The sequence below is a fragment of the Varroa jacobsoni genome, unplaced genomic scaffold (genome assembly GCF_002532875.2).
Source record: "Varroa jacobsoni isolate VJ856 unplaced genomic scaffold, vjacob_1.0 scaffold_75, whole genome shotgun sequence".
Classification (NCBI taxonomy): Eukaryota; Metazoa; Arthropoda; class Arachnida; order Mesostigmata; family Varroidae; genus Varroa; species Varroa jacobsoni.
The window spans coordinates 1,347-111,381 of NW_019212977.1; the positions used below are offsets into that span (position 1 = coordinate 1,347).

At 40.5% G+C, this 110,035-nt stretch overlaps 1 protein-coding gene and 4 long non-coding RNA genes across 6 annotated transcripts; 3 read left to right on the forward strand and 2 right to left on the reverse strand.

Annotated features, from left to right (window-relative positions):
• The first annotated feature begins 12,307 nt into the window (after positions 1-12,307).
• Positions 12,308-61,722, forward strand: LOC147753949 (uncharacterized). Its single transcript, XR_015312140.1, has 2 exons — positions 12,308-12,902; positions 60,184-61,722. It is a non-coding gene; the product is annotated as an uncharacterized LOC147753949 (long non-coding RNA).
• LOC111263028 (uncharacterized) lies at positions 22,180-28,560 on the reverse strand. The gene is made up of 3 exons (XR_002681984.2): positions 28,284-28,560; positions 25,483-25,589; positions 22,180-22,608 (listed from the first exon to the last, which is right to left on the reverse strand). It is a non-coding gene; the product is annotated as an uncharacterized LOC111263028 (long non-coding RNA).
• Positions 42,232-57,635, reverse strand: LOC111263022 (lipase 1). Of its 2 annotated transcripts, none has more exons than XM_022837754.2 (9): positions 57,325-57,635; positions 56,103-56,302; positions 53,023-53,263; positions 52,016-52,150; positions 51,569-51,672; positions 51,238-51,369; positions 51,017-51,136; positions 50,582-50,745; positions 42,232-42,495 (listed from the first exon to the last, which is right to left on the reverse strand). In XM_022837754.2, the coding sequence occupies exons 1-9, from the start codon at positions 57,437-57,439 to the stop codon at positions 42,339-42,341; spliced, it is 1,368 nt and encodes a 455-aa protein (XP_022693489.1). In that variant the 5' UTR covers positions 57,440-57,635; the 3' UTR covers positions 42,232-42,338. The 2 variants fall into 2 exon arrangements, with proteins under 2 accessions (XP_022693489.1, XP_022693481.1); XM_022837746.2 differs by lacking the exon at positions 42,232-42,495 and adding an exon at positions 47,087-47,451 and having other exon boundaries at positions 57,325-57,626.
• Positions 61,723-94,111: 32,389 nt separating the features above from the next.
• Positions 94,112-97,269, forward strand: LOC111263034 (uncharacterized). The gene is made up of 3 exons (XR_002681989.2): positions 94,112-94,221; positions 95,578-96,049; positions 96,342-97,269. It is a non-coding gene; the product is annotated as an uncharacterized LOC111263034 (long non-coding RNA).
• A 1,774-nt stretch (positions 97,270-99,043) lies between these two features.
• LOC147753950 (uncharacterized) lies at positions 99,044-103,667 on the forward strand. Its single transcript, XR_015312154.1, has 3 exons — positions 99,044-99,734; positions 100,272-100,374; positions 102,477-103,667. It is a non-coding gene; the product is annotated as an uncharacterized LOC147753950 (long non-coding RNA).
• Positions 103,668-110,035: the final 6,368 nt, after the last annotated feature.

The following is a 110,035-nucleotide window of genomic DNA, read 5'->3' on the forward strand; positions in this document are numbered from 1 at the left end:
AAAACCAGCGACATCAGGACTAGACAGATAGCCAAGAACCTAGGCGGCAATCCCATTATCTGCCGAATTAAGTAAACGGAAAATTCTCTATAATAACGGAACTGATTAACATTCGGAGTCCCTTCCTTCGATCAGATGAAGACAGATCCACCGCTCACTCTCTTTAGAAACAGTGAGGGCAAGCAAATCTGGTAGCTGCGTCGCCTAATCTTTCAGTAACGTGAAGCTTTTAGTGTCGACTAGATTATGATGAGTGCATCCGGAATAGGCTATGGTAAGCTTGTGGCCCTTTAAAACACAACATAGTACTTTTAGCTTTCGCCTAACAGAATGCCTAAGAGGTAGTGCTGAAGACCTAGAAGCATTGACTAGTCCGTAGGAGCATATGTAAATCGAAGTGATCAAACGTTTCGAGACAGTCCCGGTACTTAATAAGCTACTCATATCGACGTCCATACAATAAATCTCAGCATCTTTAGTTCCATGCAGCTTAAATGACATCAGGAGCGATTTTCTGTAGGCTAATCCCAAAGTTTTACCTGCTAATTTTCCGTCATGTCTTTATTTGCTAATGTTTTTTTGTGTGAAAAAGAAGTACAAATACGTCCTGCTGTTCTATTAGCAAATAGAAGCAGTTAAACGCCAAAAACAGCAGTAGAAAAATAACACGTCATAAACATCGTATTTCCTCTCGTTGCTGAAATGCCCGCAGAGGCAGCCATATAATCCATCCAAAAAAATCATTGTGCATAGGTGTGTGGGTACACAGACATATAGGCATACGATAAAGCCTATTCCGCTTGCCTCTATCACGGTGTTGTAACGTGTTCTTTCGCTTTGTGGGTCTGAAAGCGAAAGCTCTCCATAATGCAGTCTGTATATCCTCGACCGTTACCACAGTAAATCGCGAGCGAAGGGCCCTATCGAAGGACTGTGACCGGCTCGATCTGGATATTTTGACCTGAACTTGCCGAAAACAGTTGACAACCGTGTTGACTTAATCTCGTAAATATTTCGCTTCAAGCCGGAATTGTCGCTTGTCTGTGCGCAACGTGAGCAGATAGATGCTTTAAGGAAAGACGGAGAATGGAATAGGGCAGGAAGTGGTATTCGACTGCTACAACAGGACAGCGCAAAGAAACGCAATAACAATCATGCTGAGGCGAAATATACTCGACTGAATGGCGATCCTGGTTTTTATGTTCTATTTGTGTTATTCAACAAGCGAATAATATAATGCACTAGGAACTGACCAGAATTGTGTACGGAATAACGTGAGCTTTAAGGTCGTTTTGCTCTCCAGAAGTTCATGTTATTATAATCAGGTGGAGGAACGAGAAATGGTTCTGAGTTACGAAAGCAAAATAGGCGCCATAAATTGTTTTAAATGGGCTATACTTGATTCATACACCGACTAAACCCAGTTTGTTAATACATTGTTTTAGCCTGTTTCAGCTCTGTTCTGTTGTATGGAGTCATTCGCTTCCCTAGCTGCATAGTAACTTGGACATCATTCTTCTGATTTGATGATGAGAATTTCTGATTAACACTACACATATTGAGCATTGTTTGCTCTAATGGTTCTGTAGGAAATTATTAACATCTTTGTAATTACACGGATAGCCATGGCGGCCTCGATGACAGTAAGAGATGGCGGACATTTGTGACTATGCTAAGGACATGAGAGCATGCCTTTCTTGCTGTACGACGGAATGATTTCTCTCATCTAATGTTGCAAACAACATCCTGCATCCCTGTAAAGAGATGATGAGCAGTAGACAGATCCAGGTACAGCGCCTATGATCAGGAATTACGGCCGGAAGTTATACTGATTTTCTTCTCAGAACCCACTCCATTAGTTCTGTAGTAACTTGAGAAAAATTTATCTCAGCAGCCAGGTAGATAGCGAAGTGCTGGCATATTTACATCACAAACCTTCAAGTTGGTGTAGTATAGCATGGCGGCCTGCAATGCGCTAGCAGAGGAAATGTGTTTGCTCTAGGCCTGTTGTTTCATATACACAGCAAGCTATTAAACGAGTTGTCATCGCATGCCAATTAACTTACAGAAACGTCAACGTTTGACTGTACTTAATGATAAGGCTCTAGTTTTATCATTCGTATTAATAGCAATGTAGCCCTGATCACCCATGTTTTTGTCCACAAATATATAGTATCTACATGCACGTAAAGACATCGAGAACCGACAAGCGTTTATGCGAGCATTGTAATATGAGCACTGAAGCTGTTTAGGTATCCCAGAGCGGTAATCAGTCTCGTGTTCTGGTCTTTGAGGCTGCAGTACTTGATTCGTTGTTCCTTAACTTAGGACTTCTTAAGAGAAAAAGTGTCCACGTTCAACAAAAAGTATTAAGCGCTGCGGTGGTGTGATAAGTCCTGCGATGGCTTCTGCGAGCCTTACTTTTGTCAATCCAGAACAATAACTGGTTTTTCGTTAAAGCTATTATGAAGACTGAAGAAGAATCTATGGTGATTTTAACGGTACTTTAAAAAAACTTTGCATTGGGTTTTATCGAACAGCAGAGGATAAATGTGAACTTTGATGTAACTTTGACTTTCCTTTCTTCTACATAACATTTTATCTGTCGCGCTTCATCTATCGTAGAATTTCGGCCTTTCCTATAAACCGATTTTCCCGTCCGCACGCAACATAGATATAAACATAGGTTATTTATATCAATCATATAATATCCAAAAAGTCTTCCTAAACTAATGTACTTCGTAGTTTGTTGCGGTGTTATTTCTGAGTAATGATGTATTCAAACAGCGAATGAGCGGTTCGTGCTACACGAAAATTGAAAGACAATGGCTTAAACTAAGCAATTACGCTGAAAAAGATGACGGCCTTAGAATGAATCTTGTTCCGTTAGTACGGAGTTACCGTGAATGAGCTTGAAGCCTGCGAATAAAAGGGTGGTTATACCGGGGGCATTGTTGCTTCAGCAGCGCAAACCTAAAAATTGTTAATGCCCGTCTTAGCAACGTGATGTTGACGTGTACCTACTCCATGAAGTTTCAAGTTTCAATCGAATCTAGTAACTCCGGCATGAGATGCTTTAAGAATAGATGTTTTACTTACCACGAGTGTATGCAGTACGCAAACGAGTAATTGGTCAACTTAAATGAGGAACAAATCAGTATTTATCCAAGTCTAAGCGATCATGAACTTCGAACTCACTAAATAATACTTCCTTTACCAATGTAGGTTACACTAATTTCAGTCGTTGTTATATTTACTCAGAGTGCGTTATAAACTGTTTCACGTGGTGCATAGCGGATGCTAGACCTAGTTTTTATGTAATATCAAGAATATTTTTATCTTCTTTTTTAAAATAGAAGGTTTACAGGCAACCACGAAGCCATGACTGGGAGACAAGCCAAAATTTGTTGCTATACTTCTTTATATGAATCAAAAATGTTGAAAAATCAGATTATCAGGGGATACTAAAGAACAAATTAAATGCCCCACATGATGCAAGGCATTATGCTTAGTTTTCATTCAGTTTCAGTGCGTACATGTCACGTAGTTTCTCGTTGTAACACATGGTTTGTCTGGAAATTCTGCAAAAAATCGATCTGTTTTGACGAAGGGCAAAAAGAAGTTAAAACATTTCGAGATAATGCCAGCATGCTTCCGACTCTCGAGGGAGATGATGCGGGTTCGGTAAGCTTACGGATCTGTTATACTAGGTACCATTAGCGGCCGGTAATGCATGTGTATCACGCTCTGCCCGAAAGAAATCTTTTGACAGAAAGCAGAAACAAAATAATTTCGCCTTCTTTATGTCGGACGAAAAGCTGGGAAGTACTAGTACTCAAGTTGCATCTAGGTAAGCCAATATGGGCTGGACTGCGTTTCTATAGATCCTGACTGCTTCAGGCTATCCGCGTCGCGATTTAAAAAGATGTATGTATATACCGTTTGTATGATTTTGACTGTGTTTTATGAGCTAACAGGTGGTGGTATTACATTGAAAATGTTTTATCGTACATCAACCGATATGAACAAGAGTAAAGGACGCGTGTGTTGAAAGCCTTCCTTCAGTTACCTGTGTAAGCATTAAAATCACACGCAATTGGAACTTAAGCAAATACTGTTTTAAAATACAACACTAAGATAACGCCATAGATCTTAAGGTGATAATATAGACTTATATTTTGTGTGTGGTCCTGAAAACAGGTTGTGCAAAAAATATAAAATATATGTTATATGGCGAAGGTGGTTCCTGATAATGTATAGTGAGAAACCAGTGTTACGCAACAATGCATTTGTGAATCTGTCTCCTTCTGTTCTCAGTGCTCTCTCGGTCTGTGTAAACGGCCCATCTCTTTAGACATCTTCTGCTGTGAACTAAAGGGACATTACGGTGACAGCGATATAAAAAGCATATATATATGTATATATATACGTTTTCTCCTATCTTCTCTGACTGTACGTAAAATTAGATTAACGTTTCCATAGAAGGAACGTTTTACAAAGACAGACAGAGTGTATTTGTGCATGCGTACACATGCGTCCGTGCGTGTTTATTTCCTGCACGGTTCACAGAATAGTACAGATTCCTTTTGCAAAGTCTTTGAAGTCTGGATGAAGCTTAACGAATATATAATAGTAAAACTTGATGTGAATACTGCACCAAGTTGCTTTTGTCGCAGTTTCGTGAGCGCATGAAAACATGTATTAGTCTCCCGATTTGTAAGCGTCCTAACGCGTTAAAGGAATAAGAGGCCTCTTGGTCGCCCCTGGCCCTGTATCGCCTATAAGGTTATCCGCACCGTTAGCATTGGCAATCTTCCCCTCAGTTGTAATAACCCGGTGTCTATTGAATGACATGGTAAAATCCATTAACGGTGTCTCGAGTCATGACATGTCGATTTGATTTTCTGCTGTCCTTATAAGCGAAATTGGTTATCTATTATGTTATTGTTACAAATCTGGATAAATCTGGTTACATATCTATTTCTCATACTTCGTATTCACCGATGAATCGTTCTGTTTCTTCGAATCGTTGCTGTAAGTCCACCCTAGGTACAGATGTTTCATAGAGCAAGCGGACTAGTGGGTATTTAGCTGAGACGTTGGAGGTGGGCCACTTTAGCAGTATCAGATCGGACAGTTCATTTATCGTGAGGTATTCCCATATATTTTCGACAGATCGGGCCGTGTACAAGGAGTAACCTTTAAGTAAAAGAAAAAACGAAAATTTACGTGGATGCTTGTAACCGCCAGTAATGGCTTTTATTGGGTTTGGGTAACATATTCACAACCCAATTTCATTTTTGCTTTGGCCAATCGCACTTCTACTTCAAGTCGTTACTAGTGCTGTTCGGAAACGTATCGGCGTATAGTGAATGAGGCAACATCATTAGTATTCAAGAGAAGGTTAACCATTGAGTATTGCTTGTTGATCTCGCTTTGTAAGCCGCCGGTGATTACTGAGAATCGGATGAAACATAGATTATCGCCTTAGGCTACTCTCTGCGGTCAACGAAATCAAGCGCGACCATACCGTGGTTTAAAACAACTTTGTTTACTTGCAGAACGATCCTGAGGACCTCTAGAACTTTTTGGGGCACTCCGATTTGCCTCAGTTTGAAGAGGGCAACCTTTCCCTGGGGCCATGTTAACTGAAGCTCAGAAGTCAACAAAGACCGCCTATAGGTTTTAATGTGAATTGTTAAGTGAACTTTGGACGTTTTATAATCGTCGAATAATTGCAAAATAAGCGGAACACTGCGGTCATTCCTTTGAAATGGTGGAGATAAGCGAAAGTCAGTTTGTGAGGAGCTGGGACATCAACTTGTAGCAGTGGTCTTTTTAAGTGATATCTGGGTATCTGGACGGCTCCCTCGGGTAGCCTTAATCTTTAAACCTCTTTAGTAGTTTAACTTTTCTACTGAAACAAACCCTAAAAGAGACCATCGAGTGCAGTAGTAGACGAACTTATTGGTAATGCTCGTGGATTAGGTTGGAGCCTGGCATTAATATCTATTATCTCCGGCATTCCGAGATCACGACTCAATGAGCCACATCATTTCAATGCTAACTAATCGTACGCTGGCATGAAAGACTTGCTCGCATTTTGGTCAGCTAGAATAACTCTGAAGTGTTTAGTGGGGAACTTTGAACGGAGTGCGCTAGCGTGGAGCTTCGTCGCGGCGTGCGATAAAGTTACAAAGCATGTCGCTTTCAGCAGTCACTTCTATCAGTCTTTGGAATAACTTTTCTGAGCATAAACTAGACTTCGCCGTCTTGACGTGGGGGGCACATTGTCGAGGAGATCAGGTCTTTCTTGAGCGTTGACGCGTATCCTGTTATATCGATTGTATTGGGGATTTGAGACAGTAGCGTTAGTAGAGAACGAAGCCAGGACTACCAAAAAGTTTAGGAAATGGTGGTTGACGAATTTAGGACAACTGGAAGCTTTCAGTGTCAGCGGTACTTTCAGGGAATATGACCTTAAACTTATTGCTTTTTCTTAGTGAGTTCTACACTTGTAGGGTCAAGAGTAAGCTATTGCCGGAACGGGATGTTTTCGGGCGATTTTGTTGGTCAAATTGTGCTGGTGAATAGTCGGCGGGAGCCACTGATGTGTTCCTCGTAGGGCTGAAAAGCATATAGCAGACGATATCGTTTAAGTCGTTGTAAATTGTAAGCCAAACAAGATCACCTTCTTATAAACGACGCGTCATCCGTTCCAGTTTGTGGCTATGAAATACGAAAGCGCTGCCGCTGAATTGGTCAGTTTGCATGGCGCGGTGGACAAGGGACCTGTGCTATAGGAAATCTACTTAGTTCGAGTATGTCACTGCTCAAATCTCTGTGAGAAACAGTAGGTTTGAAGCACCTTACCAGTTTTTCGATGCGGATACCGGATACTGTCTTTTTTTTTTTTTTTCATACTGTACTATCACCCTTATGATGGGGCATTGATTGTCCTAGCTACAAGCTTATAGAAAGAGTCATCCGGGGATACGTAATATTCGCTGCCTTTTAGCCAAGCGGTACGCTTGTTGAACACAGAAACGTTCAGTATGAATAATTCTTGCCTGAAATTGAGGTATCTGCTAGCGCCAGGTAATATCAGTCATTGTCAATCCCTTCGCTTGATGTCACACTTTTTGAAAAAAGTAAGACGAAGGTCATGTTGAACCCATACTCCTGTCCAACTGTAAACTGTTCTCAAACTAAACGCAAACTAAATCTTTACCTGCACCGTATGTATAACTTCTGCTGGTAATTTGTTTGTAATATTGTATCTAGACAAAAACAAATAATTAAATAATTTGCATATGCTAAAAGTGCATGTTTTTCGCTCAAAAACAAGCCGCGGCGGCATGGCTAAAGCTCTTTTGGGCGCATTGGCACGGTAACTATTAATTAACAAGTATGCAGCCGTACCGGTTTAAATCTTATCGTTGGTAACAAAGATTACCAGAAATGAACGACTAACTAACGAAAGCAAAGTTTTAAGGCAAGGAAGGAAAACAAAGAATTCGTATTAGGGTTAACAGTTACTTGTATGGCTACCATGCCCTTTCATAGCTCTATTGGAGAAATTCGAGATAGATCCAGCAAGATTTATTTCCGTTAGACTCCTAGTGAAGGTAAGTCGTTCATGCTATACCCGAAAATAAGTGATTCCGAAAGGTTATTCATATAGAGAAAATAGCTAAAAATGCTAGAAAAGATTACCAGTTCCAAAAATACAAATATACTGGTCGACCTAAAAATCCTAAAGAACCCACCCGTTGGAGCTTATGTATATGGCTCTATTATTATTGATAGATAGTTTTCTCTGTATAAAACAAAATGTGGATTACTGGAAAAATAGCCTTTTACGTTATCTTTATTGATTTTTGAGCGTTTTCAATCGAAATCCTTATTAAGCCTACTCTAGTTTTATCGGATTTTTTGGAACCCATATGAAAACTGGCAATAAAACAGACCGCAAAATTCGGGCAAAAAGAAAGTTTTTGATCTCAGCGCGGTGTATTCCGCCAATTTTATAATCCGAACATAAAGTTCCTATCTTCTATGAGGTTTTTTTTTTTTGAAAAGAGCTGGCTGTCTTATTACCGTGAATAGCGGACGAACGGGTGCACTACTGCAAATAGACCGGAAAGATTTGTCCAATTTCTAACGGATCTCGTTCTATATTATTTACAAGCTGTAGATGGTGCACACCGTAGTACGTTTGTCGCTCTTTGTCTTAAGTCAACCCGTCGCATCTGACGCCATCGATATCTTGTGAGTTAATAATTCTTATCTACCTAGTCTGTGTTTCTTTTTTCAGCTACTTATTCCTCTTGTTCGCTGCCTTGGAGCGTCCTTTGTTGTCGACACAATTTCAGAAAGCTGCTTGATGTTAGGTCGCCGCTAGTCGCAGCGTTGCAACCTGATAGACCGTGTTCATTATTTAGGATCAGAGAATATGCGTACACTGCACAAAACTATCTATGAATAGTAGTAATTGGGGAAAAGGCATCCACTGTCAATGTTGAAATCATCGTCGCCAACATCATCATTCGCATGAGATGTCTCTATGGGGAGCGCGATTTTCGTGGGGCCTCCCTGGACAAAGAGGGCTTGTTGAAGCTGATTCATTTGGCTTCACGCTAGTCCATTAGTTCGTTTCTAGGACGCAAAACAAGGCTCATAGCACCTAAATCGGTGTTTACGTTAGCAGACTGTGCTATGTCCTAGATATGATAAACGAGGTGCGCCTACACGTTTTTCTGAACATTGATTTCAACAAATATGTACTAAGCGGTGTATGGTGTCCAATGTAAACGGTTGCGAGGAAAAAGTGGACCAGTGTTAATCAATTGCCTTTTTCGTGCTAAAATTGAGGTTATTTTTTATTTTCGTTATTTAATTTTATGACTAGCTCCGAAAGTTTACGGTCAGGCAGTGAGCTTATGAATAGTTATAGAAGCATAATGTTACCATGTCTTCTTATTATGTCTAGCAGTAATATAGAATATTGACATGCTGTTTGACCCATTAAGTTCAAAGCTATTGGGCTTAGAGGCTGTCGATATCAAAGCACGAATAAGTATCTATTAACACCTGATACCGAACTGTTCATGCGGTGATACTTCTGTGTCCCTGCGCTCTCAAACACGTACTTTATTAGTCAAGATCGATACGGTATTGACGCAAGTTCTACTGTATCTGTATACAAACATCTGCATACGACGCTCTCAACAATGGCTGTCTGGGGGGACGGCGCTGTCTTCGTTTTCGCGAGCGAACGAGTCATATCTTATGGAAGCTGGAAATCGACGTTTCATCGTTAAACGTGGACGCCACTGACAGCTGTGTGTACGCTCCTTAACCCAACGGTGCTTCTACATATTCTAGCTCTCCAGTTATCGAATATTAAATCTATTCTTAGGGGCAGTCACTGGACCAAAAGTTAAAGATGTGGAAATTCGTCTAGGTAAAAAGCGGGCTAAGCAAATTAGACTAGTCTGCATTGCTTGTAAGCAACCGTTTCTACGGGCCGCTTATAGTCGATAAGCGAGAAATTTGCTGGAAGATTAGGTATGACCAGCAGCGAGTGATGTCATTGACGCTCTTGGTTTACTCGCACCGATGATTAACCTGCGCTTTCTGTAGCTGGCGTTGCGCCATATTTGCTTACGTCGTCAACGAAATCCAATTCACACGAATACACTGATCGATAGTGAAGGCTATCGTAAATGTGGGCCTGAAATAAATCCGCCACGTGTTCGAATGGTCACTTTAGGCCATATCTAACGTATTATACATTCGCTGGAATTAAAGCATTTGCAGTCACGACAGGGCTGCAAGAAGAACAGAAATGCTGTGGCAGGATATCGTCTCATTAGGGTCAATAATTCGAGAGATGTGAGTGTGTCACACTAGGTAGTTAATGTGAAATTGATTTTCAGGTGTCCGACGGGGTCGTTTTGAGTGATGGACCGAGCAAGCTTCAGAGCTTCTTCCCCTACCTCAGTATCAATAAGAAGAAACAAATAAATTCGGGTCTCTCAGCAGAAGATTATCGATTTACTAAAACTAGTATCATAGGTGATGGTTGGCGGAAACGTCTTCGCTTTAGCTGAACTAAACACCAGAACCGGATGTAAGCTTCGGAACATGTCCATTGTAAATGCTAAGATGCGACCTAGAGCCAGATCTCTCCGCCATCGTGTTTCCTGCTGTAGTTTAGGGCCACTGGCTGGCACGGCGCGTTTACTATAGGTATTTGCTTTTTTATTAGATCATCGAGCTTCGATGACATCTGTTTCCTAACCAAAGAGAAGCTCAAATGCATAATATGTTCGACTCATTCCTGTTTAGCCATATTTCTTCTAATGCTGTACATTGTTTTGAATCTGTTCTGCTAAGATTTTTCATCGCGATAGGCGATCGCACCGGCGTAGGCTCGTTAACAACTACACAATATACTATCATCGCTAAGCTTCAAAACTGGCCGAATATATAAAATCGCAGCGTTGTGATGAATAGATCACTCGATATTCTAGCGTGTTAGTAATAGAAACAAAATCTATTATTTATTATTCCTTATACAAGGGTTATTATATAGTTATTCCCTTATTACAAAGTACAGGTACTCACAGAGCAAGCAAATTGAAAAATGCACAGACGTCCATAGGTTTTCCACTTCCTATGGTGTTCCCTCATCTGCAAGTGAACAAGAAATATAGGGTCTTAGCAAGGGTAGCACTTAAACAGCGTCGCAGATGACATCTGGGCGCCTATTCCAATGGCGCAGTATTTAGCAGTGATCAATAGCTCGCAGCGAATCTTCTTCAACTATAGTCGCATGGTATACCAAAGGTGGTGACAACTCAGCTGGAAGCCAATCGAAGAATTGCTTCATCAAAATAGAAATGAATGTAGGCTCTTAACTGGGATCAGCCAGGTTTCCACGTCGGGAAAACTATGTATTAACTGGAGCAACATGGCGATCTAAGATGGGTCTATTTCTTTGTGCTCACCATGGGTATGAAATGAGCGGTTGTAACATTGGGCTTCCTAACAGATTTTAGGAAAATATTTTACATTATGGAACGTTTACATTGAAGCGAATTGTTCCTTATTGTTTAGTTAATTTTGAGAGGTGGATATATTTTCCTAAGGGCCCTTAATTAGTTAATACGATTCGAAAAATATCGTGAAAGAGACGAAGACCATAAGACGAAATAAAAAATAGATAAAAAGAAAAAGCTATACGGTTATTACTTTTATTCAGAATTATTTTACAATGGTGTCAAAACTTGATATCGCTTTAAACATCTTAATTGCATACCTTTATATATTCTCTTGTATATCTTTATTACATGTTTATAAATAGGAGAAATAAAATTAGGGGAGTCGCAGCCTATAGACCCCTCGATTCACGGCTAGGTGTTTTGCCTATTTTCAAAGTATTTCAGTTCGAAGTATTCCCTCGGACATTCGTGAACCTTACACAACGAACTATTTCAACAATTATGATTTCTCGCCAATTAACGTGTCGAAAACTATCTTGGAATAAGTTGGGAACTATTAAGACCATCTTTTATTATCCATTGCTACATGGTAGTAGCTAAATAAGAATATCCTGGAATCAAAATGGAGGAGGCAACCGTAGCTGCGCGTAAACCTGCAGGTGTGGTTCTAATATCTAATAAAGATACACATCTTCTTAATCTCTCTAGAGCATGCCGGAAAATTAAACTGAGTGCATTATCGTTTTTTTTTTTCTTTTTTTTTCTGGAAAATATACATACACTTTCTGTTTGTAGTTCAACAAAAGAATGGCGTGCTCTTGAAGTTCTGTAGCTAAAGGCTGATCGCTAAGAACCCTAATGAGTCACTGTTAGGCAATACGACGATCACGTACAGGTTGTGAGTATGATCGGATCCCTTCTTCCTCTTCGAAGACGCCGAATTAGACAGCTGTATAGATATCTTTAGCACAGTTGTTATTAGAGCTCGTTACCGGAAATGTCAATGATACATGACGCTGCGCATGCTGAAAAAATATTTGCGAGTTCACTAGGTGGCGTTGTTGCATATGGCAAAACAATATCTACAAATATTATTATTGCTTGCCTTTCTGCCAAAACACCGTAGCGTGTCGCATCAAGCAAATCTTTCTGTGTTGCTTGCAAGTGGAATAAGTTTTATGGGAACAGCCGTTAGACGGCGTGTGCCTCCTCACCCACAACACCGCAGACGTAGGATTTTATATCCTATAGCATCTAACATATGACTCAAACGTAACCTGTCTAAGCTTTGTAATAATTCATAACTGTCCATAGCGCCATTATGGTATCTCAACAACCATTTTTGTTTTAAATGAAAATTTTGGCGGTGTCAAGTGCATTACTCCCGATCTTCGCTGTCTGCGTCTCTTGAGTAGGGGGTGCAAAGATTTCCTGACAAAGCGCAAATATAGCGAATCGTGCGGCTATACATGTAGATTACGATCATAAAACCAAAGATGTACGTATCTTGTTGGCGCATTGATCGATCTGCATAAAGGTTGTTTCACTTTTTGTGAAGACGCAGGGTTCATCATCTTCATTGGTAATACCGTTTGCCGGAGTTTCATCGGGATCATCAGAATCAAAAGTGCCACCTAGAGGACGATACGTCTTAGCAGTGCTTGAAAAGTGGACTCTGAGTGGTCGAATCACTGTGCCAGTGAAGCCATGAAAGGCGCCGGTAGAGCACCAATGCAGTGTGTTACGTGAATGACATGATGTATCGTCACAACAAGCGTAAAAGGAAGATCATCGTTCCTTCACAAAAAAAAAACGACATGTTCGATTAAGGCTAGGAGAACATCAGCGAAGATATTAGCGATTCTGCTGGACGGAAAGGTTATGGTACACATGGTTCGCATCCCTAATGGCTTCTAATATCATTTGCTTCCTTAAATGGAAAAAGTTCAGGATACAGAATATAATAAGCAAAACGCATATTTGGATTTCGTGGTTGTTGGATCAGTTGAAGAGTTTCTACTGCTGGATTTACATTAAAGCTAGCATTGCTGAAATTGTACAAATTAATTGGAAAGCTGAACCCTTCTCTTGCTAAAAATTTGAACGTACGAATACAACACTTCAATTGTTTGGAATGAGAACTTTACTTTTGATAAGTAATTGAGCAAAGGCTTCCGCTACAGCGTACTTATGAGATTAGGATTTTGTGCACGAAGTTATGTACATATTGATCCCGTCCAGTTTTCCCGTCTGGCAAGCAGTGTTCTATTATAATTATGCTTGCCTTTTGACAAAAAAACATACAATTTTTTGTTACAATTTACGGTCTCATTTGTGCACTAACCAACGTATAAATAACTTACACCAATTTGTTGATAGCAACATATCAAACAACAACAGTAATGACAGCCAAAGGAAGTGGCCATAGTATAATGGCGACGACAGCCAACAAATGGAACTACCGAACTTTGGGACTTTCCTATTTATTTAACCCTTGACCTGTAACGTGCGTCGTCGTTTGCTAGACATGTTTATGTTAATTATTATCGACGGATTGTTGCAGCAGACGTTACTTAACAGTGGGCACTACTAAATATATTCGACTATGTGAGGCTGCACTCTCCTTAGAGATTGTCCTTGGCATAACGCGGAGTTGCTGGACGGAACAGCCACGGCTGAACGTGGCGCAATAAACGGCTGGGCCATTGCTGGGGTCGCGATTGGACGCGGCTGTCCGGCTGTTGCAAGAACAGACGCGGCATGATTAATTCTGATGAATAAAGAACTGAATAAGCGCATTAGTGTATGAAAGGAATCTCCGATAGAAGTTAACGAACTAGAGAGTACGCTGGAGAGAGAATGAGGTGAGTGGGAATGAGCGACGGTGGCGATCAAGCTACTGAGATGATCATATGAGTCGTTTTATGGTTCGACGAAAATCTTTTACAATTTTGACGGGTGACAGACGCACGTTTGCGACCGCCTGCTCCGTTTCGCTTACCTGAGCCATGATCTATGAACATATATCGTCGTAATGTCTTCTTCGACAGGCGAGTTCTTCCGTAAGCGCGAGAAACGACGGGCCTCTTAAAATAACTCTTATTATCTTTAAAGGCCTCGTCCTGAAACAGAGGGCGCGGCAGTGGCCATCAACGCAGCATACCGTGGTAAACAATATTTTAAGAGCTGGATTCTTAGCGTTCATCTGGGTGGAGCATGTACAGTGGCACAATGATGCGGCGTATTCGGAAACCGCGACCTTCGCATTTAGCACTAGATACCAAATTAATTTGCTAGGTTTTCCAACCTTTCCAAGAGATCCTACACTTTTTTCAACCTAGATTATATAGTTAGACATTTTAGAATAATGTTATTCTCTTCGACAGACAATTTACTGTTGATAAATTGTAATGACATTTAATAACAGTACGTCGAATATGGCCCCTCGGAACGAAAAGGTCAGTTTTTCGTCTGAAGGCTGTGGAGTAGCAGGAAAACGCAAAAGTTTCTGACAAAGTGAACGACACGTTCTGGGCGCGTCATATCTACGAATCTGACAAGTATCTTCTTTTTGCAAATTCGTTTTGTCCTCAAAACGTATGTGTATATAGCGCTCATCTGAGATAAATTGTTTTGCACCGGCACAAAGGGCTGTTCGGCACAACGGCTATATGTGTCTTTATCTTCCAAAAAAAGGCGCATATGTTTTTGAGAAACTGTGATGTAAATTCGTTGAATTACATAGCAGAAAGCCTCTGTTTCACCTGTTTTTAGATTCCTAAAAAAGATACGACGTACTTCTATTGCTTACATAATATTTTCTTCTTTTTTCTTCACTTACCCGCAAATGTTTATATTGTTCACCGATTGGAGCCGGTAGAGCCCTTGTGCGAACTATGCAGTGCATCTCCGTTTGGTTGACGTCTACGATTCAACTTCCTTTTTGAAACGAATGTTGTGAGTTGTTTTATCAGCTTCTGAACAAAAGTTTGATGCATATGATTGTAGTGTAATCATGTTTGTACTTCTTTGTCTGGTAGTAGACTCGAGAAAATCGCCGCGGATCTGGGTCTGACTGGTCAACTGGTTTACGCCTCCGAGGGTTGTGATACCTTTCCTTCAGGCATCAACGACATTTAGGTGTGGCTACGTGGATTAAAATACAATAGACAGGAATCATACCTTGGATGCTTACTGTGAACAGTTCGTCTCCATGAAGGAAAACGAAGACAACAGCTAATTTGAATAATTAACAAATTTTCTGGTTCAGTAGTTAAGCCGGCGCTTTTAAGAAAGTGCCGCTTATAAGGAGTGAACGCTACGGCATGCTTCGACGAAGATCTTAAAAACATGACAAAAAAAAACAGACACTGAAACTGATAGACTTTAGTAATGCGTATCGAGTTGTATTTCTTTCTTGCAAAGTAAACATAAGCAAGGGCTCGTAAAGGTCAAAAACGTGCTTCTTTTATATTTATTTTAAAGCGAAGCCCATTTATTTCATTGAATTTTCACAAGGTAATTCATGTAGTTTAGAAGGTCTTTGCCGCTATTAAGTTCTGGGAAGAGCGTCATAAGACCCAGTTGTTCTACATGAGTTTCTTTATTCCTCACTCACGGGTGAGAATTCTTTTAGGAGACTATTTACTCTTTCTGGTATGTTTTGCAATGTCTCACATCAGCGAGAAGCCTCTCCTGAGCCGTAATATTATAATAGTGTATAAAATCATAATATTATAGATGTAATCTATATGCTTTCATATAAACCCTCCAGCTACCTATTGTACTTAGCGTAACCTATTATAAACAAACTCTACATTAGCTATAAAGATAGCAAATACAGTTGCATGTAAAAGTGACTGTGTCAATGCGATATGTTGTAACGTTAAGCACAATGACCTTCTTCAGGCCGCAGTATCTTGCAGCGCTATTGGCCCTTTCAGGTATTTTACTACACCAATCCCTCCTGAATTATTCGATAGGTCGGTCCCCGTATTGGTACGTGACAGTCTTACAAGTTGCGTCTATAACCTGCAAGAAGCACCATTGGCCACTGGCAGTATACGATGGAAATGTCGTTTCGGGTTTTATAAGAAGACCATGGTCCTTTTCATACCCCCAATTATTTCAGAGCGGGAAACCTGTCCCGGCGTCCTGACTCAAACTATTGGCAAAATGCATTCGAACTAGTAAGAATCCTGCCGTAAAAATGGCTGTAGTAACCGGCACGTAATTCAAGGTGATAACACTCATCACGATTCGAAAACAATGAATTTGGAACTGTTTCCATGCGTCCTAATCTCGGGCATCGTCAACGATAAAATGATGCGTTGACCTTAACTCGACAGTTCGCTTTAGCGTAATCTTACATGTACAGTTTATTCAGCCCAAAAGCGTATGTTGGTGTATTTATATGACGATGAAGTGTTATTAAATACACTGATAACGTAAAAAAAGACCATATCTCTCACGTCAAGCGGACACAGTTGCAAAGAAATCAGAAAATGTAATAAGCATTGTATGAGCCACTGGAAACCCGGCGAAGCACCCAGGGCGAGCGCCTCGAGACAAAGGCGAGGTATCTCACAATGAAGTCAAAGCCCATGCTGAAGAAAAGTCTATACGAAAAGATGGGATGCTGAGGGCGTCGGCGTCCCATGTTTGACGAGAAAAAACGCATCCTATAGAGCCGACACAGTCACAGGTTGATGAAAGCAGGAACGACTGGCAGGAAATAGAGTGCCTTATGAGAACTGAATAGAAAAAAAAAAAGTACAAGTTCATTGATTCTAAAAGAAAACAAAACAAATGTCAACATCTCGATGCCCATACCTACGTTCACGCATACAAACATACACACATATATAGACCCACTCAGAACTAAATGACAAACATACAGACCGATACAGGCGATTAGGGCTAAATAGAACGTCTGTAGACCCTAGTGATAATAGTTGTTGTACGCTAGAGACATAATCCAAAAAGATAATGGTTTAACTAAACTTTTATGGAAAACCATAGACGGTCACTGTCGTCGGAGCACTTTTGTGCAATAGCCGTGGTAACGGAAATAGCGCGCGCACGTTCTTAGACAAATTGGACTTTCTCCACTTGAAAAGATATGGCATTATGAAAAAACCATAACATATTTTTTTCAATTAAGGCCTAATCATTATTACAAGTCGCCATACAATGTCCTATTTGATGAAGAAAGGAGCACACTTTTTTAATTCAGCATTTGCTGAAACCGTAGTTGGCCTGCGATTTACGCCTTTGTTCGCTACTTGTTAAGGCCGCGTCGTTTAAGCGACTTCTATTGCCGAAGCATAAAAAAAATGATTTGATCCGAATGAGCCTATCGTTAGGCTTTAAATAAATCGAAAGAGTAGCGGTTAGTACAGAGACAAACAGTTTTAGTGAACGTGTGTTAGAAACTTTATATTTTCTATAAATACTTAACAGTGACTAATATGACACGTAAAATCAACGGTGCAGTGTAAATGGAGGGTGTGCAGACAGTAGGACAACTCTAATGTACAAAAAAAAAAAACGCTCAGAAAAGGATTTGAAATCTACAGCTTCTTTCTACAGTCTGGGGTGTGTTTTAGGAACGATACTAAGTCAGTTGTGTTTCCTTCTCAGCATCATACACGGATACCCACCTCTTCGTTTCTGTAATGACGCATCCAGCTTCTCTTTAAGCCCGTCAAGTTTCTCCTGACGCAGGTCTCCATTTTCGCAAATTTTCAGACCTTCAGCACAATCAGCCTCTAACTTTGAAAATGGTCCCGTATTAGTCGCGTAAAATGCCTTACTGTTCTGCTAGCTCCCTAATAATAGTTCGAAAATTTTCCGGCATTTGCACTTTCTTTGCGTTTCTACTTGTATTCGCTGTGACAGGTGGTCTAGAAGAAGGATTTTCTTCAAAGCTTGATCGTCGGTTCTAAAACCGTGGGTGTCATTTGTACCCTGCGTAGTAACTCGTAGCCTGGTTCGCGCAAACCTCCTGTAGTACTGTCACCACAAGCGCTTGACTTCATCTTTAACGGAAGACATAATGCACTTTGGTGGTCAATTTTTTTTTCAGGAAAATAAGCGAAATACGGCCAAAAAAAGGCATCATACGGCGCGCGTCACATGCAAAGCATGCGTTCGAATATTGTGATATTTACCCTGGGGATAGTAAATAAGCGACTAGTGATCTGTCACAAGCAGGCCTGCAGACCGCTTCTGAGCCAACGAAAAGCAGCTTTTTAATCCACACATTTCTCACTTAAGAATATATAACTTGAAACTTGCCTTAATTATTAAAGCCATTTCTGTCAGCTCAATCAACAACGTCTAGCATACGTTTATGCGGAGGCTCTTGGCTTTTAGCCCGAAGCTGTTTATTGCAAACAGGCCAATCTTTATGTATCTGATAAACGCTGCTCGACTGAACGTATTTCAGAACGACCTTTAGTATAGACTAGAAAAACCTTTTAACAGGGATGTTGATACAGAAAAAGATCAATTAGCTCCCGAACCTGTATACTTTTGGCTGGCTAAAGCGCAGATGTCGAAATGCATGGCTCGATTTGTACAGGAGAATAAAAGCGGTATATTTAGGTAAAGCAGATATTACAGGATTTGGACAACAATTAGAAAATTGAAATTAGTAAATAATTCCTACATTGTACGGTAAACTATTTAGCATGACATCTTAGACCCGCAGCATCGTAAGGCTCAATCCAACTGATGGCAAAGGCTACATAAAACATACTATAATCTTATGACAACGCGCTTCTAATATCGTCACGTACCATTAAGTACAAACAAGTGGATAAAGTTGGCGAAAATAGATATGTTTTTTTTAAACAGTTTAAGGACAAGTTCGCGAGATTACCTTTTGAGTTATAGCAGCAAAAACCTGTTTCCACTAGGGCCTTTGACCTTATTAGACTTATTTCAGACCCATAAAATAGTGTGACAACCACGCAAGAAGCTTTTCGTAGTAAACTTCTGTAATAAGACATTGTAAACGATTTTCATCAACACCAAAAAATTAGAACCAGCAATAGCCGCATGTTTATAATTGCCAGGGCAAAGCTCCTAAAGAAATGCGTATTCTCTACCCAGATGACGTAACCGCAGCTCATATATATATATATATGGGAGGATACCGGTGTGCTTTATCTATTTTCTATGACTCATTGCACACGTTGAAAACGTTGAAGAAGACCAAATCGATGTCATCAGGTTCCGTTACAATGCCATGTTCTTAAATGTATTGGCACCATCAACTAAATGCCACTATACCGTGCATCAAATCAAATAGCCACCAGTAGCTTTGTATATGAGACAAAAGATAAGCTTCGAACGTAAACTAAACAGGAGTGTCAAATAGTATGTTCCAGAAAGTTTTTTTCAAAAAAAAAAAAAAAAGCTTTCCCCAATTCGGCCCGTTTTGCCCTATGTAATTAGATTATTATGGTTTACTATTATATCGCTCTGTATAAATATCTTAGCGAACCTGTCGAATAGATTCATGCATAATTACTTAAAAAGATTGGGAAACGAAAATTATATAACAAAAAATACAAGCTATATTGAATGGACAATACGAGACGAGGTATTTATCCTGTCTATCTTTGCAGTGTCCTGTGATATAAAATATCGCCCACTATGAACAACATTGGCAATTTGAAGACAGCATTTCAGTCTTATCATTTCCCGGCCATTTAAAGACCCATTTCGTCCTCCTGGCTTTGAGCTTAATTTATTGTTGTTCTAAATTGCAGTTTCTCCATTCCGCTAGAGAGCTACTAAGTCAGCTTGCTTTAGTAGATAGTAGTACAAGCCGTTCAATAAGGAATGTTTTAAAAATTGCAATAACTAAGGGCGATACCGTATGAAGACAAACCTCTTACATAAGAACCAAAATTAAATTGATGCCATACGGCAACTCCTAGATCTCTAATCGTAGCATCGAAGGAAACTTTGTTCTGCTTGAAACTTCATCAGTCGCTTCTTGCGACCCCTCTGTTTCCCGTTGTTGTTCTTTGTGTTGTCTATTTTCGTGCACGTACTTCTTGCTTGTGTACACGGGTCATTCTTAACTTAGTGCGGATCACCAGCCCTATGAGCACCGTTTCTAGTTGTTTATTTTGTACTACAGTGGCAACTGATCGAACAGGCATAAAGAGAGAGGAATTGAGAAGTAGCAACAGCAAGCGAGTTTAGATCAGCTCAGATGGTTTTAAGCTTTATTAGTTGGGCTGATTTTACTGAATTATCTAGATTATTAAGCAGTCGCTATAATAACACTTCTATAATCAGCTGTTTATCATTGAAAGGTTTAGAGGTAATAGAAGCTAAAACCACTCGAACAGCAACGGTATATTGTTCTTTCCATTGGACCAATGACATTTGATCGATTAGTTGCTTATCCATATCCACATAAGTGGTTATGATGGAAAAAGGCTTTTGTGCTACGATGTGTGCAGTACTGATACCAGCCATTTCGACTAGGGTTATATTGTTTCGGTTTGATTATTTATTCTATAGGCCCAATGTAATAGCTGATAGCGCTGTAGGATTCTATAAATATAACGTGGAAACCTGATTTGCCCACTGTGAAAGCTTTCGCTCAGGATGCAAGTGAGAACATCCCACATACCGAGAAAAGGGGGGGGGGAGGGGTTAAAAAGCTTCAGAGGTTAAAAGACTATCCACGAGGTACCTTGGGGAGCTACAAGGGCTACAATATTCGTTCTACTGTACACGTTGTTCAAGACAATGCTTACTCAATAAGCGTTCACAGAACGCCAACGCCAAACGAACTCTACCCTGTTATATTTTTTCGTATTAGTTGTTCTCTACGAAATCAACGTTTCTGAATAGAAATATCATTTGCAATAGCCGATTTAGATGGGTGCTGCCTTTTTCGAGGTCTTCGGACTAGAAAAAAAATGACACTAAGATTAGGAATGTCATAGTAATATGCAGTTTTTTCATGCTTAAAAACCAACTGCCAGTAGTTTTCGACATAGGTCGACAAAGCCATAAGAGGAAGCCTCTGGGTTGTATTGGACCAATAAGTTCATTTACTTTTTTTGGGAGTGTCCGGTGGAGCCGGAGTGATTGGTTGTTTCCACTCTGCGGGAACGAGCAGATGCAAAGCCTTCTTTGACTGGAAAGGATTAAAGGCAAAGAAGAATCTTGAACGAAATCGATGTGAACAGACAACTGCTCGATTGGGCCATTAGGAGTGAACTACAAAAGAACAAAGGACAAATCTACTGCTGGGTACAAGAACGTAACATTTCAAAGCCACGAGCTTAAGTGAAGCAAAATAAGGTTTGTATTTTTCGTCTAGTCTACAAGGTTAGCAATATGGCGCGCTGAAGATCGAGCGATCCTATCTAAGCGCTCATATGACTACAACAGACTACATATAGTACAATATAGTATCATCTTGAATGTCTGTAGTTTTGAAGAAGCAGCTTATGATTATCGTACGGTGTGAAGTAAATGCCGTTGGCAACGTGCTATCAGACTGCGCCGTACGTTTGCAGTACGGCATTCTACCCATACGACCTAAATTAGTGAGAAACGCGGCAATCTAAATAGAGTTACACGATTGAAGTTTCTCAATATCCTAGGTATCCGAAATCGACCTATCCGCATCGGTTGATTAATGATCGCTTATAAGTTGGCCCGACTTTAAATAGTAGGCACCGACAATTAGTAGAAAAACAAATAAGATCGGGCAGGGTTCTTTATATGTTATTTATTAGCCTATTAGTAGTATACTAAAGCGAGAAGTGCAGCGTTTTGTGTGTGCTGACTTTAAACTGATTTCGTCTATACAAAACTTTGTAAAATTGTCTCAGTAACTTAGTGTTTTATCCCCGCATTATCGACTCACACGTACGGTGTGTCACGCGCAGTATGGCACCTTATGAACTGAAGGACATTCAGCTAATTTAATTAAACCAGCTGGATTCCTTTCAGCAAAAGTTACGCACTTTTCAATCGCTAGGGATTTAGGCACCCGGTTTTCAGCGTCGTTGGCATCAACTAAGTTGAATTCCTAATGCATAAGTATTTACTTGTATGTTTTTGGATTTTCATGAGATTACATAAAGAACATGTAGCTAAATTTTTTTTACGCATCCGTAATCTAGAGTTTACTTTGGGGCTTGGGGAATTGAATTTATTTGAAAAAATGCAATAGCCTTGTACTAGCAAATGGGAATAGAACAGAGGAAGTACATGAGGAACCGTATTTTGCGTTTTGCCTCGAACGCACTCGGCTGGCTTCTAGTTTGATGGTGTTTGCCCCTGTGCCAGTGTACTTTGGCCTTCGCGTGTCCGTGAGGATGTCCTTGAGTACGTGTGCTTGTCGGTCTAGTCGGTACGTTACCAGCCTTCCCCGTAGTTGCCCACCTCTGATGTTACAGTTTCGGTCGTCTTCTTCGTGTGCCGTTCTTCGAACAGAACTACCACAGCAGAATAGTATCAGTAGGATTTTTTTACGACCGGCAAACCAAGACGCGCTTAAATGCGGAGTGGGCAGACGACGGCTCAGCCCATGATGCCAGTCGATCACTATACACTGAAAAATAGTTACCAGAAGCATCAATGCACTGAAAAGTTCCCGACCTCTATTGTTGGCTTCTTTTTCTCGCTAAATGTTTCTCATCGGTGCTAGCCAATGGCTCATCGTTGTTTGAACAGACAAGCCGTTGGCGCATGTACGGCGTTCAGTAAACTATTGAACGATATAGAACTAACAAAAGACCCTATATTTAGCGTCAGAGAAGTCATACAGAAGGTTCTATAGGTGGGTCGGTTGCCATTCATATAAGCGGCGCCTCCTGTATCTACTCTATACAAAGGAAAGTATTAGAGCAGATCCAACAGCTATTTAAATGTGAAATAACAAGTTTAGGACGGCTTTAAGCCGAATAAGGTCGTTTAAATTAACTAGTGAAGGATCTTGTTTATTATTTCTGCAAGATAAATTTTGTGCCTTAGAGATATAGCAGCAGAGGGAGGCCTTATAGAAAGCTGATCCTAAGTACTTGTCCACACAGAGAAATAACCGAGGCTCACACCGAAGTCTAGAAGAGGGAAACGAAATATAGGGATAAAAACAAACTATGCAAAACATTGTATGCGATTTTCGACGACAATGGAATAATTCAAATAGCCTGGAAATAACATATTATTTTAATATTTGGTTATACAACTGAGCTACCCATAGTATAGATGTGAATTTTTCGTAGAGTTTGAAGTTTGTTACACAGCCGGATTTTTGCTTTCGTCGTGGTAGCGGCTTCACGCTCAGTACCTACATGTATTATGTATTATTATCTGTCGGATTCAGAGGAAAGTCGGTGCCTGAACCATAGCACCTTGACAATCTCTGATATATTTCAGGATATTTTTTAACTATACTATTGCTTTGACCTTAAGGGAGGATTTTTTCATTTTGTCTTAATGATTTTTGTACGTACTCTTATGAGCCTGGCCCTTCAATCGACTGCGTGCGTGTACGCAACTTCTCTATGCACATTTACATTGATTCACTATAAATTTGCAAAAGGCCAAAGGGAAGGCTAATAAATCCGTTAGCATCGCGTACATTTCCTAAACTAGCCCAATATCTGCCAAAATGTGAGTATATCAGATTGTGTAAGCTATGTAGTATCATTATCGAACATTTACTTAACACCGCTTCTTCTCGACCCCCGACGTGGTGAGCGATCGACGCACTACTCATATAATTCCAGCGCTAAGCATTAGTTCGTTTAACGTGTTCTGATCTTTCTCGTCAATGCAGGATTCAGATCATAACGAGGCAACCACGAAAAACCATATCTGGTTATGCATTTTGGTGACTACTCACCATAATCGTGGTGTTATGCTAGTTCCTTCGGTAAAACTAATGTTCGCCTTAGTCTACATTGGGCTTCTTCTTTTGTCGGGTTCGGTCCGTTGGACCCTCGATAGTTTGCGTTACTCCAAGCACATCTTTTTATCGGCCATTAGCTTTAAGCTTTCGCTACCGTCTGCCGCACATTTTTGCCTAGAAGTACGTTCCGCCCCCTGGAAGTAGCGCTATGATAATATCGTATCTAGCCCTTTTCCATTTGCGATATCTTTTGCGGGTAACGTCGTAAAAACGCGCTCCGTCAATACGGCATATATTATATAATATTGTTTTTCTTTGTCTATTTATAGTAGAATGGCGCCGAATGTCTAGATAGCATTAAGACGAATCTTCGAGCTTTGCTTCCGGCATACTGTTAAATATTGCTTCAGGCGGCTGGTGGGTTCGTGTTATCAAACGAAGTATTCCTACGTCCGTAAGAGTCTATAGTTGGTCCTTTCATCAGGACGACTACGTTTCCCAGCAGCTTACTGTAGAAATCAAGCTAAAGGTTTCATCATCCAACCACACTAAGAAAGCTTTTAGCACCAATTTCAGACTGGACTCTATTACGATTGCGGCCGAATATACTCGATGGCCCTATGAAATTATGGGGCCTGACTGCAGCAACTGTACTTATAAATATTACGATATTGCAACCTAGTGTAAAGTGTTCCCCATAACTTTGAAAATGTACTTTGAAGTTTTCATAGATGGTGACGAGTAGCACAGCATCCACTGGCAGACTACGTGTATTTCTTTACGCTTAATGAAACTTCTTAAAAAATCTTTTTGGCCTTGTTAAAAATTTTCTACTGAATGATAAATGACCCGGTCTTGGAAAACGGCCTAGAAAAACGTCCTTGGCCTTACGTAGTTTTGCCACGTACATTGCACACTCCTACCATGATTTTTATGTTTCAGTGACGTTAGCCATGCCGATAATTCGTTGAACCTGATTTTATATGCCCTAATACCTCCACCTTTACCAATAAGCGAGGCCTGCGGACATAATTACCAAAGTGAACGATGACCTCCAAGAATGGCTGGGTAGCACGTAGGTTCCTGTAAATTTGTGGCTTTTCCCATTCGTTAGTCAAAGATAAGTTCGTCCATGGGCGATGATCACCTAGTCATTGCAGATTCAACCGTTAGCAGAGTTTAGTTTTCTCCGCTCCCTAACGTCCCCCTATTTACACGCACTACTTTGGCTTAAGCAGAATCATAGTCATGCTATTCATCGGATTCAAGGATGTCGTCTTTTGTGTTGACCCTTTTCAACTTCCGTTTTTTAGCTTCAACTCACAAAATGGATTTCTTAAGTTTAACTGTTCTAGTAACACGAAAGGTTCACTTCGTTCTGCGAACACCTTAAGGAACGAAAACATTTCTTTTCGCTTTTCGCCGTCTGGACTTTCCAATTCCATCTTGAAAGCCTTCAACATTCTGCACACTTACATTAAGAGTCTGTATGGCTTACGAAATCGCGCAGGCTGTCGCTCCTAACCTCAAGAAATATAAGGTAAACAACTGGCAAAGATGGTTCTCACCTACCTTCACTAATACATCGTTCGCACAACGTTGGTCGTCGCTTTCTGTTGCTCAAGGGTTGTATGCACAGAACTTTTGCCGGGCGAGCCCTGAGCTTTGAAGTCCTCATTCTGAGCATGAAAGTCCATAGTTTAAAAATGATTTTCTTAATAATTACAAATAGTGTTGTAATAATCGATTGCATAAACTAGTACACAACATGAGAATACCGTCCGTGTTCATGTGACACTCATGGAAGTAGAACGAATACTGAACTTGTTGTCCGTAAAAAATTTGCACGGAACTTATACATACTAAGTAAACAAAGATTGCTCAGATATAGTATGGTGTTTCTGCGAAAGTACACTTTATCATCGTAAACAGTGTCCGCATCGTCGATCCTTCACCTCGTATTGTAGAAGACACGTAGATATATATATACTGTAACGATGCTATCCGTGATGACCCCTCTAAGCATTCAAATTTTGTACGGGAGGTTCACTAAATTTAAATTTATGTTCACTGAAGTGCGATTGGTTTGCACGTTTGATCCCTCCGATTGCTATCTACCCTAATTCCTAATAATAGTTATACCGTTGTTCAATGAAGACATACGGCAGACTAATGCTCTTCGGGCCAACACGTACGTGTTACACGGGCGGAGAAAAATGTGCCGATTCGCTTCTTATCAAACTTGTTGACGTCTGCTGTATGAGACCCGTATTTTTTCCGAAGCTAATCAAAAGGTCCAACCCTATCTAGTAAATGCGTCTTTTCCAACGGTAGCCACCACTTCACCTCGAGGAACTTCGTTGTCAACGGGTAAGATGCGTAGATGGATATTCATGTTATGTTAGTATTCATCTTTTATTCCGCAAATGTGTTAAGTAAAAAATACAAATCTTCACAAAACAAGAACAACTTTAAATTTAAACTTAAAAAAGTGATCCGTTTGGATTCGGCGTCTTTTCAAATGGCCATGCGGCTTCAAGAGAGCGCTCATTCAAAATCGGCACTCTCAGACAAACCTTTCTCGTAAAGATGATGTAAATAATCCCAGCCATGACAGAAGATGCTTGGTCATCGGAATTTGGACAAAGATCAGCTGTTATCCAGTATCGTTGTGTTGGAGTGCCAACGAGATAATAAACTAGGTCATAAAGCGTATGGCATTGTAAGCGGTTATAGTGCCGTAAGAGAAGTAGAAACAGGCTTTAACACAACGCAACGGAACATTGAGGACAGGCATAAAATCGCGCGGATTTTAGCGTTCGTTAACCCCCTCGAAGAATACAGTTCTGGTCATCCTTCAGCATCGATAGGTTTTTTAGCTTCGAAATTTAATGGGGGTGTAGCTACGATGTCATAACTGTTGATAAAAATCGTAGGTGTACGTTACGTGTCCGACAAGTTAAAAATACTCCCTGGCGCCACTAAAATCTCGAAATTAGTTTAACATTTTTTTAAGCTTCGATTCTAGTCAAGGTGAAACATCGTCTTTGACCCTTTTCCTACGAAAAATGTTTACCGTCGGCACAAAGATCAACGGTTTTTAACTTGCTCACAATCCAGGGAATGTATCTATTATGGTCAAAATGAAATTTACGGCAAATGTTCAAGTTTTAAGTGTAGTGTCCCGTGAAGAAGAGGCCATGCCACCGTATTTGTTCGGGAAGGCGACAACATCAACAAAGAAGCCTATCGGCGTGTCCTGCAAGCCGACCGCGGATACATGAAGCATTTGAAAGAAGGCAATACGTCTTCTAGTAAAATGTTGGAAACACTGTGCAGTTAGCTTCTTAGTTTTAGCTTCTTGAGAATTCGAGCCCGTTTTGTATGGAACAAACTTTGGCGCCTAATAGCCCAGATTTGAATTTACTGGATTACTATTTATAAGCGGTTACGAAGTGAGGGTCCAACGAGTGTTGACACGCTAACATTGTCCTCATGATAATTTAAAGGGTAACGCATTTGCCTGTAAGGACACGTTGTGGTCTAGGTTCAAACCCGGGCATAGACAAATTTCCTTTCGTGCTGAAAGCTAGTTGACTGATGGAATGCCGAGTGGAGATATCGGACGTAAAGCTTGAAACATATAGATATGATAACGTTGACTCGTTCGTGCTACACAACTGCGAAAAGAAAAAAACATTTTAAAGTCTGTGGTAAATTTAGGTTACGAATTGATGCTATAGTCGAGGCTAACAGAGGTAATATCAAGTACACCTGAACTTCAGGATCGACTTACACAAACGATGTATTGAAATATGTGTATTCTGATTAGCACAGTTTAAGAAATAAACGAGAAATGCATTACTTCGTAGAATTACTTAGCCTTTTCTAACAACATCACAAAATGCTTACAACGTAGCCGATAGCTACTGGGAATTGCTATTCAGATGAAACATGAATTCACATGGGACGTCCAAAAGGTCACATATATCGGTATAATTTTAAAATAATTGGTAATATATTCTTTGTCTAAGAAATTATTAAATATTGGATTTTTAATTGCAAAAGTTGCGGTATACTCGCTAGATATGGACTGTATACAATCATCATTCATATATCGTTAACATCGAATCGAACGCTCTGATTTTGCAGGATGCGTCGTTTATAGTTAATCGTACTCGTAGACGTTCTACAAGAGCTATTTGAAAAAGCCTGAGACAGACTAGCTATTGCAGGAATTCGGGTTGGACTGTGTCAGGTGAAGGACTTCCGGAGTCTGATACGATATGAGTAGGCGGTGCTCAAATTAGAAGATAAGTTAGAAGACGGCAACGGGAAAGTGGAAAAGAAAAAGTGAGCCTATAGATACGAACCGTAAAGGGGAAAGTAAATCACGTTTTTTCCCAGGTAAACGTACAATGAATGGGCCTTGCACACGGTTGCTTTGCACACTGCGTACCAATGCGTTTGGTTGCTGTACCAATGTGTTTGGAAACTATAACCTCGGTGTGTCGAAGGAGACGTTTCTAGAATTTAAGTCATATTGTTTATATACACAAAATTGTATAGAAGAAGCTAAAATATTCCTACAGTAAGAATGCGGCGGTTTTGCTGGAAAATCTCGTTTTCGTTCATCTTTGATGTTCATTCTTGGTCGACAACAGCAGCTAAAGGCTTGAGCGCTGAAATGTTTGGGAGACGTAGTTAGCAAAAAAGTGTTTTAATATTGATTTTTGCGATGTCGCTAATGTTGTCTTTGAAACATTGCAAAAATTGCAAGTACTAAAACACATTTGAGAAGCACAAACACTAGAAAAAAAAAATTCTATTATCGTATATAGAAAACTTCAGCAACGTTCCTGTGACAATCAATACATACTAAGAAACGATTTGTAAGTTGTTAATATTTGAAACAAATATATATATATATATATATATATATAAATCGACCGTTCCGAGTAAGTACTTCCCTAAATTTTTGCGCAGTTTAATGAAATGTATAAATGGAACGAAGTCAATACATCGATGAGAACGTACGAAGTTCATACAGCGTCTAAGAGTCCACCTTTCGAGGAGCTGATATTTGCTATGGTATTTGATATGGTATTCCCACACGTTCATAGCCTCTTAGGGGAGTATGACAAAATAGTTGGAGAAAGACTCTATTAAAAAATGAAAAAGAATTATTCTAAAAGTATAGGGTATTAAGCGGCAACTAGTTCATACCACATAAATAAGGCAGTACCTTAAGGCTAGGAATGGTTGAGACCGTTAATGCCCGTTAAGATCATTTACAACGGGCAAAACAGGGAAGATTAAAAGCAACAAAGGCTCTGTCTGCGTATAACGGCTAGCTAACTTGTTTCTGTTTCTTGCCGAATAATCATCCTCTTGCGATTAATGTGTGGCATCTAAAAGAAGCATATCAGTGAATCTGTAGCTGAAGGTAGTGGATATTAGAGAACTTACCTTAAAAAATGAAACATTTTATTTGTTTATTTACTTTATCTATAACTGTCCTGTTTTAATGAGCTTCGTTTTTGTTCTAGTTAAATTGACTTTTAAGCTAGACCTTGCAGGGAGTACCCGCGCAATGTCGGATATTGGTATCACAAATGTTACGAGAAATGACAGAGCAGAGGGCCAACGAAAGGGTTGGCATTTCTGTCGGGTGCGACATGGGTACAGTTTCCTATACAGAATTCAAATTGAACTCTAATCCAATGTTCGCTTAATCGGCATAAGCGTCAGTTATGCTTTCAAAAGTTTACGTAAGACGGCCCTTGCTGATACCCGACTGAAATGCCTCTTCTACTATGGATTTTGGTAAGCTTACAACGGTGAGCTATCATTCGCGATGTCCGCACAGCAGCAATTTCATGTACATTTTATCTGCACCCAAAATACCAGGGGCGGAAATCACCAGTCGCAGAAAGTGTCGTATGTTGGTTCTGTCGTATGCACGACTTCCTTACTGGAACCAGTTGCAACAGTTATAAATACGTGGCAAATTATTATCAACCCTTGGGGGCAATCGAGCCAATAAGTATGTGGTAATGCCACATAGCGGTCGCAGCGAATGTCAAATCCAAAAGTTCCCTAATGACTTTCTCTTGTGAACGTGAGAAAAATAATTAGGCCATTAAGGGAATATCGGTAAGCAATAAACTATGAAAGTTAATTTCAGTATTTTGCATCAACCCAACAGATGATCGCCTTGACAACTGCCTAATTTAGACGCTCGCTTTGTAACCAGTGGAATGACAAATCTCATATCTAGTACACTTGTCTGTTGCCATTTGTTCCGGGTACATGGGCATTTGAAACGATTCACGTATATTTGTATACGTGCATAGACGTTCCAGGACGTATCTCCCAATTTATAAATTTACTTTCTGACGAAGTCTCACATATTGTAGATGTGTTTTTTTTACCATGTTTGTATCGCTTCGGGATGATACAAAGGGTTTCTGCTAGTTTTATAGGATACAGGCCTCTAGAATCATAACATTTCTCCAAGACGCATCACGTACTTTCATCGTTTTAATTATCCATTCGAAGATTAAAGGTATTAAGGAATATAACGCAAACCTATGTATTTAATGGAATGGGCGACAGGGGCCTGCATTTTACAGAAGAATATTTATCTACTGAAGTACCATTGTTATTGCTATTTGAAGGACTGGGACTATTTCTATTGCCGGCGTAGTGATGTGGCACAAGCTGTGTTAACTTACCATCACATCGACTATTTTAAAGGATAAAGGTGAGAAGAATATACGTGAGCAAGCCTATTCCTAAGATGGCTCTGTGCATTTTAAAGGTAACGAAGAGGGTTTCACCTCGATCGTAGATATTATTGATATCGTTTTACGTACGCGTTGCCGTCAAAAGTCTTTAAATTTGACATCAATATGTTCTCGTTTTTCAAGCGAAGACACAACCCAACAGAAAAAGAAGGTATGTTATAGGTCTCACATTGTACTCGAATAGTGTCTTAGCTACGAAAAAAAAGGCAGATATTTAAATTGCTTAGTGGTATGAATAAGTAATATAGTAACAAAACAACCATTTATTAAACTTACAGCATATGTTAAACTTACACAGTAAAGCTCGTTGCACAAACTGTACTATTTTTGTTAAAATTTGTCAATTTTACCCGTGGTCAAGTTAAAACAGCTTAGAATTCAGATGACAGGGAGATGCTGAACGACTGCTACTTACTATCGTGCAGTAACCGAGTGCATGACACGATAGGGCGTACAAAATGCACTTTGTGCACAGACAGAGCTCCCATCATTGAACACAATAGAATCGTAGCTCCGTAAATCCCAAGGCGAGATGAGACGTTGCGCTTTCTGTTATTAATAGTTGATCCTTTCAGCTTTTAAGTACATCGTTAAGCCCTGTTACCTTTCTATTTTATGCAAAAGAGCCAAAAGAAGACAAAATGTACACGAGACAGTTAATCTCGTACGATTTTGCGTTATTTGTCAAGAAGATCGACACACGTCTGTACCTGTTCGCTTAGTACATAGGACTTGAGTCTTGTACTGCATTTTACTATCCTCTACCCAGTAATAACGGTTAGTCATTTATTCAATTAGGGCTAACAGGTGACTGGATCTGTTGTAGCCAGGCTGGTTTGAGCCTCGTAAAATAACACGTTTCTTTGAGTAACGGCACCTCGGAGCAAAAGTGACTCAAGTGTAGCTGCCCATGGGGCAGGCGTCTGATACGCCTGTTCATTTACGCCACGTATACGGCTGTCTCAGTTCACGCGCCGAATTCGTTTAAGACATATTGCGGCCCTTTTTGTAGCCTTGAATTGTATGGCCATAAAGCCCCAAAAGCCCGCTAGTTGAACATATATCGGGCGTAAGTAAGATCTTTTATTATTAGGATCACTAATACATTAGCAGGTCTCGTTTTCAAGCGGCAGCTGGTCGACGGCATCGCGTTATAGCCAGAGTCATTCTATGTGAGCTTGTGCAGTATGAAACGCTCATGTCTATTAGACTCTGCATTAGTAGATACTCCTAAACGTATTTGAAATATTCTGAGGGTCATTTTCAGCCACTTGCGTTCGCTATTTTTGTGACATTGTTTTTTGTTCTGTGTGTACTGACGACTAGCTTGATGCTGACATGCTGCTCAGGCCCCTTAGTGGTGTGACCTACTTCTTTGGGCTGAAATTCAATTCTCATCGTAAAAAATGCTGGCAGCCAAGATACTCAGGAGTGGGTGTGCGACACCGACTCCTCGACGCTCACATCAGGCAACGTTAAAAAAGCGTGAAAACATCTGGGTCAAGGACAGAACTGCTGTCCAGCTCGGCTGGATGTAACAATTACGTAGCGTAGAATAGAATTTGATCAAGATGTACGCTAGCCATCAAGTAAAGCTATTGCACAGGATGCAATGATATATTCTTCGTAACAATCCAGGGTTAGCAAACCAGTTATAGACATAATGAATAGATAATTATCTGCCAAGTGAGAATTACCAGAATTTGTTTACCAGGAAGAGAAGAAGAAAGCTTGAAACTAAGCTAATAAATCGATATCTTCTTATGGCAGTTATACATCTAGGGAGAGGTGTGAGAATCACGTTACCCATCCAATTTCTGAACTAACCTTAAGCATTTAACCAAATTTATGCATATTCCTTTTTATGGAGCCACATAAGGTCAAATCAGTAATTTTTGTTTTGTATTTTGCAAAAAAAAAACGGATGCGAGTATCAGTGCTCATATCGTAGTAATATTGCTGATCTTAAATCTTGAACATGTAAAACTGAGGAATTGTCTAACATTTAGATTAACTCTCAGCTTTGTATGCTTATTTATTTCAAGGGCAAAATTTTGCACGCAGTGAAACTTCCCGAGGAAGAGATAAAACTATCTTCATATAAATTAATATCTTTCCATAACTATGTCCGGCAGTACGATCGATATTGTTGTCTGCAGATAGGTAACGGCACCAGCACTTGCGCTTTTACCAAAATTTTTTTCAAATAAAAAAGAAGTCTTAACTTACTTCTCGTTCTCAAACTACTGGCTAACTCTCGACGCTGGCTATCATTGTAGCAGGCAGTATGATCGCGCGATGAAATACCGTCGGCCATTGGGCCATATCAAACTTCCGGAATGAATCTACGAGCAGTGTAAATCGTACATGCCAAGACCACAACAGCCCAATATTGGCAGATTGTGCCTGGTTATAGCAACAGTCATTAAGGGATCACTTGAGACATGCTATTTGTATAGCAGTCCTTAGTTCAGTCCTTGTCCTCATACCTGTGACTTCTTGCGGAGATTCAAGTCGAAATCGATTTACAGGTTAGATATTAAATATATAACATTAGGTTCTAGAGAAAAAAAAACTCGGCTTTCGTGCCTATTACTTAGAGAGTGTCGCCTCGACCAGCGTCCTCAGAACGCGAATGATACACTTCAATTAGATTCTTCCTTTTGAGACTAAGCTAAATTGAGCTATACTGAAATAGGTTAGGGGGTTTAGGATGAAAAATATAATAATTTCAACTTGTGCAATAGTGCCTCGTTATGATTAAACTAGTTTCAATATATTTCTTCGATTCGCATCATTGATACTGATTTTCCAAGTATATTTTTTTTACTGACGAGTATTTTTGTCGTAGGACCGCGCTTTGCTTTTTACCCCGAATTCGCTCGGAGTAGGATAGATAGATGTAAGCGGGGAGTTGGTCGTCGCTCGATGGGCTCGCGGTGCGCGAGGGGGTCTGTTTCTGCTGCCTAGAAAAATCCCATCGCCCATCGTTTCTCGATATACGCCGGTTGAGTGTCTATTGCGTAACTATACCGGACCAGAAATTAGGAAAGATCAATTAAAGTTGAGGCTAGCTTACTTAGCTCATCTCTTCCACCTAACTACTATAGGTAAAACGACGCTTCTCTATAGAAAAACGTATATTGATATCGAATATCGTCGGCAGAAGAGCGGACATATGCACTCCACTGAGCACCAAAGGGGTCTAAGCTCAGGAAAGAACGATTTAGGCCCAATTTTTTACGAGCTTTTTCGAGGTGCATGCATACCTTGCGTTTTGACTTTCCTCAGTATAGGTTTAAACAATTCCTTTTACATATATTATACACAAGGCCGTTGACTATGAACATAAACATGTTAGTACTATTTCTGAGGTGGTCACCAGCAACACTGATGTGTGACAGTTAGACAAGTGGGTCTGTCGGCATAGTCCGACATTGAATTTCGTACGCAGTATCGCACGCCGTTCAAGTTGAGCCGTACACATACGCCACCTTCGCTTCTATATCGAGCCTGCTCGTACGTCGCTCCGGTGTTTCCTACCTCATCTATTTTACACCGTGTAGCCGTTCTCAGCAGGGCCTGCCGCTGAAAATGTCGTCTGCAAAAATATTCAACAACGAATTAATTGTTTATTTGCACATGTAGGTCCTATTCGAATAGCACAAACGCCTAGCCGAATCAACCTTGTGTACCTCGAAGTATACAGGAAGAAAATAGGATCGTGCGAAATTACTCACTAGACATTGAAGCTGCCGCATATTGAACGCATGTTGTCGAGTCCGAGTGCCCTAAGCTATTTGTAACCCGCCGTCAACAACGAACCATGCACTTTTTTCTGTGCGTCGTAATAAATGCACCAATTACTGCCTGTTCCGACATAGTTTTATTCTTTAAATTAATCCTTCAGAAGGTCGTGTTGTCTTTTGGTTTCATATAATAGTATAATATAACCTTAATTAATAGATCGTAGTCTGTCTTCTCATGTCTATTGTAGATAGTCGTAGCTCAAATGTTCAAAATTTAGATCTATGATGCGTGTCGCTTCATTCCCTGGCGTTCATGAAAGTCAAAAGGTTGTTACCCTACGCCGAGAACAACCAATGCAAAAGGACACTTCGCGACGTCTGTGTAGTGGTCTAGAGCCAACACTACTTTGTCCTTGCTCCAGTTCCTTGTGAGGCCTGCTTAAATAAAAGCCCTTATCGACGGACAAGAGTCTAGGATATTCGTTATGTTAATCGTCAACGTAAACTTTAAATGGGTGCCAATGGGTGTCAGTGGATTGAGCGACAAATTGATACCCGATTATGCTTTTTTAAACGAATGGCAAGTTACCGCATACGATACAATATTGTATTCCTTTAAACATAATCCTGTTGTCGCTTACGGACGATTCTTGCGTGCTCAATCAATGATCAGATCGTTACCTCAATGCAAAAACCAAATGTTCATTGGGTTTTTGATACGCTTCAGCATAGATCAGGGCAAATCTAGATCGTCGACTATTTTTTCCTCTCTTTTCGACCCTCAACTCGCCTAATTCATTCCTTTTTTTTTACGTAACAGTTTAACTTAGATTACATTTAGCAGAGTACATTGCAGAATTAAGTTCTTCGTTCCAGCTCACTCACGGAGTTACATTCGATCAGTCTAAAGACTTTTACATTTTTTTTATTTGTGCGAGAAACAAATTTTCGACCATATACGTGAGATCATTTCTAGTAGTTTCGTACGAATCATTGCTAGCTGCGGAAAGTTATTTGCGCTAAGAGTCTTCAGCAATTGCAAAGGAAGAATCATACGATTACTACTGTCAGCGTTCTTCCAAACTAATGAAAACTCCAGTCACTTTGTCAGATGTGTACGCGCCAATAATATTTCTATCTCTCTCTCTCTCTCTCTCTCTCTCTAAGTGATAGTTCACCTTAGGGTTGTAGGTTGCGAATATGTCCAAGGTCATTTGAAGCTGTAGTGTCTTCTCCTTTGGTTGCTCTTGGATTATGATCGCCCAGTCAACTCCATCGTAGTATTTACTGCCCGTTCAACGGCTTTGGCGAGGGCCACTATAACTTCGCTCGTAGCGTACAGCATTTATCTTTCGTGGGGGAAGCGTATGGTCGCTTGCCTATCCTCCATGTTTACGACGGCGACAATGGCAAGGCAGGCATATGAAAATGCATTTTTCGATTGTTTTCACTCTGCTCCTCTTTACTCGTTCAGCGCTTTTCCTACCGTCGCTACGGAAACTCCTTAAGTGCCATCTGTATCTCCTTCCATTTCCGCGAAATCGTTCTGTACCTGAATGATACGCCATGCGACGACGTCCTTCTGGCTTTCTTTTGATTCCGCTATTGGTTTGTTCCGCCTTTGTGGGACGTGTAAGACGCACATTGGGCAATTTCCGTAGCCGTTTTCCTTTCAATGTTGCAAGCTTTTTGGGTTGGCCGTGCGGTAGCATGTGGCAGTTCCGCAAGGTTAGTTAGGGAAAAGTAGGAAGGACTAAGGAAAGGGGGTTTAAATGGAAGAAACGGATGCTCAGTCCTAAACAGTACCGTTATTTTTAAAATAATTTTCTTCATTCGCGCAGGCTGTTTAGTACGCGTCATTGGCCTCAAGTCCCGTCAATGCTGTCACTTTACGTCGCAACGGCGGCGAAGCGATACTTCTCTTCAATGGAAACAAAGGCACGGAGAAGTGCCTTGGGAGAGAAGTTAGCGAAGACCACCAGAAACTGTGGGTCGGTGTAACGTTGGATGGGAGTCGTAGATAGTGGAGGACGGCCTGGTCTTGCTGGATTGATAGGCTATTATTTGACTGTGCAGAGAAGCTCCTCTCTCTCGCTCATCAGCCACCCCATGTGTTTATCTGATAGGTGACCTATCAGCGTAGGGATCTGATGGAAATTTTGTCGAAGTGGACAGCAATAACATCTAAAAAAAACACCGTTATAGTATTCTACGTATTTCTATCAATCTTCGATCGCTTCACTCACTGGTGTTCGTGCTAATGGCATGCACGTGCGTACAACTATTGTCTGTCCAACTTATATAGCAGCAGTACAATGATCTCAGCATAAATATGTGCTTAAAACGTCAAAAAAAGCTTAAACGTTGGATAAATAGGCGTTTTCTGTTTTAACATTGATGACGTGTAGTAGTGAAACAAGTTCAGACCGTTTTTATCTTTGACGATTAGCCTGCTTTGTAATAATGGTGCTTATAACAAGGGGTACTGTTATTTCGAAAAGCGTTGACACTATTGTTCGTAGGCCAATATTGAGTTTTTGGCAGATGATTTTATTGACAGGAACTCTATTAAAGTTGAAAATAGATGTTGATTATTTTGCACGATCAAGTAACTGGTGTGGCCGGCTTCCTAAAATTAGATGTTCGTACCTAACAAACAACTAATAAATTATTTTTAGGTAAATGTTTAATAAACCGTTACATATCTAGTAAGAAAATAAAGTTTGAACATTCTTTTCCTCCAGATCTAATGATTGAATATTATGAAGGAACGCTCAGCAGTTTCAGCTTCACATTAAACTAAGAGTACGTTCATATTACGCTGGCCGCACATAATTAACATACGTCTATTAAGATCGCGTACGAATCGCACCTCTCTTCGGATTCTAAGCATGAATTGACACTTAGATATACGAGTAAACTCGTTGGCTCTGTCTAGGCCATTTCAGCAAAATGACGGTATAGTTGTATCACGGTTGTTTTGTTCACAAAAAGGATACCGTTGCACTGATGAGGGCCGAGTTTAAGTTCATAATAAGGCGGCGGATTTAATTTTAGATTTGAGCGTTGAGCAATGCGATCATCATTCCTCTTCCTGTAAGCGTGAAGCTAGAAACTACCTCGTATAGCTACACGTGTGCATATCTTTAATAAATTAGCTTCGTATTCTTTCCGCACAGCCATTTCTCGCTCGATAAGTGTGAGAGGGTCACCCATCTCAGCGTCCCTATCCACCACCTGTGTTGGATTCGATCAGGAAGGAAGAGACCTAACATATTTCTTCTCAATATTCAATTATTGTCGATGTTCAGGGTAATAATCCAAATTATTGAGATCAATTTAATTTCTGACTTCTCCTTCTTCGCGTCCAGGGTAGGGATACACTTGGATGTACTTCGTAAATAAACGAAATATTGTGCTCGAGTTGCATCGACAATGTAGTATTGTGAGAAAAACGTGGTTACTTCTCATGTGTTAGCCTACAAAAGCAATCTTACCTTCACCAAAATGAAAACCAGAAAACCCTTCCAAGCTGTTCGTTCCTTTATCTAACGTAATGATTTAATTTTACCGGGGCGTAAGCCTGCTTCACCCAATGAGGCAAAACTCTGTGTCTCTCCATATCGACTGGACAACTTCAATCAACGCTTTCCTATTCGCCACCAGAAGGAATTATACCACGCACCTTGTAAAGTAACCGCTGACGCACTAAAGCAGTATGCAAAGTTTGCGAAATCAATTTGCTCATGCGGACGAAGAAGTCGATGCTCCAGTGTCATTAGAAGCTACCAATTATTTACACACTCATAATGCAAACCGCAGGGTACACAAAAAATGAGGTGTACGCCCTCTCCACCTTTTTCCTTCTGCTAAGCCTACTATCGACGCGAACAAGGATCGGCCTTAGATACTGTGCAGAACTGACTTTGAAGATAACAGCAGGTCGATCGACACTCACTGGAACCAAGGCTGGTCGCGGCGGCTTCAGTTAAGCCAGTAGGTCGGCCTTTACAAACTACAATAAGACAACGTACAATAGAAACCGCAGCTGAGGTAGGTTCAGTGGCCCTACCCTCTGATTAAAGAGAATCTTACTGTCCCCACGTAAGTAAAAACCGCGTAAGCTTCAAACATGACCCTTTGCTGACACTCATTTATCTAATTCGCTCGAAGTTTGTCTGCGCCTGCAATGGTAAAGCCGCATGCTGGAGCACCACGAATCAAGAGGGGCCAGAGCGCCAGAACAAACACTATTATACACTTGTATCCAGTTACTTTTTTTTTGTTTCATATTCTGGATAGGCAGATAGTCGTATATGTCGAGCACAATCGTTTAGAACTATTGGCTATTGGTATTTAGTTTGCATGCTTACAACGTCTGTTTAGTCATGAAGCGCCACCGGGTTAATTCGTTTTCTACGTCCACTTCACAGTTCCTTTGGTCCAGAGGCTCATATCATAAAAATTTCAGCAGTACAATGTATAATAGGACACCGTTATTTTCTCGCAGGCTTGTACTTTTACTGTTGCTATTGGCACTGCTATCGTTAACTCCACTGCTGACGTTCCATAATTAAGATCGTGCGTTCTGTCATGAACAACTGATCGATTTTCAAGACAGAAAAAGGCCATTAGTGCTAGTTGTCAGTCGTGCGGTCCAGCGTGTCACGGACATACATGCCAGTGTTCAGTCCTTCTCGAGATGGCGATACCACAGATGCCTGTTATCGTAATCTACTGCGCTGTCTGTGCTTGCTTGCTTACTAGTCCTGCGGCCTCGTGGTCCGGCACGGGGAGGTGAAGCGTGCCGAGGCGAAATAATGTTATACATATACATGTCATCTGGACTTTTTTTCATAGGAAACGCCAGGTGGCACCAACGATTGCCAAAGTTTTGCCTGTACTTCGGTGTCTTTTTTTCGTGAGCCCTTGGACTGGTAGGGCTGCGGTCGACTACTCTAGTTGTAGGTGGTATGTAATGTTTTATTTTTTCGGCAGGTGATCAAATAGGGATTTCTAAGCGCCATAAATGAACCAGTTACAGAGTGATATCTAGACGATCTGAATTTAACACAAGCCTATTGTTCTTAATTAATCAACCTGTTAATGGTAAATTAGCTTGTTCCATGTTATAAAGCAGGCAAGGGTTTGTGGTTATGCATATATGTGTATATGAAAATGGCAGTATAGTTTTTATGACTTTTTCCGTGTCGACCCAGCTTGACGGGAAAACGTTGTGCTACTAACGACAGGACCGGGAAATATCGGGCCCGTGATTAGCCATCAGCATAGCTCAAGTGGTCTTAATGCTACTGCTGGGACCAATGATTTATCAGTAAACCTTTCGTTCTATAACACTGATGCAGACTCTTGTATCCTACATTGTTATGCCGCCTCGCAACGAAGGACGCATACTGGACTATAATACTATGCCAACGAAGTTCTGCGTATCGCTGATGACGATCATTCGGGCCCAAGACATTACTAATGTCATTGTGTTCGACCAATATCTCGTATGCGGCATCCCGATATTATAAGGCATTACTCAAGATTACTATCGTAGTACATCTGAGTACGATTCACTGTGTTGTAGGTAGCTTGAATTAGTATATAAACACCAATGCCAGCAGACCATCATACTTGCGAAATATCGTCTTGATGCTACTATAAACATATGGAGAGTGGGCTGCACCAGTGTATCGCAACACGTACATTATATTACTGCTTTTGTGGACTCGAAGTTATTGTTTTGCTGAATGATATATACTTTCATAATCCTAATACTTTGTTAGTCCAGCCTAAACTTAGTGTGGATTAAGGCTGCTTCAAGGAGCTCCAACGTTGGTTAGCCGCTCTAAGAAAATCGGCCATAGGCTTTATAGAATTCACGTCAGCGCTAAACTGGCGATAGGCTGGTCAGTTTATAATGCCAGAAACAGGCCCTACTAACATTACAGGTTCATCTAATACCTGGCCTGCTCTCTCAACAACGACCTTCTCTTCGATTTAGCCAAGTTCGTGGGGTGTCATGAATGAGAATCGCTAGTCGTTCTACTTTGCATGAAGCTGAAATGCCGCTCTCACTTGCCTGCCAGTCGCTCCATATATTTGCTTGGCAAAGTCGTCATACTTGCTGGCCCCTGACGACTGTGCACCTACAGTGGTGTACGGAGCTGTGCCAGTAGTCGTTCGGAACGACGTGCTGCTCGGCTATCGTAGGCAGATAATTCGATCGGGTTCCGTTTCAGGAGGCGGGTGTACGGCTATGAAATCCCCGTACCTCGTCTGCAAAAAGTACACCCTAAGAAGGGGAATCCAGGGGTGGTTAGACGGAAGGAAAAAGTCAAGCCAGGTCACTAATGTGGTGGAAAGGTTATTGGTGGACAGCGCCTGGCCGATGGTTGGCCGGCCACAGCTGAGCGTCGCCAACTCTGAACTAATCAGAACTTGATCCGTGAATGATCGAATACGCAGCGCACAACAAGTAGGCTCAGCAAACTTGCATCGTAATAGCGAGCTCACCTACTGCGTCGTTGACGTTAAGATATGCCATTTTAGAAAATGCGACAGGTGAAGCTCTGGAGATTTCGGTTGGTCGGTAGCTAGAGGTACGCGGTTAGGCCCCCGTTACCTCATGTTTAGGCGATGAAGGCAACGTAGGAATGCGCATTGGCTCACGAGTCCGCCAAGTTGCAATCTGCCGGTCGACTTCTCTACTTAGGATAATTACGTGTGTTGAATCATCGCAAGTGATGTAAATACATCACCCTTTACATTATAATAGTAGAAGGTTGCGTAGCGATGGGGATATTTTGAGCGTTGCCGAATAGCAGTCTCGTAATTTTGAACGTTTCTCTAGATGTGTTCTGTGGTGTGCTCTATTTAAATACAGATATAGTAAAAGCGTAGCATCTTTACTTTTTGTCGCCTGTAGTAGCGGGTCGTGGGCTGCTTAATTGGAAATCCAGAAGCGGTGTTCCTGTAGCAAAGAAGCTAGTAATACTTATGCATTATATGAATGAACGGTCAGATCAGGCTGTCTTACAATTTTCCTTCGATGAAATACTAATCGGTTAGTAGCGCAACAGCAGTCAAATGGCGCGTACCGCTTGATTTTTCGACTAAGATATTTTAATTCAATTTGTTTGCTGCTAGCGGAACCCAGTTGCAAAAACCTTACAATATATAATTGTATATTGGGTTTGCATAGTCGCACTAAAGGTTCACGGCTGTTTCATTGTCTATTTATAGTTATTATGTATACTTATCGAACGTTCATATTCAGTACCGTAATTCATATCGGATCTATTTCAGGAAAAAACTCGCCTATATCCAAAGTAAATAATGGCGGTATGCTAGTGCGATTAGGCATGCTTTAATCACTAAGGCGTAACTAAGGCCCGCAATGTTGCTTATTTGATGGGCATCCTGTCTCATAAAGGGTAAAAATCACACAAACTCAATTGACAAGTATATACAATTAAATACTGCTACTTGTACTGTTTCTTTCCGTACTTGATACAGTAAAGAAAGTCAAAGCGTAGTTAGAGATGTACGTAGTTTAAGCTATTATAAGGCGAAGCGCATGTATCAAGCATCTTCATAAAACCCAATGCAGTAATAAAACATATTTGTCGTTCATTCTTTTTTATAATTACTTACTTGTTTACGGAATGAATCTGGTACTAGAGAGTACCTGCGTACGTATTTGTAAGTCACTAGTGTCAACGACGCAGGCAGGTAATTAAGAAGTAAATAACGCGGATAATTACTAGTAGATATTTATTATAGTTGTTTAAAAGTATGTCAGATAATTGGTAGCACGGGCTAAGCAGCTGCTCCACCACTTCATCCACCGCCATTTTATAGGCTAGGGTTGACGCTTCGCGACTAAATCGTCGAAACCACTCAGCAGTAGGTTACCCTTATTTTGCGTTTTCAAGACGCTGGTAAGCTCACTTCTGCACTCACTTGCAGCTGCCTGTAATCTGTACATTGATACCCGAATAGGCTGTCTCATGCTCTGTCTGGAAGGAAGCGGAAGGCTTGGTTACATACATATTTCCTGTCATTTTCATTAAATCGTAAAAAATAGAAATACTTGCCTTAAAAAAATAAAATGCCTGGCTTAAAAGGATTATCGTATAGGATAAAATATACGATCTTATCATTTCTAATATTGCCAAGTAAGCCAAGTTTAAGCTATCAGGCTCGTACCCCGAAAATAATAATTTTTTTCGTAATTTATATTTTGTGAGTAAGATTACCACTGTTTCACGTGCGAGTTAATTCTCTTTCTAAACTACATTAGAGTTTAATTTGGTTTCTTTTATATTATTTATTTATGAGAGAAATAACTTACTATTAATAGTATTTTATTATTAGCGAAATTCGATGAAAAATCCACGGAATCAGGGAAATTCTATACGTAAATTATTTATTCAAGTTTTACTTTGGGAGAATGTGCGAAGATCGAGTTTTGAATTCTTCGCATTTATGGGCTTATCAAAATCTCATCAAGAGTAGTAAGAGACGTGTTTGAAGAATGGTTTACAAGGATAGGCTTATAATTAGCGAGTTAGCTGAAATGACTTAAGGGATGCTCATTTGATCTTAACTGCCGGTTTCATACCAGGAACCCATCCCAGTAGGAAAAAGCTGCCCGCAGATCGAGAGATCAACCAACGAGTCAGCTAGAAAGTTGTAGAAAGAGTAGAAAGTTGTTGTTTTGAACAATTATTGCTAACGTTATTAGTGCGTGATGGGGCGAAACCCCTCACTACCAATGCCCGCGAAAAGGGCTCCATTGTATTTACCTGTTTTGAGTATTCGCGTTCCGCATACCTATTACAGATCTTACAGATTACAGAAAGTCGTACAGATCGTTTATTGTAGGTAAACAAGTTAGTTCTAAATATCTCAATAAACATCGTGGTTGCAATTAACTGAAGAAGATCGCATCTCTTTCTCGCTTAGGTACCTTCTTGCCCAATGCCTTAGCTATCATCGCTTCCTGGCTAAAAAGCTCATATCTTTTGAGCCAGCCTGTTACTTCGAGCTTTCTGAACGATGCCGTTGGCGATATCGTCGATTCTTCCTAGCTTCTTACAGTTATGTTCTCCATTTTGCTCAGATCGGGCGTATTCCCTACCACACCACTGCTATTACTGGGATGGATCAGACCATTGACCGCAAAAAGAGACGAGTTCCTGGTATCCACTCGCTATATATTTATCAGCATATATCCGCAATATTTTCTCTGTACTTATTGATGTAACGTGGTTAGGCAGATGAAAGTGAACGTAAACTATCGAGCTTAGCTGGTTTCTCTCGGACGTAAAGCAATGTAAGCGTAACAGACTTACGGGTGGAAATTAAGTTTCAGTAATTTACTAAGTTACTCCCCGAGCTTTGCCCCATATCCCGTTTTGTCCTCTGATTTGACCCTCAACTATACACAATTTTAAATAGATTATAGTTCGTGTACATAGCAATAGTTAGTCTGTTATACTACTCTACGCGCCTTATTGCGTTTCACTGTTGCAGTTGTCTGGGTCTCTCATCAGAATCAGGTTTTACTGAGTGATAATGTTTCGCTGAGTAGTAAATACTGAGGTCTGCTGTGAATGTGTTGAGGTGTGATAGATGCAGCTGGCCACAATAAGGTCGGCTGTATTGATGTTACTTGGCGGGACTGCTTGTTTATGTTTTAAGATATCCGGTCCTATTAGAAAGCGTTAAGATGCTTCATTTCATCGTGATTATTTGTTAGTTTATTACGTACGTGAAAATACATTTTCCTCCGTTACTAAAGTTGCTAAATACTCAAAAAAAAAAACACATCTCATCTATTCTGACATAGTTTAGTTAAAACGTATAGCCATAATTCATTTTAAATAAAGCGGTATTAATAAAAAGCTAAAAAAACAGAACAGATTAAGCTTAAACATCGGCCTCCACGTTAAGGTACAGCCATGACAAGCTGGTTCCCGAAGTGGACAAGAGTAAAGCCTACTAAAAGATTCTTACGATTACGTAAACAAGCAGAATTTTGGCGCCTTTCAAAGATCCTAGTATCGATGCCTGTCGTCCTTTCCTCAAATGTTCAACAATAATCTTCACGTCTTCCTATAAAACATAGTAAATTAATCTGATACGATACTTTTAGTTCAAATTCAATATGAAGCACTACTGCTGCCTGCTACACTTTTCTAGATTCAGTCTTAGAGTCAATGTTTCGAGTAGTTTGTGACAGAAATCGACTGAGTGTTATTGGCCTTTTTTTTATTCCTTCGACGAAGAGTTGACTCCTGACAACAATGTAATAATGAACATACCGCTTTCATATAGTTGATCATATAGATGGTTACTTAAAAGGTCGTTTGGAGGGTACATTACGTGTCGCATCAGATCCTTAGGTTTTTCTTGGTCAACACCTAGATGTAATATTTATAATTCTACGATTTTTACAAAATGGGAAGTTTATGGGTTCACTCGACTATTATTACGTACAATAGGATTATCACACTCTCGTTCACACTTGAATATCTGCTAACCTAGATTAGTCAACACTTTACTACTCAGTTTCCTAAACTATCCTACCACAAACATTCGGTTGTATAATTCAAGGTCGCTTCTTAGAGCTAATTTAGTTTATGCCTAAAATCATACACCAAGAGTGCGCCCGGGGCAGAACAGTACAACAACGTGATGTAAAAGAATAATATCAGCATAATGCAGCGGTTAGTGCTCACTACTACGTTATAAATTCGCTGCAAGACCCCATAGCCCACTTTGCTGCTTGCCTAAAAAAAATAGCCCCGCCATCTCTAAAATTAACAACTCGTATGCAGCGCTTGCTGCCCTCGCTCGTATCTCTGTCGATCAGATTGCTGCTTCTTATATTTGCCCTAAGCCACCCATAGCACTACACTCTGCGCGGCCCACAACAACATCTCCAGTACGGACTCTATGCAACTCTATGTCGACCTCTTCCACGCCCTCATTTTGCAGCCGCATCATGCCAATCTCAATCTCATACCCTGCGTTGTGCTTAATTACCACTTTATTGAAAATGACGCCCGTGTTTAGTATATTCTATTTAAATTGATTCCGCCCGATGGAAACAGCACGACTTTACCGAGCTATTGCTTTCAACACTGGTTCCGAACAAATGGGCGCCGTACCCATTTCCAACGTCAGTTCCTATTATGAAAGCAATCACTAAATTCACGGCGCTCGTGGACGGACTCTGATGCTAGACCAGCGCCTTCGCCCCGGTACGCGCAAGTCTTTTCGCAAACTCGCCATCCGCTCTTCTGTCCAATTATTATTGGTCAGCTCGTAACGGTTTGTATTTTCTGTTTTCAGCACCTCAGTTGCTTCCTATTCAGAAACTATATCGTTTTATATCGAAGATGCGAAGCGTATCCTTAGCAACGCACACGACGCCATTGGCCGCTAATCGATGTCTTCATACACGCAACGTCCAACAATTTCAAAATTTAGAATGTTTTTACCATTTTCAGTTCTTTAATAAATACAGATAATTTCTGAGAGCAGGTCACACCCTGTGCGTCTACAAGTTATTATTGAAGTCTCATGTCCACGACTGCGTTTGTCGTACAATAAAAAGAGCTATGGCGTGAAGCCTATCTTCGCCAGCTAACTTGCGTTTCAATTTTTGCAGCGCTTTAGTTTCATCTGGCAAAAGCGGTCCAGTAGTTTTCGAGAAAACCCGTTGAAAAAATACGTAAATGTCTCAGTAACAACTAATAATCTACGATGGTATCTGGCGTTTCGCAGGGTTGATATCTGCTAACTCTTTGTTGCCACTTTTCGGCCCAGAATCGAGACTTATGAAGGACTCTAAACGCTCGAAATGAGCCAAGGAAAAATATTGAAGAAATATATACCATTTGTCTAGACTTTGCTAACTTCTAACCTATTCTGGATCCCGTCGTAGAAGCATGGCAGAACATTGCCCTGACCAGTTCCTTGCCACAGGCTTCACTGACGATGTACTTTGTATCCAACGCAATACTGGTTTCCTCCTCCGCTAGATGTGCATTCTTATAGCCGCGGGCAGCTTTTTGGAATACTGTTTCTCTAGGAAACAGAACCAGTGGTATCTCGAATTGATCGTATACAATCCTCAATTTCTAGGCCGGTCTGAAGCCCGTCTCCAGATAGTGGCGGGAGCGGCGCGAACTTGAACCGTTGAATCTAGCTTGTACCAGTTGAAACAGTCACGGCAAATTACAAGAGAACCTTTCCTACGTAACAGTATACATTTTTGAAGAACGCAATAACTAGTGATTGTAAGACCGCTCAAGGCGATGTTATAATGAGCGATATAAATGAAACGCAGGCATTTCAGTAATATACAGTGAACGAAATATGCACACATGTATATAGAGGTATCCATAGTACATACTATAAGTAGCTCGATAGAGACGCACGCGAGACCGTTTAGGTTTTGCATTGCATGACTATTTCGATAATGTATGTTAAAAAGTGACCTAATAGCTCAAGTGAAATAGCCTTTAAGATAAATAATCATGCGATAGGATATGATTCGGGAAGATATATCGTACAGACTGAAGGTTACCAATTGAATAAGATGCATGTAATCTTTATTTTGGATGCTTTGAATCAATTTAGTATATAACAGATTAGTAAAATTATGGGTTTCTTTCGATTTTTTTTTTTTTATTATAGCTCAGGTCGGGTTTGCTTCGGCTTTTCTCAGAAAACTGAGGACGTCATAAAACAAGCTGGGATCCTTATCATTTATAGCAAAATTGTGATGGGAGTAATTTATATCATCAATGAAAAGATACTCCGTCGTATTTGCAGGCAGACTCCTCACGAGTTTCCAGTTTTCCTCTGCCGTAGAGTAGAGATCTCCAGTTGAAAAATAGACTTTCGTGGGGACACGGAGGTTTCGGATATCCATCCAGACTGGCGATTCTGTATTGAATCTATTTAGAAAAGATACAGTAAAAGATAACGCGTGAAACGAATGAAAATTCAATGAAACCTAGACTGCTTGCAGTGATGAGAGCTGGAGACGGAAATACATTCCATGAACCCCATTGCGGATATGAGATTGTTTGCCTTGCTTGTACATATGGAAGTAAAAGAGTAACTTGACTATTTTCGAACTGGAATTTTTGGCCAACACCAAGTCCGACCTCAGCCTTCCAGTCGATAAGAACGCTAATTCTACAACCTATTAAGGATCATTAGCGGGCATCAGAAAATGAGCCTTACGTAGTTTGCAATAATTTGACCGGGTCAGTGTTGCGCCATTCTGATGCTATATAATAATGAATTTAAAAAGTGATTCAAAGATCCAAAACGTTACGCCCTTTTTCTATTGTTGCTTCTACTATGTCGAATTTCGCCCCTAGCTGTTAATCAGACATTATATATTGTTGAAGAGCTGTCTTTTGCCTCTACTACTGTGTACCTGTCAAAATACTTCAATGATTATATTAAACGTCTTTGCAGTGTAATCGAAATTACGATATATGATAGATCTTAGTTAGAGTTACTGAGGCAAGAAATTTGTGCATTTCTATAACAACGATAAGTACGATAATGACCGCCAATGTTTTTCAAGCGGCGTTCATGTGGGAACAACGCAACGTCAAGATTAATTGCGGGCCTCCTGGAGTTTCCGCCTAAATCTGGCAATGGCAGAACAAGACAAGCACTGTTGTCTTATATAGGATCGAATTTTATTTTTCGCGCGAAGAGTATTCTTCATCACTCTATACGCATTGCATATACATTATAAGCGATTTTCACGGATTGCGAAGAAACCTAACCTTAACCTTAGCAAAAACAGCGTTCGGAGAAAGTATTTTGCGATGACGTTGTTAACAGGTACTGCTCGATGTGCAGATATGGTCATTTCGATTCTGTTGAAGACGATGTAGTATGCTCATTACCTAGTTATTGTCAGGACATAATCTCCCAAGGAGAATCAGCTGTGCTTTAATCCCTTGAGCTAATCGTTTCGCTAATTCGGATAGGACACGGCACAAATGTCAAATCGGACGAGCTACTAGGTAACATGATTGTCAAGGCCTTAGCATAGCTGTTAAATGCCTATAGAACGTCTATATTAAGGTTGATGAACAATGTGTCCGACATAACAGAAATACGCGCAGAGCTAGCTGTCGGTATGCTCATTCAATGTGATTTTACTTGTGTGTATACATCGTTCAGAATACGCGGCAGGTCGGCCTGCGCCCTGCAAACAGTAGAGCTAGTAGAATTACATGGCTGTACAGCAGCCTGGATTCGTTGTTCTCGTCGCTGACTATGAATGGGGTTTAAAAACAAGAAGGCGAACATTTTTCAGAGCACGTGTCAGCTTCCCTTAGACCTGGTAGACATGGCAGCATTAACCGTCGCTCTCCGTTCCCTTCACCCTATAATAAGACGTTTGCCCCTACATCTTAGCATGTTTTGGATTACTTGCTAGTTTAGTATCTGCCCCTACTCGTTCCAAGCAAACTCCATCCCGAATGTTCCTAATGTGACATTTCCCAACAAACACAAAGGTGGAATTCGGCAGCTTAAACGTTCAGTTGAGAGGTTCCCATCGAGGAGGACACTTTTGGAACGACCGACATGACTCGAAACCGTCGCCGCCTCCCACACCGAGCGCTTAGCTGACCCAGCTTCTAACTGTTCTTGCCCCTTGCTTGTCGCTGCCCCCCCCCCCCCCTCTTTTCTTTCTATGCGTTTGCCTCTTTGCTAAGTCTTCTTCCCCAGTCGCTGCAATTAGTCCAGGCATTGCGTCCATTGCTCTCCAGATAACACTTCAACGGGGGGGGGGGGGCCGCAACGCTCAGCGTAGTTCATTTTCCTTCTTTACCTTTTCTGCTGATATCAGCTGTCGTTTGCTGCCAACTATTAAATGCGATGAACGCTATTTACTCGCAGAAATAAATGGTACGAGCGGTCGTAAGGTTGAGGTGTCAGTCTGTCTTTATTATCGCTGGGAATGGAGATGTCGACAAGGGCACATGCGTTTGCGTGCATCGTGACGTTCACGTGCGCAACACGATTTAGCGAGCATACTCCTGAGAACAACAGGATTGTCACATATATATTGGAACATGCCAACAGCGGCAGCTAATCACAACAAAAACACTAGCAACATTGAAGGCAGCAGTTCACCTTAGGTCAATATTGGTGGCTAGATATGGTTGTTCCGGGAAAAGGCCTGACGTCGTCCCTACACCGTTGGATGGCACTGATGTAGCCTTGTATTTTCGTTGTATCAACGTTGGATCGAATGACCCGCTGACAGCCGACCACTACGTATATCGTTTGTATACATTTCTCTACGGTATCATCATCGTAATATTATGCACCCCAAAGAAGTTCTGTGGGCATGTAGGTCGTACTGGGACAACAAGCAGGAGGTGGATGAGGGATCCAGGAAGTGAATGAGTTAAGAATGAAGTACTTATGTGCATAATTCTGCAATACAGGATTTCGGGAAGTCGCATATATTATTTGTATTTGGATGCAGTAACGGAAAGTTGGACAGCGTTAAACAATTGCTGGCAGTACAATAACCACTTGTGAGAAGGTTAAGTAGGAGCTAATTTAAAGCTCGCACTTATACAGGTTTATCTGCAACTCGTTGAATCGTAAATTTCTTTAAAATGAGATTTGGCAGCGAACCCTTTAAAATACTAATTATATAATCGAATCGGCTGAACTGAATGGGCATATAGTCTACGTGACAAGTATAGAACTTGACATAGCCCGAGACGACTGAGCGCATTTATCTGTAATGTCAGCACTTAAAATGACTAATCGTTTTATCTAAAGCCAATGTTCCACAGAAAAAAAATCAAAATTAATGCTTTGTCTACAAGGCGAACAGTGATAAGAAATAAGCAAACTAAAATACCACTTTAGGCTTCATGTCCGTATCCAAGAAAAGACACCAGGACTATCTGCGCGACAATATGTAAGCGTATTCGCAAGCGAAGGTCTACGAAAGATTCTAAAACTTATCTTCAAACTACGTCTTCATTGAACTAACCAGGCCTCACGTTTCAATATGTCAATAACATGTACCTGCGTAAATTTCCTCTGGGACCATAATCAAAGCTTCGAACGAATTCCGTCTCAGAGGAACTATTCGCAATCATTTTGTTGGAGTCCCAAAGATCATAGTAGTAACGAAGCACCCAAGTCGAAGTGCCCCCAGGCAAATATTTCACCCAAAGGGGCAGCTTTTTCTGCAAGCAAATAGTAAGATGTATTTTACAAATAGTAGATTTTCTAAAATGGAAATATTCTTGGCTTTATGAATATATAGGCTATTCTCGTATTTTTGTGTGAGAAAAAAAAAATGCAAATGTCGTTCGAAACATCGACTTGAACGGACATATTTAAATACCTGTACACAAACTACTCCGGTAACGTGTCTTACATCAATCCGTATATCGGTGACTTTTACAGATACGCTTCAGCATAATGTGCGCATGGAAAAGTTCAAGCACAACTTACCAGATCTGTGTACTCGGAAGTCATTCCAATGAGGTCTCGAAAGAGATCAAATGATTCCTTTTCAGCGCCCTGGACCAAACTGGCAATGTTCTCATTCCATGGAAGAAATTCGCTTGGTTTCTATAAACAAAAACGGCAGATTTATTTTGGTAGACGTAAGCGAATCATGGGAAGCCTATATGACAAATTTGAAAAACTGTAATCAAAATTCTCATACATACCATATGTCGGGAGATCAGGCACACTACATACTTAATAAACTGAATTTTATCAGCCGACGCTAACGTACGCGCTCCAGCCAACGATGCAAACGATATCACCTTGTCATTATAACTCGGTCGTAAAGAGAACATCTTGAAAAGTAAAGGAAACAGAGCGGAGGCCATGTTACATCGAATATAAAACACACATAATATGTGTACAGATATATATAATAATAGAAGACTGGACGTGTCGAAACGTTTGCTGTTGTCGCAGCAAAAAACAAAAACATAGACTTAATAAATATCTACAAAATTTTCAAATAGAGCAAGACTGAAACCCCTCATATACCTGTATACTTGAAATTGAACCTTGCGACATGCCGACAAGATGCAACTTAGGTTGGTTTGTCACACTAAGAATATAGTCGATCTGTGCAGGAGTGTCGTACAGAGCTGTAATAGAATTAAGTTACTCGTTGGTATTAAGAATTTTGGCCTCTTTTAATATTATAGCTAACAGGGAGTTAGACGATGTTGAATTACCACTTTGCTAGGGTTTCCAAAAATTGTCGCCTCTAATCCACTCTTTGAATCGGAAAAAATTATTTTTACTTACAATTGCAGTGTTTAACTAGCGTTTCCTGTATTTCATACCGAACCTTTATTGTACAGGGGGCTGTATAAAGTTCAAGCTGGCTAGAGAAGTAAATAATAAAGCCTGGCTGATATAATAAAGTACTAAGATATAAACGGCTGGCTATAATTTATTTTGGTCTGAGAAGCCTGAAATGCCTACCGTGATCGTTGACTGTGAACGCCCAGGGAGACTCAGCATCTTTTGAGAAATCGGTTTGTTCATGATGAGCATAGAGCGAGTTGCCTCGATAATTGCCAAGCCATACATCAAAGCCGCCATCTTGCAATATGTACGCTAGAACAGTTAACACACAGTTGAATATTTTGGCTATTTTCAAACACTGAATTGTTATGAATAAATAGAATAGCCAGCTTGTTCTGACCAGAAGCCAGAATATCTTTTGAATGAAAAGCTCACTGATATGGGTAGGTTGTTATTATAGTAGTTAAATGCAAATCCAAGAAGGTAACTTCAACTCAGGTGGCATCGCGCGCGCACTACGATACTCATTGGAGTAATCAAGCTCTCGCAGTTGACAACCGTTTTAAATTTTCGATCATTAATCTTGTACCTCACGGTCTTCGTTCAGCTCACCGCTTCTCACGTAATGCGGGTCTGGTTTAAAGTAGAATTATCAGGGTCAAGCTGTGAAACAGGACTTTGTAGCCGAATTTTGTTTTTAGCCGCTGAGTAATGATCTGCTGTATTTCTCATCCATTCAACGTTATTTTGGTGTTAGAAGTTTAGACATGACGTTATTTACTCTGCTAGCTCGCAAACACACATTGTGCCTGCTTACATCAATGATAAGTAACAGAAGGACCTGTCACAAGGTCAATTGTGAATTTTTCCTTTCGTCGCCCAATTAGGGGTCGCTCATCGCTAAAGCTGCATGCATTCAAAGCTGTACAGCGTTTTGGCTCCGACGGGTACTATTTACGTGCTTATATTTAGAATTAGGCATTGCTGCCTACTTGACTAAACAAGCAGATGGACAACGACATGTTGCGTACGCTGGTAGTAGTACTAGGGCTAACTATAGAAGCATTTCAGCCTCGCTTGATCAAGGAAAAGCTAAAAGTTGTCCGTGGAGAGCCAGGCGAAACTGGCGGGTGAATATCACAAATATACTTTACTGCACTTTCGATATAGAGGCTTGACCTTACCAAGAGAGGTATTTCGTGCAGCTGTGAGCCAGAAGCCTGAACTTCCAAGAAGGAAGCTCGGTATGAGGACGGGAGTTTTACTCTCCTTATGAAGATGCGTTAATCCGTTTTCCTGTCCGGAAGTAGCGGCGACCGTGACACTAGGCCGAGAAATGATGCGATGTACGGACACGGTCCAACCGTTCCCTACAGATAGGTTGTGTACTTCGAGGCCAAACCCTCGACGAGCAACAAGCTGCTCCTGAAAAACATCCGACTATAATGTAAAAACATTACAAGTACAGTTCAGTGGAAACAATTAACTTTTTGAACTGGTGTTACAAGCCAATGTTAGTTGACAAAAATTTGCAAAGCCTGGGTACGCCGTAGTCGAGATGTGCACTAGGACAATGTTGGTTTATCTGATTTATTTATAAGTCGTCGATTAGGTTTCCCAAATTGCCGTGTTTGAGCAAAAAACCCAAGTGCACATAACAAAGCAAAGCTTCTTGATCATCTTGATTAATATTCATTTACTGTTTACGTTCTCGAGAGAAAATACAACCGTTTACGGCTCTGTCTTCTGTTGTGTCGTATAATCATATGAATGAAACTTCTATAAAATCGCAAATATTGCCCATTTCAGGTTCATATGTATGATGGGCACCGGGAGCGGGCAGCGATCCCAAAAAATATTTAGGGCGGCGGTAGCAGGCCACTGTGACGGATACCGGTGAAGAAGAATGGATGCCTTGAAGTAATGTCACAGTAGCTTCAAGGCTTCATCCCCCCAACCTACTGGTCGAGGCATACGCGTTTTTGAGTGTTAGAAAATGTCCCACACTACCCGGTTTTCGGATGCGCATTAGTGTGATTAGTCTTGTTAATAAAAAGTCAGCTCTAAAACATTTCAATGGCGCGAAGAACAGCTTTATATATGCAGCTCTAAACACATATATATGTATATATATCTGAAGTTAGAGTTTTTCTTATCGATTTTTTCACAAACTTAATGTAAATACAGATATTTCAACAATATTTTTTTATTCGTGCTAGAAGACTTATTCCTGTACGCCATGTGTATTTAGTATAGCCGTAATCTACCATGATTACGGCTAAGATTCAGCGCGTAACTAATTAGGCATTTTCAAAATGGTCCTTTCCGCAAACAACTTCAATAGTAATAGTACGTCGAGTGACTTTGAAAGGCGTTAAGTTTCATGAACTGTTGTTCAAACAAAAAAGTTTAGCGTACTTAAATTTTGGGCTGATGACTAGCCAAAAGTCTTAAATACGCAAGGGATTTAAAAATTAAAGGTGTAAAGAAAGCCTCAAAAGACTAAACGGTAGGGCCGATCTGGACGAGTTTATTGGCAATTTATATTCCTCTCTTCAAAGCGGCTTTTAGTTTCTGTATCAAACACTCATGCGTATTTTCTTCTTGGGTTATCCTGATTAATTTTCGGGCCTTTTAAAATCGAAAAACTCTTCTTTTGCCTCAGAAAAGTTTGTCTCAGATTTTTCTGAAACTAGATAAAAAAAATTTTCTATCTATTTGGGGCAGAAAACGCAATTTTTAGTCTCGTTTGGGGGAAGGGGTCGTCCAGTTTGATGACGGCTAGGCTTCGTTCAGATTCAAAAAATGGCCGCCATTTTGCCATAAATAATTCGTTATTGTTAAGGAGCTAGTTTTATTTCGATAGCAAGAATAGCGGATGAATGTAGATGCGCTTTAATGAACAGTCCGCAATTTAAATGCGCTCAACCCCTGTGTAGTTCCCTAGATGAAAAGTGAGCAAGTGGGTTTGTGTAACTTACTATATTTTATATTGGTAACAGTATCCATACGAAGGGGCCCCTTCTGCGTGGCTCATTGACTGTGAAATATCTTCACTTTCTTGAGCTAAGCGACTGTTCGGTGATGCCATTTAACAGTTACAGGGATTATCGACATAGCTACCGAACGGCTATCGCCACTGTGGAAATCCTCTACTCTGTCGGCAGAAGAGCAATAGCAATACATCGATCGTGTATACTCGGCCAGAAAATTGAAGATATAAGAGAAACAAACGATGTTATCAGCTACCGCAGCCGCCTGTCGTTATCTATCTTTTCTTTTATCAAATAACAATCGTACGTTCATATTTTTTTACCAACCATAATAGACGTATCATGTTATAAGGCAGTAGAAGGTAACAGAGAGTATTTCATCGATTAGAATAGAAAATGAAAATAGTGAAATAAACTAGACAGTGATGATGATGATGATGATCCGTACGTAATGGCAATAATTAAAGTTTTTTTTTATTTTTACACAAAACTAAATTGTTCTTGATTTAGTTGAATCTTCATCACGCATCTATTTTAGCTTGTCGCATGTAGTATATTATGTATTGAAGGCCGAGTAACGTATAAGGTACCATAAAATCATAATGAATTCAGCTTAGCGACCAGCTGGCTAGGTGTTCTAGAGAGCAACAGGCCAGCATCTGCTGAAACAAGTCATATGAAACGTACCTTACTTGTGGTACATTCATACCACAGAAGCTTGAAGTGTAGCCTGGCCCGGATAAAAAAAAGCCACGCTAAAAAGAAGACAAGTTTTGCGTTTGCGATTATCTATTTAAGCAAAGCCGCGAACAAAACGAAATTGGTCCATGCACAGTTATCTGTACCAACTTGTACAAGTAAAAAATCTCACGGGTATCATGCTTTCTACCTTTCGAAAACCCAAAAATTAGCGGTAGGACCCCCAAAGTAGCGTGTGAATAATCTAAGAGTTATGGCTTAAGTAGATCCGGCGGAAGATTCAGCTAAAAGTATATAGTTACCAACTACTACCCGCACAAACGCGTAGCGCTGTTCCATCGTGAAATTAACCAAGTTACATTCACTTGATTTTGGAAAAATACGTCATATAGGAGCTGGCAGCTAACCTCGTACTCGTTAAAAATGTGTAGACTTTGTGCTTTTTTCTGGTCCCGTCAACTTGATCGATAACCCCTTTCGCAGAGATAAAAAATTTGACGATATGTAGTAAGATAAAATTATCGATACTACCTTGTGTTGCGTTTAAAATGTTTAGGAATATTGGCACTTACCAGTGTCATGTCACTTTCTTCGAGTACATCTTCTCGTATATTCGCTTCACTTCGATTGATCTCGTTGAAAGTCTTAAAGTTTTTTTTGGCCTTTTCGAAAAGTTCAGCGTAGCCAGGTCCGAGCTCAGTAAGGAGACAGGACTCCTTATTTGATCCTTTCCCAGCTTGATACCAACCATGCCAAGGTAGGCCCAAGATTTCTGCCAATCAGGTAACATAAGGCTGTTGATATCTGAAGTCTGTTTCTATACGAGCATTTTATGTCAATGGCTGCTTCTTTGAAAATCTCATCTACGTTGCTTGAAAGGTCTTTTTTTTTCTTTTCAGCTATTGGTTGAACGAACTAAATTGGCTGTAGGCCAATATTAGACAATGAGTTGACCTAAATACCTACTGTGATAATGATAGATTTTTTTCAAAGTTAAGCAAGCAATTGAACCGCGCATAATAAAATAACTGCTTCGTTTATTTACTAGATTAATTTCTGCCTTCCATGTTCCTCACAAATTGAACCGTTTTGCAGAAAACTTCAATTTCACCACGTGAATGGGTCCGAAGTGTTTCACCTGTCCCATCCTGCCGATTTCTATTTTTTTTTTTTTTTCTGTAGTCTAAGTCAACACAATATGTTGTGCAGGGCTTTTCTAACTAGAGAATGCCTTATTTGGTATCGGAACGTTTCTTGATTTCAATTGGTCTAATACAAATTTAAGAGTTTGAGAATGGTTACAGTTGTAACGCCCGTTGACTTCATTGAGGTAAGCTGGAGCTGTTCTCGTGACAACTTAGTAGGTAACGTGTTTGCCTGCTAATATTAAGGGTCTAGGTTGGAACGTACTTCGTTCGACGCTGACAGGCAACAGTCCGATAGAATGCTCAACGGCGATACCCGGCGTAGAAACATAAAAGAACGAACACGGGCTAGCTGTTAAAGAGTAGGCACAGGCAACTCTAGATGACACAACAATAACGGACGGATCAACAAAGCTAAAGCACCATTTGTAAACTTTCCACGTTGAAATTCACAAACCTTCAAAGCTGATTCGTTACTTGCTTGGTTTAAACAGACAAAGAAGACTGTAGGCGACCTGAATAATCGAACCTCGTTTGTATGCTATTATTAGTATGATGCTAGCTGAATCGTCCGATGTACATTTACAACTAATTATTAATCATTAGGCGCTTCAGAGTCCTGTACAAGAAGCTGTCCCTTCTGGCCTACCTGCCATTTCGTTTGGAGCGTCCTCCAGCATCGCGCTCAAAAGCGATACCGACGAAAGGATAAGCCCGAAATATCTTACGGAAGTCCACATTATAAACACGAACGAGCTGTTCATGAAGGCAGTTACACATGCGCACACATTTCATACGTCCTACAGGACAAACTGTTGCAGGGTGTTCCTCGAACGTAGTTCTAACGTCTACTTACGAATACAGTTTATTTAATAAAGCTGTTACATGTTTTACCGTTAACGTTTTCAAGATTCGGTTGCGAATAGGTATCGGCCCACTGCGTGGTGTTCTATTACGGCACTATCAAAATAACTGGTCATTTACTGTGCCCGTATTAGAAACTCATTACCGTTCGCTAGCGGGAACGTTCCGTAGCTTTGATTTTACGCGCGCCTAATGTAACCTGAACTGCTGCGGCTCTCCCCTAATGGATGTGTACGACTTGATAATCGCAGGGCAATGGTTTTCGCACATATTCTTTTTTCTAACTCGGCTCCTTATTAAAAGTCAGCGGACAATTAACGTGCTCTATATACGGCTAACATGGGTCATTGTGTAAGTAAAAGCTTATAAATGGAAAAAGCGTCAGCGAATGATTAAGCAGGCATTCTATGTGTGCGGTTGCATTGCCCTTACGTCAGCAAAAGTGTACGACAGCCCTTCGAGCGAGCCGTAGAAGGGGATATGCGGAAGAGCGGATTCATCTGTCTTGTATGTTTCCCTGTCGACTTTCAACCGTAGAAATCGTGCGAATAATTAAAACGTAGTTAAAAATCACCGACTTAAATACAAGCTTCTATAGATCGGGAACGATTTACCGTTTTTGCGCTGAAGTTGAATAGAAGTTGAGGTGGGACAAATTGTAAAAATCCCGAACTTTTCTGAGGCGTCTTTCAATGGATTTCCGCATTTCGTATTAAACGTTTCCTTAGTAAAATGACTGGCCTATGATGGACTGGAGAGTGACAAACAAACCATGCCCAGAACTATTCGGCATATTGCGCAAGCCTCGAAATTGCCCAGCTACAAAGTCTAACAAAATCATTCAGTCATTAGTAATAATGATGAGCAAAGTTCGATATTATTATTAAGCCGTGCTATAGCACGTCGCTTTAAAGTCTCCTGCACAACTTAAGCGGAACCCGAAAAACTAATTGAAATAAACAGTTTCTAGGTCAAATTTTCGCACCGCGTTGACGTTGGTGCGTCCATTTACTGACTGAGTCACCTTAAATGACACCAACTGTACACCTCTTAGCTTACTGCTTAATGTCTGAGTAACCCGAGACGACTGATCCCTGCGTTTCTTGAGCGCCTGACCTGCGTAATTATACCATCGTACGAAAAATATGCTTCTGGAAGTATCTACAAAGGAACGGTAAATTATGCCACAAAATGCTCTTACGCAACTGTTTTCGTCTGCAACCTCTTGTTGTTAATCTGATTCGACCTGTTCCATCGCTCCATTCACCAAAGCTTTCTAATTCAGTTTCATTCAGCCGAGCTACCGACTGGTCCTGGCAGGTCTCTAGCAGGTATTGGGCTCGTTGCCACATAAACAAGGGCGAACGTCGCAGGTGGGCAAACAGACCCATATGGTATTGTGCAATGTTTATAAATGTATGATAAGCGGAAATGTTTTTTCGACACGTCTAATATTTGCAAAAACCGGCCTTTACGTAACTTGTTTGTTGTTTCCGTTTTATCCAAGGTCGTTCAAGGAGCGTAAGTCTAACCCAAAGAGCAGCACTGACTGGAGAATTGATTAAATTAATTGACGGGTATTTTAATCATACGTTTGGATTATGTTTTTCTAGTCCTAACAAAATGTTTATTATTGAGCCATGTTGTGTACAGGATCGCCCTGTGTAAGCCGTCTTGCCTGTTGCTTGAACCTGGGGGTTCTAGTAAAATCACTCGGCCGTCGGATTCTATTCATTCGAGATACCTAGTCAGTGATAAGTACGATAAAACGTAGAGCAATATCGGAACTCTAGATAGAAGCTGTGGAAATTATTTGCTGCATTTTGATGTGTCTTGAAGCGATTTTAGGCGCAAGCTGTCTACAGCATCCGTCCGTTGAGTCGACTAAACCCAAATGGATGAATGATGTCCTTATGTAAAGCGTGCGTAGGGCACTGAGAAAGCGAAGTTGAATACAATACAAAATTTATATAACAACAATAGCCCTCGTAGATAAGATGTAAATGGCTTGACCTTTTGTCAGCAGAAAAATTAAATATAACCCTCTCGTTTTTTGCATTTCTATTACGCGATCGTAAATTTGCTTTGGGTTTTTATTCCCAAGCAAATAACAAAACTAGAGATTTAAATAAGGCATTTAATAAGATGTACATTATGGGCAGTCCAGTAAGGGTTTGATTTTTGATCGCGGTCTCTATTTAATATTTCTCTTATTCAAGAATTTCATTATGCGTTTCTAGCAGATATCCGCCTTGGGCAGCTACAACTAGATAATCTGCGGCCACCATATGGCAGTCGTCAAAATGTATTTTTTTTGCGACGATTTGGCAATGAAAACAACAGAAAAAAAGTTACGTTTAAATAGGAAATATGGCCAGCTATGCCATTGTGAAATTGATTTAGGTAGCTCCAATATTCGCTTATCATCCAAAGTTGACTAAATACGTCTACACGTTAGTTCTTATAGAACGTAACGTAGCTTTTTGCCGTTCACTGTAATATACGATGCATTCAATCACAAACTGCATAAACCCTCGTTCACCCGAACCGTTACTACAGATAAACCTAACACACCTAGGTGCAAACATCTATTCGTCGACATTTACCTAACTGATGACAATTACAAATATTTGCTCTTCTTCAGGTAATGTTGAAGCGAACCGGGCTGTTGTCTGCGGGTACAAGCCTCCCGACAGTGAAGATGTTATTAGCAGTTGTAATAATGGCCATGTCGCTGTCTTCTGCGGACGCTACTGTAGGGATGGCTTGTATGCTCGATTATCGTGTTTCGTCAGATGAATTTCCCTAGGCTCACAGATATCCACACAAAGGCGCACTGCACACAAGGTTTACCCATCTATCTCAGCAGAAATATCATCTGCATGAGCGTCAACGGCTTCATTATGACGCATACGTGCCTACTATTGAACGTTGGGTTAGTCCACTTAGTCGACCGACCTGAAGTGACGTTTTTTGGCTACAGCTATGGAATTTTTTTCGGGGGGTAGGTAGGTAGGTGCCATATGGTTACTCTGTTACGGATACAGTCTCCGGGGATTTCCGTTCCATAGAAGTTTCTCTTATGGAGATTTGGTTATCCTAACGATTGGTGGTAGCGAAGCTTGTTGTATGCGAGGTAGAGGTTAGCGTTTAGTAGAAAATAATACGGATGGTTTGAACGTACGGATCAATGACTGTGCTTGATGTGCAACGGCGGCGCCAGAGTTAGTGCTCATAGTACTGTTGTCCCGTTCGTGCCGTCGCAGGTTTGGTCTATCTAAAAGCTGATAACTTTGGCAAAGCTCCTAGAGAGAATTTTTTTCACGAGGTTTGATTAAGCCTTCTTACAATCGGGCGCAACAGAGTAGTGCCTGTCTAGCGTGAGCCGATCAGGACGGGGTACGAGTCCCAGTTCCAGCTCCAAACTCCGGCCAGTGGACTTTATTTCGTCGAGGCCACTACCCACCTATTCTTAATTCCTCTTTCATACATTATTCTGAGAGTCCGCTTTTTCATTAATAGCATTACAAACTACTGTTACAATTATACTGCGTAAAGAAGACGCGCTGAAAGACGTTGACGTAATTCTATGAATACGATAATATCGATTGAAAATGGAAGGATACGATAAAATTGATGGATTATAGTGTTACAAGGGAATATGCTTCTGAGAGCCATAATACAGAACGCAAATGCTGACTTTGGTCGCAACCGAAGATTAGATATCAACAGTGAACCATAGTGTGCGCCGGGGAAAGCAACCCTGGCGGTTTCGGCATACGGCTTGAACTGTGTCAGTGTGTAGGTATACGGTACGCGTATACCTACACACTGACACAGTTCAAGCTCCTTTCAGTGTCGTATGAGGCTTAGCGTCGAGGCTTACTAGAGTGGGTAGCTCTCGTCAATTAGACTCAAGTTATCGAAGTTTACAGCGCATAGTATTAAAAAAGTTCGGGAAATTCTTAGTTCGTTACCTGCGTTGTAAAAGCTTGTCGCATATGGGAATAGTATTGATCTGAAGACGGCCGGAGTACATATATGGCTGGACTTGTTCAACTGTTCTTCACTACTAGTAAAAGTTAGCCTATCGAACGTATATAGGACATGCCAATAGCTTTGTTATGTTCAAATTGTAACGTGAGTAAAACATAATAATAAAATGTTATTAATTTTATATAGCTATGAATTTATGTTAAATATACTCTAAATATAAATATATATAATTATTACGTAAGTTCTGCAGGGTATTTGGGCCAGCTTACGCTATGTTATAAGCATGGCTCATTCGGTGCAGATATAGAGCTCTTCGGTAACTTTACTTTAAATCATTGCAAAGAGAAATTTTTGTTGTCGCGCCTTCTACTACTATTTCTTTTGTGGTAGATAGGCCGGACCTTATAAGGTGTGTTAAGATAATGCATACGTTCTTTTATTTTTAAATATAATTAGTTGAAAATAATACATGGACAATGATTAATTTTCGACAAACGAAAACTTATGTTAAAATACCACTAGAAGTACGAAAATGTAGCAGAAGTACAGTATTACAGGTAGCTTTAGGAAAATTTACCTACGGGGCTTATTAAGCTGGATAAAAGATGAGTTTAACACGAATGAAATATATTTATATTCAATACGTTCATGGAGCAAGCTTTACCAGCCAAGAGAGTTATTAGAAAAGTCGCTGCAATGTATCCATATGATGCAATGATCAATTCGTGAGCCTGGCATCAACAAATCAAGAATCCATCAGATTTTAACACACAGCAAATGGAAACATTGCACTCAAACAAATATACATTTTATCAATGGATACGATTTGGATCGAAGAAAACAATTTTTACGAAAAACGGTGAAAAAATAGGAACAAGGTACGCACTCTTTGGGAAAAATTGTTTTGCGCTCATTAAAATTAAATAGCACAATTAATCGACATAATTTCATCTACTATTAGAAACGGAATGTAAGTTTACCAGAAATTAATACGGTGGGGAACTTCAAGAAGATAATTAATTTCTCATATCTGCTTACAAGGAGACTGAATGTGTTTTTGCGTCATATGAATGTGGTACCCAATGAATAATAGGAATTTAAGGGAAAGCGTTCGACTGAAATGGCATGCAGGATCCTACTTCTCAACATCAAGCCAAATTTTATATAAGCCATAGCAATATGCCTACGCAGTGTTTTTAAACTTTGAAGCTGCCTTCGACTTTGCCCCAGGGAATTTAGTCTCAAGCATCTTCGTCAACGTCGGCCTTCTTTCGAATGTGCTTAACTAGATACATGCGATGCTGCAAAAGCACAGGATTACAATGGATAATGGGGCCTGGAAGATGCCAGAATTCTCCCAGATTACAGATATAGCTCGGGCTGATAACTTAAGTCGTCTTCTTTTCTTAGCTTTGCTTAGAGATGTGGGCCTAGAAATATGGTGTGTTCGTCCTCTACACAAACGCTCCAGTTATTTCGAAGGAACAGTTGTTTCCGTGTGCAGCAGGTTTTAATCAGTCCTTGATCTGCCGTTTCCGAATAGCTATAGCCCTAACCAAAACCGGCGCAATGAGATTTAGGAACAGGGGCAGAATTGCGCGTCCTAATACACCGTTTCTCCAGCCGACCGCTGACATTTTTTAACCCACTCACCTACTGAGCTTTGCTGATCTCATATAATGGCTAAAGCTTGTCCCAGCATATGACATGAAGATACAGAAGGGCCTTAATGGCTTCGTCTTCAATATTTAGTTCCCACCGATTGTTCCTCTGAATCATTTTGCGTTTTTTCGACCTTAAAGCTGTGTTTGCGCGAGCTAAATCGGGGATGATTCCAGAGTGGAGAATCTCGAGAATTTAAGCTGAGCAAAGGCCTCGTTCCCCAAAAGAGCCTTGGGATTGTACCGGATAGCCCTTAACAGACTTGTTACCCCCTGACGGTCATGGCAATGTTCGTTGAAGACCTCCTCTCAAAGAAAGCCTGGTGAAATTAGATCAAAAATATGTGGAGGTTGATCTCGATTTGTATCAAACGGGAATCATGGCGGACGGCTGGTCCGCAGAAGTTTGACCTATTGATTCTCGCTGTAGTGCACGACTTCTATTATCGCCTATCTAAGGTGCAGGGGCTAATGAATATTGTGCTTATCTTAGGCGTAAGCAACCCTATGATCTCTATCACGCTACTTCCTGCCCATAGATTAAATCGCTGGGCTCAATAATTAACCAAAGAATGGCAGCATCACGATGTCTAGTGCAATCATTAGTAGACCCTAAATAACCCCATGAACCCTAGATCGACCATTCTAGCAACCGTCTTATAACATTAACCGGACCCGTGAAGCCATCTAATGTATGTTACACGGTAGCATATAAAGTTTAGTATGATATATATATTTTTTCAGTGTCACTTTAATTATTTGGAGTGTTATCGGACAAAGGTGATTAATTTCATTCATTTGTTTTAACATACAGACTTGGACACTGCAGGCTGTTGCAACTAGTCCACCTTCGCCTACCATATTGCAGACGCATGAGTTTACTGCAACGCTTTGGCCATCAAAGCTGGAGAAATGAGCAGCGAACGAAATACGTCTGAGTAGAAGGAATAGCTACATCTGTCCGAAGTGGATTCTAGCCGGTGCCAAATTTATCTACCAGGCAACCCGCCTTGTTTTGTTACTACTAAAATGGATTGCTTTTATATATTCTTTCTTATAGGGCACAATATAATTATATGGCGTACGCAGTCAATTCATTCCCCAACTGCGTAAAGCCTTTTCCATGCTGATCCGTTATTACAGATAGGCTTACCGTTGTTTTCAAATAGGCATCGGTTCGGCAATATTAACTCAGTTGCTAGCGACCGAAATTGCTTCAACTAATCTTAAGGCGAGGCCGATCATCGACGTAAGAGGGTTGTCCATGAAAAACGAATACTCGCATAAAGTCCCGGCTAAAAATAGAGCTATCATTAGCTTCTGTAGACTTCTTTATTGTAACGGCTATTCGTATGGTCGCTAAGCTCACTTCATACGACTCTTTCGTGCATGTTACAGACGCCCACTAAGGAATCCGGTACCATCTAAGATTCAGCCGCTCATCGTACTCATACGTATACATGTACGCTTTCCGCATGTCAGTCAGCGGTCTCATCATTGCTACCTAACATAAAACCGAATACATCTGACCACAACGTAGGTAACGAGCTGATAAAAGCTATCAATAGGGATCCTTTCCTGATCTGTTATTGTCTTACGATCTTCGGATGGACAACTTCCATAATATTGGCTGGTTGCTACTAGAGTTTCTTTTACATTTGTGTGCTACAGATGACGACCATTTGCCAAGCCAACTAAAGACCGCCGGCTGTTACCGAGTGCAAGTGATTTTTTCTCTCTGAGGTCGAGGTTAACGTCCACTAGAGAATAATTCAGACAGTTTAAGCGTATAACACGATAGCTCATAGCAAAAAGAATCATTTCAGCTGCTACTGCGACTTGATAACTTCGTAATTAGACAGAGCAAAAGAAATAGGTATATTAAAAAACTTTAAGCGAAATAGGAAGTTCGATGGATTGTCTCAGCAAGGCAGCTAGGATTCGTTAGCAGTACGAAGAACGTCTGTCAAACGGAAACTAGTACCAAACACTTTTTTCGTATCTCCTTGCCTTAATGCTTGGCAGCACATCAAGTACTAGAGATTTTCAGGTCGTTAGGATGACGTCTACGTGCACGCTTATACATCGCTGAGTGCAAAAGATCTTCCTTCATTTTTGCGCACTTGTGGAGTGGCCCGTTCAAAGGCTTCTACGGGGTTCCAAATAGAATAAATTGTAGTACTATAAAGTAATGTGCTTTTGGGATTTAACCCTTTGAAAGACCGCATGGCGCTATCAACAAACAGGTTTGCCTCCATTGCTCCATCCAGAATTGCATCCAAAGCTTTACCATACTCCCTCTAAATCATCACACATACGCATAGAAAAATGCACGGAGTAGAACGTCCCTTATTTAGTAAACAAGCGCTTTGGCCTTTAACAGGCCTATGTCGTGACTTCTTTAACGATACATAGGAAGTATCTTAATTGTTTTGTTAGCCAAGATGGTTTGAATGAAAATATTAAGTTCGTGCGCGACCAAAAATATAAACAATAACCTAAAATCATATTGTAAATATTCGGAAAGGCAGTTCCAAACGTTTGGCCTACACATACGAATGTAGTCGCAGACAGACTCACTCATAGCCATTTACATCATTGTATGCTCCTTAGCGTTACAACTTACGAGAATGGCCTATTTAAGTTGTCTCGATTGCCAGCTGTGAAGGACTTCAACGTGCGACCGCTTTCTCTAAAGGTAAGAAAAGCATTCGGAGAAACCTCAGGTCATTATATGGGTTGACCAATCGAATTGACTTGACGACAGGTGCCAGCCTTAATTTACACGGAACCCTAACCTTGAAAAATGTATGAAAAATTCTCTCCGGTGTAATTTTGTATAAGCGTACAATATAAGGTGCATAGGTGTACTGATGGGGAGTTTAATTATAACCTGTGAGTCAACTTGTTGTTGAAACATGAGTGTGGAATTAAATCAGTTACGTGGCGGTTAACATCTTTCTGTTTGGTGCGCACATATTTTACGCAGAACCCTCTAAGGGTACTTTATAAATTTGACACGTAAATATTTAATCGAGATCTACCGTTTATTAGAGTTTCATAGTTTACATTTTACGATTTCGGGAAATAAGTTTTTACAATGCGCCTTAGACGTGGGGACAGTTGCTTTCTGTGCTATATGGCATTATGTTTATGTAAAAATCCGACGTTACCAGCATAATTAGCTAAATCGTCTCCGTCATTATTAGCTATGTTATGTAAAACCTACTTTTGAGCGAATCCGATATTGACTCAACTAGTAATGCCAGCCTACCTCTAACTTCATCTGGTTAATGTAACGAAAGCGTTTTGTCTATGCTCAGCCAAATCATACTTCCCTGATTTGTGTTTTTGTGCCGGGCATAGTAGGCGATGGTATTATAACGGCTGATTTGATAATAAGTTCTATGAGAATGTTCGAAACGATCATTCTAACGTACACGATAACTCCGTGTTCTATAGCATTTGAAGCAGAGGCACGTCGGTGCCAAGCGGCTCATCCCAACATGGTGTGCCTGCCTATAGTTTGCAGTACCTGAAGTGGCCGTAAGTGGACATGCTTCCAGTTCCTTCGAAGCTCTAGAGCGACTTGTAGGATCATTTGTGTTTTTCGTCGACATCGCGTCAGATACGATTGGAGACTAAAAACGACAGTTACTGATTTCAACTTATTCATCACCGCTGGTTGTTCGAGCAATGATAGGAACATCCGCTGACTAACTACTAAATGACAATTTCGATGATTCAGGAGTGACGTTAAACGTAAACGCTAGCTTCTCCCACCCGTTCGGTATAAGAACACGACTATCATTCGCAGCACTGGCTCAACAATCCGAACGATTCCGTCTTATATGCAAGTTATGTAACAAGAGCATTGACGGTTTTAGTGAATACTATGGAAAATACAACAACGTGTTTCACGCGAACAGGAAGGCCATTGAAAAAAACGGATCCTACTGAACAATCTGCAAACGTGTGTACAATGTGCCGACGGCCGTTTGAATAGCTGAGCGTTTTATAGAGCGCTTGGATAACACTCTATTGAATAGTCATATCACGTTTTTACTTCATCGTATGAAAGCACCGGAACGTCAAATGGCTAGCTTCAGGCGCATAAGAACACAAGCGACGAGAAAAAGCACAGCGAATAACATAATAGACACATCAGCATCGCCGAATACTCTTTCAATAGCGACCCCCCCCCCGCCAAGTGAGTGCTGATATTTGGAGACAACATCGAGTCCCTTTAGCCTGCCCTATGGGAGCTACTGGTCAAAAAAGCCTACGAAAGTAGGCAGTAGTGCCGAGAACGTGAAACCAGAATGTCTACGACTGTAGTCTCGTTGGGCATATGCAACGTTAAAGAGGTTGCAAATTTTCCTAAAGGAGAAAACAAAATTATAATACTTTTCCCTTATACATAGCCATACAAGCTTCACCAAGGATGGATATCGACAATTTCCTTAACTTAAGAAGCAAATAACTATCTCGACACCATAAGGGGCCAGGCAGCAATCTTATCCCAAGCAGATCTCGAAGAATGCATCATAATCGAAAGAGACAAACTAGCGTTGGTGCTAAAGATCTTTGCATCACCGCTAAGGTTGATATAGCCAAAGTCCGAATTCCATGTAATATCCGCAGGTCTTTTTCGATCCTAAGACAACCAATGACATCCTCTGAAATAAGGCAGCTGAACCGTATTCGCAACACTATTGCTGCCTATCATTCAGATATAAGCGAACGATATAGTTGTGGAAGAGACGTAATTAAACAAATCGCTTGCAACGTGCCTAAAAGATTTAAGTTCTTTTTAAAGGTGAAGACTAAGAAAACTGATAAGAAAATAACGGAAGACCGCCAACAGGAAACGCTCATAGTTCCAGTAGGAGTGAGCAACACGTCTTGTCAGCCTCCTCCGCCATCTACAATGCATCAGAGTCAATTTCAGACGACAAGCCCTTTCTAACCAATGTCGCGCTATGACGTCAGAGGGGTTTATCAGCTTTCCGTATATTTCAGAGCGCGCCAGTAATGACCCCGAGAGCGGAGTTGCTTATCCCCCATACCCCGACGATTAAAGATTCTGAGCCAAGCGCTGATTGCTATGAGAACACATATCCCACTTAACTGCGGCGTCAACTGTGACCATGCAGCCAGTAGTCCCACGCTCGCCTATGGAGCAAGGAGCGCAGACGGAGCCTTGAAGTACACTAAGAGCCGTGCATTGGGAGTCCAGCAAGCTGGCGCTGCTCGCACCAAACATCCGAAATGCAGTTGACAGCGTGCTAATAACAATAACCTAGGCTAATAATTTTTCGAACTAGCAACGAAGGCTACTTATTCCGGCCGTCCTTACGGCGGGGTATTAGTCCTTTACAACGCCTAGTCGGAGATCTCGCAATGTATCTAGTCAAGGTCATAGTCGAGTTATCCAGATGGCGTATAAATGGATGGCAGAACTTAAATAGGTTTCGTGGATGATAAACAAATCTGAAATTTGTTGGCAATCTTATCAGTCAAAGTCAGGTCATGTCTTCAATTTTTTTGCCGACACATTGTCTCTCGCCAAAGATTAGAATGCGCTTTGGGCTTCTACGTATTCCTGCTTTCTCAAGAGATCTCGACAAGTGCAAACGAAATTCTGCAGAAATCAGCATTGACTTTTTTTAGCACTAGAACGATAAGGAATGACACCTGGAAAAACCAGATCGTTTAAACCGCCAATTTTGCGGTCCATCATTGGTTTTCATCATGTGGTGATAATTGCCGATGTTTAAAATTTAGCTAGCTCTGTGGCATACGCCGTGCGGTATAATGCCCCCAAGCACACTCTTTAGACACAAACCTTCCCGGCGACGGAGATCTACTGTATGATTGTTTGTGAAGCATTCTTAACGCAGTGTTATGAACCCTGTATAGTTGAAGTGGTTATATATGTATTGTGATAGATCGTCGACAAAGGCAAATAAATTCAGATGTTTCGTTTGATCATACTACCTTTCCTACCCAAAAAAAAAAAAGGATATTTTTCCGTCGAGTGTGAACTCATTGTAGATTAGTGAGTAGTATTATCCTAGGAAGCTGCTCTTTCCAAAGGCGAAATTCCGAGCTTGGTCGAGGGCTCCGAACATCGACGGAGAAGGATTTGGTTGTACAACAGCGGCCGTATAGCAAAAACACTTACTGAGAAGCATAGACAATCGATTTGCTTTCGTCTGATTTCGATACCCGCGTAGACAGATAAACAGGGCCAAAGACGCTCGACTAATCCAGTTTTCGTTTCCTCAGCTCCAGAAAGTCCACTAAATTGTGTTTGAGTTCTGTAGAAATCGCATTTGAATTATAGAGCAACAGTCATACAACTGCTACGAAAAACGAGTACAGAAGACGCGAAATGACATGAGACCCGAAACACAATGGCCGTTGTAATTATCTAACATAAACTACCCTGCAATATCAATACGAAATGTACGCTATGGTAACAATTGTGACGCATAAGATTAGTCCTAATAACAACAAAAGCAAGCTACTAACGATAGAAAAAAAACACCGTTATGTTTCGATTGCTTTAGGAATAAGGCGACCGCTTGTGATCGAATCGAACGCTACGTTTATCGGTTTCGTGTATTTTTTCGTGTTTGGGGCGCAGTTGTGCGGCATTGATTGCTTACGGAGTTGATAGAAAGACCATACATTTATATCAGTACCAGTAATACAAGAACAGTATGAGTGGGGCATAAGTGCAAGCATACGTTTCGTACGCTAGTTTTATGCTAATAACCAATTTTACACAGTCTGCAATCTGACTGTACGTATTTACCCAGTTCAAAGGCAACCATTCAATAGCGTCATATAATGAATCGGAGCGAGTAAGCTTCTCCCCACCATAACGTCTATGATAATGCTGCTAGAAATCATTCATCCATTTCTATTAGGCGCAATTTAAAATAATTCTACGTCCAGTGTCGTATCGCTTCAGACGGAACGGATCGTTCGTCTGAACGAAAATGTTCAGTCTGTCAAAATTAACGGTAGATTATATATCAATGATTTGTTGATAATTTTTGGAGAACTACTGCTGCTCGTGACAGGCTGTACCGTTGCATTTTATTATAGCCGAAAAATGCCAACACTCAATTGCTTACTGCAGGACGATATAGTTACGAAGAGGCCATTGTAGGCCAGATACCAGAAGGCTCGTATCTTGGCAGGTTTAAATTGAACGCTTATATAAAGAGGGTTCAAAGCAGGTTATGATCTCTATATTGTAAGTGCAATTTATAATATGAGACAGGGGTAACATTTTGCTAAAGATGTCCTATTAAGCTGACGTTGATTTATCTCGAGCAAAGCTATCGGCTCGCTTTCTTACTCAAGTGTTGTCGTCTAACTGCGATTTTGAGCCTTGTTTTATATTTGCGAGTTTTGACTGTGTATCATTTGTAACTAGCCAGCTTGAGTAATATCGTGGATGTTTTTCGTCTTGTAGTTAACGTTATCCTGTTGACTCAAGCTACATAATTTCTATCGGACAAACCTTCCCCAGGAAGCTACTTGACAAGCGCGACAAGGTTCAACACCGTGATCTGGCGAGATTTTCCATCTTGTTTTTTCGCTGGGGGTGCAGGGGGCTTGACAGGTGTTTTGCGATTCATCAGCTAGTGTTTAACTCTGTCGTGGACATGCTGAACTCTGTCAGCTGATGGACATATAGGCGCAATACCTTGCACTCGTATTATGTTAACAAGGTGAGGTCACTTCGTTGCGCCGACAGCGACCCGCTTTGTGAGCGTCACGCTAACGGCTGGCCCAGCGTATTTGTCATAGTTTCAAGCATTCGTACATTCAAGTCGTTGGACCATCCTTTCATCATCGTCATCGACGCTGATATCGTTGACGTCTGATACCATAGAGCATTTTCGGCTTAGTTCCAGAGAACAGAACTTTTTGGGCTTCAAGAAGTATGCTCGCATTGAGAGCGCTCCAAAACAATTGACAATATTTAATTGTTTCTTTCGTTTAGGAACAGCTTCATCTCGTATTCGGAGCTACTCGTAGCGCGATAGCCAAACCTGCCAAAACGCGGCCATCTTAAAAGCGTGACACGCTAAAAATAATATAACATCCAACAACAGGGGCTTTAGTTTATATCTGCCCTAGTAAATCGAACATAAAATTCGAAACATGCATTCACCATACAAGAGAGGTTACCATTTGAAAATGACTCAGATAGGCACATACAGTAATAGGAAGCCGGATACTGCCTTAAGTACATTTTATTATTTTGCTCCAATTCTATAAGTGATACACATTTAAAACGGCGTGAATTTGCCGTAATCATTACATTAATTAAATAGTGAAACAAGCAAAAGTAAAGGATGCAGCACAAGAATCATTCAGAGCTCTCTGTGATTTCAGCGTTTGTTTGTTTGTTTGTTAACTCGTATCTCTCCATTACTTTGGAATTATGTCAAGAAACAATCTGAATCATTAACTTAAGGACATGGCTCTATAAATTAAACAGAACCATTAGAGAACCATCGAACGTTTGCCTAACCGCACGACAGTGCATAGCAATTACGATTCTTCTAGAGATAGACAGATAGACGCAAAAACTTACATGGCTAGATGTAGGACCCAGGTAAGAGAGTTATTCAGGCTACCTAGCTCAACAAAGCTTTTTCGGTTTTTGTTGACCTGAGAATTGTCCTTACCCTCTCTAATAGTCTGGCTTCAATTTGAAGCATACGCTGTTTCCTACATCAGATAACACTGCATTCGAAAAAAATGAATGGGCTCCTTTTTTTACCAAGCTTAGAGGTTTTCTTGAATCCTTAATAGAATGACCCCTAGATAAACTTCATACATACGCCACTTACAGAAACTAATGTGGCTTTTTTCTGGGCTCTGCAGAATTTATAACATAGGCGTTCGCAGCTTATTTTACTTTGGTTGATTTTGAAGGACAGATGAGAGCCAGAACCCAGATGCCCTACATTAAGGAAAACTTGCGTTAGATCGATGCAAATTATATGCCCTGTGCTAGCTGCCAACTTCGCGAAATTGACATGATCGAATTCTTACTCCGCAGGTGTGCTATTACTTTTTACCGCAGACGGGCCGTTTCTACATGAATCATAATCTTTATCTGCGCAATAACAATTAGAAAGCGCAGGCCCCATTCGAGCTTTACAAGTAAGAAGTTTACTTGCTCGTAGAGTATTACACAAAAAAAAAAAACAATCTTCAGTACGTACTTCAGGGCCAGCTAATTCTATCTACGTTAGTGGATCAATACGTCGGTGATTTGCATTATTATTGCAAAAGAGCTTTGCCAGCTAACAACGACGACAAAGGCAATGGAAGATCATTTATTGTCAAATAGATAAAATATCCTTAATTAAAACAGTCAATTCACACGAAAAAGCTCAATAATGAGTTAACCCTCTAAAGAGCATTGGATACTGTGTACTTAAATATCTGAGTAACTGAATACGACGTTTAATTATTGTCTCCAAGGTTGAAAATAGCGGCAGCCCAGGTTTTACTTATGAACCCAGCCAAGCGAGATTAGCAAAAGATGGAATCCGAAGATCCAAATAACTGACGTAGGACGTTTTAGATTCTGCATGAATCGAATACGTATTTAGAGCCACATCTGAAACATTATTTCTTCAAGGATTAGAAAGACGGAACGGGTACACGATTTTTTGTTCTTGCAATTTTTGTCTCAACCAAGTTTCTTCTTAGCATTCAAGCTTTCATTACTCTACTGATGTTGTGTATCGGATTCATGCAGCGTTGGTCTTTTATTCTAGCAGCTACGACATTTTAATAAGGTAGAATATAATGTTTCACAGACCTGGGTCTTAGAACTGGGATTTCTAAGGGAACTAGCTCATAATTATTCGTTGTAAATTGCTTTAAGCCAATTTGCTGTCGAAATGAATGTTTTTCCTGTTCTAGCCGGCTGTGATCCTATAAAATACATTTTCGCTGGCCGGTTAGTTGCCAATCTCAAATGATCGAATCTCAGTATCGCCGCAATTTGCCCAGCTGGTCGCGGGAGGAATGCCTGAAAATTCTGCCGTTCTGAATCGTAGAGCCACGCCCGGAAGCGTAGCGCTTCGTAGTAGAAATCTGTCGGCCCTTCTGGTCTTCGATGGCAGGACGAGCCGGTTATTCCGCCGGAGCATGGTCACCAGCTGATGATTCCGGAGTGTCGCGACGATACCTTGACGACTTCAAAGGTATCAACTAGCGACTCGGCACACACCGAAGTATGTTGATTATAATACCGAACTGGCGCGACTTACTTTTCGACGGTTATTTACGTGGAAATCGCCGAAATTCTGTGTCAGTACGACGGCTCCTGGGCCCATGTTGGGCAAACCGCTGATAATCAACCGCACCTTGTAGCAATACCGGGCGGCATGGGACCAGGATACTTGTTATACGAGGCCAGCTTAACCGCCGCGACACGGTTCGTAAAAGGAATGGATTAGCCAACCACAAAGCCGGCTTGATCCTGACTAACGCCTTAAACATCTTATATCACGTCTTCATTCGTTAGAAAAACTCCGATGAACCGGCTTTCTCTGAGAAAAAAAACGTTCGATTTCAGTTTAAAAAATGGTCCGTTTTGATCAAGACCTTTAGATAATACCCATATCACACTAAGCCTGGGCCATGTAAATCCAGCCTCACAACGTTTTTTGGTGGCCACTGTTGGTCTCCGGCTAAGCATGCTGTCTACTCCAACTACTTCGCAAGACGGCCGCCGTCAAAATTCAAGTTTTTAACCCTGACAGCTTACTACAGACTGCCCACAAAGCAGCGAAATAGGTTATCCATATTCTTTTGGAGCCCATAGTTCGATCATCGAACACTTGCGAGTGACCAGCCGGAACCGAAAATATATTTATGACACTTAAATAGTCTCTACATACTGCACCACTGTAATTGTATGTTCTTACTACTAGTTGATTTTATACATTGATCCCGATCAAACAGTAGACAAAATTACTTTAATTGGCATTAATGACTCCCGAACCGTCATATAATACAGAACAATTTTATTAGTCAATTAAATTAGCACACCTAATAATGGGTCATTATAAACTCGATATAAACTTCGATCACTATGAAGGCAGTTATGTGACCTTCGCGGCATCAACGAATATACTCGACATCTAAACGCTCAGTAATATCCAGGAAGCGTCATGCAATGGCGCTGCTCTTTGTTTATGAACAGCCTTATAAAAGCGTCATATGGAAGCTTCGCTAAAAGATTTTCAAAAAATTCAAGTTGTTTCCGCTTCCTGCCCTCGTTTGTTTCAAAGCGAGACAGTTTTTTCATTTACAACGCTTACAAGGCCTTGATGGCCTGACCCGGGATATCCAGGGAACTGTCAGGAAAATGATTTACCATCTTGGACACTTACCAAAATTACGCCGGGGACTGCCTACGGTTCGATAATGATAGTAATAGTAATATTAATACTGGTAGTAGCTCGGAAATGTTCTATCTTTGCCGACGTTGCCAATGGTGGTGGCATTCACGAAGAGGAGAGAAGTTCTCTTTCCTCGCTTTATCTAAATATAACTGTATCAGACCGCTTTAAAGTAATGATCAAATCGAATATAGGTCATCTCAGTCAAGACTATTCAATTTTGCATTGCGTTACTGTTAGTACTGCTAACTAATGTATCTTTCTAGATACTAGAGCGATACTTCGAGATTTATGAATGAAGTATGGTTCCCTATCTATAGTGATAACTATCGTTAAAGCTCACACAGAAGCTGGTGGTACTCATATGGATTAAATAGCAAATAATAGAAACAAGTAACGCTTTTTCAAACCTTTTCCCTTGTCTCCTTACCGAAACCGTATAAATGTACCGGTACCTTACGATATATATATATATATATATACATAATTTTTAAATGTATGCGACCGCCCAAACAGAATAGAGGATAATGTATACGCTGAAGTAATTAGAATAATAACCAAAATATGTAGTGAAAATGAGGCTCGAATGCGAAAAAAGATGTGGTGTGCTTGTGCTTAACACCCTTGAAGGCGTTTTCCTTAGCATATTGAATAATTTGAATCAAAACCAGCGAAGGAGTTCTTTGGAAAAGGCAGTACCGGTTAATTTTTCTATCCTTACCCGGACTTACCCTCGACGCCAACAATCCGTCGTAGGCCTTCAAGAGAGAGTTGAACGCACAACAGCCTTATCCACGTGAGCAAGCCAGCTTGAGTCTTTATTTACCTGAGTTAGCCCTTTGGGTTATTGTTGATCTCAACGGTGTCCTGATCATCCGCTACATCTTGTCGATTTCGCAACGACCCAGATTACACATAGTACATTATGTCAGAAAGGAAGTCGACATTCGAACGAAATATTTCGTCATTTTATTTAATATTTGAACGGCGCATTTTTAACTTAGTGACAGACGAAACATCTCAAATCTGCCAGTATAAGTCTGAAAGGCAGCAAAATCTATTCTATGCACACACAAACGGAACACATTCCTTAATACCTATTCCAAATATCGGACCGTTATTTTAAACGATACTGAAGTTCTGCCACGCAATGTTGTTATTACCAAACCAATGCGCATTATGAGGTACTCTTGTTTTTAACGGATCAAACGTAATGCTGCAGCCAACTCGAAATGTAACCAAAAGGCAATTTTTATTATCGGAAGGAGATCACCGCGAAAAGACACGTGTGCGGACCTAATTAAGAATTAGAAATGCTCGTTCTGGTAATTTCCTGTGTCATGAAAGGTCGACCTTCGACAAAAACAGAATTGATTAGATAAGTCCCTTAGTGATATCGAATCCGTCGACCATTTTTATCGTGGGTCATAACCTTTAACGTCAAGTTCTTCGAAGGAGCGTTGCATCAAGTAATAAGTAACCAATTAGTAAATGAGCTCACAACATTGCCGGGAAAGCTGATGCACTATTTTTACAGGCGGTCCATAACAGATGTCTAATCAATGATGGAGCCACATGTACAATTGATGGTCCGTAGTACAAGTGTCGTGTACAAACATCGAAGTCATGTCGATTTTGAAGACGGTACTTCATTGTCCTTTTTTTACTTTATTGGTTAGCTAGGCCTATTTCTGTCTCAAACAAAGTAATTATAAAATATACAGAAATTTTAGCCAGGTCAACTCTGTTTGGAAACGCTACACTAAGCATTAAAATAAAACAGCTAAAAATACAAAGATCGAAATGGCCAGTCGACAGACAAGGACTGCAACTGAGTACCGAACAGCGGAAAAAAGGCTTTACATTTAATCCGGCAGATTTCTCTGGAGCGTTATTTATGAACGAAGACCACGACTGCCAGCAGCGGGATCCCCAACACCCGGCCACGTCTGGGATAGACACACGTATGGGAATTCGGATGCCTCACAAGTTTAGCACAACTTGGCAACGAACTTTTGCAGCCACTGCGATCGAATCCCTCTGGATACACTAACTAAATATTTTCCTGTCGGCGTTTCTCATCCACATCAGCAGCAATTGAAAAAGGAATATTATGGATTTGTCTTAAATTGAGCTACGACACAAGAAACACACATTGACGACAGTACTTCGTGTCGTTTCTCATACTAGTTATCACTAATTTATTCTATTTAGATTCGTTTATATTAACATATGCCTGTATAAACATAAGGGCATGGATATTAATATCATAACATAGTCTGTGTGTATACACGTGTCTGCATATCTGTTTGAACGCATGGCCCGCACCTGTGTCATACTAAAATACATCAACCTAAGTTCGTTTCCAAATGTCTACGTATGCTTTAAGTTGTCACAGGCGGTTTCTGGTTTCTTTTATATTTTTGGGCAATTGTGAAATTAGAAATTTCTCGGCATAAATACGTTCAGTGGCCAATATTGTTCGTGGACTTGTTGGAATGTAGCATTCATTACCATTCGTTCCGTTCGGTGCCACATAAAATATTAGCAAGTTCTGCACAAGCTCCCTTTCTGCTTATACAGATTCTGTGCAACGGATATATATATATCTAATGTCGTATGGCGAAGCCGCAATTGGAGATAAGTTTTGTGCTTAATCGTCACCACTAGTAGTTGAACTTAGTCGGGTTTTTGAGACGCCAGCAGTCTTCCCAAACTATAACGTTGCGTTGACCTTCCGGCTTCCGTTTGTTGTCGCCTACTGAAAGCAAACACACCTTGGCCAAGCATGCAGGAAAAATGGCCGGATCCTTGAGGACAAGTGGAGACCGCGCCTGCTTTTTTCTGTTCCATGACGCAACTCAAAGGGGATAGCCACTCATTAAAAACAATTTGAACGCTTTGTTTTTTAGGAGTGCTTGCGCGTTGCCAGATAAGGACAAGGTGCTTTTCATCGTTAGAAGATTTCAACCACGGCCACCTACCACATCGTGCTGAACTTTTGACAAAGCGTCAAATAATTCTGTCTTCTTATTTAATATTTTCGCAGTATTTTCAGGAAACCACAACAGAAAAAAGCAGTACACATCAGAGTGGGAAACTTTTTTTTAGGACTAGTACAGCTCTCTAAAATACTTTGCGCATAAAAGAGCTACCAAATGCAGTGCTACAATATTCTGGTCTTGCTTTAAGGGTCGTTGCCTCTCAGTCCTCAGGTGCCCTATAGAAGTTCTTAAATTCAAGTTGTTAAAAGTTTAAATTGATTTGCTTCGGGCTAACTATGTGACATCCATTATACTATAACACATATAAAGACTACCAGGATAATTTTCTTGTAGGAAAAACTGTAAGAGCTTTACTCACATCGTGTAGTACTACTGCATGACGGGCGACCTACACAGATTCTCGATAAGCTAGGCTCATGGGCTTCCTGCTCTGATATGATGTCAAAGGAATCTTCATTCTATGTCGCATTATCCTTATTAGGATTTACCAGAACTTCAATACGAATTCGACGAAAACCGGACAATAAACGAGGCTTAATAAGGTGTTCTATTTTACGTAACACAAAAATGATTTGAATTGGCCACTATTGCCGTTGCATAACAAGTTTGTCAGCGTGATGGAAGGAAGACAGCCAGACTAGGACCATGCAAACATGTTCTGTCAAGCAGAGATTGACTTCCGATCAAACTATGCAGACGATGAAACTTTTCGGTAGCCAGTTGTTTGTTCCCCTTGATAGCATCAATGACTACTAAGCTTCATCTAACAAGTATAAATGAGCAGAAATTAGTTTCTTGAGTATTTTGTACTAGCATTGGTCTGGCATCAGAGTCTACTCACGGAATAACAAGACCTCTCAAATTATCCAGTATCAATACGTACGTAGTGTGCGCGGCGGTGTAAACTCTGTTATAATACAGTGTGGTCAATGCTTAATGGACGTTAAATTCTAAACAATAAAGCCTGTTAGAATATTAGGTACTCATCTGACGCCGAAAAATGCTTTACGGACCAAGTTTTAAAACGCATTAAGGTAAGAACCCGTTAGTAATCAAAGATTAACCTCTTTGTGTATAATTAGTTGTTGTTTGGGTTTCTTGTGCTGTCAAACAGGTACACGTTGGAATACCTATGTTTGGCCCTAAAAAGCTCAGCACCACAGGTTTCTAGCGTTATCTAGGTACGTTGGGGGGTTGCCATAAACTCAGCGAAAGAAGCTTGTTTAGAAATACTACGCGCTAGCTACCCTGTTCAAAATGCGCTCACATGATTCTAACTTAATTTATTGATTATAATACGGACTCTTTGAAGCCAAGGTTTAAGCACGCATCCAACCACGGTGATCAAAGTTATGCAATGATATATTTAAATATAAAGTCCCTTTTTCTTTGCATTGTTTGACACCACGTAAGAGATCATGATAGATCCTAGTCGCTAGGAAATAGGTAACATCAATCAAGTTGCCCTCGGGACCTTGAAAGAAGTGGCATAATTGTCAATTCGTTTCAATTTTAGCTTTCAATATACTTGGTTTAAGTTTTGCGACACAATAGAAAGAAAACAAAAAGCTTTTTGTCCGTGTCTGAATACCGTAAGACGCCAAATTTTGTACAAGACTACTCTAAAAAAAGTCAGAAATATCAAAATAGAGAAAACCGATAATCTATCGCGCAGTTGGTGACACTATTCAGCGATCGTTTAACCCGATGTTTTTTATTTACCAGCTCAATGGTCGACGAAGCAAACTGGTCGATATGCAGAAAAATCATATATTCATAGTAACAGCAGCGGCTTCCATTGTATAGTGTGAGTGCATATATAATTATATACTGAAAGCTTTACCTTTCCTTTTTTGCTCCGAGTTAGCATAGATATTAATGAGCCTATCCGTCTGAATATCAACGTGCCTCTTTGACTAAGCTTTTGCCCCAAGGCACATTCCGCCCCTGCAGATGTTAACACAAACAGACATGCCGGTATGCGGCGAATTAAAATCATTCCGTTTTGCAGCACCGTATCATAACCATGTTTCGTTGTTATTATTATACTCGGCCATCCAGTGGGCAACTATATAATTTTATACTTGACTTTCTTGCTAAATAAAAGTTTTTTTTTTTAATATATAGATTAGCTGTGCTGCAATGATGACTAAAATGAGTACAGTATAATTAAGAGTTAGAGTAACTAATGTATACTCAAAAACAACTTTATTGGTTGATAAAAAGAGAAACGAGAAAAAACATTAAGGAAAAAAAACTGTACCGTGCTACATTTTGTGGACACAAAGGAAGATTTAATCTTAGTTCGCCGTTTTTTTTTTCTAGAAAAAATTGTGTGATGAACGCTCATCGTACCTTCGAATTGCCTATGATCCTTTGATTATGAGTAAAGTATTGCTAAATGCGTGCCACCAATCTTAAGATAGACATTTTGGACAATGGCATGTACAATGTTTAACCAGACGAAACCTAAAATTTTAGAAACGAAGATCTACCCTGGAAAATTAAATTCCAGATTGGACTGGTTATTCAACAAGGCTACTCAATAAACATGTAGAAATGCGATCGGCGCAGAGAGACAAAGAAAGTTCAAGGCGCTGTAGTTTCTTATAAAATGACGCGTACTTCCCATTTGAGAGAGGTTTTTAAAATCTAACGATAAACAAAAAAGGGAACCAAATTCTCCATGTATTATTTTTCTTGTTCATATTAAGCGATAATCAAGGGGATTTTTTAGCAGCTATTACGACCGAAAAAAAGTAACTGAAAAACCTGTCAATCGCTTTGCCTTACAATAGGACAGCAAAAACGACAAAGGCGACCAGCGAAAAGCCTTTGACGGAAAGGGGTCAACCAGTTTTTTTCTTAAGCAAACTTGGTAACGCTATCACCGTTAATTTCTATTTGCTAACGTTGCCTGTGCTAAAACCCTGATTCTCCGGAGGCGGAAAAGATTTCAGTTCCTCAAACAGTCTTCCCAAAGCTCAGCTTGCTGTTCAACTATTGCAGTTGCCGGCATCCACTGCAGGACCTTCCTAAGCCCAAGGGATCCTTCACAGTTGTTCTCTGTCTCCTAAAGTTCCCGTTTAGTTTGCCACTGTCAGTAGAACAAATCGATGACTGCAGGTCCCAACCCCAAGTTCTTTCCGCCCTCATTGCGCAATCATAGTAACAGTTGTATTCGCCTCTACCAGATTATCTGCCTTTGCTTGCGTTGCTCATCACTGCTACGTGACTAAGCAGACGATTCATGGGACGCTATTGATTCCTAAGGCGGGAAGGTATATTTTTCCGCTAGTGATGACTCCGTGATCTAAGGTTCAGCCGACCTTTCCCTTGTTCCTTTGTGTCATCAACACCACGACCACATGGTAGAAGATTTTACCCAATTCGCAGTTATCCGTGTATTGCTAATTCTGCTTGCTTCCATCCTCGGTTCGTTGTCGGTTTCCAAGTAAACGGGGTGGTGCCTAGGGTACGGTACGTGTATGCAATACGTGGTCCTGGGCCCAGCGCACGCAAGGTCTGATTCTTCTGCGCCAGATAGCCACAGCCAAACCTGTGCCTTGCTAAACGCGGCTCCAGAGCCGCTTCTCTTTGTTCGCAATTGCGCCACCACCTTAAAAACTTCTCTTCGATACTGAAACGGGCGAAGAGCAAACGGACAGTAGGCAATAGGAACGAAAAGAAGATAGCCTATTCGTTTGTCCCTTGAATGACACACCGGCTCTCTGGACAGATGTCTCTAGATGGTTTCCGTAACGGCGTTACCCCAGTTGGCGCCATGAATCAATGTCGCTGTACCGCGACATCGAGAATTTCTGCCCCTTGTGTAAGTCTGGTGTGGAGATCTGTTCTGGTAAATCTGTATCAGACATCTACAGGTACTATAGAGAGACTAAGTAAGAAACGATCAAATTCGGAGCGCTTTAATTGCATATTGGTATTATGCGTATATATTCATCAGGTCACAGGGGTTCATAGCGACTAAGCGGCTGCTTAGATACGATGTCTGTTAGGCTACGATCCAGGCTTCTACGCAGACTAATCAGTGTACTCGCGAAAGTATATGGAAGCATCGAAATATATTCCGTGTAGAATAAATTGGCTTTGGTATGGTACAGTTTATGGACAGTGTAACAATTGGGAACTCGTTTCGATTAGCAGGCATGAGTTAACCAGCTGGCGTCTCTAGGCAACCGAACCTACTCTGCATCGTTAATCCTCAGTTCGGAGAACCTAGAGAAGCTTTACAATAGACAGGTGCCGAACATGATGAATTGATGTTATCAAGTCTGTATTTTAGTCGCCGTAAATTTTGAACACGGATGTGTTACGCCGTTCAACTTAAAAGTAGACATCTGTTTAATGGATAACGAATGTCGCAAACTTGTAAACCTTTGGAGAGGTTTCTTTTGGAGAGGTATCTGAAGAGAAATCTGTTCTCGTTTAATAATAATTAAGTGGGATAATGATCGGTTTATGTTTTGCGAAGAACAGATCAAATAGAGAGTGCTTCGCCGATGTAATCGATACAACGTCGCTAGGTTGTGACTAAAACCTTGCGGATTCCAGGTTAATTAAAAGTATATTAGAATGCATAAAAAGATCGACTAAAATATGTATCAAAATGTAGCAAATCATTTTATTACATACAAACAGCTCCTATGTAAGACGTTTTGCAAATCTATCTTGTACATGACGAAGCCAAATGGTGTCCCTTTGGTAGGAGAAAATCCACGTATGGGCATACCATGTTCATTTAGCTAACTAGAATCTCATAGACTCGCATTCATGCAGACCTTCTTTACACTAAAGCCATTTAAAACTAAGTGACCGACAGGGGCAGCCAGAAACAGCCTGAACTCAGAACTGATTTTTCCAATTTACTTACCACACACCAAACAAAAAAAGGAAAGTAATAAACTTTCCGATATTTCTCCGTATAAATTTCAACCTTATTTGCGTATATTCTGTAAGTGACGCCGTAATCTTATGTAGAGTTTGAGAAGCCCCAGAGTGACTAATAAGGTGGTGAGCAAAAGAGTCATCCACCCATTATGCCTCTCTAAACGACGGCTATCGAGTAACGCCTTTGAACCATCGTTTGAAGTAAACTATATGTAACGGGATCACAGGGACCCAGTCGTGGTCTGCTCGCGGGAGCTGCGTACTACGAGATCGCCTTTTCTAACGGTCGTGCTGTTAAGCGTCGAGCAGTCTTCTTGACGATGATAGACAGGAAATGGCATTAACGACTGTCGCAAATAAACAATTAAGTGACCAAATTTGAGAGCTTTCCATCGCTGTCATCCAAAGTCGAATCGTCGACATCCGTAACCAAGATCTAGGATAACGTACCTAGGAGGTACTGCTAACTGACTCAAAGAAGTCGTGAACGGTAAAACAATATGTGTATATATACCAGTGGACTTTAAACCGTTTGAAAAGGTACAATCCTATGATGGAGCAGTATAACAGCTACCCAAAGAGGACTGAACACTAAAAAAAGGTTATAATTAATCCATATTTCCCAAATTGAAAGATAACCTGGAATTACATAACGTAACATAAATTCAAGGAACGTTAGAAGCGTCCTCTGCGTCTTCCTCTAGATGCCCCTTCATTTCATTTTATTAGAGATTTCTACGCGAGTATGTATGCAGCTAGTGGTTTCTTGGAACTGGAAACTTGAATTAATATAATATTTGAAATATATAACTGAGTGATATAATACGTGAGACGTTGAGCTTCGTTCTGTGGAAAGCTTCGATATGCGCGTCGATCTCTCCCAGCGCGTCGACTGGCTCCGAAAGTTGAGGTGTACGTTACGCGCTCGTTTGCGTTACAATGTACCTGCATTTCTTTAAGCAGCGACTGTGATATTTCTCGAATTACGCCAGCTCGGTGACAACTTATGTTTGTTTCATCCTCATTTTTCTAAAAATATCGTCGACGTAGAGTGAACTGCTCTGAAGGAGGCCTTGGAGGTCATTTGGAACCATTTGGAACGGTGTTCCTGTTCTGTAGGCGATATTGCTGATAGCGTTTTTGAGTTTTCGACCAATGCTATTTAATTAGATTTGCAATAGTACAATTCAAGCAGGGTAAACAAACACGAGAGTGCGAAAATCAAAAAAAGTATTGCAAATTCAGTCGCTCCAACGTACGTCTTAGATAAATTATATTCTCTTATTTAAGTTAGTCTGGAACACTTGATAACGATTCAAATAAACATGTGCACTAATAAAAGTTAGCTTGTAAAGAGCCTCCTGACTATTAATATACACAGCGATGATCATAAAAACTTTGGGACCTAGGTAAATAGTTCTCCGTAATCTAACCTCGACAATACAAGTCGAACTACAGCAATTTTCAGCTCACAAACTGAGACCCAACAAGTGATACACACATATTAGGCATTAGTTTAATTAATCTTCCATGCTAGAAACTATCAGGTATAGGCCAGGTCATAGCGCGACCTGGTCATACCTTGCGAAAGTAAATGTGGAGCAGAAAATCAGAATGGGGTACCATAGCAAACTAGTGCCTGAGTAGAAACCAACACAGAACCATCTAGAATTCGTGCGCAAACCTCTGTTATATCAGGTTATTTCGTAAAAGTCTAGCAAGTGGGACTATAGTGAAACACAAGATGGAAGCACGAAAATTGTTCTAGTGTCCTTTTTATTACACCTTGTGTGCGTCGAGTAAACACACACACGTCTGGCTGGTGAATTTCCATGATAGAGCACAAAGTGGTAGAAGAAGTAATGGTGATAGGTTTCAGCTTTCCTAAAATTAGGTTACATCGCGTAATTTTGTTAATTTTACCTATAGATTATTACTGACAGTACGGTACACGGGAATTCGTGTAGATCCCGTGTAGATATTCTTTACTTCGTTACCTACTAAAGCTTCTCCTCACGTGTGTAAAGCATTGGCTGAATTCATTTATACGATAGTACATCATACAGTTCGTTCATACCGGGGGTAATTGGCCGTCGTTGCTGCTACGCGAATACAGCGACTCGGAAGTAGAACTCGAAATATTTAGTCTGTGCCTGTTTGTGTATATTTTTTGCATAGATCTGTGCATATAGATGCTCAGAAGGTACCTGTTTCGGACCAGTGTTTATTTCCGTAGGGTTTGTTGGCAGTATTGAATTCGTACTAGTAAACAACGTGTTCCGTTCAGAGATACGTTCTACAATATCTCATGATCTATGATAATCTTGATAATGAAATAAATAAATCCATGCTCAAGGTGCGCCTACTGACAATCGTCTCGCTGCAGTGTTCTGCTAACCGAAAATTTCACAGGTAAAATGTAACCGATCCAAACAAGGCAAAGGCGTGCTCGTTATTATCTAAGGGGGCTGGAAGTAATATTCGTAATCTTTAGAGTTTTAGAAATTCTACTATGGTAGTTAACACCGCTAACATTTGTCTTGGAACGGCTAGGGACGTTTGAGAGCGTCGCGAAAATTTAACAGCTCATAAACAGAGGAGAACTATACGTGCGAAATGGCCAAAAGATATAAACAATATACAATGTGTCGACAATACATGCATTTAGCACGACAAACATCATAAGAGTGATCATTTATGTGCAGCATAATCGAACAAAGGACAAACGCAGTCTGAATTCGGGATCTTTTCTTTATCGTGCAATTGCTTAGTAAATTAGGATACTATTTCGTTCTGGTCAATAGCGTCAGCATTAGTACAAAAATTTAGACATCGACTGAAGTGCGTTCGTTGCGTAGCATATAATCCGACCAAAGTAAACGCGCCCTGGGTTATGCGCTAGTTCCCAGAAGTGTCAGGATTTTGGTACCGAAATTCTATAATATCCCTATGGCTGGAATAACAGCTCCGGCTGTTGCAGTTGCTCATGGGTGTATATGCATCCCGGTTAAAAGGAACATGCAGAGAGCGTAGAACGGCGGAGCTCAACATCCACTTCCCCATAGTGCTTCCAGCTACAAGATTTTCACCTACATTCAACAGAGATAGCATGACTATAAAGCTATATCGGCACGTTGAGACCGTCCCTATCGGAGGTTGATCTGTAAATCGCATAGCTTTCTCTTTTTTCAAATGTTTTCGTCGATAGTAACCTTCTTCTAAGGCTTCTTAAAGTAAAGTGTAAATGGCTCTTCAATAATCCGATGATAAAGTACATACCGTCACTTCAAGTTTAGCAGACACTGGGTCATACGTTTGCATATAAACCAAATCGCCTCGGCCTCAAGGTCAGTAAATTTACCAATAGGCTGAGAAAACAGTAGAAATGCATGAAGGTAACACACACTCAGAGAGTGGTAAGGACCCTGCGCACTGGTTGTGTAAAGTCGCTCACTAAAAGCCCCTGTCCACACTGTCGGGTACTTGAAAATTCATTTTTATATACGCTTCGCTCATAAAAGTTCAACCGTTTATTAACCTGTAGCACGTATATTTCGTACGGGCATCTGCGTTTGGCTTTGAGCAAACATCCAAACACTAAACCTATCGAAATCGCAATATTAATTACTTCGTTTTGTCATAAAAGACGTTGTTGAAGAAAAAATTGAATTAGTAATTGGCCTGCCGCCGTCTTTCTGGCGCATAATGCATTTACCCCTCAATCTGGCAAAAAAAGATAACGTTTATAAGCCCGGGGTCACCTGTCGATATTCCAAAATATATAGAATATACGTATATTGAATATATAATATAATATATATTCAATATATTAGAGGTGGAGCAATTAGATCTCTATTAGTACGCTTTAGTAGTTATCAAAAATATGGTATTTGTGGATAAGCTCGTTGACGGTACCGCCTGTCCCTTTTGATCCAAACGAACTACTACGATGCACACTGTGGATGTTGGCTCCTTCCCCGAATCAATTTTATAATACAATATAAATTCATGTACATAACTGTCCAGCTTTTATCAAAAACGTGTGGTACAGACGCAGACGTACAAATATTTATTTGTTCGAAAACAAGGTATGACGATACGCCTTACGTGTTTGTTCGAGAGGATACTACGACACAAGTACTTGTACACAATGTTTCTTAAATTTGTCTGACATTTCTAGAAGGAGGGAGAGGGCAGTTTTTCATGTAACGGAACTAGTTTATTTTCTCCCAAACAGCCTAAATGCAGCGACTTTTGAAGTATTATATACCATCACTAAATGAGGACCGTCCTCCTCATAGTATCGTACGAGCAGAAACCGATCAGGCCTATTTCTTACTGGGAAATCAAAGCCATAGATAAGTACTTATTGGTATATAGTAGTTGGGTACACTGCTACTCGAAAATGACGTTGAGTAACGTTGCTTCGTAAACCCTTCGGTACGACCGGTTATAAAAGAAAATCTCGAACACCAAAACAAGTGACACTGTTGAATCCCCACGTTGATATATAGGTCGTAGATAGCCTAGGCATATAGACTGTTGTATACGGCGTTACGCCGTATAAGGTACTGCCCTGGTTCTAGAAATGATCCCGTCTACTACTCATGTTTATTTATACTACGCAGTAGGTATATATTGTAGATATGTAAAACTAGCTTACAAATATGGCCCGGAGTGTTATTCAACCTATAGGCAAATACTTTGGAGACAGACGCGATCGATCAATCGTACTTCGCCATTCTTCAGCCTAGTATTAAAGAAATCTATTTGTTATCTTGTCATGCTGGGTTCTATCAAATGATAGTTGATAAAAGGTGCCAAATCTAGTTAACTAAGCCCCAGAGCTATGCTATAGACCCGTTATTAGTCTACACACGGTTCCTACCTGCCTTTTGTTACAGCTAGATATTTAACTACCTATACGCCTAAAACTATATATAAGCTCTGGTAGAATTGTGCAACATTCTGACATCGGCAGTACCGATCGTATACGAACGAAGTAGTCCCGTATGCGAACCATTGTAAACCCGAGAGCGCAGAGTCATGTGACGCAGCTCAACATTCACAATGTTTCCTTGCCATATTTGACTGGAATAGCCATGCTGCGTGTCTGCTGATGTTATACAGTCACTTACGTAGTGATAAGCGGATCCGTGTACCCAAGGTCCGCATTGGGATGCTTTAAAATTTACTCAACAACGACATAATAGGTCCAAAGTGCGCTCTGTGGATACAGAAATTGTTATTGAAATCGTAAAAAAAAATGTAGAAAATCATAAGACTACGCTATTTAGAGCCAGTATTACACGTTGTGGTAGGTCTTAACAATTACTAACACCTAAGCAAGCGTTATTTGGGTGGAAAAAACTAATATCGCATATATTGTTATATGGTATTAGTGCTTTAAGCTTACTTAGATAATCTTCGATCATGCGCAACTTTTAATTACCATTCAATCCTTACCAAATGACATAATGAAAAAAAGATTATATTCCAATGTTTAGATTGATGAGTGACGGGCTAATGGTTTGCCAAACAAAATCTGTTGATGAGCACTTATGCACGTGCCGAAGCCCATATATGTGTTTAAATATCCTATTTATATATCGAAATCATGCTATATTATATGTGCGTTTTTTGATGCACATTTCCCAGCCGTCTTTCACGACAAAAAAAAGGCTAAAAATGTATGATGTTTCTGAAGTTTTTTCCAACAGTTTCTTCAGAGTACGAATGATGGTCGTCCGTGATAATCTGCTGCAATCTAACTTTCAGGTAAAACATCTATAGGCGGTTTCTGAAAGCTAGTTTCGACTGGAGGCCACTTGAAAAACAAATGAACAAGACGACGATCGGAGACACACAATTAAGGAACATATTTTTATGGAAGATATGTCAGTGTTGTTCTATTAAGGGTATATGAGTGACTGACAATGCTACAGGTAAAAAAAAGTATACCTTCGCTATGAAAATGTTAGCTAGCTGCTTTTCTAGAAAGAATGAAATAGATCTATAGCTTCGATTATGCAGGGCGGAACAAGCATTTCGAAAAGGTCACTTCACAGTTTCAGAGTCCTTGTAGTGAAGGCAAAAAAAATGTACTATTTACTTACTCTTATTTCCTTCACTTACTACTTCAATAAATATAAAGTAAAAACTGTCAAACCTTGTTAAGTGACATTTTTCAAACTGTATACAGGCACCAAATTTCCCTTCTGTCAGTAGATATTTAGATTATAATTCTTTACGTAAGAGTTTTCCTATCGCATGACTACCGGATCGAAAATTGACGCAGTGATAAAGCGTAATACAACGAATAGACGCACAAACGAGCTAGATAATTTATTCAGACATTTAGAAGATGGCGTAATTAAAAGAGAGCCACGAATGGGAGAAATTATCGGTGCCTATCCTTGGTTCTAGGCCAGCTAGGGCAGGCCTAATGATTGCCACCATGCTCCAACTTAAACGATAAAAAGCTCGTGCTAACGGGTGGTTTCGAAGAATAGCAAGGAGTCATGATGTGAACAAAAATGACAGATCATTCCATCACAACCTGCGCGCTTAAGCCGTCGACTATCGGAAAGCCTTTCATAACTAACAATGATCAACTTCATTGATAAACTTCCGTTGATTTTCTTGTCGCTTAACGTTTCCACAAGAGTTTTTCACGCGCCAGTGCTTGATGTGCACTCTAATCACTTGTTTTTATAATAGATACGCAAATGACACAATGAAGAGGTTAACATTTCGTTTTTTGTATCGTGTTTTTATACGTTACTATTAAATTGAAGTAAGCTACAAGTAGTCCGTTCGTAACTCGCTGCTTTTGCCAAAACTACCAAAAATTGCCATGTGCTGTACTTCTTCCGTTAGGCGTTTCCTTAATTATATATAATATATACCCTTTAAGTATTAGAAATTATGATAGAGAACAGGATGACTCTATAATAGCGTGTATTTTTCATCGTCTGTTGGAAAACGTATGCGTTTTTTTCTATACCATTCATATGAAAAAGAATCAAAATATCGCTTACACACAGTTTCGTAACGAATTACAGTTAATAAAACTGTAACGTGACTGAGTTAACAAAAGTGTACGTTGAAGAACATTTCCGCTGTTAATCGGAACGAAGTAACCGTCGAGAGCACCGGCACACCAACTTCGCGTCTAAAACATCCACACGCCTTCGCTTACGTGGATTAACCGCTGATTTCAGCACTTGTATTGAGCTCCTACTGTGCTATACAGTTTGTATATGATATAGAGCGCTGGTAGCACACGAACGTAATCCGGACATATTGCAGGCAGAGTCATAGTCCTTTACTATGCCATGAGCTTATTCATTTCACCCCAACTTGGATGGCTCATTGCCCCCAGACATTTTTTCTACTTGTGGTGCTTATGTACTATTTGTTTTTAGAGAAAGAAAAAAAGAATCGTTCACACGGTAGTGACTTTTAATGTAAATGAGTGACGCATTAAAAGGTACGATTGGTTTTTAGTATATGTACGTCATGTATCCTAATAGTGGTGAACTAATCGGATATAAGGTACATTTTTCATAGATGAACATCGGTTCCGCATCAGCCCACGACCGTTCGAGCTCGGCCATGCTTCAGTTGTGAATGGCAAAACGTCATAGGGTAGCACTTGATACCCATGTTGACACGTAGATCTTGACTAGTGTTTCCGTTAACATCCGGGACGATTGATGTAGAAGACTCGATTACGAGGACGGCTGTCAGCAAGTTGAACACCATACACTACATACGCGTGCACTGTAATCACTAGAGAGATTCTAAGCTGAACCAATTACGGAAACAAGGGTTAGACGGTGACCGAGACAAGCTTAAGTGCCGTGCTACAATACTCGCTTTTAACTAGCGAACAAAACGTTTGCAAAGAAACGTTGACATCCTCTTCAATGCACTATACATTCTTATATAACTCAATCAAAAAGAAACGTCTTTCGTAGGCCTGCGTCACTTGTTAAACATCTTAAACGACTATACGATGAAAATGCAACTAAACACTGATATCCCCCTCCATTGAGGCGAAGTATGTCATACACTTCGAGGTAAGCTAGAATGTTGCCATTTACCGTTTGTTGTTCTTTTTAAACATCGTACTAGCCTGTGTGGACAACATGGAACTTCCTCCTAAGGACGCCATATCCTTTGAGGCACAGTGATGGCAGATGTAAAAAGACCAAAGAGTCAGCCAAGCACAAATGACACAAAAGAACCATTTAGCAGACGTATATTAATATTAGGGTACTGGTATATATCTCAGATTGAGATTTAGTTAGCGTTATACCATTCGCTCAGTAGCTAGCTACGATAGCAGCGGAAATACACGTCCTAAGTAATCGCTTCATACATATGATACTGCCTTGCGTTATAGTAACGCAAATGGTAAAATGGAAAATAGAAGTTGCTATAAACAGTGTTATTGATAATAAGTACTTGATGAAATTGACGCACATACCGTTGTTGTCACTCGTTGGGTTTCATAAAGCCTATCAATACATCATATTGCATCTTCATGTTGTCTTCTACTTGAATCCATATAACCGGAGTTTGACGTAAAATTTGAGAAAGAATTCGTAAACAAACAAGCTTTTTGGGCAGTCCTAGTAGAGGACTTTTGACTGAAATTAAAAAATTATACCACACATGATCTAAAATGGCATATAGCTCTAGCAATGCACTTGAAACAGGAGGCCGTATACTTTTATTATAAACTACACTTGAGGATTTTACCATTTTAGAAGCACAGAAAGGGTTCGAATTCTGCACATGTCTCACTTCGTTGCTTCTTTTAAGATTGCTTCAACAATGTTCGCATGTTAGGTGTCGAAGAACTTCGCTACCTTAATTACGGCCGTGATTTTAGTCCTACTGGAAATACATTTTACTGTCGGAACAATATTCAGACTATAAAGCTAAAATACTTAAAATTCAATTTACCCTTAGATTAATATTTGTCTTTAGCATAATAGCCATTTTATAACGAAAAAAATTTACTTCTTCAAACGTCTCTACAAGAACCTTACTAGCTAAATTTAACATGGAAATCATACGAGTAGCGTATGGATCGTGATCGTGCAGCGAACATTTTCGATACTGGGTTATTATATACTTCGTTTTATGCTGGGAGTCAGCCGTCAGAAGCGACGTCTACTGCTACCGGACGTACAGAAGAAACATAAAATCACACCGAGATTAGTATTCATATTTCAGGATAGTAATTATAATGTCGGATTTTTTTCTGAGTTTATCTGAATTAAGCGTTTGGCTCTTATGCGCTTGGCGACGTAGAAATGCGCGCACACAAGTGGAAAGTTTGCACGATCTCATCGTTGCGTAACATCGTTCCCGCTATGTCGGCTAATAAATAGATCTCTATGTGACAATTAGCTACGACATTTGTCGAAATTATTATTACTTTAAATCAGCTGTAACGACGATTTCGAATAGGATAAGTGATTTTCTGTACTATCGTAAAGCATTCGTACCCGAGTGTACACTAACATACTGTACATGTATATGCAACAAGAAAGGCAAAACGAAACAAGTACGAAAAACAATATTCTAAAATAACAACGGAATGATATTCAGGCTCTGCTTGTAGCCAGAAGACCTGCGGGTGAGCTGTGCATAAAGTTAAAGAATAGATTCATGTACATGGCTCCGAATCACTGGGCCAGAGATCACGATCTGAATGCGGGGCTCGTTGCATTTTGAAACTGGTCGAACATCTTTTTTCTATGTACTGATTTTTAAGCTGTAGAAGAGACAAATTGCCTGGCAACCTCCGAGCTTGCTTCTACGCAATTTAACTTATCTTAATTAGTAACCCTTACTAAGATATTGGCCAAGCCTGTATGCCCAACTGAGTGTCAGCAACCTAAGCGAAATGGGTAAGTAAGTTATAAACTGACCTTCAACCTATTCACTTATTCGTGTAGCAAAAAGTTGAATTTTGTCAACGTTATTTTTCTCTAAAGGCGTTTTTCTGGTAGTGTACTCACGGGCGCCGTTTCAGTTCCGGTATCTTCACGTGCTGGCATCGGTCCAATCCAAAATGATCAACACATAGGAGTGTATGTTAAAAAAAAGCCCGTTACATTTCGGCGATGCAATAGTTTTATTAAGAATGTGTGCTGTTCTGTCGTGATGTTTAGTGATACAAAGTTTAACAGTTGTTATTGTTATTACTAATACATCCCATCAACGATGCTTTGTTTCGAACTTGCAGCTTATAACTAGGAAAAAACGCGCAATTTAGTTCTTCCGTCATGCCTTATGGAGTGGCGCTTATCTATTCATCGTGCGTTGTACGTGCGTATCATTTGTACGAAACAGCGCTCGAGGTGCTTATCTGTCAGTATTGTTCGAAACAAAGTGCTATGTAAGTGAACTCTAGCATCATCTTCCGTTAAATCCACGTGCCGGGTTCTACTAATAGGTAATCTCCTGTTTGATCTCGGCTTGTCTTTTGACATATAGCCACGAGTTTTCGATTGGAATCAGGTCGGGTGTATTTCCAAAGCATTAGCGGTAAACATTCCAGTAACACTTTGTCATGACCTGCCATGCATCAAAACAGTTTCCGGCCGGAAATCATTATTGAACCTGAGACAGTATTTTCTGGGCTAGCTCGCTGTATTGTCGTTTCTCCATAACCAGGTTGATCAAATGTGAGGCTTCTACATTGTGGATAGTAATTACAGCTCGGACTACTATTTTCCTCGAATGTCAGTCCCGCTGGATTCCGGAACAAATATAGCCGTGTTTAACGTTGCTCAGAATGCGATTTAGTTGAAAATCGGATCCTTTTAAAGTGCCGAACTGTTGGATTGCTTTACTCATTTGAGACGCCTATGCTTGTGTGAAGAGTTCAGCGGAGGCTCCTTGGTTGCCTGCTTCGATACGACGTCGGAGGGTCCTTATAGGCTCAGTGACTTTGCGTTCCGCCACCTCTAAGCGGTTGAGCAATCGTTACGGATCGATCTTTTTATTGCTCGATTAGGGTATTCCTATCTTCTCGCTCCATTATGTGCCGTTGTCCTGTTACCTTGATGCCAGAGGTACCTCTTCACCCTTCACCTTTCGAGCCACATTGTCAACTGCACTCTCCAATAATCCGACACACTTAGCGTTTTCTCTTCGAGATCGCTTTTTTCATCTTATTTTGTTTACGGGTATAAAGTATAGTCACCAAAACACGAACACCAATAAAATAATCTACCTTCATCTTATGTCTGGTATCGCCGTTAGGCATTCCATCAGATCGACCGCTGGGTGGCTAGCTCCCAGCACGAAACAGAATCAGTCACGAAACATAAAAGAACACTAGCTATCTACGTCTCGTTATAAACGTCTCGTAGAGGAAAATAGGACATTTGAATTGGACGTATAGGTCGAATGTTCGTACACTTTGTGCATTATGTGTCCTAATGATTTCTCGTCACAGCAGTTTAAAAACGCCTCGTTCGTAACGGTGTCGTTACAGGTCCTATTATTAGAAAGCAGAGGAAGCCATAAGGAAAAAACTCCATGCAGATACTTGTTCGAGTTCGAAGACATCTTCGATCAAACTCGACAGTGGGTCAATGTTGAAATGGCCGTATTCGATTGTATGGTGAGTGTAAATATATCAACGTTATGCGATACGGTAGAGTTCTCAAATGCAGTTCTGTATCAAGCACCGTTCCACAGCTCATTTGCTTAAATTATCTAACTATGGAGACAAATGCTAAAATAACAAACTCAATGATAAAATGAAAATTATACTAAATAGAATAATTCAGAGAACATACAATTGTCTTTGCTACTTATAGTTGATCCAGGTTGGGTTTTTTATTCAGATACATTTAACTATATAGATGCTGATGGCTAGCCTTGCAAGTTTTACTTTGAGTTGAAGTTTGAAAAAATAAAAATAAGCGAGCCATTAATTAGTTCGTAAATTATGACCCAGTCAATGCGGGATGAGGTTTGACATAGTGCCCTGGTTTTGTGTGAACATTAAAGCCCACTCTGACGTATTAGCTGCTGTTTGTAAATAGATATTGGCTAAATTTGAACTCTGTCGATAAGCGGTTGAAGGATAGGAGCGTCGTATCTGTTTTTTAACATTCCGAATACTTCTTCTTTGAAGCTCGTTCTTCTTTGACGAAGTTCGTACGAGTCCCATGTTATTCCACCGATTTCTAAAGGTGAAGATAATTTGTGTTATCATATTCAAAGCACTGCCTCAATAGACTCGATGGTTATATGCTACTGGTCGTGCTCAAGCCATAAATTAAGGTGCAATATATGTTGCGATCTGGTTGTGAGAATGTTTTTTCTAAAGATTACCCCATTTTTCTGTAAATTCTGTAAAATTAAAAGCAAAGAATCTTACTACTAAACTAATCAAATTTATACGCATTGTATATTTGCGCTTTTTCAAGGCATAGCTGTTTTTTCAATATGCTTCATGCAGATAAAAAGTTTACCGTCTTTGTCACTGCAGAAGAACATACTCATATGTAATACAGAAGTGAATCAGCCTTTTCAGGCTATCCGGTAGCCGGTAATGACTTCAGAAAGGCGAACTACAGATTTTTAAACTGAAAAAAAAAGCCTTTTCAAGATCAAATGTAATTTTTTTGAACAAAAGAGACTATAACGAGCAGAAGCCTTTTTATCCGATAGTGCAATGATAGACTTCTTAGGTCACTTACTTTCTCGTAGTTTAGCGCAACTATATTCTTTGTATTTCTCCAGTATTATATGCCTACGATATATGGATATATATGTATATAATATGTGATTATGTATGTTTAATTGTACTCCTTCAATGTCTAAAAGCCGGAACGGTTTTACCCGTTGAATAACAAGCTGCAAGCATGTATTTTAATTAATTGAGCTAGAAAGAACGATGACAAGAGGGCTGTTGCTTCGAAAACATCTTTTACTAATGATTGTTTAAGGTTGGTCAACTCTCTTCCAGGCATTTGCAACGAATTCGGCGTAAGGAGGCCGCGTTCCGCCTAGCGATGCTTCCTTAGCGCTGGAGAGCTTTGTAACATACGCTGCTAAAGATATGGAAAAGTGGAGAATCTTCGTATCTGGCAGATATTTGAGATGAAGAGAGATCTTTTGAAACTCCTAGAAACGTCTGGAAGCGGCGGGATTGAAGGAACCATTACGTTTGCGCCATTCCATCCCCGATCATATAATTTTCGCTGCTATTTTGGGCTTTGCACCGATGTGATGTTACGTCCCGGCAGAAAAAAAGACGGCACAAGGCACATCTGTAATTCATGCATTGGCCATTGTCTGATACCGTGTTCGATTTTTACCAACCAGTGGCCTCGAAGCTCTGCGATTTCAATTTGCTGCTTAAAGACAAAAATGATAATCTATTGGTTCTCGCATGAACACAGCGGCTTATGTACAGAACCATCTGTTGTGTAAAACAGGTATTTCAGATTTCACAAGTCAAATGACCATTTGACATATGACTGAAGGTTGAACGTAATTGAAATAAGCTTCTAATAATTAGGAAGACCGTCATAAGTTAGTTTTAAAAATACCATAGTGAAATTTAACTAAACACCATATATAAAAAATAAGTACCATTATAATTTATAAACATCGCTTGCTGGTGAATTGTGGCGGGTATTTGTATCATCAAGTACATACGTAGTCAGTTCTTATACTGACAAGTTAACGATTCCAGATGGTGACATTTGATAAAATGCAATCTTATAGGACGGCGACTATGCAAGGATCAAACGTCCGAAACCATTAGCAGACACGATACGTTACAAGCGCGCCAACGCATCAAGGAAATGAGGGACATCAGCGCGTTTCTCGGAACTGTACTGACACCCAAGCAAGATTGGGTACCGTCTCGACCTTGCGGAAATCTGACCATGTGCCGTGCGGTTTCCACCTTAACTGACAATTGTTTCTTAGTTTCTTGACAAATGATCGGCTTTTTAACGAGTCGGTAATTAGCTAAGAAGCGCAGACCTAATACACACTAAGCGAAGCTAGCCGGTTAGGCGGGCCACAAGATCAAATTTGCTTGGTTAATTTACCATGATGTATTTCTAATGTTAGCACCAGACCGCACAATGCATAAAGGACAGGATTCTAAGATCAGGACCTTTACTGAGAGCTCACATAGACTTCTTGATCCTTGCAAGGCCACCAGCGCTTTCTGCGTCCTTTAATCTGTACGTCTTGATTGATCGTCTACTTCGGGTCAACGTCATATGTAGGCAAGTGAAAAAATTTACTCTTGTCGCCGACTCGAACCATCGAAGGTCGAGGACTCTACAACAAATTGTGATTTTTTGATGTTTTTAATATGATCGTCCCAGTTTGTATCCGAGTTCATCGTCGTACCTCTTAGGAGTTACCAAAGCTAAGAGACGGCTTATATTGAACAAAACGAACCCATTAGCGTATAGAAGATGACTTACCATTGAATGACTATTATTTTTGCTGAGTAGATAACTAACGAGAATAAAGACGGGTTTATTTTATCGTCTTGGCTTATTCCTATTGGTTACCTAATAGGCTCAAGCTCAGCAATTTCGTAGCCCGTAATAATTTAGTTTGGTTAGAAAAGGTCTCTTGGTAGGGCCACTACAATTTCCATTGCTTGGGTTACTCTAGAGTTCGAGTGTCATAGCTTAGCCGCGACTCTTTGGGGCACTTCAGCTTAAACTAATTTAACAGGAACGATGTTCCGAATGGCCATGTCAAATGCAGATCGGAAGCAAACAACAACTAACGAGGACTGCTGAGAATGTGTTGGATGTGCCTTAAAGCGGCCTTAAGAAAAGTACACAACCTCATAAACAAGTAACATTGTTCATGTGGTTGTGTCTAAGGTCGCTGAGCTACTCATTTCGAAACAATATAAATTAGCGTTGTATGGCATCAAAATTGTATATGTTAAGTAGAAAACGTTTTATTTATGAGCCTGGTCTAGATTCTATCAATTAAATCACATCATTTTTCTAGTAATAATTTTGCAAACAATTGGCCTTAGCAAATAGTTTTATCTCAGCGTAACTCTACGCTGCGAACTCAAACACCTTTTGACTTGGGGTTTCGTTTTCAATCCCCAGTTAAGTGTGTCTTATAGGGTGTATTCAGCAGGCTTAAGGGCCCACTGTATCATCACTATACGGCGCTAGAACAGATTTATTGTAAACCTATTTTTTGCACACGAGTGCAAGTCCATCTATCTCCTGCAAGCATGCTTAAAGATCTGTTTGTTAATATAATAGTAGAATTATAAATTATTTCCGGAACGAAAATATGTTAAATAAGCGATCATTTTCTACAGTAAAGTCGCTATAACAACAGTGACGTTTGACAATCCTGTCTGGTGTCTTGGTGCTAGCTTCACCTCGTAATCGTCTTGAAGTGAAAGGACTAAAGGCCCAGATCGACAATAGCCTTCACGGAGGACCGTCACGTTTAGTGGACTCAGCGAATATTTGTCGAAAATCGTTTGTTGAGAATAGTGTCAAGCCAGCCCTCACGTCCTCGATTCCAGTACGAGGGTGCGTCTAATTTATTGTTTATGGTTTAGATTTGAGTTTCTTATTAATCATTTCCTATTGCATTAGGCGTTCCATGCTGGATGTCAAGTTAGTCTCGTCGTACCCTTGTGATAGATGTGTGTTTTTTTTTTTGAAAAAAATATTAACGTAAAATAATATATTGTCCTTCAATACAAAATAAAGCCGTGTTCAAACCTTAAATCTAGACATGACGACTGAACATCGTAGTTACCACAATTAAATTTATTCGATAATAACAAAAAAAGTTTGAAAAACTTGAGCCGGACTTAGTTGTCGTAAAAGGATTGTTTTATTCTAGCGACTGTATGGACTAAAAGATGTGCTGAATCGTACCTTTTTACTCACGTTCCAGATTCAGTTATGGTAGATATTCAGAACAAAAAGACCTAACTCGGGATGATACTTGCTTGCGGAACGTACTGCTAGCTTGTTAGACAGAAATCAACGAGGATAACTAAGGGACAGACAGAAGTTTGTGGCAGAAATTCATATTCGTTGAACTTTTTTCCAGCACAAACCTTGCTGAGATCAGCTACCACCGGCAAGAACTTATAAATCGTCAAATGTCGCCAAATACAGATACAGGCGATGCCTCTACCTAGGCCCCAAGCTGTCTGACCTGTAGCAAGGCCCGTTTGTCTTTCTTCCAACTAAGTTACGCCACCAACATCTGTTGGGAAAGCCGATGGCAATTACCCTGGAAGTGACGACGCTCCATTCAAAACTGCTACGTATAGAAAGTAGCTTTGGAAGTTTACCTACGTTTGCGTCAAGGCCAACAGCAGTAACGATGCCGCTACACTCAGCGAATTTCCCGCCACAGCGTTCACCATAAACAATTTACATTCCACAAACCTTCTATTCCTCAGTAGTTACTGGTAACGAAGCGTGGCAGGCACAATTGCGCTCCGGACTCAAATAGGACAGGTAACCCACCGTAGGCCCATCGTCTACATAACACGCTCCAATATTCCAACCTTCGACAGTTCGTCCATCTAGGTCACCCTTCCTTCCAACAACAACGATGACGACGACAATAAGCAGCACCGCATTTCAAGTACCGGCTCAGATTTCTCGCCATGGCTTATCGGCTCGTCTAGCACCTCAAGTCGGTTTGTCTATACCAAGGTCGACACAGCAGCAACAGGGGCTGTTTCTGGAGCTGCTGTAGTTATCCAACATGTGTGTACTCTCGTTATTACCCCTAAGACAGTTTGGGGGCTCGCTAGCCTTGCCTCTGTGGTCCCCGCCTTTGTCCCTGTTTCAACAGCGATAAGCTTGCTTTCTCAACCGGTTCATACGGTCAGCGTGACTGCTGCAGCGTTTGGTAGTGGCGGGCTTGTGCAGGCATAGTATCAACAGAACCCCAAACAAGCCGAACCCTTTCGAGGGCGCCACCAGTGAAAAGCCAGTTCTATTGACAACAAAGGCTCGCTGTGCTTCAAACAGCGTGTCATCGAAGCGATAAGTCGAGCCTTTACAAAGGAGATGAAATAATTTGCAGCCAGTTTTTGACGGGAGGAAGACTTATACATATGAACGATACGTACCTAAAGAAGTACGAATCACTATTTAGCTACAAATAGCTCACAAAGGGTTAGCCACGTTGGTTTGAACTTCAGAGCACAATTTAAAAATGGTCAGAAGTTCAACATACGTATTTTTTTAGAGTTGTTTTAGCGCTGGCGGCATAGTAAAAATGTATGCGAACACTTCGTTTCATGGAGTTGTGTAAAGCAGTGTTTAGTAGTAACGCCGGACGTAAGGCGCACGATTGGCTTGGCCTTTTAGGAATGGAGGACATTATAACATTTGGTCTACTTAGTTGTCCTATTTCTATTTTGGCTTCGACTCCTATTCTAATTATACTTTAATTCGTTAATTGGTTTAAAGCATATTACAAAACAGTTTTAACATAAATCAGTTTTGAGCAACTGGAATAAAAGATAACCGAATGCTCAATGCATAGGTCCAGCCTAGCGAACCGTTGCTTCATAAGAGCATAAATTATCAGAAACACTTATTCTCTACTTATAAAGACTATCAGAAAACATAAACAAAACACATTTCTATTTTACCGTCTTTCATTTTGCAGGAGATCGTCTTATGCACTAGATCCTATCCAACCTATGTAGGAGGAATCAGAACTTCCTCAGGATGCCATGCAGGCCGGACGTTGGTTTTTTACACTAAAAGGGGTAAGCAGACAAGCGTACAATTATTATGGGGCTCAAATCCAATAACTAAAACGTAGTGGCGGAACGTCCGTTTATCAACTTAGACTAATTTGACAAGTTAATTTCAATACCTCCATAGCATTCACTACATTTGAAATCTGCACCATATGTGACAAAGACGCTTTTCAAGCGTTATCCAATAGACCTGTATTGCTTTGCCACAAAAAAAAGTGACTGAAATGTTTTCCAGTATGTGGAGTTATGCCCGATAGGAGAACGAGTTTAATTTCACAGCACAGGTATTTCTTGAACGATACAAAATGAATGCTATGCATGGATGCTCTTATTTCAGAACCTACCAAAAAACATCACGAATTCGTGTTTTTTATTTTTCAAGACTTTGATTTTCACTTATGGAAAATCGAAATCCTCGCCTGTAAAAGATGTTTGTATTCAGTGTGCTCTGTAGTTAAGCAATGAATGTTCATCTGTGTATATGCTGATCTTTTATTGTGATACGTCCAGCAGCGCCTAGTGGTATCTAGCATTAATCCTTGTGATGAACAAATTGAACATCATGGAAAATAGACAATATGATTTAGTGAAATGACCGTACCACAAATTGCTATGCGATACTTTGGGATGTTGCCTCTTAAGTTTGATTAAGAATGTATGCTATCGAAAGGAACCCACTAATGGCACCTCTAAAGGGGTTTGCCTCTAGTAAATATCGACATGTCGGCCACAGCATATCAGTCTGCTGGTCCCTCGGTGGATCTGGCTCAGGAAATTTTGGGTATAGGCTCAAATTATCAAATCCTAATTTTGTTGAATGTCGGACTGAAAGAAGTCCGAGCACTAATGGTGCGGGTAAGCGATCTACATGGCAGGTGCCAACATCGTATCGAAAACATCACTCGAAAAGGTGCCAATGAAAAACCTACGATTGGGACCGGTGGCATGTTACAATTGCGGGCTACTTCGCAACGAAGTACAAACTGAAGTATCCGGTCCCACCGTGTGTTCAAGCCAGAAAAAAGGAACGATTCCAGAGCAGCACTGTCATTGGAAGTTGTTGAAAACTGCTGAAAGACTGCAGTTGCTCCAAAAAACCGTTTCCGACGTCTTCATACACTTACAAGAAATGCCGAGTTCGAAGTGAAATTGAATGTCAGCCCGATCAAGGTGGAGAGTCACTCTGAGAGTAAATACGCAGGCTACCGTACAATGAAGTGGCGAATGGGGCCAGGAAGCTCGAGACGCGGTTCTTCTTATTACTATTACCGGGATTATTACCGTTCTAGGTAACATCAAATAGGAAAAAACAGAAGAAAGTTAACGCGGTTATGCAACAATTCCAGAATGACTTTGGTCTGTAGCTATAGAGGCAATCAGCATTACTAATTTTTTCCGAAGGTTCGCCTTGGCCCATAACTACGGCAAAGTTAATACCACAGTGTATTCTTGAGGATGTAAAAAACCATTGGGTACCGAACATGGAAGTCACACTGATTTCGATGAATCTCACTATCGCCATATTAAAGGCAAAGCTGAAACACCTAATTTTTGCATACTCGAACATCAATGATTCGAACGTCAATAGTGAAAAGAATTTAACGGAATGTTTGTTAAGAATCTGTTGTTAACAATGCGAGACCAGTGGCGTTCCTGAAGCCATTTATGGTTGTGGGGATTCTCGGACCATTTGAGCAGGACAAAATCAATAGTAACAATGACGTGAAATCACTACTGGCTTTACAATACTATCAAATGCCTGTAATCCCTGTTATTTTGTATAGTAATCTTCTGTAGTCTCGTGACGCTATCAACACGACTCCCATTATTTGCTAAATCTCTCGTCCAGATAGTGGATACACATATAAGGGGAGATATATCTGATTAAAACGGTTAATCTTTCCAATCTATTCGTAAACAAGCGTACTTGATGTTTGTTTCAAGGCCAAGTCAAGCCATTGAACCCCATGCGTACTAATTACAGCGCACTTACAAAGCGTTGAGCATTTTGTCCGCTTTCTTACGTAATACCGGTACTCCGGTTAGTGGCGTCTGTCGTTGCATTGATGGATGTAACTCCAGCTCAGTACTAAACTATTACACTCCAGGCGAACAAAGGCGGCTCAGATGGGGATCGGGGTGAAAGAGATGTTCCTGGAGTGTCTGGATAAGTTCCACGAGCAAAACTAGTTGCTGCCCGCGTGGATTTTCATTTACCGCGACGGGGTTTCCGAGACTCAGTTCGATGTCGCCCAGCTACACGAAATAGCCTAGATGCGTTCGGCATGCGCAGCATTCAAAAGCAGCTTCTGGCCCTTCATATTACTGATCGTTCTACACAAGCGGAATCATGTCCACTTTATGCTCGCAAACGATCAGCAAACCTGAGAACATTCTACCAGGGACAGTTGTCGAAACTGAGATCGTGCATCCGGGGCTCTTTGATTCCTACATGCGCTGTCAGCTGAGCACTTAAGGAACATCGCGACCATCTCATTACCACGTCATGCTTGACGACGCTGGTCATTAGCTTTCGTACGGACTCTGCCATACATATGCACGCTGCACTCGGACCGTATCTGTGTTAGCACCGACGTACGACGCGCATCTGGCTGCTTCCAGGCGAAGGATCACATTTTTGTTAAATTTTCACTGACATACCCGGAAGGTGTAGCTTGCCCAGATCATGGCTCCTCAAATGATTACGTAAACCTCGAGAAATTCATGGTAACCGTGAATATTAACGATAAAATTCGTAGTACGATGTATTCCTTATAAAATTTCGAACGTACACTCAAGTGAGAGAATAAACAGCGTTTGCCGCTGCTGATTCAAGTAGGTGCAACGTTTATCGTCTGATGCAGAATACAAATCTCTTCCATACTCAAAAAGATATTTTTGGTCTTCTCATTTTTTTGGCAAATTGCACATTTTTCAAGGTGTATTAATTGCGGCAGTCAATGCTACTGACTACAACTTGTTTATCATCTTGTTCACGCAATAAAACACGCGGTGGCTCCTTTAGTGACGAAAATGCGGAAGATGCCATATATACTAGCCTGGTTATAGGAGTAGGTACGTTTCGACACGTCTCTTCTCCACATGCGTATTTATGACACGTAAATCGGCCATAGTAGACTCTAATAGATAGAGGCAGTACTTATTACTGCGTATTAGTACTGCGTGATCTATTAGTTTTTATGTTACCGACCGAGTAAGAGTTTTGGTTATAACGACAATGTCAAAACAGCGTAATGATGCACAGATGGAACGACTAACCAAATAAACAGTGAAATTCGTCCCGATATAAAAAAAATCATGTTCTTTTTGATGAGTGACGCTCGTAAGTTGTTTGCGCATGGTAACTGTAGAAAGTATAGAAGGCAGACAAAATTAGACAAAAAATTGGTTACAAAATAGAACACCTCGATCATATAAATCAAAGTGCATGCATTAGTTTGGGCCGCTAAGACCGATACCAAATAAAAATTGACAGCTAGCTTGTGAAATATGCCTCTGCTTTCACATAAAATTTTTTTTTCTCCATTTCCTCGCCATACGGTTTGCGAAAAAAGGGGCTCGAGCATTTGGTTCACAAGAGCGTAATTTAGTTCTTATCGTAAGGCTTATACTAGATATTGTAGGGCAAACTATTACTGCGATGGACAGCTGGCTTTCAATGCGATGTAGCCGAGCGGTGACCAAGTAGCAATACCACACCAGTAGAAGCAGGCTTCGAAGGCTTTGCTTGCGAAGGACAATATAAAAAAACGGGAATGTCCGCTAGGTTCTGTTTTTGTCATGGTTCTTTTTCAGACTAAATATTTCGTATGTTTTTCGTTAAATCAAGAACAACCGTCGAACAGTGTTGTAACTTTTATAGATGCCTCTTTTATATATAGTGTGTAACATTTCGAAATATGGCACTGTCAGAGTGCATGACACGCACTACCACTTATATCTAACAGCGTCACTCGGCTAAGGCCGATGACTCGAAAGTTCACTTGCATAGTTTTGTGACTACAATGGTTTTAGTCACTGGCCGATACATAGGACCCCTTTATTTCTCCGTCCTTGAAACTACTGTGTGCCTGATAGCTTTGATGGCCAGAAATAACGGATCGTCGAACCACATCGTCAAATTCTACCCTTCGTATACGCGACGGACCATCATCCAATGCAGCCGATCTGACCAATCTGTCCCCAGCGTTCTTTTCTATTGCCGACATTCTCGTGTCTCAGGCTGGACCCTATGCTAAACGATTTATCCCTCAAGGCGTTCAACCTGCAGATCTGTGGCGTCTAGTATCCCTGCTGCTGCTCTTGTTGTTGTTCATGGTTGCGCTAATTGTGGTGCTGGAAAATCCTGCGAAAGTAAGGCGTTTTAGCGGAACGACGTTTGGGGAAGGGACGCTAAACTAAGAAGACGAAACTACTTATTTGCGATTCTCCGCTTGTCCGGTGCCTTCATATCGGGCAAATTTGCCGGGCGATTGGCACAGGATTTGAACAGGAACAGGAGTAGCGATAGAAAGCGGTAACATGCTTTGAATGCTTGCTAATCAGCCTACCGAACGCAACTTGTTTATATAGCGAACCGATCACTGTGCCAATTCCCTTTATGACGCTCCCGCTACGTGTAAAGAAACGGACATCGGACTGGCGTCCGTTGTTGTTGACTCGCTAGCCAGGAGAGCGCTTATGAGAGAACGCCGACGGTGTTAGATATATAGCTTGGTTCGTAGAATCTCCCTATCTGGCACACGAGATAGACATAAAACTGTTCATTTGTGTGAATATCGGCCAGTACACTTCGCTTCTACTGGAGGAAGTCGTCGTCACATTATCACTTTTATTTGGTGCATGAATAGGCGGCAGAGCTATGGATCTTGATTTCGATCTGCCAATGTAGGTTTGTTAATGTTTACGCAAACTCGACTGTACTGGATTATACTTATTAACATATTTTATTTTTCAAAAACACTGTCAAAGTAGCAGAGATAGCCGATTTATGCTTCGTAGAAGCGTATCGCAGATGTCTTTTCGGCTTCCCTATTATCGAGGACCGTTGGTAATGTAGTTTCCAGGACGTTGAATGTGTGTACTTGGCCAAGAATGTCAATTCAAGTCAATTAACGGATATAAACAATTAAGTCCCTCACGGTGTGTTTAGATGCCACTTTTTAGATAATACCGGAATGATCTGTTTATACCTTAATTTCGCAAGACAATTGTTAAAAAAAAACTCATCGTACTTGCATTTTAAAAGGTCGCCTCGAAATCTTCCATAATGAACAAGTGACGAATCTACAACTATATAAGTATTATTAATTTTCAAATTGAGAAACTTATCAGAGTTAAGCGTTCCACAGGTATAATCTCACCGCCAGGGCAACTTTATATTAGAATATATACTCCAGTATATTTGGTAATTTTTTTGTTTCTCGTTCGACTTTAAGTGGGGAACGCTTTTCGATGTTGCTATTGAAAAGTCAAGCGACGTGTAGCCGCGTCAACCTGAGTTATCTCCACGAAGTCGATGTTGACCTACTAATTAGATAGCTCTTCATCTAGGAGTTTTCGAGAAAGATTTCCTTAGGCGCCTACAGAACAGCGTTCGTTGACCTCACGATGGATTTACTCATTCTGTTCTATCACGTATGCAAGCAAACTGTCGTGTAGTTTCGTAGAAAAGATTGTTCCCCATAAGCAAGCCACGAAAGGCAACCGTCGGCGTAAATCATCAATCCTCATATTCACTACAGACCTGTGAAGTGTTCGGTTTATAGTGTTTTTGTCATTTCTTACGGAATCCGCAATTTCGGCTTCCTCGACCAACCTAACAATGTGCAGTGGTGTGCAAAAAAATTTCATACCGCTAATAGGATCAAGACATCATACCTACATACATGTATTGAGAGATCGAACAAAGTGAATCAAAGGGGAATTTAAAAAGTCGACATCGATTCCACACAGATTTTCTTGGCATGAATTAACTGTTGCAAAAACTCAGTTCTTGGCAAGATTATTGAATATTGCCATTATTTAGGACCCGAATAATATTTTGTTATGAACGTAGCTAGCCTACTTTATTAAAAAAGATCAATATAAAAATAATTGCGACTGCTTTTGTTCCCTCGGACGAAACTATCGTTTTGATGTTGTGTTTCTGCTGATGCTATCAATAGGCTGCTGTGCGTTGTACAGCGAAACCCTATGGTTTCGCTGTACAACGCGCACCTAATATTGAACCAAAGTACGGGCCTTGATTCCAATTTTTTCAATGTACACGTAAGAATGCCATTGTATAACTAGCGGCATTAACCTTTGCGAGAAGTTCTTGCTGTCTATAAGCATCTGGATTATTTGGATTTTGCAGACTTTCTTCAAGGTGGCAGAAAACATTATTCAGATTACATCATTCAACTTCGCTTGCATGTTTACTAGACATTTGTGCCATAATTACGGTCCTAGTTTACGCTCGTACCGTACTTGTAACAATTTTAATAATGACCTTGTATTTGATTCTGATTCTAGAACACACGTTTCGGCACTTGTCGACAATGGCCTATAAGCTAATTGTGTCCTAGCCGTGATAATCATCTCAACTGAGGTGCTGAGCAGCACGCGTCGGTGGAGAATTTCTGCTGATGCTAATTTAACCTTAGTGAAACGCCAACGATTACTGTGTTAGCGAAACTAAATAAACCGTTGATGTACAACCGTCATTGAACACAATTATACAGTTGTCTTACGAATAAGAGCTACTTAGCCAGTTACAACTAATACAGGCACGGTATCAGGTACGGTAAAGAAGGCAATCAATTGGGCAACACAAGTCTCAGCATTGAAGCGTGACCTCTAATTTTACACGCACTGTTGTGGTCCTGCCTGGAAGAGGTCCATACGCACATAAAATTTTGTCCACCAAGCGTTCCAACGATTTCCACGTGCTAAATGGCGGAGTAAAATACGTTGATGAGCGTAAAATTATCAAATACTCTACCTAAAATGACGTTAGCATATCGTGCGGAAAATATAAGCAATACAGTGCGTTTGTATTACTCCTTTAGCATACAAATGAATTCCTTATTTGAATTGTCTGTTGGATCATCTCTCCTAGTTGAATAAACGACGACGATAGCATACGTCACTTCGGATTTGCTAAACCCTCTTCCCACATCGATACGAGTGAAGTGACAAAGGAACGGGCTATTTATTCCCGTAACCCCAATACTAGCCCTGTTTGCCATTAAACTAACTCTCAAATACAAGCACTGAGATCAATTTCCCATCGCAGAAAAACCATTTTGCCCCACGTTTACTGGTCATTGTCCGCGTAACGTGTGGTAGTCGACCGACTTTGAACACAATTTTGCTCCGGCTCAGTTAAGCAGTTTGCCCTTCCTCCTTACTAACCGGCCTACTTTTCCCTGTCGTGGGATCGGTTGAGCGTCTACCCTGGTCGATTTGCAAATGCTTAGCTTCCGCCTTTTAAACCCTTTAGGTAAAACTCTTAGAGAGTCAGGCTAGTAGACGTACAGTAAACTGTAGAAAACGATGTCGCAGGTACTACAACGAGCCGCTTTACCATCGGGGACACAATGGCGTATACGCATCTGATATAACGAAGTGTCTGTTACAAATAGCAGAAGAAGGCACTGGGCGGAGCAAAAGCGTATTGAAGTTGCGGAAATACGATAGCCGTAAATAGAGGAGCAATTAGAAAAGAGGCAAAAACAACAAATGCTGTTCGAGTTTGTCATTATGACCGTCTGCTATTGAGTACAGGAAATCCGAATGAGGTGCTAGATGTTATAATTTATAGCGTTAGAACTGTAAGACACTATACGTGCTAAACGTATAGCTCCGCATATTGCTCTCGTTGTCTTGGCCCCGTTGACTGCATGAGGCGCACCACGAGCGACTAGATTACGTCGTTTTAGCGTTGATGTTTAGCCATCAAAAGGGGTTCATGTCCCCTGCTGGACGGAACAGTTCAAAACAGTGTACGTATTCGGTCTGCGAAGAACTTCGAATGGCAAATTATTGAGTGTTATATTTGCAATAAAAGTGAATCGATATATAGCTAGTCTAAAGATCTGTCGCGGATTTTTCTTTAAGGGAGCTTTTGGGCATCATATACTATCCGTCACTATTAACTATATGATATACACTTCTCTGCGCAGTAGCATGTTGTTAAAACGGTTGTTGAAAAGCAGCAGGCATGATCCTAACAGGGCTTTTATGTTCTGAGCTCTTTAACGATACACGAGAGCATCGCTATAGAGGATCTAAGTTGCATGTCTTGCTTCTTACTTTTGCTCGCCATGGATACAATGTCCATCCGCTGTCATCATTTCTGTTCAAAAGTGTATGGTTTTATATTATAATAAAAAATCGCTCATGTAGTCATGTTGGTGAAGCATTAAGTGTTAAAGTTACGCCGGAACTTGAGTTGGATTGTCATATAAATCAGATAATTAGATCAGCAGCATACATCATTGGCATTACGTTTAGACGCGTTGTTATTAATTCAAAATGCTAAAATTTACATTAATTCCTACAAAAGTCTCGCGGGTCTTAAGTTTGAACGAATGCCAACTCGCCTTCAGACATAGCGTAGACCGAACTGCGCTATTTCTTTAGCCTAAATTTAAATTGCGCTAAATTAAAAAGGCAGACCGTAACTCCTATAGGGAATTTCGATCTAGCATATCTCACAGTCTGTTAGTATTACTAAAAACGCATTTCCAAGCCAAGAGACGGTATTAGAAGGAAAGGCTTGTCCGTAAGCTTTACTATGTGGCAGATAAAGCAACATTCTTGTACAAGAATCTACTACTGCTAATGTAACCAATTTATGAATTATGCACTTCGTTAATATTTTTCCCCGTAGTGCAACATTGGCAACTTTATAAACTAATAAACATTATACCCTGATACCTGTTCCTACATGTTCAATGCCTATATATAACTGTTTTTTTCTTGCCTACCATAGGTAATGGTGTATTTGCTGGAATTTACAATGATTATCGTGCTGGTACTACTTGTGCCACGGATTTTGCTCCGTATATACCATCCCTCAATGTGAACCACGTTGACATTGATTTATACTGCTATCTACCTGGCTCACCTTCGAATGCTTCTTTAAAGATACTAGTATCTTTAACGACACCAAACACAATAACAACTATTATTTATAATCGAATGTATGTCCTTTGATTACCTAAAGGCATGCGACCCGTTTCAAACGAATCTAAATACTACATAAGTCCTTCCATTACGGTCTACCGAAACGAGTTACTTAACGACCAGCTGTCTAAACTACAACACAATCTTTTAGTGGTACGTCCAAAGAGCCCACGAAGTGGGCGTATAATAACCTACATTGTTGTTCTAAACAAACATAATCCCATCCCAATTTTTCCGCGTAATGCTTACGGTGTGCGTATGTATTCCACTAGGTATTTACTGCCTCTTCCTTTGAACCATGAAACTAGTGAATCAACGATAGATCCTACCAGGACCGGAGTCGTGGCAGCGCCAGAAAGTCAAGTGGGACGTGCGCGCTTTGGGCGCTCACATCCAATTCCGATTACGTCCCCTGTCTTGTGCATCCGGCGGGAGCACGTGCTCTTTTTTTTGGACGATAGAGGAGAGAGAA

Coding starts and splice junctions, on each gene's coding strand:
- LOC111263022 (XM_022837746.2), bottom strand. CDS start 57,439: ATGAACAGCTCGTTCGTGTTTATAATGTGGACTTCCGTAAGATATTTC. Junction 56,303..57,324: donor CGCTCCAAACGAAATGGCAG/GTAGGCCAGAAG, acceptor CCTGATTGGCAG/AAATCTTGGGCCTACCTTGG. Junction 47,452..50,581: donor CCCAGAGGAAATTTACGCAG/GTACATGTTATT, acceptor TTTTCTAAATAG/ATTCAATACAGAATCGCCAG.